Below are 144,179 nucleotides of genomic sequence, written 5' to 3' on the forward strand. Positions count from 1 at the left end.
TGTAACCGGGGTGAAAAGGGTGTTACCTTGACTTAATTATGAATGTTGTTACATCAATGCTGAACATTAGGATGAGCGCACACATTCAAAATGTCGCCCTAGGCGACCGCCTATGTCACCTATGCCAAGAACCGGCCCTGTACACCATGCTAAATGTATGTCTGCATAAAGCTGAGTTATGATCGGTCATAATAACACAGAATTTGGTGATGATTAAATAGTTTACAGTGAGATTTACTCCTTTTGGCCATACTCACGCAGCCCTACAAATGAATTGAGATTTCCACACAAATGTTCTTTAGCAAGTGTGCAGAGCAGTGTTGATTTAAAAAAGCAATTTGAAGGTTGGATATTTGTAAACCTTTTTTTGTGTATATATTTGTGTACACATTTGGTGGCATCAATGTCTGCATTTGATACAGATAATGGAGCAGTTGCTTTAGGGCCACAGTGTAGGCCTATATCCCTTAAGGTCAAATAATGAGATCCTCGACCTCCGCCCCCCCCCCCCCTCTCGCACCTCCACACAGAGCCCCCCCCCCCCACATATCAAATCCCAACTTAACCCCTGCTTCTAACTAATTAGGCTACTTTAAATAAACTCACTAATTAATGAAACCAGTTCAATACGCATTATTCTTATTCTTATCATTATGAGCGCAGCCAGTAACGGTAAGGTATCTAATTACTTATTTATTTAGTATTCCGTAACTTATTAACAGAGATGGTCAAACTAAATTGGTAGAGACATGGCAGAAATCCTACAATGAAGCGGGACATTGAAGTATTCACCCATGAGAGGGCGATCAAGAAAAGAGAGCGAGCGGCCCGTTGAGGGAGTTTACAGATGAAAAGACACACAATCACAACAACACAAGTAGGCTATATTTAGGTGTTTTTTTGTAAATAACCAACGGTATCAAGAGGAAGTAAAGTCCCCTGGTTTGTCCCTTATACCCTAACTGCCATGAGACAACTCAAAATCAAGTTTCCAAAATCCGACACTGAGGTGGTCTTAACGCACCGGCAGATGACAGCGCTGACAAAGTGTGTTTCCCGCAGCGAGACGCTTCTATATCATATATAGATAGATACTTCATTCATCCCAAATTGTGAAATGTGTGGAAACAAGTATAAACACAATAACATTAAATACAAATGAAAGCAATAGACAGGAATATATGCATATACAGTAGAAAGGACACGATGAATATTATAACATTTAATGTAGCCTTACTATGAAGGCTAACCTAAATACGGTGCTTTTCTAAAGATTACTTTATTCAGGGTTCTTACACCTTTTCCAAAGTCAAATTCAAGCACTTTTCAAGCATTTTCAAGGTGCATTTTCCAGCTTTTCCAGCAGCTTCCAGCTGTTGTAAATTACATATTTATATACACATACTCAAATGAATATTTCCCTACCTCACATTAAATCAGATGTTCTTTATGCTATAAACAACCACATGTGTGTTTCGTGATAGCATTCTACATGAGGATGAAAAATTAAAGAAAAGAAAACTAAGTTTAATATTTCAAAATGAGTGATATGTACGTAGACTGGGCCTCCCATATAACCTGGCTGAGCCTATATAAAACAATCAGCCAAATAACTTTTCAACACATTATTGATTAATTGTTGAGGTACTTTTAGGTTGGCAGTGAACACAAGTCAGAGGTACATGGTGTACTTTCACTCCACTACAGTTCAGAGGTACATGGTGTACTTTTACTCCACTACAGTTCAGAGGTACATGGTGTACTTCTACTCCACTACAGTTCAGAGGTACATGGTGTACTTCTACTCCTCTACAGTTCAGAGGTACATGGTGTACTTCTACTCCTCTACAGTTCAGAGGTACATGGTGTACTTTTACTCCACTACAGTTCAGAAGTACATGGTGTACTTTTCCTCCACTACAGTTCAGAGGTACATGGTGTACTTCTACTCCACTACAGTTCAGAGGTACATGGTGTACTTCTACTCCTCTACAGTTCAGAGCTACATGGTGTACTTTCACTCCACTACAGTTCAGAGGTACATGGTGTACTTCTACTCCACTACAGTTCAGAGCTACATGGTGTACTTTTACTCCACTACAGTTCAGAGGTACATGGTGTACTTCTACTCCACTACAGTTCAGAGGTACATGGTGTACTTCTACTCCTCTACAGTTCAGAGGTACATGGTGTACTTCTACTCCTCTACAGTTCAGAGGTACATGGTGTACTTCTACTCCACTACAGTTCAGAGGTACATGGTGTACTTCTACTACAGTTCAGAGGTACATGGTGTACTTCTACTCACTACAGTTCAGAGGTACATGGTGTACTTCTACTCCACTACAGTTCAGAGGTACATGGTGTACTTCTACTCATCTACAGTTCAGAGGTACATGGTGTACTTCTACTCCACTACAGTTCAGAGGTACATGGTGTACTTCTACTCACTACAGTTCAGAGGTACATGGTGTACTTCTACTCCACTACAGTTCAGTGGTACATGGTGTACTTCTACTGCACTACATGTATTTAACACCTTTAGTTACTTCACAGATGTGGATGAATGATGTGAAATCTAATCAAGTGTTGAATCAGACTTTAGTTCCACCTGGAGTAAATCCACCAGCTACCCTGCAGTCTACAAAGTACTTCAGACTAGCTGCACCTTCACCAGCTCTGAGAACACTTTGATGATCAATCATTATAAAACATATCATATATATTATTCTGAAATGGACCAATCTGCACAATGACTACTTTTACTGTCTTTCACTATATTTTGATGAGAATACTTTTCTACTTTCACTTGAGGAACATTTTGAATGCAGGACCTTTACTGTAACAGAGTATTCCTACTGGTACTTCTACTTTACTCAAGTACAAGATCTGAGTACTTCTACTTTTACTCAAGTACAAGATCTGAGTAATTCTACTTTTACTCAAGTACAAGATCTGAGTACTTCTACTTTCACTCAAGTACAAGATCTGAGTACTTCTACTTTCACTCAAGTACAAGATCTGAGTACTTCTACTTTTACTCAAGAACAAGATCTGAGTACTTCTACTTTTACTAAGTACAAGATCTGAGTACTTATAATTTCACTACAAGACCTGAGTACTTCTACTTTTACTCAAGTACAATATCTGAGTACTTCTCCACCTCTGGTAGTGTATTAGCCTGAATTGTAGCCACAAAATCACGCAGAGCTGCATAGAAATTGACTCACAATGGTAACAAGTGGAAAATAATATTTACAAATGTGCACAATGATTTTAGGTAATGTTGACTACTCAAGACTCCTGACTTATACATCTCCAAAGGAAGACTGTGTTCATTCTACAATTACATGGGATTGAAACAAAATGTAGTTTTACTTGTATAATACTTCAATTTTATATAAAAGACAGTTTGTTTTTATCTGTTTTCAAATAAACAAAGTCTTGGCTTTCAGAATATTAAACTTGTTTCGGCAAATTCAGATGATAAATACAACTTTGAAGCTTCGGCATAATTACAAGCGGAGAACGGACTAATGTAACGTCACAGCAAGCATAACAACAGCCGGTGTTTCTTGTGAGTGTTTCCCCGGTACACAAACACAAAAATACACAAACACACTCGCGAGCTTCCCCCAGACCAGTACAATACAATACGAAAATGTGTTTTCGGGTCAATGTGACTGATTTCTATAGAGCAAGTCACATTTGGTTTAGGCACGAAACATACCACCAGTACAAATACATTGCTTTCAAAATCGCTCTGTCGAATCAATAATTATATTTCGTGACTATAACACGAAATGCCGTGAGAGCTTCATCCTCTGAACACCACACGATGGCGACTGTAACGCTCCTCTGAAATGATTGTCCCCTGCAATTATTATTATTATCCCTCATCGAGTTCGCTATTCAGCTCGCTAACGTTAGCTTAAACAAACGTAACATGCAACGTTAGCCTAACCTAAAATGCTCTTCTACGGCGTACCTTTCATGTGGCAGTGCAGACTCTCCCATCGTTATTTGTTGCAAACTTTGCAGGAGGCTACTCGTGGGCTTGACCCTCGTCTTAGCCATGGCTTGTATTTGTCTTCTGCTAGCCAACGCTCGTTGAAACGGCAACCTCCTGGCACACAGTCATCTATCACTCATCAGAATGCCCAGGTCACATGTAACACAAACACTTGCAGGTCGCGCGCATAGCGCGGGAAGGCCGCAGCGGAGCTGTTTTATGTAGAAGCGAAGCAATTCTTTTCTTTTAATCTAAAAAGCGAACTATTCAGTCAGACAGCAATTTATTGTAAAAGTAAAGCATTTACATTTTCAAGCACTTTATCTCAATTTCAAGCACCATTCCCAACATTCAAGCACTTTCCCAACCTTGAAAACACCACGTCAAATTTCAAGCATTTTCAAGGATTTCAAGCACCCGTACGAACCCTGTTTATTACTGCACTGGTAAAGTAAAATTAGGCCGATTAATAAGATGTGAAGTGCTTTGTAACTTCGACCCGCTTGACTGAATACACAACAAACAATGAAGAAAGAGTTTTATCTGGGCTGCTCCGCTGCCAGCTGCTCCCCCGGGACCCGAAAGTGGCGTAGGCTAGAGCCTGTACTTCAACATCAACGAAAATGCTCGATATATGCTGTATTGAACCAATAAACTAACACAAACTAACTGTGTCACTATAACATGATGATGATGATAAAAAATGCATCTAACGTTCCGCTGTTCATTATAATATAAAAACAGAGCATTAAACAAACCATCATGCTCTTACTTTGAAATCATGCGGAAATGTCGTCATCAGCGGGCAATCACGTGGTTTCCGAAAATAACCGAGTGACACGAGTAGATTTTAGAAGAGACCGGCGGAAAATATGTCTCAAAATTCCGTGTGTGTAAAAATACGATCCACGAGCAGAGATTTGAGATCCGCAAGCGCATTTTTGGTCGACAAATACAAAATGGATTCACAAATGCCTGATCGAAAGTTGTAAATGTTAAAGAGATATTCACAGTTTTTTTTTTTATTTGTGAACATATTTAGCGTATTTGCAGATCCGTTTTACACTTGCACATTTTTTTGTGAGTTTGCAAATCTTTTAAATGCATTTGTGAATGGTGTTTTACATTTACAAATCACATATTTACACACAAATTATTTGTATGTTCACACAAATAATTATGAGACATATCTATGCCCATAGTACACAAACACCAGAGTCGGCTCTAGAACAAATCGAATGGGGTGGCAATCATTTACCAAGGGGGGGGGCACACACTGCCGTCAACAACCAACACACAAACACCAACGCAACTTCAATTTAAAAAAACATGCTGTAAAGTCTGTTGTCTTTCACACACATTGCAGGGGTGTTGTGCTATTTTTTAGCGCACCGATGACCTGTGCATGCATGCATGCACGGTTGTGGCACGACCACCAAAACAGAAACATATGGACATAGGCCACCATATGAAAAGTGTGCAAATGTATTTAGTATCCTATCCATGTGAACATGTTTTAGGTGGGGGTGGACCTAACCTCCTCTAGGAGGGTCTGGGGGCATGCTCCCCCGGGAAGATTATTTTTAAAATATTGAAGTTAAATGCATCAATCTGGTGGACTTTGAGAGCAAAATGAAGAGAACTATGGATAGCCTACATCTCTCAGCATCCATATGAAACAGAACTGTACACAGACTTACTTTTTCTTTATGGATATTTTACTAATCAATCCCCTTTTAAACTATATTCTTGTGTTACTGTCCTATAGTATTTCATACCCGTTTTTCATTTATTCTCTTATTTTTTTAATAACTATAATGATCATATAAATGTGTTCCTCGCAAATACTTGTTTACATAAATGGTGACCAAACCGTTTGAGACCCACTGAGATAACTTACACTAAAGTGAACTATCTAGACACTGAGAGAGTCCTTACCTCACTGAGCTGAGGTTATACGATTCTCTCAGTCTGACAGGAGAGGTCTCTCCTCCACCTTGGTGTAGAAACAGCTCTTTATATCCGTTAGCATAGCTAGCTAACCAGATGCTAACAACAACATTCCACGTTACCGCTCACACACTCACAAAATGCGATCGTGCCACACACACACGGAGCCGAGCTTGAATGAAACACAGAGACCCATAAGTAGGCTACTTATACTGTACTGTATATCATATTATTTTCGATGGCTTTACTGTATAATCAGTGTAACAGATGAACAGATTGCCACCTGCTTTCATCTAAACACACAGCCACGTAATGATAATAAAACAAAAGTCGGGGGTCATTGGTCAAGCAACACACCAATCAGAGAGCAGCAGTGAGCACACCTCAGGCTGTGTTTTATATTTGTATTCTTTATTTCTGATGTATTTCACACAAAAAACCTTTAGTGGAAACGTTTTCACTTATATGATTTTTTTAAAAAAACGGCAAAGTCGCAAGGCTTGCCCACCTGGGGGGGGCACAATGACTCATTTGGGGGGGGGGGGGGGGGGGCCATGACGCCGACCCTGACAAACACCCAATGCACCAAGTGTGATGTCCGTCTGTGCTTTTCTGACGACAGAAACTGTTTTTTGGACTACCATATTCATATTCAATAAATAACTATTCATAAAAAATATGACTGATGTGTGATTATTATGCATGCTACTGATATAGGGCTAAGCAATCAATCCTGCAAATCAACCCTTAGTTGTTCAATATATTTATTCAGAGTATGTGAGTAGAAATACAGGAATTCTGCTCCCACCTATGCCCAACGTTGCAATATCACAACATTTCCCTAAAAACTTACCAAAATGTGACATTGTCGGGGTCAAAACAAGATGCTGATCTATTAAAAAAAATGAAAGGAGAAGGAGAAAGCCAAATAAAAACAAAACACTAATCTTCGTCAAAAAACACAAGAAATCGAGACACCGTCGAACGAAATATGTTTTGGTATAACGCCACCCCATGGATGATGCGAGTATGACTCTTTGAAATAAGAAAACAAACTGATTTTCCCTCTGCGGTGAGAAGCGCGTTTCGGCAGAGATTTGAGCCTTTCCGGCCGCCGTAGCAGGAGGAGGAGGAGAGCATGACTGGTCCTTTGACGTGGAATATTTCCGTAAAGAGACGATGGAGGAGTAGCAGCGTGTAGCTCAAAAGCTATCCCGTATTAACCTTAAATCGAGACGGGATTTAGCCCTGAATCCCACTCGGACCTGGGTTAACGGCGGGAGTTAACAGACCAACAACAGTCTTTCCCAGACTGACCCTTTCTGCTCCCCACCTCCCTTAGCTCAGCGTCAACCATGATTAAAGCCATTTTAATATTCAACAACCATGGGAAACCAAGGCTTTCTAAATTCTACGAGCATTATGTGAGTAACATGTGATCTATTGATATATTGTATTGTTTGTAAAAGGTTGTGGTAGGCGGAAGTGAATTGCAAAATTCAAACTGCGGCTTTTAGGATACTTTGTTTAATGTTCTATTATAATGTAAACCAAGACAGGTGTAGCTATAGCTTTAAGATGCATTCATGCTAACTGTTTGAATGGCAAGGTGTGTGTAGCCTACTTTACAACCCCGGCCCTCGATAAGCTGTTGTTTCTTACTGACCCTATTGAAAAACATGTATGAATCATGCTGTCCTTCTTAAAATATGAATAATTAAACGTGTGCAAGCCGAAGCGAGGCTATCACGTTCCTGCCGAGCCTGTCTAAACTGGATTGTACCCACTTCTCATGTTAAACCCAGTTGTTGGGGATGAACACATTGCATTTAGTTCGCTCTGTTTGTGTCACATGACTTTAATAACGCCCTTGTGAGTGTCCCGTGCTCACTGCAGCCTGTTCAAATAGCTGTATCCATTCACTCGAGGTGTAATATAAAGTGACGTTCTGCCTGCTCTGACCGGAAACCATGCAGGTAGCAACTAACAGCTTATGTAATATGCTTTGTCGGCTAGCTGTGTTGGCTTGTTTTCATAATTGGATTTTTATCTTAAGGTTGGCTACATGCCCCTTCTCTAATATATGTACTGCAATAGCAAGGCAACTTAGATCAAGAAACTCAATGAGTAGTTGGCAACTATATTTTTTGATTCACTTTTCAAGCAAAAATGCTAAATATCTGCAGGTACCAGCTTCTACAATGAGAGGATTGGAGTCTCTTTGAGGGAAATAAACTTGCTACATTAAGTGCTGTGCTTAAGTTAAATTTAGAAGTACCTCTATCTCCTGTTACCTATTACATCTACTTAACTATTAAGAGACTACTCATTTATTACTACATTTATTTGATAATAAAACTCATTGGTTATTTTTGCAGATATAGGTAAGGTGAGTAATAAAAGAGTATCCACAAATACATTATGATAGTACATCATAGGCTACCCATCAGTATAAAGACTATTTCAGATTGCATCAAACCTGTACCAGCTGCAACATTAAAATGAGGAGTTATGCTCAGTTATAGTCCATTATTATCATATATTATTCTGAAATGAGCCACTCTGCTAAAGTATATTTTACGTTTTATATATGTGTTAATGCTAATACTTTTTAATGGAATGTCAATAAAACAGCGGAAATGCCTACCAAATCTTCCCAGAGAATGATGTGACATCTTCCAATTGCTGTTTTTTGTTGGACAATCTGTACAAAACACAACATAAGAGCAAAAAAAGCAGCAATATCAGAGGCGGGGGCCAGCAACTGTTTGGCACTGCTGCCTCTCCAATCACTCAAACCACTAATCAATAATTGAGAAATAGTTTCCGATCTAGCCTTTGGACAGCAGGTCGGGGGAAATGAAGACATTCAACTGTCACCTTTGGCTCGAAGAAACATTTCTTTAGATTTTACAGGGAACAAAAGACTCCCACAGTCTTTTGTTCTTGTTGTTGACCCTTGGGATTCAACCCTAGGCATGTCTACAGCTCTAAAAACTGTACATTTAAGTGCAATCCTACTCTCTTCACTGGAAAACTCAAAGCAAAAACAGCATTGATTCATTTAGGAAGTCCCTGTATCTATTTGTTTGGAAGCAGATGTATGTATTTGTACTTCAGTAGGATACATTGTATTTGATTAAAAGAAGGCCATGTAGACGCCATTAGTTATATTCAACGTTGACGTGTCAGATTACTGGCTAGCAGGGTATACGTCACACATGGCTGTGAAAACTGTTAGCAGTCAGTTTAAATACTATGTATGTCATTAGCTCGTAGTGTTGAATGGGCTACAATGGTTAATATAAAGTAATGTATACTGAACGTGACAATATTAGAGCTTCACATCTTTTTGTCAGCCTATGTATTCACAGGCTTTAATCCTACTATTGAGTGTTCATAAACACTACATACCATTACATAGTATAATAGAGGAGATGGTTTAAAATACACTATAATGTAGTTGTCAACATCTAAACCACAGTTTTTATAATATAAAATGCATCTTATTAGGAGTGATTATAGCTTACTTATACTGTACATTCATAAACACATACCAATACCTTACATCAGCTTACAACTACATTATAGTATGTTATACCGTTTTACAATCATTTTTTTCTGGGTGTTTAGGGGACAGTTTACAGGAAAGATTATTGGGGTATAACAAGAGGGGTGTATAACGTAGCAAAAGTGGGGGATGTTGTGCCTATATATGTATTTTATCAATAAGGCCGCCTGTATTCCCTTAAATTAAATATAAAATCTCTCCCACAATGACATGAGTGAAGTTGGATGTTACTACTATTAAAACCTTGCCATAACTTGGAAAGGAAATGTGTGGGTTCAGTAAAATGATCCAGAGGAAGTTGTGATAGTTCCTTATAACCCTTAACACCCGAAGCATCTCAATGAGAAGTTTAAAAGCTGCTGTATCCTTCAACTGTGAGCACTGTTTCCCTGCTAGTCCCATGCAACAAGTCACATGACCAATACAGCCTTCCAGCCAGCTGCACAGCAGACGGCCTCTCCTCTCCTTCTGCTCACTGAACTGTTGCACCCCGAGAGGACATTAGCACCCTTGGGTGAGGCTGACTCAGTGTTAGAGCTTCCCACAACAACATTAACCACCAACTCCCTCTGATTTATTATTTCAATGTTTTATAGTCCCATATGCTCAGTCCCATATGTTTTGCATGTTTATCGCATGGTTTTTTCTGGTCCTCAAGTGTGCATTTTAATTGTATTTGTATCAACTAAAAGAAACCATAAAACTGGATGAAAATGTCATCTGGTTTTTCTTTCATGGGACTTTGGACCCCTATTAAGTCAGTACATCTTCAACTGTTGGTCCTCTCTTTAAACCTTTTGTGGTTGTAAAAATGCCCAAGGATGTTTGCGGTTTTACAGAATCCATTAGCAAACAATAAGATGAGCCTGCATTGGTTCAGTTTGTGCAATGCCATCAGTGACTGCATAGCCCTTGGGCACTAGGGTATTTTAGATATGACAAGAGGATGGTTAGTATAACAATCATGTTTTTTCACTCAAAACTAATACATTCATTCAAGAAAAATAGAGGGAACCATTATTTTCAGGCCAACTCTGGCAGCAATTTAGTGCACAAACATCGCATTAATTACAGTCATTTCTTTATTTAACAATCTATGATTTCTCGTTCCTCCTGCAGAATGAAGACACAGAGCAACAGATCATCAGGGAAACCTTCCACTTGGTCTCGAAAAGAGACGAGAACGTCTGTAATTTCCTTGAAGGTGGAATGTAAGTATGCAGCAACAGTAGATATGCATGTGACTGTATCTGATTGGGAGTGGAAGTAAATACTCAAGTATACAATTTTCTCTAATGCAGCATCACAGGGATTCATTTCACACAATAAAGGAAAGCTCAAAGGGCTTTACGAATGATGATAAGCAAAAGAACAGTGTTTGTTTTAAAGTTCATCTATCATTCATGATGGAGGAACCAGCAAGGTGTCGTTTTACTTGGGGAAACCTCACTGCTCACGCTAAATATTGCACACTTACCCTGTCTTTTGCTTGAAATACTACCAGGAACGCATGTTTGTTAACCATTTAGAGAACTACTGAGTATTATCACAAACACTTAAAATCCCTTCACCTTTCCCCTCTGGTTTTTAAACAGGATTAGTGGGGTTACAACATTTTCTGTGGCTTAAACCCTTTTAGTGATTTCTCCCAGTCACTGAGGTCTTATCAAACCCGTGAATAGATTAGCATTAACTTTCATATCTTCTCTCGTTAATATATTATATGTCCTATCTTTATATATGTTGACTCATGACCAAAAACATCCTGTTGTTTCTCTTCCAATGTTCCTGTACCATAACATGTTTACACCACATTATGACACAAATGTTCTCTAGTTCGTGATTGATGTGTCAGTGTATTTTGTGTTTTATATGTATTTCATGTATTCATTCAGGACAGGTATTGATGTGATGCTTCTGTATCATGTGTTTCAGGTTGATTGGAGGATCAGACTACAAACTGATCTACAGACACTATGCCACTCTCTACTTTGTCTTCTGTGTGGACTCATCAGAGAGTGAACTAGGCATTTTAGACTTAATCCAGGTACAGGCCCAGAAGACAACAGAACAGTGTTGTCATTTATGTAATTTCAGTGTGTTGATTGGTATATTTCTGTGTTACAATCGATGGCTTTGTATTTCCAGGTATTCGTGGAAACGCTGGACAAATGCTTTGAGAATGTCTGTGAGCTTGACTTAATTTTCCATGTAGACAAGGTAAGAAATGCCTCTTTATGATATCAACTATATATAATGCTTACATGTTTGATTATCAAAGTAGCTGTACAATTGAGCCCGAGTTATTATTTTTTCACTGTTGTGAAACTAATCAGATTTTCAGCAACTTCCCTGTTTTTATAATTGAGCAATGTGCACATCATCGGTTTGTCAAACCACTTTATATTGGGTGATGTTACAAGCATCAAATCACTGACTCTAAGATGAATACGTACATTTTCCTTTTCTCAGGTCCACAACATTCTGGCAGAGATGGTGATGGGCGGGATGGTCCTGGAGACCAACATGAACGAAATCATCATGCAGGTGGATGCCCAGAACAAGATGGAGAAGTCTGAGGTAAGCCTAGTCATTTCTGTCTGCTGTATGTATGACGTGACCCTCCCTCCTTTACACCCCGCGCTATTGTATACAGTTTGCAGGCATGTGTGTATGCGGCACCCTGCATGCTTCTCTCCTGTGACCTTGTGGATGCTCCCTAACTATTATTGAGTGTTTCTGATTTTTCGGCCACTCCTCTCGCTGCTGCACCGCTCTCAGCACAGGTCAAGACTCAACATATCCTCTCCTGTATTCCTCAGTATTACATACAGAATCACATCCATCACTTTTCTCATTATTATGGACACTTAACTCTACGATTATCAATAACATCATTTGACATTTATCCATGGAATATGGAATGTTCTTTTATTGTTTCAGAGCATAATGTGGATTTTATTTATTGGAGTAAATGCTTTTCCAATGTTTTGTTACATCTATGTAAGTCAGTGTCCTTGCTCTGATATTTGTTCTTTGCAAGGACATTGCTTTGCTTTCCATTCAGCTTCTGCTAGCGGATAAACATTCGTTTATTTCAGTTTGAATCAGACAGACAGCCAGAGACAATTTCATGAAGTCATTTCTGATTTTGCATAATGTGGATTTAGGCTCTGATGGGCCTTAAAGTGAACTGCACTAATGATTTGGCCTTGTTTTTAAATTCCTTACAATGCACTGCAATTATGTCTAAACATCCAGGCAACATTTGTGTGCCGACACAACCTTGTCAAAGTTTGTTAACACGACAAAGTGAAGGGTGACATTGTACGTTATTTTAACTGACTGACATCAATTGCGTGCGATAACATTTGAATTTAAGTTCACGTGTTAACAAAGAACACTTTTAGATTAATCTGACCTGCATTGTGTGCTTTTAACGTCAGAATCTTCTTTTTAATCGATGTTCTGTAAGCAGAGTCTTTTACTGTTCTACAATCATCAGAGCTGCTCTGCCCCTCCCTCTTGGACCTACCCTAGACCGCAGTGTGTGTTTCACACTGAGGCTTTCATTTAAAATGACATTGTCCATTTATAGGGCAGTGTCTGGAGAACAAAGAAGGAGCTGTTCTCCTTCCAGACTGGCAAAAACTGATTACTCGGCATTAGGGTTTTTTCATTAAACTTTTCTCAATTAATATCTTTTTTTCTATCTTTCATTGTGGGAAAAGCTTCAGATCAATATTGTCTTTAAAGATGTGGTCTATGATAGGTCCTATCACTTTTTTCTGTGGAGATAAACTGTAATTACTTTAATCTGCTTTAACATTCCTCATTCCTCTTTTTTCCTGACCCTGTCTAGTTCTTTCCATTCTTCTCTCTCTTTACAGACGTTTATCTTTCAGTCTACAAGGCAGGACAGGTAGACACAGGTACTGCTAAATTTACAACCAAGTACTTTAACCTTAACTGAAGTTTACTTCCCCCTACCCCGGAGTCTCACCATACGGCCCTCCATAGGCGCATTCACACTGCGGTACTTTTCCCACAAAGGTTCATGCGAACTCTTTAGTTCGCATGAACTAAGTACAGATCGCGTTCACACCGGAAAAAGTCCCTGGGGGTGGATTAGGCAAATAGCCGCTGTCGTCTCTTCTTCTTCTTCTTCTTCTTCTTCTTCTTCTTCTTCTTCTTCTTCTTCTTCTTCTTCTTCTTCTTCTTCTTCTTCTTCTTCTTCTTCTTCTTCTTCTTCTTCTTCTTCTTCTTCTTCTTCTTCTTCTTCTTCTTCTTCTTCTTCTTCACTGGCAGGCCGCAAACCACTTCACGGCGTATACTGCCGCCCAAAGTCCCCGGAGTTGGGGACTGGCTTCAGTAGAAGCTGCTGGGAGTCCCAGCAGCTTCTACTGAAGCCTTCCGAGTAAATCGTCATCTCCACCGCTCCCATGTTTTATTTTATGTTTCCATAAGTTAGTCTCTCTGCGTTTCTGCTAATGCTAATCATGCTAATGCGAGGATAATAAAATGGCGGCTTCACAAAACTTTTTTGGAGTTTTACGGGGCGTGGTTTGCAATCCGCACAGCCAATCAGAAATATAGCTCTTTTCTCACAAAAGAGCCGCTCGAAAGTCCCTGCTCACTAGCAGGGACTTTCGAGGGGGTAAAAAGGTTCGCATGAACTAATTTTAGTACCGGCTCTTTTTGGTGTGAACGCGATAAAAGAGTTCTCATGAACTAAGTTCGCATGAACCTTTGTGGGAAAAGTACCGCAGTGTGAATGCGCCTCATGTTACAGCAAACTGACGTCACTAACATACAGTAGGAATCTTTTATGGCAGACCCAAAAATGTTGCCGCTGGTGAATGTATTAAGTGGTGGACTACCTCCTGCAAACAAGCTGACAGTATAATGCAATCATATACAACAGATTGCTTTAGAGCACTTTGTACAGTTGCACTGCTCCCGGGAAGATAACTTCTGAAGCTTTACAGCATTACATGTTGTAGGGTGTAACTATTATATTGTTCCCCCACTGTAGTTTCAAGGAATGTGAAACTGGCAGCCTAGAGAGGCTATATAACTTTGTATATTTAGAAGCTTCTTAAACAGCATTGAAAGGCCATTTTCTAAAATGATCTTCTGAGTTCTTTAACACAGCTTTTTAACAAGTTAATAACTAGCTGTAACTACATATTGACCTTACAAACACCAGAGGGTATAACGTTTCTGATTATCTTGGCTAAAAAACAAATAAGCGTATTAACAAGATTGATTTATTTTCCTTTTGCTCCAGTATTCCTCACAGACAAAAGATGGGGTACAGCTCGAGCCTTTAATACGGCTATCTGATGTACATAGAGCGGAGAATCAAGCCATTGTCCTGTGTTTCCCAGCTGGTGTTACTATTTCTGTACAAATCAGTCACACAGCGTTTGATTAACAACCCACTATCATGGACATGGAAAGTAAGTCTTTAGGCTACTGTGTGAGGAAAAAATAATCTGGAGTCTGACTCCTGAATACTGAACCTACGTGCTGGATCAGCATTCCTCTTGGTTAACGCTACGGTCATCTTTCCTTCGAACACAAGTCTCCTTGATTCTTGGCAGAAGAAGGAATGCCCTATAAGACAAACGGTCCATTGAAATCACCTTGTGAAAATAAGTGAAGTGGATAAATCTAAATTCCAGACATGCTTTCCTTTTGGGTCATATCTCTAAGTGATTTATGAGGTGTTCCTAACCGAGGCAGTGAGAGAACATACAGTTCTCTGCGGTTTGAGCCGTTTGGTCATTTTTGGGTCTGTCTGCTAAAGATTTAGATGGGGGATCTCTAACTGCAGTGATTCTCAAATGCCTGCTCACACATGAGACGAAAACATCAAATCTTTCACTCTCCACAGATGTTTTTAATTGTTCTAAAAAGCTAAATCATCTTGATGCTTTACTTAAAACTGCTTAATTGCTCAGTTTCACTTTGTGATTCATTGTGTTAGAGTGTAGTCCCTGAGAATAGATTTCCCATTGTAGTTTATTGGCTTATAACCTCCTCATGTCATCGGAATGTAACACTAACATTCTAGCAACTCTATTCACAAAACTGTATTTAGATAGTTAAAGTTATGTGTGGTCTTGCCAAAAAATATTTCAGCCCACTAGAAGTAGAGCATCACCTGCAGTATTATTATGGTTAATATAATGTTGACACATGTTCTATACATACCTATCTATCCAAACATCATTTCCGTCTTCATATCCAAATCCATTTTTCTGCTTTACCCAATTCTCTCCTTGCCTTTGTACCCTTCTCGGTCCTCAAGAGTCCGGTGGGTTCACTTTCCAAGCTATGCTGCCTTTTGTCCAATTGATGAATGTCCAGCAGTGATCAGCAAATCAAAATTCGGGAATGGTTTAGTACAGTGTGTCCTGACAGTGGATTCATAATTGGCTCTGGTTGTGGTGTAAATCATTGTAGAGCCATATAATGCATGTGCATATGAAGCTATGAAGGCATCTGAATGTACATTTGCACATAATGTCTGTCTTAGTAGCTGTCAGTGCTTTGCATTTTGTCAACAGTTGACTGTTTTTTGTCTAGTACCCTGGGTAGCGCAGTGTGTCTGTCCGTGTGTGTATGTTCAATGTGCTATCGTGTGAAGCAAGTGTTAAAATGTACTGATTTCTATCTTTTCAACCCTCCATGTGTTTTGTGTGTATAGGCCGGTATTGCAGGAGCACCTGCTCGTGCTGTATCAGCTGTAAAGAACATGAACCTCCCGGAAATGCCCAGAAACATCAACATTGGTGACATCAGCATAAAAGTGCCAAATTTACCCTCCTTCAAATAGTGGCCGCGCGTTCCTGAAGCTGCAGATGTCAGCCAAGGTTTACCGTGATGCAATCTGTTTACCAAAACCTCAAATTGCTAACTTTTATTAAAACTTTACATTTGGAAGGTACTGTGTGATTTGACACTCCTTGTTTTGTGTTCTCTTTTTGTTTTTCCTATTAAAGAAAAAAATGTTTTATGTGTGTTTTTTTCAGTTGGAAGGAAAAATGAAGTATTTATTTATTTGTGGTACATTCCTTCTGCCTCGCTGGAGGTTGGCACTTAAAGATCAGCTGCTACAGTTCAGATCTGTGTTAGTTTGTAACTGGAATTATTTCACTGACTCAAGTGTTTACTTGGAAGACAAAGTGTGGCAGGTGGTGAGGTTTTGGTACAGTGTCATTGGTTTGGTTATGGCAGACCAGAGAAATCAATCAATACAGGATAGGGCATGACACTATTTCCAATACAAAATTGGAACAGGTCTGCTACAGTGTTGACAGTCATAAATATACAGCTTGTTTGTAAAATCAGTGCAAAGAATATTATTATATTACAGTTATGCTGTGTGAAAGAAATATGGATATATATGCTGCATTTTTTTCTCTTTTCTTATCTGTATGAACAAACCTTTTTTTAAATGATTTATCATGTCTCTCGTGATCTTAATTTTAAACTGTGCATGACTTTTTTTCCCTCTTCTTTTTCAACATAATAAACTGTCGAAACCCAACCTTTGTGTTTGCCTTATTTTATCATTACTATAATCTTACATTGCCAATTGTTCTTTAATACAGTAGCACTGCCATAGGTGCATCATGCCAGTACATTTTCACTCTGTTATTATACACGCACATCTGCCCCTTCCTTCAGACTTCCTTACAGAGCCCCTCCTCCAACACACACGAACGCGCACATGACCAATGAGGACACGAGATGGAAGGCTGACAGGCAGGTAGGCCGTCGTGCTTTTTACAGCGCCACGGCTTCCACCGATTTATGTATTTATTGTCAAAGTATTTCATATTCATTGCTATCGGGATGTTAAGAGCATTCCATGGAATATAACAAAAAGTGTTTCTGAAGTGAACTACCTACCCCACCTTTAAGGCATAAGCCCTTAATGGTGTAAACAGTGTCAACAGATAATTCTGCTTTCACGTGGAATGATACATGATATCTAAAAAAAGGTGTGCTTGCTTTGCCTATTAGCAAGCAGTGGATACATATGTACATTTACTCAAGAACAGTACTTGAGAACAATTTGAACATAGCATAGGCCTACTGGTATTTCCATGTTATGCCTCTTAATATTTCTATTACCGGTGTGAAAGCGCTACATAGGGGAAGATTGTTCTTCTTATGTCATTTAAAGGTACTTTTTTTTTTTACATGCTCTTTTATGTCATTAATCTTCCCAAATTGCCAAACTACACAATTGTTTTTTCTTTGTCTTTGTTAGTGTTAGAAACAGATTAAAAACATATTCAACAACACTGAAAGAGGCCACTATGTACAATTTTGAATTCGGGACATTACCTTGTATTGGAGAATTATTGAAGATATTTTGAAGATTTAAAGGATGTTACCATAGACTGTAAATATAGGATGTTGTTCAATACTATTGAAAATCATGGCTGTAAATAATACTGCTTTCGCTTTTTTGTTGCCTTCTCTGTTTGTCCATCGCTAGTTCCGTAGTGACTCTTGGAGCAGACACTTTTATTCTGCGCAGCTTTAACGCAAACTACGCTCCGGCGAGTTCCATATATTACACGGTCACATATGCTTGAATGTACAATCTGTGTCGACACCGATGTGTCATCACTCATCAGTGACACCAAAGTAAACGTTTAAAAAAATAAATCTCTTTAGTATATTTATTGTTCAAGATCCTGTACTTCACTGCGCATTATTGCGCAGCTTTGATTGTCACGTGAGTCGTCTCGTGACAACAGGAAGAAGGAATTGTGTGAGGATGCTGCTGCTGCTGCTGCTTTGACACTTTTTTATTCTTATTTTTCATTTTCTGAACGCAACAGCCAACAATGACTTCTTTTATAAAAGAAACTCAAAGGTGGGCAGCTTCTGTTTGTTTAAATTCAGATACAATAAAAAATGTCTAGCTAACGTTATGATAGTTAAGTCTTATGACGAGAAAAGAAGGCTTCCTCAAAGTGATCCATAGTGTGACTTGGTGCATAACTTGACATTATCAAACACATTACCCTGTTTCGGTGACTACTTGTGTTACTGCTCTTTTCATTAAGCCGTGACTTTATCCTGCTGCTTTGCTCTTTTGGGGGGAGACGTTTAGACAGGCTGTCTTATGCCAATGTCTGCTATCACACCCAAACACATTTACAAAAAAAAGTATTTTTGGTAGCCACTAGCCAGCATTGAGATGTAGACAATCCCCTTTGCATGGAAAGAGGGAAATGTAAATTAATAAAAAATATCACAAAAGGCTCCAAATAAAATGTAAAAGTTACTTTGCAGAACAAGGTTTTACACTTATATTTCATATGCAACATATTGTAGCTATGATGCATTGTTTTAGGTTCAAACTAGGCAGCAGCATTGGGATATCTAATATTATAAAACAAAGACACTGTGACTCTAATATAGTAATGAAGTGCTGTGCATTTGAGTAAAAATGTCAAGAGGTTGGGGGTTAAAAGTCACAAATGTTCTAAATGGGTGCTTTTATATGCCATAGTAACACATTTGTAGTGCTACTATAGTTATAAGTCGTTTTTATTTTTTAGATGACGGAAATAAAATATACACTCACTCATGCTCACATACAAATGGCTCAAGAGTAAAGCAGTATCATTATGTAACATGCACAAACTGGGCCTACAGTCACCTATTTTCTCAGAACTGACAGTTTGAAATACATCAGTGTTTGTAGTGCTACTACATGCCTAAATACAATGTTGACTGCTCCCGTTTGAGTACATGAGCTTTGTAAAATTGCTACCTTAGTTTTGAATGCACATATGTACAGCTATTGAAATAGGTAGGTAAACATCATACCTACTCTGTACCTGCATGTGACTGTGTTTGCGTAATAGTCTTTATACTCAAACTCATGTACACCCAACCTTTAAGCTGCTATTTCATCCATATATAGAGGATGTGTTGAAATTAACTGACAACCAGCTTGAGATATGTCTTATGTACTTGGGCAGTACACTTTGATGCTGATGTATTCTGCGCCGCTGATATTAACACTTGCAACTCTTCTTCCGAAACAGCATAAAAGAAGCTGTAACTTTTATCAACGCAATTGATGTGAACAAGTTCTCCAGGCTGATCTCCCGCATATTACAGAAGCTGCATCTGAAGGTACAGCAACCACACAGCGTTATGGACTTGTTAAAGACAAGAGGCTTGTGAGGCAGAGCGCAGAGTGCATAATCACCTGCTGGAGTATTACTTACACTCAGCTTTAATGAATGCACACACACGCCACCCTGTTGATCATGCTGCTTCTACACAATACTCAGCGGTCAGTCATTTACTGCAGGAACATTGTGTCTGTTTTTTCACTTTTTGATTTGCTAAGAGAAGGTAAACATGTTTGTCTTATAACAATATATCATTAAATGATCATTTAATTTAAATGAAATGTCGGAGCATTGTAATCCCCAGGAGTAACCAAAAAGATTTGATGTTTTGAAATACTTAGCACTAACATGTCTCCCTGTTGCACTTAACAAGCAAAGAGCTATTCTTAATGTTAATTCATTTAAATAGTGCTTTTCTGCCCTGTCAAGTCAAAATGTCCGCTGTTAAAAAAGTCTATTCACATCAGTTAACCCTCTCTGATATATTTTGTCTAAATGGCTACACATATGCTGGTCTCTGATGCCCACACTTAAAATATACTAAACCTTTTTCATATGTTTTATGATCAATCATTTATCAATTCTCACTTACATTTTCTTTATTTTTTCTGTGGATATTTTCAAGCAGACACAGTAATGAATGCTTTCTGCACAGGGAGAGCGTACATTCAGTGAAGAGGAGGAAGAAAAGCTCCAGGCTGCTCTCTCATTGGATAAACAGGCTCTCCATCTGGTCCTGGAAACTGCTGCCTTTATACTTGAACAGGTAAGGGGTGGTCGTCCGACATCTGCTACACTATTGAAAGGGTTTTACCTGATTTGAGTTTATAACGTGATTGTGAAAGGTTTTCATTTTGCAATGTTGGAGTTCTTTGATAGATACATCTTGGTTATTTGAAAACATATTTTATATAACATTAGATTTTAGCTTTAATAGAGGAGGTCAAATAAAGATGGACATTGGGGGTAAAATGCAGGGCGCAGGGTTAAGTGTTGTTTGGTTTGAGTCGTTTGTAAAAACAAACTAAGTTAACAGAGAGAAACAGAAGGAATATGATGACTAACCATTTATATATGTTGTTTCATTGCACACACACATGCATGACCACTTTATATTTACCTCCTGGGATTGTTTACATTACACAAATGCATTTAACTGAGAAATGAATGTTTGTATGACCATGGAAAGTGATGGAGAGACAGATCAGTGCATCCCTTTACAAACCATGCTTATGAAAAGAGACAACCCACCATTGTTGACCACATCTCTTAGATTGCATATTCTCAGTAAATCAATATGTCCAGACTTGATAAGAGCCTCACAAGATAGAAATTAGCATATTGCTGTTGTTACTGTTAGTGTGGATCACATTGTGCTTCATTTTCTCCAGCTGGGGTCACTGTTGTATCATGGATTGGTGTACTGTATGTGTTTGGGGGAAATAGGAATATGACGATATGAAGGATCTGTTAAACCTGTGAAAATGGTTAATTGCAGTTTTATTTATAGTTAAAATACTTCTCTAATCTGTATTTCCTTTTATTGTAGGCAGTGTATCATAGTGTGAAGCCGGCCTCTCTGCAGCAACAGCTGGAGGCGGTGCATCTTGACCCAGACAAGGCTGAGGCGTTCTCTCAAGCATGGGCCACAGCTGGACCTGAGCTGGTGGAGAAACTAAAGCACAGTACCTTCGCCCCAAAGAAGGTACGGCTAATTTGCATGTTTTTCGCCTCTAACTCTGAACTTTACAAGCACCTGATCCAGCACCATTTGAACCTGACCTTGTTTCTAAACGCAATTGTAAGATTCATCCTCTCCCAGACACTTTTTGATTGAAAGTATAGCTTACTTATTCGCATGGTTTCATCCCTTTTTAGTGGGACATCAGAGTCTCTTGATACTAAATTGTGTATCAACGTCGTGACTATCCATATCAACGCTGACCTGCTTTTGTTTGAATTCATTCCCGCTGTTTGTATCATAAAGAGTTATCACACAGCTCACAGAAGTTGTCACATACACTGAAAAGAAGGTGTTCCTCTCTACTACGCGCTGACACTTCAAACGCAATCCTTACAAAGTCAAGGGAATTAAGATCTAACAGAGAGTAAATAAGAAGCATGTACACATCAGTCACTTTATGCTGGAGCTGTTGCTGCTGTCATTTCCCCTGCCTGGGTCTCTCTAGTCAGATTTCTCTCTCGTCTCCCCCATGAATTTGTTGCTGCCATCAGAAGGCGGTGGAAGCCATTTTTCCTTGAGACGACCTCTGCTACCGCTTTAATTTTATAACTGACATCTAAGGTTTTCTTATCTGCTTTTTTCTAGTGAGTAGAAAGCAGGCGTTTTCTGTTTAGCTATTTCTTTGACTTTTTGATATTTGTCTTGATTAATCAATAAGTCCACGGAAACAAAAGGTTTCTGCAAATATCACAAAAGTAAATAATAGCTTAAAATTGTCAAGCCAAAATGACAAACACTCGATTCCAGGTGTTTCAAATGTGAGATATGCTGTCTGATTGATTAGCCCAGTTCCTGCTTCAATCAATGCTGCTGTTTACACAGAATTAAGAGTGTGTCTTTGTCTGCGCTGAACAACAGTGAGGATTACTTTAATTACCTGCTCTTCCTTTTAAATGAGTTTACTTGGAACACTTACCAACACATATTAACATGATGGAGCAGGAAATGCATAATATACATTAATATGGTACTGTATATTGTTTTTTTTAATGATTAATCTTTGATTTAATCATTTATATGTAATGACAAAGATGTAATGCTCTTTGATATGTTTTATATTTGTGGGTTATTTAGCTTTATTACAAATGCATTTTCCTATTCACAATCAAATGCCAACGTGTTAGAGGAAATGCCAGTCTGTACTTCTATATTTCAAAATTGCAACAAGTTAATTTGTCTTATACGGTTGCTTTTTTAATCTAAATATCATAAAGTTATTTGTTATGTTTATTGTATTTATTTATCCCGGATTGGCTAGCATGTGGATAAAGGTTACATTTCTGTTTGGAGATTGAACATCCTTGATTCCAGCTTTGATGCTTTTGAGACTCATTTTTCTCAGTAACTCAGTGTTGAGCTGCACTGCCCTTTGTCATTTCCTAACTTGTCTAGACTGGACAAGTCTGCCAGCTGTCTGATTGATTAGCCCAGTTCCTGCTTCAATCAATACTGCTGTTTACACAGAATTAAGAGTGTGTCTTTGTCTGCGTTGAACAACAGTGAGGATTACTTTAATTACCTGCTCTTCCTTTTAAATGAGTTTACTTGGAACACCTACCAACAAATATTAACATGATGGAGCAGGAAATGCATAATATACATTAATATGGTACTGTATATTAGTTTTTTTAATGATTAATCCTTTATTTAATCATTTATATGTATGATCATGCATACTATGATGTAATGTCTTTGCTTATACTGAATGTTAAATAAGGAACACATCATAGAGTTGTGATGTTTATTCATGCTAATGTGTGGGCTGTTCCTGTTGTGAATCACGTAGCCCCGCCCTTCCCCACCTCACACCTGTCCTCCCAATAAGTCACACATGGTTTATTAATATGGCCTCGCTCCGCATCATAAAACACTTAACTGCCCTGCCTTGTGCTGCTCATCTTTCACACTGCTTCAGCACACTGACACTGACACCAATAGTCTGACAAAATGAAGCTGGGAAACAACTTAAACTTTGATTAAAAAAGTTCTACAGCACTAAATGTTAATCTCTTTTATAATTACCATATTCATAAATTCATAAACACAGTGATCACTCGTGATTATTCGGTCAGTACATGGTCAGCAATAAAGCCATTAATAATTTGTGCACACTCTATTTTCAACTAAAGAAACATGTTTTTAATATTAGTCTTGGTTTGAAGTCCCAGAAAATAAGAAAGAGAAAGTATGAGACAAAACCTTTTAATTAGTTGACAAAAACTCCTAGTACGATTCTGAGATGATATTTGTCTTGATTAATCAATAAGTCCACGGAAACAAAAGGTTTCTGCAAATATCACAAAAGTAAATAATAGCTTAAAATTGTCAAGCCAAAATGACAAACGCTCGATTCCAGGTGTTTCAAATGTGAGATATGGTGTTATATTATTATTAAATTGAACATTGTTTGGTTTTCAGACTGTGGAAAACACAACAGTTTGTCATCTACGATAAAATGACAGATATCGCTTAATTGTAAAATAATCTGCAGTTTAATCGATAATGAAAATAGCAGCCTTAGAACAAATACAACATAATGCCTTTTACCTACATAGGAGAGGTACAAAAGTGTGATTTACTTGATTATCAATGTATTCTACTTGCTTGTTTGCATTTATGATAATAATTTTTACAATAGAGTTAATTAGCAGTTGGACAAATCAACGATTACAAAGCGCGTTGAAAAACATAAAGCAATAATAATCAAAACGGGGAAAAATCTAGGTCAAATAAAATGTATATTTAAAAAATGTAAACAAATGCATATTTTGAATCAGAAACCCTTCACTGTTATTCTATAGTATAAATGTGACTGCCATGTTTTTCACTTAGTCTTGTAAAATGTGTCGGACATTTATAAATTAGATTGTGAGGCTTTATTACAACTACATCAGTATTAAAGAAAGACTGGCTCTTTTGTGCGTTGCAGCTGGAGTATGTGGGCTGGCAGTTGAACCTGCAGATGGCCCAGTCCAGCCAAGCCAGACTGAAGTCTCCCAGCGCCATCCTCCAACTGGGACTCCGCAATGAGGACTCTGAGGTACAACAACACACACACGCCCGCACACACAACGTCATTATTTTTCTTCCTCTTCTCTCTTCACTTCTTTTCCTCTGCAATCAAAGATCTGTTCTGTGTTTGTGCCAAATGGGAGGCATCTTCAAGCTGTTCCTATTTCTCTGCTAATAGATGGTAATCCCACTGGTGTCTGTCTTGACCCAGAGGTAGACGTACATCTGGCTCCAGAGTAACTGTAGTGTAAAGACCAGAGATCAGGGAGCTTGTTATCGGAAACCTCCAGGGGGTCTTTGTGCTCTGAAAGACTTCCTCTGCAGCTACAATTGGACAGTTTGTGCCTTTTTATTGGAGGGTTGTATTGCAACTAGCATTGAACTGTATCCATTTATACTCACAGTATTGAAGCTTGTTTACTATATGTTTGAGATTTGTACTTTGATGTTTGCCTTATTGAAGTCACTAGTGATGTTTTCATTTCCTCAGTTTGAATACTCAATGTTTGAATTTACATTAGAGAACATTTAATACATATATTAAGGATTTTGGTGCAGCATCCCAATTAAGCCTTGCCCTAAATATGTATAAAGGAACATAACAACACACATATGGTTTAGACTTTCCACGTTAGCATTTCCATGTTGCCATTCATTTGTATGCAGTAGAGTGTATTTGGATCCCAATTAGCTCATGCTATGTAGTGATTCTAATAGCCAAGACCTCATGAGCCTGCCTCACTCATTTCTTTGTTTTCCTCTGGGAGCAGGATTGCTCTGTTTCTGTAGAGAAAGGAGTGAGAACTCTGTTTCATTTTCACTGTGAATAATCTTCAGCCTTTAAACCACCTGATTTGAAAAAATATGTTATCTAGACTTAACAATGAGATTCTTCGACCAACATCACAAATGCCCACATACTTAGTGAGATAGGATTAATCAAGTGCTTTGACAAATATTTGGAATATATTCCGCAGATTTAAAATGCTAAATAGGACTGCTGTTTGTTGGCATGGATACTGGATATTTTAGTTATGACTGGTTTCTTTTAAAGCAGTTTTGGTCTCAAAATGGAGGGGCTGATTATCCTCCGAGCCTGGATAGTATTGTTCCAGCTGACTAGTCAAGTGTCTTTCTTTCACACTGCTTTGTATTCAGTCCCTAGAGAACGCCAGCTCAGCCTAAACGGGGAATTAGGCATGACATATTCAAATTGCTGCTGTCTTAAATGTGGGCCTATCTTTGTGAATGCGACAGCAGTTGGATTTTGTTTTGTTTTGGACTGTTTTCTGCTGTGCTTTCCCAAGGCTAGCATAAAAGGCATTCATTTATTTAAATCCATTTACACAATTCCTCTTCTGGGAGGAGATAGATGGGGGGGCTAAAACAAGGCTGGTTAAAAGTGTAGAGAGGGATCAACTTCAGTGAAAATGACTGTGGTGCACATCCTCTGGTGAACTGCAGGGGGCACTGTTGTCTCACAGGTGGGAAAAAGTTCCTCAGCGGCATTGACGGAGCTTAGAGATGGATAGGATACCTCATTTAACTTTGTATCAAGGCAATGTGAGTCTGCCCCGTTTCTTATTTTAAATTTCCTTCAGCATTTTCAGATTAGTATTTCCTGAGAGTGAGTTTGTTTTCTTTCAAAGTCTGAGGCTCGGTAACAACTTCTTGAATGTCAAAACACTGCGATGACTGAGAAGTAAATTAGATGCGAATCAAAGTGAAATTCAACTGCAAGTGTCATACTAATTACAAGGCCGATGCATAACTTCCTCACTGCTAACAGTATAAAGGAAGGGGTGGGCACAACTGCAAGCAGGAGAAATTAGGGGAGTTGAGGTGCGGGGGTAGCAAGGGAGATGTAAGGGAGAGGGAGATGAGGTGAAAACAAATATGAAGGGTACATAGGGAGTAAAATAATGAAGACGAAGAGGATGAAGGAAAAAAAAGGAGAGGAGAAGAGGATGGCGAGGGTGGCCGTCTCTATATTATTGATTGCTTGGAACCCAAGTGGAGAGTCAGAGTCTCTCCCATCTGACCAGCCTCCTGCTTCATTAACACTCTCCCTGAGGAGGAGGAGGAGGAGGAGGAGGAGGAGGAGGAGGAGGTGCCAGGGAGCTTCACATCTCCTTCCCCAAACAATAAGTGACATACAGTATATCTACTGTACAGTGGAGGATATGTTAGAAGACATAATGGGATAAATAAGACTGCTTTTTAGGATGTCTGGATTATTTTCAGTTTTCACTGAAATATTTCATCTCAAGGGGAATTTCATTCATAACATTTCCCCCCTCTGCCTCCAAAACAGCATTTATTGAAATGATAGATCACTGTGTCTGCTCCCAGGCAGAAGTCAGTGTCGCACCTCACCCAGGGGAGCTGCCATTTCCCTAAACTGAATTTGTATCGGCTTCAGTGGAAAGTTGCTGTTCTGAGGAAGCATTGGCAGTACATCTGCACACAGGAACATGACCTCACACCCAACCCTTCCACCACAGTTTCAAGCGTGATGTCTCTAGTTTATCCTCATAGGGATGAGTGGAAAAGGCCTCATTTATTATAAATATGACATGAGACCTGTTGCATAGCTTATTTGTTATCCCAAAGCAGCAAAGACAGAAACAGACTTGAGAGGGAGTGAAACAAGGGGATGGTGATAGGAAGGATTAGAGGAAAGAGGATGAGGAGACAACAAAGATGAAACATGTGGAGGACATCGGGGTTTGTGTAGATGTTCTTCACATTTAACTTGTTCATGTGAGATTTGAGTTGATGGCAGTTTAGTAATGAAAATGATAGAAGCGTTTATGGCACGTCTCCTCAAATTATGCAGTTAGATTTGTAGTAATTATTGGTTTGCAGAGCTTTCGATCAACACACTTAAAAGCATCAGGAATCTGTACTTGTACCTTTTTTCTTCTTCTAAGCATTTCATCCAGGCTCTAGATATAGTTATTTTCCAACTGCACAGGTCTTGAGATAGAAATGAACAGTTTACCCATTTTAATTCTGAGTTGTGCCTGCAGTGAGTTGTGCCTGGGATAAAGCTGGGCGAAAAGAGAATAGAGTACAAACGCCTTTCTGGCTGCTACCTCTTGGCTGCTGGAATGTGTTCAGACATGTCTAAAACAAAACTTGAAGTTGTTCCGTAGTCAATCCCTCACTTAATATCTGTTCAGAGTATACTCTCTAGCTAAGAGAGACGTAAGGAAACTGCTCAAGGACTACCCAGAAGATAAATGCTGACATACAATCATTTATTTGAAAAGAGTAAAATCACAAAGAAAAACAAACCTGAATGGTGAAAGCCTACATGAGTATGCAGCTATTCTTTTTTTGTTTTTGTTTTGTTGTATTTCTGATTAAGCACTACCACATGAATTCTGACACAACCCTTCATCAGAGGTTACATAGTTCCCTTTAACCCTTGAGCACTTTAAGCAACTAGAGTGATTAGTTGCTATAAAGTATTTAAAGAAAAACACAAAGGTCTCCAAGAAAGGGGGACATTTATCTTTTAACCTGTTGATCTCCCTTTACAGTACATGCCCTATTTAAGTCTACTATACTCCTGTATGTGGAAGACAGTGATGAGCTCGGGGCACCCTGACTGAGTGTTGCCTCACTCTTTTTGTGTCCCTCTACTACAGGGGTTCTCAAAGTTTTGATGAGTGAGGGCCAATTTAGGTACCCAATATTGGATTGAGGGCCACCCAAGAAAAAACGGAACACAAAATAATTCCAAAACAAATCCTTTCTTTATTGTACTAACCAATTACCGCAACTCGCGAGATGCCTAGTTGCCATGCAACCAGTAGTCTAGCAAACTTTCCACAAGCTGTCATTCATAATTTAGGAATGACAACCCAGGGGGCGCAGTTTTACCATTCTTAAATTCCATTCTAATTCTTACTAGATACAACCATGGAGGATTAAAATATAACGCATGCATTTCAGCGTGTCACATTAACTATCGCGGGCCGCCAGAAACATTTCCGAGGGCCGCCATTGGCCTGCGGGCCGCACTTTGAGAACCCCTGCTCTATCACCATTGTTTTAGATCTCTCTATTCCACAGTATTCACATTCTTTTTTATTAATAATATGCAAGTTGACACACTGAATGTTGCATTGATGAGTAAGAGTTGCAGTCCCTTGCCAGTCATGGTGTCTCTCTCTCTTTCTGTGTCTCAGTCCCGTGGCGTTGGAACGAGCCACTGCTCCGCCGACCGCCGTAGGGTGACCTCTATAATACAGAACATCCATTAAGTTTCAAGGCAGCCACCGCAGATTTCAATATTTATTGTGGGTACGCCAGGCAGACACAGGGTAAGAGCTAGTGAGCAAATGTAGCTTCCACATGCTGGGCCCGACTTCAAAGGATGTTTTACTGGTAGCTTCGGACAGACTTGATGTGAATTGATAAAGCAAACTTCTTTTGAGTTTCAATCCACAAAAGGGAAAAATGAACTGAACGCAGCTTCAAGACAAAATCCCCAATAGATTTTTCTTGTGTTTCTCCCATGGCCCTTAAGAATTCAATCGCAATTTGTGAGCAACAACAGGTTTCTCCAAGAGGAAGTCCTGAATGTCCTTGATAGGACAGTGAAGCTGTTGACCATTAACATGAGATTGACTTTGTAGACATGTTGATTATGCTTTTCTATGCTTTTCTAACAGAAGATGTTGTGGTTTAAGGCTGTTAACCGGACAAAAAAAACATCCTTAGATTTGTTTAATGTATTGATTAAGTTAATGTAAAAAAAAAACTCCAACCCTTAACATGAAGGTTAGCGGTTATGCTGTCTCTCTAAGCACCTCTCAGCTTGTAGAGATGCAGTGTTTTGCTCCAGGCTATTTCTGGAGACTTGTACCCTTGAGTTTTAGTGAATGTATAAGTATCTTGGAATTATAAGTATCTTGGAATTATAATTGACAAATCGATTTCTTTTAAACCACACATTGTGGAATTCTTGAAAAAATTAAGAATACAATTTAAAAAAAAAGGTTTTTTCTTTAGAAACAAGTCTTGTTTTTCCTACGAGGCCAAAAAGAGACTAGTGTCTGCAACCTTTCTGTCTGTGCTGGATTATGGAGATGTGGTTTGTATGAATGCATCTTCTCAGTGTCTTCACTCGCTGGACACCGTCTACCACGGTGCACTGAGATTCATCACAAACCTCAAATCCTTGACGCACCACTGCAATCTATACACTCATGTTGGATGGTCTTCCCTGACCACGCGTAGACTGAAACATTGGCACATCCTTATATATAAGGCTATTCTTGGTGCTCTTCCCCCTTATCTAAGGATGTACATAAATAGAAAATGCACAGGATCTTATCGGCTTCGCTCCGAGAACTTTTTCCTTTTAACTGCACCAAAGGTCCGTACTGAACTTGGGAAAGGGGCGCTCAGTTACGCTGCCCCTCAAGCTTGGAACCTGCTTCAAACTGAGCTGAAACTCAGAGAGCTGGTCTCATTAAACACACTCAAAGCAACTTTAACTGACCTTGAAGCAGGCCGCTGTCTGTAAATGCTTTGGCTAAACTTGGTGTATGACTGTGTTGTGATTGTGTGTTTTTTAATTGTCTGTAACTGTAAAACTGTCTGAAACTGTGCTGTTACCATTCTTGGGCCAGGACTCTCTTGAAAAAGAGATTTTTAATCTCAAGGAGACCTATCCTGGTTAAATAAAGGTAAAATAAAATAAAAATAATAATGTTGGGTCTCCCTATTGTGCCGTCTCTACTTTTTCAATTAAAATAAACGTATAAGTAAGCAAGACTGCATTTGAATTGCAGCCAAATAATTACACTGCACCAGTAGTTTGTCAATTTCTTGTAGCCACTGAAACAAGAAAATAATTTTACTACCCTCACTTTTCATGATGCCAAAGTATTTCAGTAATCTTTCAGTAAAATGCGGAATAATTAAGAGACAAATAATAGTCCCAGCTGTATCTTGGTTCAGATTTCTCCGAGTATGGGTGTCTGTAAGTATCGTAGAAGCCCTGCTGTTAATTGGGCTCATTCATACACAAGTGCTTCTGAATTGTCAGAAAGATCATATTTCTGCCAGATCAGAGTCTATAGGCGCGAGTCTTTGACTCTATCACAGTTGCATTATTCTTTTTCAACATTGCACTGCTTCTTTTTTTTAATCCAAAAATAAATGTTGCAATTCTTCCCTTCTTTCCTTTTTATTTGTGTCTTATTCATGAGCGAATCTTCCATTTGCTGTTTGAAATCTTTGTGTCAAGTTGTCCCCAGCTATCTCCAAATTATAAGCCAACGTACTCTAGTTTGTGAGAACCTGCTTGTTTTCGTTATCAAAGCATCAGACATGAAAGGCTTTTCTTTGTGTGATTCTAATTTATTTTCTCTGTTCTGGCTTACAGCACCAGTGCTGCTATCACCGAGGAATGGAAGCTCTTTGTTTCAAAGAACACACACTTGCATGAAAACACACAGACATGAACACACTGTCGCACACAAATTAATCCCTCCAAGTGAAGGCTGTGACTTTATTTATTAGCATGGGGTGATGAGGAATGCAATTAAACATCCCTTCTTGACTTTTGCGAGGAGGTGCTGTGATCAGAGGGTCCCTGAACATCCCTCCCTGCCTCACACGTCTCCTTCCAACCGGCATCTCGAGCAGCAGGCCAAACTTTGAACACAACTCTCAAAGCTCCCCTGACGAGTTACGTAAAGCCCTGTTCCTGCCTCCCACATGCTCTTGTCATGTAAAGCAAACAACACACCCAGAGTTGATCCAACCTTTTCATTGATCATCGGAGGGATTACATGGCCCAATCAATATATTGGAGAGCTCCAATGTAAATGCTGCCAAGTTCAAATCCTTCGCACCAAGCCACCCACCAGTCAGGGGGGGACAAAGGCAGCTTTGTCTCAATCTCTACTTGCCTTGCTCTACATGTCCCAAGATGCTTTGTTGCTTTGTGTGCACATCTTTTTAAAGTCTCTCCCTTTCTCTCTCCATCTCCATCTCCCTCTGTCTCTTTCTCCACCCCTCCCTCGCCCTCCCCCTTTCCCGCTGGTGATTTGTTTTTCTCCTGTGGGATTTGGGATCCCATTCATTGAGAGCGCATTGTTCAGCTCTTATCCATTCCAGAGGATGGGCCCCGAGAGGCAGAATGGGTGACTGTGGGTGCCCTCGTCTCTCCCTCTCTCCCCCCCCTACTCCTCGCCACCCCACTCCCTGCTTCTTGCCATACGATGATGTCATGGCTTTTATTTTCTCTGGAGGTACCCATTGATTCTCTCTCTCTATTACACATTCTATATCTCCCTTTTGCACCCCACCCCCCACATCCCCTAACCTCCACTCCTGTTTTCTTCAGCCAGTCGTGTTCCCAGATTCTTTTGCCTCTCAAAAGGCGCCTGGGGGATTTGGGGATCTTTGGATGTTGTTCAGCACATCCACGGTACATGGTTGACACACAGATAGAGAAGCCATCAACCCTGCAATTCCAACAGCAACTCTCATTTAAATCTCATTGATTTAACATCCCTCTTGTATTCGCACATCTCCCACTCCTGTTGGATATTCAGCCTGCTTTGTTTCACACTCAGTTTGTAAAATAATCATTAATCCCCTGATAATGCGGTGCCATTTTGCCTTAGCCTGGAGCGATGGTGAAAGAGTGCTTAACACTGATATTTTCAGATGTGAATGTGTGTTTTTTCTTTCAGTTTTTCCGAGTTTATTTTAGAGAGGCTGCTCTGCCTCTCGGCTGAACTATGCAGGGGTGAGAAATCTCTTTCCGTTTTAAACAAGACGCACTGATTGCAGAAGCACAGAGCCAAATCACACCCATTCATTCCAGTGAAAGTTGGCTGATAGGCATACATGAGGGAAATAGGCAGTTTTTTCTTATTCTAATGACAAATATTTGTAGTAATGCAGATGTATTAACACATCATGCCCAGGTCTTATTATTGAAGTGTTCTTTTGTTTTCTGAATTTCATGTGACAACAGTCTGCTTGCCTTCCGCTATCGGAAATAATGGCAATGAAAGGATATGAGCTTTAGACTTCTTCCATTCCTTGATATAATGATTATAATAAGTGGGTTGGAGCCTGGCACTGTTTTTATCCGACATGCATTGATAGGGCACAGAGCGCTTCCTCCGCCTGTATCAACAACTTGTCACCAGAGAATTACTGAACAACAAACCTCTTTGATGCTACACTGGTGTTTGACTGTTTTGTTGAAAGGTAAAGTATTGCTTCAGAAAATGATCTAAGGATCGGTCTACGTGCCGCATCGGTTTAAGGCCGGGTTTTGTTAGGTTTTGTTTATAATTATGATTTAAATAGATATTTAAACCAACATTATATAGTAAATGGTAAATGGCCCCTTCCCTTTCAGAGTACAATTCACTTATGCTGTTGTGTTAATAAGTTGGAATATGACCACCATATAAGATATAGCAAGCCAGCTAATATTATTAATCTGGTTCCTTTGCCTGAACTTCCTGCTCCAGTCCTACAGTCCTGGCAGCACGGCTTAATTAGCTGACAGCTAACTAGCTTACATCAGCGGCTAGCGTTAATTTAGCAATGAGTAAAGCTTTTTTGTATGTGTGTCAAGGCAGAGCAGCTGTAGGACATCGTAAAGAAAAATAACATTTTCATATTGCCATACCTTATTCTCTTATCCCGGGAGATTGTACAACCTTTTTTGTTTAGGTAAAATAATTACATAATGTTGTTTTCAAGTAAATGAGACAACTCCATCTTAGTTTTCAACCGAGAATTGACTTTGTGTTCTGGCATGAACTGAAAAGACCTGCAAAGAAATGAAAACATCATTGTTTTCTATCATGACCACACTGTGTTTGTTGATGACACCGTATTTATGTCTGGCTTTGTGTTCTCGGTTTGTGATGAAATGTTTTTTCCTTATTGGAGCTGCTGCTGAGGTTGTCTCCTGTAAACTCTCCCAACTATCCCTGGCCTTTTCCTTTTACATTCTCTCACACACTCACTTCTGTCCCCCCCCCTTCCTCTCCTTGTGCATGAGAGCGACAGTGTCTACATACCATGGGAGCACAGGCCGGCTGCCTTGGCAATCGTCAAGCCTTACAGTTGTGAATAGCAGCCGTTACTCGTCTCTCTCTCTCTCTCTCTCTCTCTCTCTCTCTCTCTCATTTACACACACACACACACACACACACACACACACACACACACACACACACACACACACACACACACACACACACACACACACACACACACACACACACACACACACACACACACACACACACACACTTCATTTCATCAAAAACAAACATCATAGTCAAGTATGTCAAAAATAGACATTGTAAAGTATTTTTAAAGAATCTGAAAATGGTATAATCAATCGAAAATATTATAAATGATCAGAGAAAAGGGCATAGTATGTCAACAGTTCAGAAAAAAACATAATATTGTTTGTTGAAATTAGTATAGGTAGGCTATAGTATTTAAAAAAATCGTATATAGTGTGATGATAGCATCAGAAACTGAAACCTAATACGGTATGTGAACACATCTGAAAACACAACATAGTAAAGTTTGTCGCAAATGATCTGAAATAAGTTTAACGTGTGGAAATATCAGAATTAACAAAGTATTGTTTGTCGAATTTATCTGAACAAAAACGACATACTATATAGAATGTCAAAAATAGTCATAGTAACTTTATTATTTTATTGTGATTTTATAAGTTCACAATAAAAGAAAAAGGACATAGTATATAGTACGTTGAAAAATAGTGATAGTGCAGTATCTAGAAAATAAAACACCATAGATGACACAGTGTAATATGTCATAAATAAATACAAATAAATATTAGTTGACAATATCAGGAAAAACAAGGGTAAATTATTTCATGTAAAAAAAACTGAAAAAGAAATAGTATAGTTTGATGGAAATAAATAGTGATAGTATTTTATGTTAAAAAAGTAGTCGTAGTATAGCATGTCAGAAATATCAGAACAAAGAATCATTGTTTGTAGAAACCATCAGTAGAAGGGCATTATACTGTACGGTACTGTATGTCCCAATTATAAGTACAAAATAATACTATAGTACAGTATGAAGAAGACAAAGTATAGTGTGTTGAAAATATGAATAGAAAAACATAGTTTAGAATATCAAATTAACAAAAAACGACAGAGTATACTACTGTATGTCAAAACATGCAGAAACACGCCAGTTTGTCAAAAATGTCCCCAAAAATGTCCCCATAGTAGTAGTAGAGTAGAGTTTGTCGAAAAGAGACAACTTACTGTAGTACTGTAAATCTAAATCATCAGAAACATTTCGTTTTTTGCAAACTATACCATGTCTCTTTGCAAAACTCAACATACTAAAAGTAATCAATAAGTCAAATATCAAAGCACAGTATTTTGTAAAAAAGTCAGAGTTTAGTATGTTGAGAAATCAACAAAACGACATTGTACAGCATGTCGAAAGTATCATGGGCAAAGTTATAGTGATGGCAAACAAACAACATGAACAAAGTTCTCAATAGTGTATTTAAAGAGGGGCCTTTTCCTCTTGACCTCATTGATACTGAGTATATCCGACACACCGTGGCAGTGGTTCAGCTGGTTGAACCCAGACACCACAAGACCCTTCACACGGGACCTCCAGGACCCATGTCCACACACATCTCAATTACCATCAGACTGGACTGACTAAGAAACAGGACACACACACACACACACACACACACACACACACACACACACACACACACACACACACACACACACACACACACACACACACACACACACACACACACACACACACACACACACACACACACACACACACACACACACACACACACACACACACACACACACACACACACACACACACACACACACACACACACACACACACACACACACACACACACACACACACACACACACACACACACACACACACACACACACACACACACACACACACTACTACTACAACCCTGTGCCAACCTAATACATTAAAATGCATACTGTTTCAAAATTGAGCCCTTGGCTGAAGGGGTTGAGTGCCACTTATCCTAGATCCTGGCACGGCGATGGTTAGTTAAGGCTCACACTCCTCGATGTTGGCTAGCTTCAGTTCTTAGTAAAGCCACCCCACACACATTTAGAAGATTAAGGTTTGACACAGCTTTTTCAGATGCTTTCTCAGAATCACATTGCAGTAAGCAGATTCAGAGGTGAACGTGAAGTTTGGAAGTAGCTTTGATTTGTAAAACTTGATAACTAAGATTGGAATGCAAAACAGATATCAGCTCCTCAGCTAGCCCATCATTTCCCATTGCTCTGATGGATAATAGACAGTTTATGGGCTTGGTACCTGACATGGCCCCTTCCTCTTTGTGTTTATCATGCGACGGTAACTGGCTGCCATGGATATAATCATCTTGTTATGGCTCACAGCCTGCCCGTGCTCCTTGGGTTGTTTATATTGGCGCTGGAGACGTTAGGTGTCCCCATTCTCCCTGGCTTTGCTGCATCAAGCGTTATGATTTAGACGCTCTTAAACACAACGATTTATTTTGGGTTTGAATGAAACCCAGGCAGGAATTTAAGGAAATGTTTGATCAGGGCTTTGGTGTAAGTTTACATTTTTGACTCCCTTTTTCTTATTGGTTGACACAAGTTGATGAAGTGACGGTACCAAACACCCACCAGCATCTTACATTTTCTTCGTCTCCCCAGGTTGGATCAATTGAATAAGAGATGCCCCATTTTGCAGTTGGGAATGGGAAAACACACATATTTGAATAGGTTTGCCAACCCCTTTCTGTGATCATTAAGTCAATAAGTAGCCGAAAGTACCCGCGTTTAAGGCAGGCGGACGTTTTGAAGATATTTCTTCGTATTGTTCTGATTTCTCAATGAGGATAGCAAGCTGTTGGAAAATGACTCTGTTGGCCAGTATGCCAGGAACCTGATTTACGTGTTTAGTGGATTTTCAGATGTATTCTCATTGGTGTGGGCATGGCCTAAATTCACGAGTTGAAAAGCTGGAGGGTTGAGCTGAAAGTCTTGTAAACAGTAAGCTTTGGATAAATAGTCCGCAGAGGCAGAGCTCCGTCTGCCCACGGAAAAACTGCCAGCTTTAGTCGTTCCAATTCAGGGTTCGGCAATTTTTAGGTGCTTAATGTCATTTGTCTCCTTTCAATGTTTGCACCCTCCATCTAGGAAGTGTGGGAGGTGTTAACAAACAATGTGAAAGCACCGGGCTATTTGCAGATATTTATTTTACCTTAGTCATGGTCCATTTAGCAAGAATACACTGTGCACCATGATTTTAAACCTAATCAGAATCAGAATTCCTTTATTCGTCCCACAAAGGGACATTCACGTTGCTCCAGCAAAGTAAACACTATTATAAAAAGGCATGCACATTGTATTCAAAATAAACATTTTTACAATTTACAGAAGAACACATTCAAATAGATTTTACTCTGCTTATCCCAGTATATAGTTTGATATTTATCTTGTTCTTCCTGTGTTTCTATATTATTTTCTGGGCAGATAATTTTCTCGATTGGACAGCGCCTCTCTGTATACCTTCCCTCCTGATTTCCTTGTAACAGCTTGATTATTGTTGAACATCAGTACATCCCTGTAGTTTGGCATCCTTGCGGAACAATTGTTTTCTTGATATATAAGCGCAACAACAACAACAACAACAACAACAACAACAACAACAACAACAACAACACCAACAACAACAACACTGGTATGACTCTTGCAAGGGACCTTTGTTACAGCATCTGTATGACAAACAACCTTCTTACAGGTCGAGCCAAGTGGATGATACATTGTTAACCGTCTTACATTACAGATACAGTACAATGCAGTTATAGCTCATGTAAGCTCTCAGGCCTCTTATGCTAACATGAAGCCATCGGGATGTTTTTCGATTCCAAACCATGTATTAAAGTTAATCCTGTTTCTTTGGAACACATTTACATGTTATTTATTGTGCACTATGAAACTCCCAACTTCCAACACTCTCCTACCTTATGCTGCACATCCTCTGATTGTTGCACAGTGTTTGAGTTTAAACGATTGAACGAGAACATACTGTGTGTGCAGTTGGTGAGAAAGCTATTTTTGGCTGCTCTAAAGGATGAGTCATAGGGTCCATATGAATGGATAAGAAATTACCCATCCATTAGTCATAAAAGGCCACTTTTCCCCCTCCATCATTGCCATGTCTATACAATTTCTTAGTGTCATTATCTTTTTTCAATATTCAACACACCTCTCTTCACTGTATGTCTCCACTCTTTTTTTCCTTTACATCTTTATGAAATCAACCCCCCACCTCATATGCCTGGCTCATCTTTCTCTGTGATAATTAGAGAAAGCATCAAATTGATAGCTAAAGCCCACGACAATTTGTGTTCAGAGCACCAGTCACCTGCTTCTAACAATATGTAACGTTTTAATTACAGCACATGTCCCGCCAATAATGGAGGTATTGAAACTGAAAGGCCCTGTGGAGCCGTCAAAACATCTCAATACACTGAATAAATAGAAGCAACAGTATGTCCTATTGAGTTATCAAGTGTATAATACGTGATGGCCTGTGAAATGCTACTGAAACTGAAATATGGTGTCAACATTAAGAACAGCAGCTTCATTATTTATTCATTATTATAGCTGCATTATTTTAAAAGTGTTTCAAAGGACTTATTTTCTGGTTAACACATACCCAAAACATTCAGTATCTTTATAAAGATTTTGGCAAAGCAACTGAAATTATTGTTATAATTATCTGTATTTAAAATGAATTAATAACTTCATATTTAGTCAGTAAATAATCAATAAATAGTACAAATGCCTTCACACTTTCCCAGAACTAAAGTTGAGTTAACTAAAAACTAATCTCTGCTTTTTAAAGATACAGTCCAAAAGCACCCATAGATACTACACCATAGAATCAGGTTTTTGATTGACAAATGACTCGCACTTATCTTCAGAGTTCCAGTTGAAAGCTGAAATCTAAAAAGTAATAAATACACCCTTTGCTCTTATTCAAGCAGTACACTCAGGGCCTCGCTGATGCAGCTTTATTTTGTCTGGTGTAACCATGAACCAATAATGGCTTATGCTAGCCAACCTTAGGAAGATACTGTATTACTGTATTGTGTTACTGATGTTGATAAGGCAGTTTGCTGACTCCATGACATTTATCATCATCTCAGCACAGATACAGAATAATCGATAAAAATACATGTTTGTTGGCTTAATACCAGATTTTTTAATCACCAAATGTTTGTGTCTCTAAATCAACTGACTCAACAATTATGATGGGAAATAAAGAAAATAGTATCTAAATAATGACTTGAATAATGAGACTGTTTATATATAAAGAATGATAATAATAGGTATTTCTTTTTAATGTTGATCCACATTTTTTATTACACAGTCATCTCTGTCAATTCCACTAAAGTGAAAGTATTTTTGACAATCACCCCACTTTATTTATGAAAGAAAAATGCTATCTTTAGTTGAGATGAGCATATGACTAATTTGTCAAGCTTACGCACAAGTAGAAGACTAGACGCTTTAAATCTTACATCTTTCTCTCGGAAATGATTGGAGTTTGTACATCTTGCATTATTGTCCTCGTGGTGAGTGTGGGATGATTACAGGTGTCTATCACTACAAAAGAACGTGTGAGAGTGTTGAAAAAGCTTTTGTTAAAGTGTAGACAGCACAGTGAGTCATATTCCGACCTGTTTACATGTCTGCCTGTCTGTTTCCTGATAATGTAGGTCAGAGAAAATCCATCAGGGTGGAGAGAGAAAAAAGACGGAGATGAAAATAATATTCCTTATTTCACATGTATCCGTCAGACTGTGTGCTTTTACCAACTATCACAGTCTGTAATACCTCCCATTAGCTCCAGGTCCTAGCTTCTCTGCTGCATTTTGTTTGCAGCTTTAGCAACAGTGCCGTTCCCCTGCAGCTCGTCTGATGGGAGCCGAACACTCTGGTCTTTGTTTAGAGCCTGCGCTATGAATTATAGATACAGGAAGCCACTCTGATATGTCACTTTCTTAGGCTTGGCAGAACACACACGCTAGAGATTGCTAGACACAATGCACACACACGCACGCACACACTCACACACACAGTTCTTTTTGGTTCCAAAGGCTTTTCAGAGTGGCCCGTAGTGCTTCATATACATACACCCCTGGTAATTTACTTTGTCTTTCTTCTGCAGTTGTCAGATTCAATTCAGTAAAAGAACACAGAGATGCATGTGGAGGCAGTGATTGACTCTCATCCAAGAACAAGAATAGGCACACTTTCAGTAAAATAATCCTAATACAGCATCAGCCTATACGGATAAGCATGTTATCTTTGGTCTTATCCTGTTTCTGGGGTGTTTTTCTATGTTCACAAGAGAGAAATCTCGCACCCATTCTCAGCGGTAGCTTTTCACACATATTCTGGGATTGGACCCAGGGTATCCGCTGAGATGTTAATTGGTTACTGCTCATTCTGTTTCTCCTCTGCTGTACTACTTTTCTTCTTTTGTGTGTGGGTTTCCAGCTTCATGTGTGTGTGTTTTGCAGTACATTGCATTTTGGTCCTTAAAAAGCAATTCCAGGTTTATATAACTTGGGTGTTGTTTTGTAGTTTTCTCTTATTGATAAGGTCTGGGAAGGCGGCCACATGGCTACAAATAAGTCATTACATGATCTTACCTTAAGGGGTAGCCAACTGTATTTGAATGAGAAAAGAAAAGCATACTGTATAACTTATTCTTCAATGGTTATTTATTTATATTGATTAATTGATTGGTCCATGAATTATAGTTTCTCTGAGGCCAAAATGACGTCTTGCTTTTTCACATTTTCTGTGTGATCTCCAAAACCTTTAAAGAAAAGTAATTATTCATAATTGATGATCTGGCACCAGAGATAGTTTGGCATTGTTGGTTGAAAGGGTTAAGAGGTTCTAAGGCTAGGGATGCATATGATTTAGACACCAACTTTATAAAGACACATATCGACGGTCTAATAAAACCAATTACTATGCTAGTGAGTCAATCTATCAGCACAAAGGAAGTTCCATCATCCTGGAAGGTGGCCACAGTGACACCGATCTTTAAATCTGGGAATAAGGCAATGATGTCCAATTATAGACCTATCAGCATCCTCCCCTGTGTCTCTAAGATAGTTGAGAGATGGGTGTCAAAACTAATCGCCAAACATTTAGACAAAGGTTTCGCTCCACTCCACCCAATGCAGTTTGGTTTTCGTGCTCACCACTCCACTGAGACAGCTAACTGTGTCTTTGTGGAAAAGGTTAAATGTATGTTGGACACGAGCCCATACTGTATGTAGGTGCTATCTTCCTTGATCTCAGGAAGGCATTTGACACAGTTGACCACCAAGTGCTCCTTACAAAGCTGACTCATTTAACATTTTTGGCAGTTTCGATACATTGGTTTAAGTCTTACTTATCGAACAGAAAACAGTGTGTTTTGGTCAACTGTGCCAAATCCCCCTACCTTGAGACACATTTTTCAGAGGTTTTGATAAAACATCGATCTACCCGTAATCCTCAGCTATCGTTGAAGCTCGGTGATTGGATGTTTTAGCTGCAATGCACGTTGGGATATGGTGTTTATGCAATGTGAAACATTAAAAAAAATAATACTTTATTCCCAGTGTGCTTGCTTTTCTCCTTGAAAGTCACCACATAACGGCATTGTAATACACGGTTCGGCTGCATTAAATATTACACATCTGCCGTAGTTCTCTATTTATAGAGCCCTGATTAGAAGACCTTTGGAAAACTGAAAGAACTGCCGCCTAAACTGAATACGTGACGTGGATCATAAATATATCAGCAATTAAACTGTATTTTTCTTTACCGTTCTGTTTTAATTTCACAATAAAGTTAATATTAATATTATATTTGATATGATTATGTTTTATTAACTAGACCATTGGGTCATGTTTGGTGTTACAAATATCAAAACAATACATGTGTGGATAACAAAATAAATCCATCATAAACTAAACTGGAAATTATACTGGAAAGTATAATTTATTGTGTTAATACTGTAAACTTGACAGTTTTTTTAACCCGAACCACCTAGTGGTTAAAGCAAGTTATTGCATTTTTGTATTGAATATGTTATATTTGATGAAATCATTTAAATATTAAGAGTAGCCTACATACAAAATAGGGGGGAAGTAGAAGGTCAATGATAGAAATATAGAATAGAAAATATCAAGAAGATACTGTAGTGATCTCTACAATAAAACAGTTTAGTGCAGGACGTCCATAGATATTAATAGGAGGATGTGCAAAACAGACAAACTAATAAGGCTTTATTCAAACATTAAAGAATACTTTAAGTTAAGGTCTTCATTTGAATAAGAAAAAACGTTGGGGGTATCAACAGATAAATATTAAGTATGACAAAGTAATTAAACATCTAATATATTGGATAGTTTATTTTGGCACTTGACAATCACCTTCGGCCAGGCTGTGAGTTTGTGTGTGTGCTCAGGCTGAGTTCAGGTGAGTTTCGCGATGTCTTGCTGTCTCGCAGACCCCACTCAGCAACCAGGAAACGACCCCAGTAATCCAGCTCACACTGTCCGCAGCAGCGAGCCCCGCAACGTCCCGCCAACACGGGACCCAGACCCCACGCAGCATTCTCATCTGTTTGTCATTATTGGTGTCATTTTCTGGTTGCTAACGCCATTGTAACACATAATCACTGATGTTCCGCTGTAACGGTGGTGGACGCATCAGAATAGAGTGGGCGAGCTGACCAATCAGAGCACAGGGAGGGGGGGGCAGGAGCTCCAACAAGCCGTTAAGGACAGAGTGAATACACATACTATACAGAGATGCTGTATGAGAAACCAATGTGAGTTTGGAACATTGAACAATGTAAATCTATTCTAGTAGACCTCAACAATGGAATTATGATCAGTAGAAATGGCCATGTCATGGGACCTTTAAACAAATTAGACTCTTCTTAACTGTCAATGCTGCAAAGTCATACCTCCACTGTATGATTCTATCCCACATTGAATACTGTTTTACAAACTGTTTTTTTTTGCTTGTGCCACAAACCTGAAACCCATAGAACAGCTGTACAAGAGAGCTATCAAGGTGTTTGACAGAAAGCCATATTCATACCACCACTGTACCATCCTTGAAAAACACAATTTCTTGAGTTTTGACAATTTTAAGTCTTTTAAAAGTATGTGCTTTATTTATAAATGTTTACATGAACTGGCCCCCCCTCCCTTAGGGGAATTCATCCACAAAAAACACACTGGACGCTGCACTAGGTCAGAAACCAGAGGAGACTGTGAAGTCCACCGCAAACGGACCACTTTTGGACAAAATGTCCTTTCCATTAAAGTCAGCTCGTTGTGGAATAGCCTCCCAACTGAGATACGGGATTGTCCCACTCTCAATAGCTTCAAAGGTCAACTCAAAGAATGGTTGACACCTCACAGGTGTGGCATATCTAGATGCTGATTAGACAGCATGATTATTGCACAGGTGTGCCTTAGGCTGGCCACAATAAAAGGCCACTCTAAAATGTTCAGTTTTATCACACAGCACAATGTCACAGATGTCGCAAGTTTTGAGGGAGCGTGCAATTGGTATGCTGACAGCAGGAATGTCCACCAGAGCTGTTTCCCGTGAATTGAATGTTCATTTCTCTACCATAAGCCGTCTCCAAAGGCGTTTCAGAGAATTTGGCAGTACATCCAACCGGCCTCACAACCGCAGACTACGTGTAACCACACCAGCCCAGGACCTCCACATCCGGCATGTTCACCTCCAAGATCGTCTGAGACCAGCCACTCGGACAGCTGCTGCAACAATCGGTTTGCATAACCAAAGAATTTCTGCACAAATTGTCAGAAACCGTCTCAGGGAAGCTCATCTGCATGCTCGTCGTCCTCACTTGAGTGGGCAACTGCTCACATTCGATGGCGTCTGGCACGTTGGAGAGGTGTTCTCTTCACGGATGAATCCCGGTTTTCACTGTTCAGGGCAGATGGCAGACAGCCTGTGTGGCGTTTTGTGGGTGAGCGGTTTTCTGATGTCAATGTTGTGAATCGAGTGGCCCATGGTGGTGGTGGGGTTATGGTATGGGCAGGCGTATGTTATGGACGACGAACACAGGTGCATTTTATTGATGGCATTGTGAATGCACAGAGATACCGTGACGAGATCCTGAGGCCCATTGTTGTGCCATTCATCCACGACCATCACCTCATGTTGCAGCATGATAATGCAGGCCCCATGTTGCAAGGATCTGTACACAATTCCTGGAGGCTGAAAACATCCCAGTTCTTGCATGGCCAGCATACTCACCGGACATGTCACCCATTGAGCATGTTTGGGATGCTCTGGATCGGCGTATACGACAGCGTGTTCCAGTTCCTGCCAATATCCAGCAACTTCGCACAGCCATTGAAGAGGAGTGGACCAACATTCCACAGGCCACAATCAACAACCTGATCAACTCTATGCGAAGGAGATGTATCTGGTGTATACGACTGCGTGAGGCAAATGGTGGTCACACCAGATACTGATGTATAAAAGTGTAATTTTCCTTTTAAGTGGACCTATTATGCTATATTGGAAACATATATTGTAGGGCCATACCTATACAAAACATGTCTGTGAAGTTTTTTGCTTAAAATACCAAACAGTTCACCCATTGTAGCCATGCCTCATACTGCTCATACCCCTCTTTTGCAGCCCTGTTAGAGAAACGCGGATTTTGGGTTCTTAGCTTTAAAAAAGAAAGAAGAGGAGGCGGAGCTAATGCCTGATCAGAATTCTACCGGAGATAAAGTTCAATTCTGCTGTGAGAAAACGCCATCCTGTTCTAAACCACATCAAAGATTATTTCTGAAACAGTATGGAGCTCAAATGCTTTTTCTCTTGCAGGTTTATCACAAGGTGAGTTCCTTTTTTTATTTCCTGCTTTTTAAACACACGTGCTCTCCAGTACAGGTTAGCTCTGAGTGTTAGCGAGGCTTGCTAATGTAAACAAAGACGAGATTACGTCCAAAATACGTCAGGCATTGTTTCTGATGGCAATCTTCTGTGGGTCCGCTGCCGATTTTACGTCAGATCGGCAGCAAATCTGTATCCACTCGTTGTACCCCTGTTTTTAAAAGATTTGGGTACGGAGGAAAAGAGAGAGGGTTTTATTTTCTGACGCTGCGTGAGTTCCCCGACGCACCGGGGACACATATTTATGTATAAAAGACATCACAAAAGGCATTTTGCATGATAGGTCCCCTTTAAGAAGGATCTCCTCTCAGTTGAATCCTACATGTTAGACCTCTGTTCAAACAGAATCCAGTCTATGTTTGGACAAAAAGAAAAAACTCCCTGAAATTCTGATCTGGCTGAACTTATACTGCACTTTATGATGTCACCTGGTGACACCATCTAGCTTTTCTAAAGATAATAATTCAGGGTGTATGATTAATGTGTCTGGTATAGCACCCTGGGGCATTTTCTGGGAGTACAGATACATGTTTTGGATGAATCTGCCAAAACCACTATGAAATCTCAAACAAAGCAGCTCCATAATAGGAAGAGCCATCCTGAGGGCAAATCTGACTATTTCTTAATTTCTCTTATTAATTTGGCATATGGCTGTTGTGCACGATCAGAAATATTTATTGGAGCCTGTTACGGCCGTGGGATAACATATACATTCTAAAATGTCATAATGTTCACTTTAATGTCTGTACACATTGAGTAATGCTAAGTGTTGCTTACTGTGGCAGGAGTAATATTCTCAGGCCATTAGCCAGTCATGATCTGTTGCTGCACTGCGACTGTGTTCTAAATGATATAGGAGGAGCGCGGGGAGAACGGAGGAGTAAGCACTTTTGTTATCATCTCCTTGTCAGATCCTCACAGCCACAGCCCTCTATTACACTGCTAATAATAGCAGCAGGCTTTATCGCTTGAAGCACTATCTCAGTAGTAAAGAAATGGGGAAAATGAAAGAGAAGTTGACGTGCGATATTGACAAAACTCATTGTGATTCTTTCCAGCAAACAGACAGGCAGTTAGAGAAAGATGTTGCTTTTGAAAGTCCAAAAGCAAGTTGTTATGAATGTTTGATTGGCACCATAAAGAGAAAAACATAGCCTGGGATAAAAGAGTGTGAGTGTGTGTGCGTACAATCTTTGTAGTGTGTAGCTGAACATGTGTGGGTGGAGCCAGGTTTTCTCCTGATTTGAGATGGAGGCCTATAAAGCAAGAAGAAAAAAGAGCCAGACTCAATATTTGGTGTTGTCTCAATGGCAACGCAGGGCAGGTAGGCAGAGATTATCTGGGTGGTGATGAAGAAATGTGTTTGGTCAAAACACTGTTTAGGGGATTAGAGATGGCTGCAGATTCACGCGTGGAAGGAAGGAAAAGCTCCTTGTTTGTTGTGGTTTCAGTTCGTTCTTCAGACGTTAACTGACATATTGATGTGAAAGAGGCTGTTTGTTTAGCTTTGTGAGGAGTTCTTGAAGGTTGGCCTATTTGTGGAGCTGGAAACGTGATTGTTAGGCGTTGTGTTTAACACTTGCCTGATTTATATTTAACATTTGAGCCTCCAAGTCCATTATGTGTTTGACATATATTTCTGTGCACAACAAAGTTTAACAATAATTAATGAGCCTATTTTTAATGGCTAGGATAAGGCAGTGATGTTCCCTTGGTTATTCTACAACTTTGATCACTAGCATGAGCCTTTTTCTGCATTGTTTGGAGCAAAAACTCCCACAGAACTTGTATCAGTGTTTGTACTTCTGCACTGTCAGAACAGTTCTGCAGAGTCTGTGCAGAGGCAAGATACGAAGGCTTTGAACATCCACACACACACACACACACACACACACACACACACACACACACACACACACACACACACACACACACACACACACACACACACACACACACACACACACACACACACACACACACACACACACACACACACACACACACACACACACACACACACACACACACACACACACACACACACACACACACACACACACACACACACACACACACACACACACACACACACACACACACACATTCACACACGGGATCTGTCTGTCTCTTTTTGAAACTCATACACATGCAAACACACACTGTCCATCTCTTTTACTTTCTCAAAGTGTGTGTGTGTGTGTGTGTGTGTGTGTGTGTGTGTGTGTGTGTGTGTGTGTGTGTGTGTGTGTGTGTGTGTGTGTGTGTGTGTGTGTGTGTGTGTGTGTGTGTGTGTGTGTGTGTGTGTGTGTGTGTGTGTGTGTGTGTGTGTGTGTGTGTGTGTGTGTGTGTGTACAGAATAAACACAAGTGTGCATATGTGATCACCTAAAAGTGCTCCTCTATAGAAAACATCTGTGTGCATACAGGTCTGGATTCGTGTCTGTATATTCAAGAGTGTATTTCAGAAAGTTTTCTTGTCAGTTATAAATAATAGACACTGAATCCGAAAGTGAAATCAGACTAACTGTCAGTCGCGTCTTTGATGGTTTCTCTTTTAAACACTGGAAACCAATTAGGTGGGTCAGGGGCCTGGGGAATACAACAAAAAAACCCAGTGCCACTGTTCTGTCATCAGTGGCTTCACTCAACAGTCAGGGACAGCTAACACACTCTTTATTTCTCCAACACACGCCCTCCCACATGAAAGAGGTTTATTCATGAACTTCAACAGCATTAAACAGTGTAGTTATCTGGGTGTCTCCTTGGTTGTATTTCCATTTAGCTGTCAATTAAATACTATGAAAGTTTTGTAACAAAAAGGAAAATGTAAATTAGATTTTAATCAGCTCCATTTAATCATTTTAGTAAATGTCCCAATGGCACTAGGTGTGGTTGAAAATATCCATACAATTAATCAAGAAACACATGCAAGAATGGTTTGAATATCGTGCATAGTTGATGTCTGTTACTGAAACAAAGAAATACAACTATTCGATACACTAATGCACAATTGATTGCCTGTGCTTTCACAACGGCACAGATGACATTTCTTTAAAGTAGTACTTTGGTTTTATTGGCCACCGTTTCAGTATATCAAGAGCCAAAATCATATTGTGTGAAGTGACACCGAACTGTTTATAAAGACATCATATCATTTCATGTCGCATCATTGAGTTCTCTTTTCCAGCACAATTGATCAGTCATAATGGATTAAGCTAATTGTTTATCTTAATGCAATAATGCTGCTTCTTTCTGAGTACCACATTAAGTGAATGAGTACCACATTAATACAACCATGCTAATTTTGTGAGGATTCATTTGCAATTTAAAAGGTAAGTGCTTTTCATATTTTTATTCTGCAGTTTAATGTCACTCATATTTTACCCATTGAATAACCACAGACTAGATAATGTTGTAGTGAGGTTTCAATAGAAGATGACTGTGGAAAATGTTCAATTATTTCCGCCCTATTAAAGTTGTGTGTGTGATCATGGTCAAACACAACTACAAAACCATATTTTTTATCCTTTTCTCTTTCCTATTGAACATTTTTAAATGTGCTACTTTATTTAAAGAGGCCTGAAGTTTGCTGACGTCCCCAGAAGATTTTCATCTGCTTTAAGCTTCTCTCTCACTGACCCTGGGCTCACATTTTGCATTCAGTACACCAAAATCTTTCATTTCTGTATTTGATAAATGACTACCCAGGGCACAGTTGTTGGACATGCTGTTAGAACTTGCACTATGTTAACTTCTGTCACATCAGTTGTGTTCGTGGGGAGCTGGATGAAAGCCCAGAAGGTTGCGTGATAAGACCCAGCTTCCACACAAAGCTAGCTCTGCTCTGAGCTGCTGAGATAGCAGTGGCCTTTCTCCTCTTTCCTCAAGCTGTGTCAGTTTGACCATTCAGCTATCCAAATGTGCCAACCTCATCAAGGTGCTCAGCTTTGCCCTTTTCAATAATTCATCCCCAAATTTGCAGGGAGGAGCAGAGGTTTGTCTTAACAGCTTGCCATACCGGGGAGTGTTGCTTCTAATTGGAATGACATGCCGTCCCTATTGGTCAGCGCTAAATGTCATTAGAGTAGCAGCCAAATACCATGAGCTGTTTGAGGCTCAGATTGGAAGTGCTCGGGTAAACTGTGACCAAGCTGAGGAATGAATATGATAAAAAGAGCAACACTCACGCACACTCACAATGCCAGACACTTTATAAACATGAGCCATTCATTCGTGCTCATTCATACAAATAAAGTGTAAAGCCTGTGAGCTTGCATATTTCTAAATGAAATGTTGTTTTTCTTTTATTGTCCAGATTTATCTCTTCTTTCCTCATTTTAATTTTTTGAATTTGTTCACACACACACACACACACACACACACACACACACACACACACACACACACACACACACACACACACACACACACACACACACACACACACACACACACACACACACACACACACACACACACACACACACACACACACACACACACACACACACACACACACACACACACACACACACACACACACACACACACACACACACACACACACACACACACACACACACATTCTAACCAATGGAAGCATTCCGAGCCCTGCGCTACATTCTTCGTCCCCAGTTATGACTAATGCAACACGTAAATCGCCACTGGTTTTCTCTTGGAGCTAATTAGAGATTATACAAACGCCTACACACATAGACACGCATGTAATGCACACACGTACACAAATGCAAACTGCACCCATAGCGCCGTGGTAAAGTATAATTACAAAGTCTAATTCCTGTATTGTTTTACATTATTTATGAAGTAACTTTGCTGGTGTCACACTGACCTTCGTCTAATGATGCCACGCACACACACACACACACACACACACACACACACACACACACACACACACACACACACACACACACACACACACACACACACACACACACACACACACACACACACACACACACACACACACACACACACACACACACACACACACACACACACACACACACACACACACACACACACACACACACACACACACACACACACACACACACACACACACACACACACACACACACACACACACACGCATTCATGTTGTTCACTAATCACATGCAAACAAATGAATACACACCCTAGCAGCTGTAGTCCCATCAGTGATATATTTTTTCCCCCATATTTTCAACAAACCTTGAAAAACCTTAAACTTGTTCCCATCTGAGACTTGATGGCTGTTCAACAACTTAAAGGTTTCAACAATTATCAGTTTTCACAATGAAAAACAACCAACATATCTTTAAACATTAGCAACACAATTTTACATTTGTTTTGAATGGTGGTGAAGCACTACCATTGAAGATATCGAATAATGCCGATGAGGCATCGAGCTCTAAATTCAATATTTTAAACCAGTGTAGGTGTGTAGATTCACTACAAATGCATCTCCAAATATATTGAGTACACATTCAGCACATTGGTTGTTCATATGTTGCCAAAGGCAGACATTATGTACTGCAATGTGACATATTTTTCTTAAATCTGTGCTCTTCTCCGACACAAACATTTGGTGCGTATTTGTTACTATGCAGAAGCAGAGAGAGAACAATGCTGGAGATGACAGCTTGTCAGATAGGCCAGAACATGCCAGTTGTGGTGGGTGTAGAGAGATAATCCGCATTGTTCTTGGTCTAGCACAAGTGTCAGAACCCACTTGTTTATGTAGGCGTCTTCTGCCTCAATGTTTCAGAGGCTTTGGCCCCATCATACACATAATGTAAGTGTAAACGCACAACAAAGCAGGAAAACACACATATCCCGTATACAGATGATATTACTGTTCCGCACCTTTATACAAAAACATCCCAACATATTGTATTCCTGTAAATAAATGCATTCTGCAGGTGATGTCAATCCCATCCTGTTGCCTGTGTCAGGACAGCTGGACACTGAGTAATGTAAAACAGCTGGGATTTAACTTTGCCCACAGCTGTGAAACAAATCCACTGAAAACAAAGGTTCACCGAGGCTATATTTTTCTCATCTCGGGTACAGTGGATTTTCATTTACGTCGGAGAAGTAATCGCAAAGAAATAAAGTTTGCTTTTTGATATTTCTATTTTGAACACGATCTATAATATTCAGTATAAAAGGAGCATGAAGAAAAGACTCATGAGCTTTTGGATCATGCCGTATGAATGAAGCAAAAGCAAGACAAATAGAGGAAGACAAGTGTGAAAGACTCCATGACCTTTTGAACTCCATTTTTTGGAACCAATCTTGTTCCCCCTGCAACTGCATGTTATTTCTTTGGCCACGCTTTTCCCCCTCCGACCCAAAATGTTATATATTGGGAAGACTCCTGCTGTTGCCCTTGATCAAGGAAATGAAGTTGGTCACTTGGTATTGCTGAAAGTGCCTGCTGCTTCTTATTAGTTAGGATGGGTCAAATGAAGAGGACACATTTCCCCAAGGGGAAGAGTAACGCTTATAACATTACTTAAAGTCTTACATAGTCTCTAATGATTTAACGCATCTTGCTAACTTTAATTAAAGTTAGTGACTAACTCTCAGCCAGGAAACTTTCCTGCCAGTAAGATATAGATTGATGACCCTGGCTGATCTTTCTGGCATGCCTGCACACTTTTGGTTGCCTTCTGCTAACTGAAGCTCATTTGGGTGTAGTCATTTTAATATGTGGAAATGTGTTTCCCCGTCAAGCTTTGGCACACACTGCTTTTCCTCGTTCCAACTCACACTGCCTCCACAGACACACAAATGCAAACAAACACACGTCTATGTGGTTTTGCGACGGTATTTGATTTCAAAGCCTGTAAGTTATTTCAGATTGTATCTGCTTGTTTTTCCTTGGTCATCAAATAAAACAATGGGGCTTATTCAAGTTGCTTGCTAACCACACCTGCAGGCTGGGAACCTGAGAGAACAATAGACAAAGAGCTAAACCTTCTGCATGTTGTTTCATGTCGCCTATCGCTTGATTAGTCTCTCCCTCATTCTGACATTACATTTGCCGGAATGTTTTTTTTTGTCTCAAGATGTGACTCATTGCACATTTTTGACCTTGCTTTAACAATAAACAATATCTCAATTTGTCTAAGATTGATATATTACAGTCGGCTGATGTGTGACAGCAGGGAAACCAGTTGATGATGGATGGATTTTAAACAGTTGGTGATCGACATACATATTATGATTTTGCTGTTACTGTGAAAAACAAAAGCACACTCAAGATAGCAAAAAGCAAACCACAACACTATCATTATTTCTGCCTTAAAATCACATCAATATCACCTTAGCACTGCACTTAATTTGCATTGCCTTTCTGACTGGATAAGATTTAGATGTGTTCAGCATCTTATTAAAATAAGCTGTCAGCTAGTTGAAGGCTTCACCCAGTCTCTAAATACTTTTCAGTTTTCATAAAGCATTTTTACAATTATGTCCATTAAGCAACATTTTGCTTCCTGCTGAAACTCTGTATGAAACGGGTCTTCTAAACCAGACTTTTTTTGGGGGTTGATAAAACTGTGTGCATGTGGGTGAAAGTGCATCTGTATGCGTGTCAGCCTCATTGTGACTGTCACGGGGCTGATAGCTGTGAGTGGGGTTGACAGTAGCTTCTCCTCAGCCTTGCCTGTAGACCTGGGAAACCTCGATAAGACACGCAGGCTCTGAAGCCTCTAAAAAAAACACATCGGTGTCAAGAGCCGAATGAAGAGATAGGCTAGTGAGGAGGAGGGAGAAAAAGGGGAGGAAAGTGTCGTATGGATGGTGAGGCCGTGAGAAAAACCTCCTCTGCCTTTTGGCATTGACTCCTAACGAAGTTTACTCTCTGCCATTACGTAAAAAATACCCACAATCCTTTTAGTCACAGCAGGGAGTGGAGAAGCCCTCAAAGGGAGACCGTTGCCCACACACGCACACGCATGCACACACACGCATGCACACACACGCAAACGTACATGCCACGTTTTAAAAGGTTTGTTTCTCAGTTTATTTGATCCAAAGGCATATTTTAGTCCTGCCACCGGCCGTGTTGCTCATACAGTTTTAAAACTCTCAAAGTTATCTTGAATATCCCAAATTAGGTTTTAGTCTGAGGCATACCTGTAACATGGGCGAGAGTTTATTATTAACGCAGGCACCACTTAGATGGCACCCCCCTGTAAATGTCAGAGTTCAGCTTGTAATTCCATTCTCACGAAGGCACTTAAAAGAGAAGTCATCCATTTTTGAGAGAGACAGCATGCAACCTCAATTTAAAACATCGGAAAAACCTTTCAAAGGCCTTTCCAAAGTGTGCGAGATGATGAACTTCCGTTGCCAGAAAGCATTTGACCTGAGATAGTGAAAGTGTGGCTTAAAAACAACTCTAATGTTTCAGGAGGCTCGGCAGAGGCTACGTCTGTACTGCCTCTCACATCTTGGAGGCTATCACGACTTGAGTGTGGAGACAGGAAGGGTTAAAGGCGGTGAGGATGGTTCTTTGTGTTACCATGTGTGGGTGGGTGTGTGTGTGAGCATGCAGGTGTGTGTGTGTGTGTGTGTTAAATGGAAAGGCCTGGTGTGTTTTGTATATTTCTGTATGAGCCTGTATGCTTTCAGGTTAGAAAAACACGGCTGATGGATGGATGGAGCAGCCGGGGCAGGGGGGGGCAGTAAAGGGGCTGACAATGGAGACGAGACACACTGGGTATGTTTTGATTTGGTCATGAAAGACTGAAGGATAGCTGTGGAATCTGGATGACACCTGATGCTTTCTTCCTCTTCTTTCCCCCCCTCTTTGCTTGGGCTTCGTTTACTTTTCACACTTCAAGGATAAAGTACAATCAATGCTCTCATATCAGTTTTTCCCCTCTGTGAGATGTTGAAAGAGAGAAAGGAAACTAGGCTACTGCATTGGGATGAGTTCAGTGATGTTTGCAGGGTCTGATTTTATTTCAGGAATGCAATGCTTTATATTAGCATTCAGGTATTATGGCTACTGTTATTATTAAAATGTTATTATGTTTGTAATGTGGGTTGGTCTGAATTAAGGACATATTTGTTTATTTAAAGCTTGGTATGATTGTTGGATTGTTATTACAGTTTTTATCAGAAGAATATTGTGTTTCCAATATAAGTTTATATAGCAATATCTTGATCTGGTACAAGTTGTATAAGAAACAATTTCTTCATTTTGTATCTGTTCTTAAAACCTAGATGCTCAGCACTTAAACCCTTCTCTTCCTTCTTGGTTGAAGAGATGAAAGTCAATGATCGATAACCCAAATATATTACCGAAAAAGTCCAACTGCTCCTTTCATCTAACACATTAGGGTCAAAAGTCAGCGTGATTTCCTGCCTCCACCTCAATTTACAGCTCAGTGGCTGATTCTGACACCTGAGGTATAGCAGAGGGGATTGTTTCACATGTGACTGAACCTCAGCCCAGGTTGAGCTCATTAAGCTGTAATTGAGTGTTCCCTCCGCCAGTAATGGTCCTGTCTGTATGCTTAATTTAATATCTAATCCTATCTACAGCCTACAGGTGTTTAAGGAGAGGAGGGTAGTACGAGAGCAGTATTTAATTATTGACTCACAGTTTGTGTAGAATGTGTCACAATTTATAATAACAGGCTTATTTTACATTTTTATTTATAGCAAATCATTCCACTCTTCTAATGTATTTGCTAAGTTTTGCAAGAAGTACCACCTCCCGCCAAGAGTTTAACCCCCATACAGTTTGTGTGTGTCAATTAAACATTGTTGGTGTCTGAGTAGGAATTACATTTATTTGAACTCCCACGGGTTACAGTATTGCTTCCTTTTAGAAATCTGCTTAACATTTTAACAAATTATCCAAAATACCAAAGGAACTAACTTTGAGTTAATTTCGTTTTTGAATTCCAAAACCAAACTTTTAAAATAAGGGGGCATATTTGATTAAAATAAATAAATGATGAAATATTCTCAGGGGAAATCAGACTATTATTCAGGAGAAAGTTGTTTGTAACTTCCCAGGTCATTGCATTTGAAATCACTCTGATGAACATAAGGGTTTGTCTGCAGCAGTATAGCATTCTCCAAATCTTTCTATACTTGTTTCACTTTTATTTACTTCTTACATTAATACATTGGAATTAACATGTTATGTTAGTGGATAAATTAGTTTATAATAATTGCAATTGTTCCTTGAGCTAGTTATAACATCCATTCAGAGAGTGAACTTGCTATTAGAGAGGGTTTATCACAGTTCTTTCACGTAAAGCTATACACTCACCTCTTTGCTTTTATCTCATGTCTGACCTTTCCTCTTAGTTTAGGCTTAAGCTAAATCTGTTTCAAGGGAAACATTTCCGTCAGGGGGAAAAAGATAAAATTGGGACTTGAGAGATTGTCAGTTTACGATGAGTCGGCTGCAGGGTTAATGTGACTTCCGTAAGCGTGAGTTCACAGAGGCTGGACACATATTCTCTTCTTTACACGATGAAGCACAGCTCATTAGCCTGGAGCACATTGTTCAGTCTGAGTGCCTCCTGGCCAAAGTCAGCTCAGAGAATGTGGGTAATAATAATCCCCCCAACCTTTAGATAATCAGCTTCACCACAAGAGCCCATGAAAGAGAAAGACAAGGTGTCGATAGCATAAAGAGGGAAAAAAAGGAAAATGTCTTGCTGACCAGGTGGGAAATTACATTATTTAATAACAGCAGGCGGCCACAGAAGAGGAAGAAAGGTAATGTATAGGTTTTTCCAGTTTTTTTTTAGTATGTCCGATTCCCAGAGCAGGCTGTTTTACTAATTGGATCCGGGCAAAGGGCAACATAGGTATACTTCTTTGTTACCGTTCGCATAAGGATTATGCAGGATACAGCTATAAGCATAAAAAGTTAAAACCTCCTAAATAAAAAAAAAATGCTAAATGTTAATGGGGCCGAGTGAAATGGCAGGTCTGTCCCCAATTAAACATCTCAGAAAGGTTAGAATATTTAGAGAAGTTGGGGTCAGAAACATTTAGACAGAAGTGTGTAAAAGTCACAAGATAAAGTTAGCCGTTAGAAAAGTTCATTTCACGCCTTTGTGGAAGTGTCCCTCTGCAGGTAGTTTCCTTCCATCAGGTCGGATATTTTGTACCTTCCTTTGACAGGTAATTTCACTAATTAGGGCCACTAAATCTAAACTTCAGAGGGATTTCTGACCTAAAGAATAGGACATGGAGAGGTAAAGGGCAGACTAACAGTACAGGCATTTGTTTCCGCACAATATCCACATGCATTTGGAGCATTAGCCTGAGAATCCTTAATCTCAGTTTATTTCAGAGGTATTTGTTTGATTTTGTTTGTTTTTGGTCCTGAAAAAAATAAAATAACCCATTTGCTTCAGCGAAACGGCTAATTAATCTGCCCTGCAGAACTTGCTTCTTGATCTTTCACTTTTGAATCTGAATGGACAGAGAGGAGCTACAGCTGCCACAAAATAGCCAGCATGTTTCATAGTTTAGATGAAAATCTTCTGAAGTTCTTTCTTGATGTAGTTTAGGGAGCTGATTATAAATACACTTTTGGATTTATAGCTTTAGTATGACCTGCCGGTAGGTTGTCTTCTTTAGAAGCCAGTTCATTGTTCAGCACCGTCCCGCTGGCTCTCCTCAGCCTCTCCTCAGCCTCTAGCACCAGGCTCATTAGGAGGAGGAAGTCTGGCTTTGTTGATGCGCATAGTGCAAATTATGGTATTAGACAAAAGGCCAGGACAACCACTCTCATTCTGTTTTTACTTATATAATGAAGTTCAGTCAGACCTCTTTCTGAAAAGCAAGGGGCAGTGTGAATGTAGTAGAGTGATTGAAATATTGAGCAGCAGAGAGAATGACAGAGAGATTAATAAAAACCGAAGGAAACACAGATGGACAGAGAGGTAACTCTGTCTCACACATCCTCAGTCGGACAATTTTGGGATGCCTTAATAGCAATTTTAATACCATACATCGATTTTTATTTTCTTCCAAATTGAGTCCATCTTTTCCCCACCACTTATCTCTAACTATGGTCTTTGCCTGGCTTTTAGACTGTGAAATGGAGAGTGGTAATTTCCCCGGCTTCTCTCTGTATGTTAATGAAGCGCTAATCTGCTCCTGAGCGAGTGCCTTAATGAGGGCGACGTGCCCCTCGCTCTGCCGGCTAACTCCCGTTAAGCTACTATTATGGAAATAGCTCGGTTCCGTGCGTCGTCCTGGGACCAGACTGAAATATGCCTTATTTTCACTTTTAAAGCTTTCTTCTCCCTCCTTAACAAGGCTGCGTGTTCCTTTGAGGGAGCGAGCAGTAGATAAACAAACATGGTAATGACGAGCGTGGGGAGAGGCTGCACACACTTTGAGGTCTGGTCGTTTTCAGATGCTGAATATTTGTTGAGCTAAATAGGCCACATAGGACAGATTGTTGAGAGCCAACTATCAAACCCGCCACTCTTCCAGAAATACACCCAACTCATCTGATTTGTTATTTATCATAGTTGTGTTCGTATTGTATTTAATTCGCAGGTGCTGCTTTATACGTCTCAAAGTGTCTGAGTTAAATATCTACTCGGAGAAATTGAATTAAAAGGGATTATTGACATTATGTTCTGCCAAATTAGTGCATTCCATTGATCATTTCACATCCTCCTATCCGTAACGCCTGCTGATGTTGATAATACTCGGCTGGAATTAGAGAAACACCCTAACCAGATTAAAAGTAGGAACAGATGCTGCTCGGAGCTAAACATGTTTTCAAAGACTTGTATCAAAGGATATTATGGCTTTATTCATTTTGCATGTATCTAGGCCAGCCCAGCCCCTGCCACTCCCACGGACCACATATGAAGGGTGGTGTGGTGGGTGACTATGAAATGGATTAACTTCTCTCGCTTTCTTCACTCTCAAAATTGCTCATCTTTAGGCTCCTCTCTTTGTCCCTCGTCCTCACTTCCTTATCCCATCTCTTCTTTCTCTTCCCATCCTCCTACTCGCTCCGTCTTTGACTTTTCCCCACAGAATTCAATGTTGTGTACTTTATTCATATGCTCTAGTTTGTCATTTGTTAGATCATTTGTTGAATAAATGTTGACAAAGGAGGTCAGTTGCAGACAGGCTCTTCTGCAGTTATCTCCGTTACTTTCCACAGACACTCCCTGATGCTGAAAGTTGAGATTACACTCATGTTAAACTGGCATCGAGCTGATTTTCTTATCTAGAGCAACTTCCCATCAGTGCGCAGCTTTTTTAGTAGCACAGGTTTTAAGCAGCATGACTGAGTGAAATACACCGGTAGGAGCTTAAAATGTGAATGTTCTTTTGGAAGACACGAGTGAAAGTAAAGTGAAATCGTGTGAAATACGAGTGGGAGGTTTGAGGGGATGTGGGAGAGAGTTGAAAATAGTACAATCTATTCGTTCCTCTGCTCATATTACATGAACCTTAGGTTTCCTCTTAAGATGAAGAAAAGATGTCTGAGCCTTGTCTCAGATGAGTCTGTAAGGATGTTCTGGATACAAAGATTCTCTGGTGGCTTTTGTCACAAGTTTTCAAGTTCAGATATAAATGAAAAAGTCTTGAACCGTGCCAGTTTGTCAGACTAAGATTGTCAAACATAGGTGGTTTGGGGAATAGTTTGATGTAGTCAAAGCTTAATCACTTGCACAGCTTCCTTCCTCCGCCTCATATGGAGAGGTTTAATCACACATCCAAAATGCTGCATGAATTTCCTTTATTATGAGTAGTTGTCATGCATCATGCCCCTTCAAAAGAGGAATTTAGCTTCAGTATATTGTATTTCTCTTGAGCAGAAAATGTGAACATGCAGAATAAGATAAGTTTTATATAAAGTGTTTTGGTTAGTTTGGATTGTCATTGATGCCAAACATCACTAAGTGTCACTGAGTCCTTTTAAGAGATAAGGAAATTGCCCTAGATATTGCTTATTAAAAATTGACAAACTGTTCTGTTAGGCATGCTGTGTAGTGGTCTCTTCCTGCTGCCTTTTGCTCTGCTTATGGCAATGTTGGCTGGATCTGTAATGTAATGTAACCTGGCTGATACTTGAGGAGGGATATATGAACCATTATTAGTTTGGTTTTTGTAAGTTTAAATACTTCTGCCAGAAAGATGGAATGATTGATTTCTGTCATAATATTCAGCACCACAAATACCTATTGACTTAAGCCAATGGCAATGCATCAAATCAATGGGAGAAAAACATATCCATCTTATATTGCTCTGGGCGTATAGACAGTGAGCCCATGGAGAAACCAGCAACCACAGCATATGGTGGATGACGCATTGCAGACGTGCCGACTAAAGTTGATCAGGACCAGACTCTGTTTCTCTACGACACTGACCACAGTGAGAGGGAGGAGAGGGCTTGAGGAGCTGTCATATTTCCCTCTGGAAGAGAGGGAGAGATTCCCGTGTGGTTGAATAATAATGTGGCTCTGTCTCACTCGAGGGAAGTTTGAGGGAGCATCACACAGAAAGAGGGGAAGAATTGTTCATAGAGCATTTGTCATAGAAGTTCAGAAGAGTCACTGACACACAAGAAAAATAAAATATGGTTGTGTGTGTACATGCATTGTTTTTGTATTTCATGCTAGCATTTCATTAAAGTTAGGGCTGCTAAGCAGCAAGCGGCTAGCTTGAAGGATGTGGCGGTAGTGCGGTAGTCCCAGTATCGTCAGCTAACTCAGAGAGGCCCCTGACTCGCACAGATGTTACCATGCTGCCTCAAATGCACGCACCCTGCAAGATGTAGACCAGATTTATGGGGATTTGCCACATTCTAGCCTGACATTCATTCTGAATAACAATATTTTCAGCAGTGTGAAAGCACTGAGAAAATATTATCTGCTGATTTTGGTGGTGTGTTTTGTATGCCTTCTATATCCAGTGGAAACCCATAGCCTCATCAGTAGCTAACAAATGTCTCTTTCAGTTTGTAATTATCTTAGTGTTACATACACATACTAACTGCGACTAATTTAAGCAAATGCTTAAAGTCAATTTAGGGTTGGCTCTGCTTTCCAAGGAAGTCATTATGCAATAATCTGGACGACCCAATGATGATCTTCTGATAAGACTTCTCACAAGACCCAATGAAGGTAGCTTTGTTTTTTAATTTAATGATTCATTTACTTGTTAATCCAAAACTGTTTTATCACCTCAATTTGAACTCTTTAAAACAAACCTGCTGGTTTGTGCCTCCATTTTGCATCTTACACTTAAATCTTGCATCGTGTTGAGAGTAATCAGTGTTGACATTGGGCTATTTACGGTGAATAATCCAAGACAGGTTGCTTTTACTGATGTTGACTCTTTTTGTATATTTAGTAGATTAGAACTTCATCATAGTTCGACTTTGCTTCCGGTAAAAAATTCAAAGGCCAACTGCTGTTTTGTATTACAGCTTTGCAAAAATAAAATAAGCAGAAAATAATATGTTATAAAGAAGACAAAAAGTACCATTCAAATGTTTATTTCTGTAAAGTCCCTTTTGGAGATGGAAATTATTTATGAATTAACTGCTTAAAAATGCCAAATTAAAATCATTTTATGTCACCACAGGAGGGCCAGGAAAGTGGAACATCTGAACTTGCATCAAAGGGCATTTAGCTCGGCACAGCTTGTTTGTGGCTTGATAAACAGAATATTTACATGCTTCTTGTTGCACTTTTATTGAGTCCAACCCAGATCACTCTCATGTGCTCATCTTACCAAAAAGTGAGGTTGGGAGTTTTGTTTGGTTCAGTCCATCAGTTGATTGAGTTATCAAGTTGATCAGATAGTGACTTGGTGCATATTTGTGGGCCTTAAAAAAGAGTTTGCTCTGTAGGCCTCAGCCTCTCAGTGAAAAGGCTCTATATGCAATGTGTTTGTGTGTTCACGCAATGCTGTTGTGAGTCTGTGCTCGTATCTGCATCCATGCTTCAGTGTGTTTCTGTCATTCTAGTTCAGTGAGTGCTTGGCCCACTGGGTGCAGACAATCCCAGCTTTGTGTGTGTGTCCTGCTGCTATGCTGCCTACTGTACTGAATGGGCTCTGGGGAGCGAGGCGTGTGAAAATCCCACCCTTGCCCACCTAGAGTCTAACAGCTCTGTGTGTGTGAGTGTGTGTGTGAGTGTATGTGTACAATAGAAAGACAGAAGTGGAGAAAAAAGGAGTACTTGTATGTTTGTGAATTGGTGTGTGTGTGTGTGTGTGTGTGTGTGTGTGTGTGTGTGTGTGTGTGTGTGTGTGTGTGTGTGTGTGTGTGTGTGTGTGTGTGTGTGTGTGTGTGTGTGTGTGTGTGTGTGTGTGTGTGTGTGTGTGTGTGTGTGTGTGTGTGTGTGTGTGTGTGTGTGTGGGGGGGGGGGGGGGGGGGGGTGTATGTGTGGGCTGGTAAGTGGTGGGTGAAAGCAGACACTCCACACAGGAACACTTAGTGCCTGTGTTGGCCAGTACAGAGAGATTCTTTTTTATTCTATTATTTCATTAACTGGGCAACCTAATGATCTGACAAATGACCCCCAGCAGAGGCCAGGTTGTTCCCTCAGACTCAGCACCGCTGGCCTGTCTGTGTGTCTCTCTTTTACCCTTTGTCCCCCTTTTTCTCCTTTCATCATGCTTTCTAAACTCTATGCCTTTAGACCATTTTCCCAGCAGACATTTGGCATAAACTGAAGTGTACAGGTGTAACCAGGAGCATTAATCATTGCTGCATTACATTTAGTCAGGGTCTCTATGTTGTGCTCTAATGAACTGGAGCTGTAATTATTGTCATTAGTGCTTTCCTCCTATGACGAAATGTCTATTTTACATACATAAAAGTCACATAAAAGTTATTTATTTATTGTCATTGCTATTGATCGTGAATAAAACCAGTTGTACACATGTGGTGTGTAAAGCAGAAAGTCTACTTAACGATCGTTGCAAACTGAGTTCCCAACTGTTAAAAACTATACAAATATTGAGCACTGCACTTAATGAGTTTAGCCCATTTGAAATTAATTCACTAGCACTTCAATAGTTTAGCTTATTTTTAAGCGAATATACCTATATTTTTCTAGTTGTTCTGTTTGTATCTGTATAGTTTATTGTACTTATTGTAAGTCGCTTTGGATAAAAGTGTCAGCAAAATGGTACTTGTTTTCACTGTTTTCCTTAGGCAGTACCACATAACCAGTCCTTTCTTTGTAAACGATTCTGTATGAACTTACAGTAAGTTATTTTATTTAACAATTTCTACAGAACTCACGTTTGTAAAAAATGCAGACAACTTGCAGTTAAGATGAGCACAAGATTACAACATTAGTATATCACAGAACACGCAAACCAGTCCCTAGGGACGAGGAAGTATGTACTCCTTTCAGAGTCATATCTTAAGATATTAAAATGTTTCTACTGTGTGTAGATCACGGAAACATTTTAATATCTTAAGATATGACTCTGAAAGGAGACTTTGCAAGGGAGATGAACCTAGGACTTCTTTTAAAATGACTTGAAATCACTTGGGTGCCGATAACAAAGACTTTCTTTCTTGTCGAGGGCAATATAACATGACAGCTGAGTGGCATGTTTTGTTAAACAGGTCTCCTTGTACACGGAGTAAACTTCCTGTGCTGCCTACTGCCAGATGCTCGTTAGCATGCAAACGTTGTAGCTCTGTTAATAAAAGTTCTGTCTAAGTCAACATTGAACTTCTCCAGATTGGAGACTTGTGTACGAAAGGCAAAATTAATTCTTCCTGTCTTCCTGTCTCCTCCCAGCTATTAATGTATTAATGGATCCCTCACATGTAGATCATGAGCATAAATATGTGTCACTCATATTACTGTTGCACTTTGTCTTGCTGCATAGCATGTGAAGATTGAGGAGGTGGATGTGGGAGTAGTATGGTACAATGGGAGCGTATAGGTATGCTCCCATTGTCCCCAACCACAACACAGGATGTGGTGGATTCTAATTGAGGAGGTGGATGGACAATACACGCACACAAACAAATAATGAACAAGTAAATACACGAAAACTGCACAGACAGGACACAGGTGACTTCACCCATGTGAGACAAAACCAATAGGCAAAATAGCCATTGTCCTACTAGCCCACGACCAAATATGTTATTTGTTTAGCCCCAGTATCTACCTCCTGCTGTTTTAAAAGGTCAAGCCTCATCTTTGTTGAATGACAGTTTCTGTGTCCCAGGGTTTAGGCTGGAGCCACACGGGAACGGTAACGCAAACGAACCGAATTCGATATCAAAAAAGTCTTCCGTCCACACGCAATAGGCATACCGGGACCTGGCTCGAAACACTCGGAAAACTGTTGTTGTTGTTGCCGAAACACATCAGCAATGACGCGGGTGACACGGGGTGAGCAGGAGAGGTGGGGAGAGGCGGGGCTATTGCGTCATCAGGAAATGATCGTATAGGGCGTAGACACGGAGCCGTTTGGCCCCCCAGAGCGTTGCGTCCGCAGATCTACCCACCTTGGGACCCGTTATCGTTATCTGAGTTTCCCTGTCGGCCTCGTGTGGCCGAACCGTATATATTATGGAGAACTGTAGCGGATACGACTGTTACTGTTCTCGTGTGGCTCCAGCCTTAATCTCTTGAATCAAGGTGTTCATTATTTATTACACGTTTTTTGTGTTCTGCATTTTGCTACAGCACTCATTTAGTGTTCCCATTTCAAAGAAGTTCACTGGTTGTGTTCCTTAAAGGACCTTCTTTTCAGAAGCTCAACTATTAAGGAGATATATTCAAACTCTATCCTCTACCCTCTTCCTCCTTCCATCGCTCCATCTGTCTGCCATATCTGTTAGGGTGTTTGTTTGTGTTTGTGGCCTATCCTCTCAGAGCATGTAGACATATGCCCTGTTCCTCCTCTAATTGGTTCTCTGTATTCATGTCGAGAGGCTGAGGGAGGCAGGGAGACTGCAGGCAAAGCTGACTCTTAATAAATGTCAGTCCACAGCCTGGCTATGGATGGACAGCTCACTGATGGGCTGTTTATAACAAAGCGTCACTTAATGCACGGAAAGACAGGGACCGAGGCGAAGTTACAGAGATAAAGAAAAGGAATAAATCAGGAGAGGGTGACGCATCTAGCCAACAAGAGATGGAGACAAGATGAGAGAGGGACAGGACCGAATCACCTCAACAGGAAGAGACACAGACGCAGTGATTGTGATGGAGCATGTTAGGCATTTAAATATAGAATTTACTTAAAGTAATGGACAGCTAGTTGAAATAAAAAGCAAACATTAAAAAAAACTTGACAAGGACAACCAAAAATCTCGCAATTTAATTGAAATGCGAATGAATTGTTTATTGCTAAATAACTTCCAGTTAATAATACACATAACAGATGTAAATAAGTGTCTGTGTGTGTGTGTGTGTGTGTGTGTGTGTGTGTGTGTGTGTGTGTGTGTGCCTGCATAACCGCACATTTCTGTCTGATTATTGTTTGTGTCGGTCGGCTTTGTTTCCCATGCATACTTGTCTACACACATGCCGATGAGTGTACAGTATATGTGCACGAGCAGAACTGCGAGTGTGTGTGTTTGCGGGAGCAATATAGATGTGTGTGTGTGTGTGTCCCGGTGTGTTCGTCCTGTCAGGCCTGGAACCTGCTGCCTCCTCTCAGCCCTGTCTCCCCACAACACCAAGCAAAAGCCGGTTTGTTTATTGTTTTGCCTGCATTGTTTTTCTTTTGATTGTTGTCAAAGTTCCCACTCTCTCTTCTCTTGGGTAGCAGCATACACTCCACTCCTCTTTGCTATTATTTACTCCCTGTGGTTTTCACTGTTTATATGAGTGTTATCAAAAGGCCTGTTGAAAAAGGAAGCATAGTTAAGAGGGCTAAATATAATTTAGACTGATTGGATGAATCACTTCTGTTCATTTGCAGGTGTTTTCTCCAAGTCACGGTAATGACACAAACTGAATGACATGTGTTTGGGAAGCCCCTTTCTGCACAGGAAGGGTTTCCATCATGTCATCTTGAATTTCACGAGTATAATAGAGGTTTGGAAAATAACTTCTCTTTTCCTAATATATTTGGGAGAATGGGAATGTGTCCATGTGTCTGGTTGTGTGGGCCTGCATGTGTGCACATTCTGAATTCTGTTATAAATAGCAGAAGTGACTGACAGTTTCCAGTGTTTGTGTTTGACAGCTTCTGTTTGTTGTAGTCGACAGGCTGTTTAGTGAATGGCTGAAGGTTTGAAGTTCTGTCTCTCAGTGTGCGATGACTGCAGGGCACTGCCGTGGAAGTGGAGACTCGCTCATGGTGCCCCCCTTTCAGCACCAATGCACAATGCATATGTGGCTCCTATAGGTTTTTTTCCTTCTGAACAGTTCCAGGCTCAAGGGGTCATGGGAAGTTTAAACATGTCTTTTTTTGTGAACTAATCATTTATTTTTGTTGTTGTTGACTGACACATTACTGTTTTGTCTGAAGCTACTGGCTGCTGAATAATTTGAAGAAAATGCCGTATAGGATCAATGTTGTTGATGCGTTAAAATATGAAGGGAAATAAGAAATGTTGAATTTCGGTTTCTAAAGCACAGAAGTATGGCCATGCGACCTGTAGCGCATATAGTATTGCGTCTAACTCGCTCTCTCTTTCTCTCTCTTTGGCTCAACCAAACACTTGATCCGCAGCAATATGAAAAAGATGTAAGAAAGGGAATTAAGAACTCGTAAACTCCCTACAAAAACACTACTCAAAGGTAAGAAAGGTCTGTATTTGAAGCACAGGGGGTTATTGTTTTGTTAGTTTTTTATACCGTGGTATTGAATTGGTATGAGGAATCATGGAATAGTATTGGAGTCAACCACTTCATCTCTGGTATTGTGACATAGTTAAATTGCACAATGTTTAGGGTTCAAAATGATGCAGGTCTCATTACACCAACTAGTTCATCACAGTTTACACTTGATCCAGTCCAAATGCTGTTCTGTACACACACACACACACACACGCACGCACGCACGCACGCACGCACGCACACACACACACACACACACACACACACACACACACACACACACACACACACACACACACACACACACACACACACACACACACACACACACACACACACACACACACATACACTCAGCAGTGTGCCAGTTTGAGAAATACTGACTCTAATAGATCATGTCATCTTGAACGTTCTGTGGGTCAATAGTCACAGTACTGTAATTGCCTTGTTATGCCATCCTCTTTTTGTTTGCAAGACGTAGTTGGGAAACACATTACATTCAGTTTGATTGGTGTGCCATAATGAGAAGAAAGCTATTAATTAAGGTCAGCATAATGCTAAGGCCAATTAGATATCCATTGTTCTTCTCAGATGAACCTTTGAACTGTCCCTGATGGAGGCCATACACTAGACAACGTCTTGACAGGGTACAGACAGATGGACAGAGACAATTCAACATAAAAGACGAGGCAGCACACCTGTAGCACTGACGCGAACGAAAACAATCTGTATTGAGACATTAAAAGGCTTTTTGTGTTTTGACAGCACAGCTACATCTCTCAGAGTAACTAATTGTAGTGACAGACAGCTATGCAGCAGAACAAATGCAAGCATCATCAAGCACACCATCCATCCATCTTCTCCCGCTTATCCGTGGTCAGGTCGCGGGGGTAGCAGTTCCAGCAGAGAGCCCCAAACTTTCTTTTCCCTGGCGACATCAACCAGCTCTGACTGGGGGATCCCAAGGCGCTCCCAGGCCAGCGAAGAGATATAATCCCTCCACCTGGTCCTAGGTCTACCCCTTGGTCTCTTCCCAGCTGGACGTGCCTGGAACACCTCCCTAGGGAGGCGCCCAGGTGGCATCCTAACTAGGTGCCCGAACCACCTCAACTGGCTTCATCAAGCACACACAAGCTTTTATTTAAAAAAGAATTTGCCAAAGTTTGCTTGATGTCTCAATAAGTATGTAAAATACAGATGTGTGGTTACTCATGGTTGTTAGCTTAATTTGCATATAGAATAAACTAAGCAGTTGAGTTGTGAAAAATATTTTCATCTAAATTCCTTTCTGAGTGAACAAGATTGTTTATTGGTGATCTAATGTCACTATATTGCACTTAATTACCTTTTTTGTTGAATATATTACCCCATGTTTCCACGCAACAGTTTTGTGCTGTCACCTGCATGCATGACCAGTGACAGACATCCCCCCCCCCCACCCTAATTTTTCCTCCTCATAAAACTACCCCTGCTGATCATCCCTCAGCAAAATGGCAGAATGCCGCTCAGACAGCCAAGGGAAGCTTGTGATGTAGGCAGGCACAGAGACACAGGGAGGACAGGCAGACAGGTTGGCAGAGAAGTGTGTGTTGTAAGCTAACCGACTGAACATAATGACACTTATATTATTGTTGCTGTAAGCTTACAGACAGACAGACACAGAGAATCAGTTGAGCATGCAGAGAAGTTGATAGACCAGATAAAAGGATAGGCCAGCAGTCACTCTGTCATCAGGCTTTTGAAATGATGTGTGTACCCATGGCAACATAACAGTGTAACAGCAAGGATTTTAGATGTTGTTTATTTATTATTAATTGTCAGGATGTGTGGTGATGAAACCCAATTAAAGAAAGATGAGTGTCTGTATATTTACAGTAAAGCAGCCAGGTAAGGTAATATGGTATTTGTTATGATTGTGTTAAGGGATAAAGGTTTGCCAAAATCCGACAGCTCAGCCTCCTGTGCATGCAGCTCTTTTTCTTTGTCTTTCACTGTCAGGATTTTTTTCTGTCTGGCAAAAGTCAACAGGCAGCGAAGGCAGAGAGCTCCAATCGGACGAACTGTCAACGAGCTCGGAGTCACAGAAGATGTAGCGAAGTCACAGAGGAGCTTCTGTGCAACGTAACACCTCCTCTTTCTGCAGAGCCCCTGTGCTGCCAACATTACACCAACCCTTTCTTTTCATGCCCATTCAATGGTGTGAGCAGAAAAGCAGAACGATAATGTTTTTAATCTGAACAGTTAGACATTTTAGTTCTAACGATTTGTGCTATTTATTAAAGAAGTGATCATTGTGTTAGCATTAATATCACTTGCATTTGAAATGCTGCCAATATCTGAGGATTCATCGCGTTTATTAAAACATTTATGGTATTTGTGTCGGATAATCTTAAACCCTAAAAAAAATTGTGTTAATATAAATACAACTTGGAAGTCTTCTGGGTTGTTTTTTTCACAGCAATCATGTTTTTATCTCCTGCTAATTGAGGTATGAATGTGACATCATTTCTGGATAAGATAACACAATCTGGGTTTCCCACTGAGCGACGAGGTAGTGCTCAGAGGAAAACACGTGTCCACCCCTGACAGGACCTGGCTTTAATTCCCACGTTCAGGTTTGGTGTTCCGGTCGCTGCACCAGTCAGCTAACCAACAGGGGAGCCGACACAAAAAAGAGAGTGTCTTAGCAAGGCAGGAAAAGGAAGTTAAACTTGTCTCAAAATGTACTGCGACACAACACAACGTCTACCTATAATGCACTCTGTTGGCCATCAAGAAAGCAAGGGCCCATACCAGGAAGATCACTTCCCATGAACAGCATATGCCTGAGTTTAGCTCATCATCATTACTCTACAGAGTTATAAACTTTGTCTAATACAGCTCAAACGTGACAAAAAAAACAGGACAAGGAAAACTAAATATTATTTTAAAAAGGCTTACAAGGATGTTTCTGACAAATGAATACTAGTTAGCAGCAACAAGTAAAACATATAATCTGATACATGCATGCAAGCAGGTACGCACATTATATCTGTAATGGACTTTTTAAACATTGCACTTTACAGAAAAAAAACAAACGAGGGAAAATGAATGAAAGACTAAAGATGATGTCCATACAAACAAGCAGAATTAACTATAAAATAAAAGTTGTTGAATGACACTAAAGAAAACCATAAGGATGTTCTCTAATAAGAAGCAGAGTCATCGGATGTAATGAGATACAAGACTTCTACACAAGCCCTCAAATGCTGATCTTCAAGATGGTGTCAATACACATACAAAGTATAAATCAGAAACCTCTCACCTTTCTCCGAGACACACACCATATTTCACACATGACATTTGACTAGATTGCAAAAGAGTGACCGACACTTGTTGTCGACACTTGAGATTGATTTGCATCACTTCTTGTCCTGTCTGGACTTTGCAATGCATATTTTATGGTTGCTTCTACCAACAGTTCCACCCACACACACGTGCATATGATATGGTGCATGGCACAAACTTGCTCATACAAAGAGTATGTACGTTTAGAAGTGTTTATTGATAACCAGAATGTTTGCAATCTAGCTTGCATTGAATTATCTAACTTTTGGGCTAAATTAAGTGTTTAGAATAAAGCTGAAAAGTGTGTACCAAGGTAAGTTTTGTACTATAAACACCTTAAGTAAGTAGACCTACTTTAGATATAAGCAGGAAGGGGACTGACTGTATATTTGAGCTTGAACATTTGTTTTCAAATAACACTGTCACATTTTTCAAAAGTCACTTTTTTATTTTGAAAAAAGGGTAAAAAAACGAACCTACTTAGTAGACTTAAAGCAGTGTGTTGTTACTAAATCTGCTCAGGACGACAACACCTGGGACCTGGGGTGGGAACGTCTAAAGTTTGGATTGAAAGAGTGGAAAGAGGAACTATTCACTCTCTCACACACACATAGACAAGGACAGATGCATTAACAAGGACATATACATGCACCCATCTTAACACACACACACACACACACACACACACACACACACACACACACACACACACACACACACACACACACACACACACACGCACACGCACACGCACACGCACGCACACACACACACACAGTGTTATTTTTCTCTCTTTATGAGTTAAAAAAATGCGTAATTGTTAAATTAAGTTTGGAAGTTACATTTTTGTATTATATTATATACAAAAATGTAACTTTAATATACAAAATATTTCAGTAAGTGAATTTGTTACAGTTTAATGTTTGAGATGCTTTTGGTCGTCTGTTTCTATGAAAGCTCCCTCGGGTCCTCACAACTTTTCATTCTTGTCTTTAGCTCTCATTCTCTGTCGTTCATTTTCTACTCATCTCTGTCTTGCTTTACTCTCTCATACCTATTTCACCCCTCTGTGATTTGATCAATCTCCATTCCTTGTCAACTTTTCTTAGATTTCTTACTCGATAGAAGCAGTTACTGAGAAGCATTCAGCAAAACAAATTCACTGCTTTCCCAAGTAATTCAAATTCAAGCTATTCTTTATTGCACTGTGGCAAATAATTGATGAAATGGCTTTTTCCGTCCACCCAGGCCGATTCACACAGACTCCCATTGGTATGAAAGTACTACTGCTCGATGTAGTACACATGGGGTCTTATATAAACTGACACTACTATCCACTTGATGGGCTTAAATCATTTCTTTTTGAATATTTAGTTTTTCTTATCAATTAAAATATATTGATCTGAAACCTCTTAAAGCTTTATTCCATAGAAAATGTCTCCTTATCATAAATGCAGCAGTTTCAGGTTATTCATCTATAGATAACACCAAATTAATTGTTTTCTGTGCTTTAGGTAGAGTCATCTTTTTCAGCTTTGTACCCATTTGTTTAAAGGGACATTTGGTTTACTTTATTGCAGCTTTTAAACATATTTTTACTCTTGGATATCATTTCTATATCTTGTATTCAGTTTTCTTCACGATAACCTTTGGAATCTGGAAACCAAATGTTTTCAAAAATTCAAAGAGAGAAGGCTTTATCTTCTGGAGACCAAGAATGTCTGTCAAAAAAATCATGACTGGCCACTGTTTTTAATTTCTAGGTCTAACTCAAATGGAGTACTCCTGAAACTACAGTGAGTGTAGTCTGCGACAGGTAATGCAGAAAGTCACTCTCAAATCTGTAACGAAACTGCAGTCCGTTTAAGTAATTATTTTACAGGGGTCTTTGTTTACTTCCGCAAATACGTTTGTATCAATTACTCCTCCCTGACTTTAGAGGGTCTTCTGGGGAATTGTACAGGTCACCTTTTCGAGGGCTAGAAGACAGAGAGCTGCAACATAATTTGTACTCCCATATCATGGCAGGATGCTTTTATGGAAATGTCCTTGATTTCTATGTTAGTTTATTCCCCCTCATGTTTTGGATCTCCCTTAGTGTGTATCCTATATTATGATAACATACTCTCCTACATGTGGTGCATATGGAACACCAGATGCAAGTGAACTCATGATTATCGTTACGGGTTAATCCTGTTTTCTGTATCTGACACACAGGATTTTGACAGATAAGATGTGTGTGTGTGTGTGTGTGTGTGTGTGTGTGTGTGTGTGTGTGTGTGTGTGTGTGTGTGTGTGTGTGTCCATGTGTATGTGTGTGTAAGTATAGGGCTGTGATGATGAGGATGATGCACCCTATCCCCATTAGTGTTAGCCTAGATCTGTCAGCGCCTTGTTGGGTTACTGCCTGGCAAAATGTCAACCCTGAGGAACAATGGGATGGGCCAAACACACACACACACACACACACACACACACACACACACGCGCACACACACACATACCGGCAGTACCTAGAAGTTCTCGAACAGTCAGAAAACTCTGTCAATCTCACATCCTCATAAGCACGAACACACTTTGATCCTCAGCCCCTGTGATTCAGACAGGAAGCGTTACAGTTTGTTTTTGTCTTTATTGTACTTTACTTTTTGATCGACATCATATCTCACACAACCTCAAACTGCATTTCCTGTTGCCCCCTGTCTCAACTCTGTCAGACAGTAATGGAGACAGCCCAGTTTGCCGACGACTGTTTATTCCTGTTTCCAACTCGACGGGTGTTGTTTCTGTGACCCGCGCTCACTAAAGACCATAAACCCAGAGAAGTGCTTATGCAGCGCTGGTTTCTGCTCATTATACTAGTGTTTGCTGCAGTGAAGATCAGGAGAGTCGCCTAGATCAGTGCCGTGCTGAAGCACATGGTGTGTTCATCATTCAACTAATTTAACTGCATGCCCAATTTGCATTTCAAATTAAATCACTTCCTAACATCTTCCTTGTTTACTCGGAGGATGATTTGTCACCCTGTAGAACTACTTTACATTGCGTCTCACTTGATAACAACACTTTAATAAGTTGTTTTATTACCTGTCGTGTCCTCGCAGCGCTCCCTCTACCGTATCTAAACTCAACACTGTCCTACATTCTCCTTGTGATGTGACACTGCTGCAGTTTGGTGGCGTTGACGAGAGACAGCATTCCCCCTCTGCGCTCTCCTTTATTGACTTTTAACGTTGCTTCCAATTAATATCTCTGTCATTAATTTGAAGTGACACATGGCCTCCATCCACCCACACAACCAGCCAGCCAGTTAGCTTCAAGCCTCAAAGCGCAGTTTGGTCTCTGAGCACCAAACTGCTGGGAGGAGAGCTTTAAATGAGAGTGTACGCACATGTTGTTCTAATATCTTTCTGCACAGATCTCTTTCTTTGTGGTTTTTCCTCGTTCTTTCTTAGTTCCCTGTTGCCCTCCTAGCTGGTGTGCACAGTTCTCTGTTATTATCAACATTTAACGAGACAGCACTGAGTGCACTAGTCGGCTACATGATTTCTCATTCTGTACCCGAGAAAACATCTCACATGTTATGGCTATTTTCTCATTGATGGGTGTGATAAAGTGTCTCTCCATTACTCCCACTCATGGATGTGAATTTTTCTTCAGCTTTCATTTGTGATGGGGTGATGATAATGATGATAGCAGACAGCGCAGTGATGGTTGCCCTTAGTTTCTTAATTCTTTCTGCAGAACTTACTTCAATCCATAGTTAGTCAACTCTGCGGTCTTCAGAGTGGAGAGATACATCACAAAAGGCTCCCAGGTGAACCTTAATGGAATCCACATAAAGATGAATAGCTATATTGCACAGCATGAAAACAGATGAAAGACACTTAAAGTTATTGAAGCAGTGTTCACAATTATTTTTTTCAGGTCCAAGCTTCACAAGACACGAGGTTCTTTATTCCTATATTTCCCTATTTTTTCCCTAAGTCAGTCAATATCAGTTTTTTCTTCACACAATTATCATGGCATTCACAATAATATGATCAAGATAACTATGAAACATTTGAAAAGAATAAAATAATGCTATTTGTCTAAATAATTGAAATGTTGCTAATTGGGGAGGGGGACGAAGCGATAATGAAAACAAATAGAAAGGATTTCATGGTGGATTATATTCTCATAGTTGTATTACTAATGTGATTTCAATGTTTAAAGTTGTAAATGTTACAATTATCAATGTCGGTCTATCATAACGCTATTTTTCTGTTCACTCTTTTGAAATACATCTTGCTATATTTGAATGATAAAGATACATTATTTAATCATATCTGGGTGTTTTTCAATTTGTTTAGGCCTTCATTTAAAGGATTGGGAAACAAAGAAATACAGAATTGGTGAAAGTACCTGTTTTACACTTTTTTAAACCTGACATACTTACAGTACATATTATATAATGGACTTTTCTTTGATGATTGAAGTCAGATGCCCAACATCCACATAAGTGGGTTACATACATGCTTTGCAAAGTTACTGCATGTGTTTATTTTGATATCAGTGTTGAAACATGTTGTCCATCTTTCTACATGTGATGCATCAGTCCGCTTCTTTTTAAATAAAGCCAAACCGAATGGAGAAAGAGAGATGGGTTTCCTACCATGAGATGTGGACAGTGGCTTTGCCTTCAGTGTATTTTTAAACACTCTTAAGGAATAAGACTTAGAGGATAGTAAGTACTGGCCAGAGAGCAGTAATAATTAATGAAGGTTTATATAGAAAGCACAAGAAAGCCAACTGAAGATGCCTTGGTCATTACTCTTATGCATGTGCTCTGATTGCTGCTTTTCATCCTCTTCTCCGTCGTCCTTGTACTTCTCTGATCTTTCTTTTTCTTATTTGTTCAGTTATTGGCACAGTCTTATTCCTGTCTAACCCTACCTCTCTTTCTCTTCATATCTTTCAGGTTCAAGAAAATGTCTTTGTGGATTTTAACCACCAGGAGCTGGTTGACTTCTACAATAAGGTCTGCTATTTGTGTGTGTGATCGAATGTGTGTAAGAATGTGTTGTGTCAGCGCCTATCTTCCATGTTGCATTTCATCCTGATTGACAGACATTGCCTGACAAAATCCATCTGCCTTCCTGTCGAACTCATTCTTTTATTGTCCTATTTCTATTTTTTCTTGATTCTCCATGAATGTGTCTACGTGTGTCTCTTTTGTGTACTTCTTTTTAAGCATACACTCAACATTTTCTCCTCTCTTTCAGCTTGAAATCGTGCAAGGCCAGTTGGATTCCCTGACTTGATGCCTGATGCTCTTGTAGACAAACACACACACACACACACACACACACACACACACACACACACACACACACACACACACACACACACACACACACACACACACACACACACACACACACACACACACACACACACACACACACACACACACACACACACACACACACACACACACACACACACACACACACACACACACACACACACACACACACACACACACACACACACACACACACACACACACACACACACACTCTCAGTGTTTTTGCTGCCAGCTATGCCAGCTGTTAGAGGCCTAGCAATTCCATTCGGGGTCTGATTTATTAGTGAACAATGTCAAATGTTGAAGGAAGGGGTTTGTTTCCCCTTTGAGCTTCTTTCATTCCAGGTTTGTGCTCTTGATTTAAAGAGGCCATTGTGATCAATCTGCCTGTACTTTGAATTTGTATGTCTTCATCAAGGAGATGATGGAAAGATTACCTTTGTCAATATAAAGTGAACGGCAACACATTTCTTGGTAACTTAGTTTATATCCAGCCAGAACTCACTTAATGTTTGATTTCCCTTAAATACAGTAACAATGAGATTAAAAACAAAATGCCAAATGTCAATGATTTTACCGTATGAAAAAAGGCAGTTATAAAGAAATTGTATGGATTTTGTATCTAGGAAAAGGAAGTAATGCTGATGCTATTCTAATAAAATGTGGGGAGGTGAAATTCTTCCAAGCTGTTGTTATTTAGTAAAGGCTCATTATTTCTCATTAAGTCCAACCTGGACTGCTGGTTCAACAGATGGGAGTTCTGGGATGCACATCGGACCTGCAGTCTGTGTGTGTGTGTGTGTGTGTGTGTGTGTGTGTGTGTGTGTGTGTGTGTGTGTGTGTGTGTGTGTGTGTGTGTGTGTGTGTGTGTGTGTGTGTGTGTGTGTGTGTGTGTGTGTGTGTGTGTGTGTGTGTGTGTGTGTGTGTGTGTGTGTGTGTGTGTGTGTGTGTGTGTGTGTGTGTTAAGATGGGTGCATGTATATGTCCTTGTTAATGCATCTGTCCTTGTCTATGTGTGTGTGAGAGAGTGAATAGTTCCTCTTTCAACTCTTTCAATCCAAACTTTAGACGTTCCCACCCCAGGTCCCAGGTGTTGTCGTCCTGAGCAGATTTAATAACAAAACACTGCTTTAAGTCTACTAAGTAGGTTCGTTTTTTTACCCTTTTTTCAAAATAAAAAGCTCAAATATACAGTCAGTCCCCTTCCTGCTTATATCTAAAGTAGGTCTACTTACTTAAGGTGTTTATAGTACAAAACTTACCTTGGTACACACTTTTCAGCTTTATTCTAAACACTTAATTTAGCCCAAAAGTTAGATAATTCAATGCAAGCTAGATTGCAAACATTCTGGTTATCAATAAACACTTCTAAACGTACATACTCTTTGTTCATCTATTAGTGAGTTATTAATAGAGCAAGTTTGTGCCATGCACCATATCATTCCATACATTTTGGATGTTTATAGCCAGAATATTTCTCTCTATGAAACCATGGTTCTCTGCAGGGATTGGCGGATAACCTTCTTAGGTTTTGGAAAGAGTTGCTTCCCCAATTGATGAAGCATCTCCAAATGTTGTTCATTAGCGAGGGTAACATCAGCAGGTGGTCAGTTTGGTGCAGTGTTGGAGGATGCAGGTGTCTCACAGGCTTTTTGTGATGAAGTGGAAGCTGATCCTCAATGTACCCGTCAGTTCATTGTCTTTCTGATCCGCACCTGTGCAGAATACAGTCAGGGTTAGTGATTCATAGAATGAGATCATGGGTAAAGCTGGTAATATTTGAAATGAGCCAGTCGAGGTGGTTTGGGGATATAGACTTTTTATTTGGTGGTATTCTTGACACATATACATGTAGGAACAGAGCACAATAAATGATTATGTCCCCCAGGAGAAACCTGAGGTCATAGAGAAGGACAGTAAGGCTTATTTTCTTAGACTATTCTCATTGGTTTACAGATGAGTCTTTATTTTCTTGTTTAATATCAGTACTTTATCTCTTTATTGCGATTGTTCACACATTTTTATTTAAAAAAAACCTCCCTGAGTCATCAGAATCATTGCAGAAAACGTTCCCATAAGGTTCTGTTGCTTTAAATGTCAAACCTTGGTGGTTTACAAGCTGTGATAATTAGCATTTGGAGAGGACATAAAACGATAGTTACGGCTGTAACTACGGTTCTATGAGTCCCGGATGACCGCCAGAGGCGGTGCTTTAGCACTGGATATGTCCATCGCGCGCATGCGCAGCTCGAGTACCAATAACAACAAAGTCACCTGTGACCCACGTGACACCGGCTATATCAGCCGGTATTGTCAGAGGATCTGTTCCCCGAATCTTCTCGCGAACACACAAGAATTCTGAGTGACAGGGAACTCTGGCGGTCATCCGGGACTCATAGAACCGTAGTTACAGCCGTAACTATCGTTCTATTTCGTCCCTACTGACCGCCAGAGGCGGTGCTTTAGCACTGGATGACCTATACCAACAATGTCATGAAGAATCCAAGCCCTTGCTCACCACTGGAAGCAGCGGAGCTCGGCAAAAGGACCACGCCCAAAGAATGGGGAGTGGCGACATTGACCTGATGACAACTGGAGAATGTGCCAGAAGACGCCCACGACGCCGCGGCGCAGATGGTCTCCAGGGGCACCCCTCTCAGGGCAGCCCAATATGTTGAGATGCTCCTTGTAGAGTGGCATCTCAGCCTGATGGCAGGGGGGCGGCCACTGGCCCCGTAAGCCTGTGAGATGGTATCGACAACCCAGTGGGGAAGCCACTGGTTAGAGGGCCTAACCTCCTTTAGTGCCGCCAGGGCAAACTCAAGAGTTGCTCCTCCTGCCGTATACAGGCAGTAGCCTTGATATACGCCCTTTGGGCACCCCCCGGGCATAGCAACTTCGATGTGCCGTACTCCTGAATGTCAAAGCGTGCCAGCTGGGCAGGCTGATTGAAGTGAGTTTGTGGAAGGACCCCGGGCGGGAATGCCACATTTGCCCAAAGGGCAACGCCTGAGAGTCTCACCTCGGGCATGTATTGTTTATGGAGAGGACATGCAACTCCCCGACTCACTTCCCTGAGGCTATGGCAAGCAGAAATGCTGCCTTTGTGGGCAGCCACCTAAGCCCCACCTGGGCCAGGGGCTCGAAGGGAGGAGATGATAGGGCATCCGGCAGCAAGGGCAGGTCCCAAGCCGGATCCCTCGGGGTGCAAGGGGGACGCTGCCGTAAAGCCCCTCTCATAAAGAGGGACACCGACCTGTGGCACCCCGCCGTGGCGCCGTCGACCCGAACATGTTGGGCAGAATCGCAGCCACATAAATTCAGAGTGGAGTGAGAACGTCCACTATCTAGAAGGGACTGTTGTCTAAGCAACAATGTACATGCTGTCCCCAAGGAACACGCACATTCTTGCCCCCCAGTTGGGGTAGAAAGTGCGTGAGTGCAAGCTGCACGGCCCGAAGCTCTAGCACGTTGACCCGGCGCGCACTCTGCTGGGCAGACCGCTGACCCTGAACGGTCCTGCCCTGCCGCACTGCACCCCACCCTGAGAGACATGCACCTATGGTGATGGTCTCCTGGCGGGATGGGATGGCGCCCATGGGCACGCCTACCAGAGATAGGCCCTGCCCCTCCAGCGTGACGGAGTGTGGAGCACTGCTGCGACACCCTGACTTCACTGTGCCTGTGCCACGTCCAAGTGAAGGCTGTTCAGCCACATCTGCATGGGGCACAACGACAGCGGGCCTAAGGGCCCAGCGGCCGAGGCAGCTGCCAGTCTGCCCAAGGGCCGGAGGAACTGAATATAAGGCACCCTCTTGCCCGGCCCACGTGGAAGTAGGCATCCCTCGGTTGGGAACCACTCCACCTGTGCGTATGCAGTAGTCAGCATATAGAATGGCAGCACCTTCAGGAATCTGTTGATTCCTCTGAGGTCCAAGATCGGGCGAAATCCGCCGACTTTCTTGCTCACGAGAAAGTATGCCGAGTAGAACCCCCTGGCTAAGCAGAGGGTCTTACTGGGTTGATTGCGTCCTTGGACAAAAGGACGGACAACTCTTGGCCCAGAGGTAGGGCCCCTGCCGGATCGCTGACGACTGTCAATTAGACCCAGCCGAAGGCTAGGGGCCGGAGCTGCGGTCCGTACCCCTGGGTTAAGGTGAAAACCACCCAAGGGACGGAAGTACAGACTGCCCAGAAACTGAGCTGCTGCTGGGAAAGCAGCCGCCGACCACCCCCGGGATTTCAGAGCCCAGCCCCCCGGACCCTGGAGCCTCTTGGGGGGTTCCGGTAAGGCTCTGGGGCACGAGGCCGCCTGGAAGGCGGGCGACATGGGGCACGAAAGTCATTGGGAGGCGGTTGAGTGGGCCGCTAAGACCTCTGCAGACCACCCCTGTAATCCAGCGGCTGAGTGCGGCTGCTAGAGCGGCCCCTGGGCCTGCTGGGAGTGGGCACAGGTCTGCGAGGACCCGAGTGCTGCTGCCTGGTCTGCCTAGCTTGGGCGGCACACTCCAGTGCCTCCAGGGCAGCTGATCTAAACAGCTCCCCTCGCTCGACTGGTACGCGACGGAGGACTCCGTCAACCGGAGGAGGTGCGTCAGCCGAAGGAGGGGCGCCAACCGAAGGAGGGGCGCCAACCGAAGGAGGGGGGGGCGGCCCAGATGCCTGGGCCCCTACACCGGGCCCAGGCTGAAGGGCCAAGAGGCGACTTCATCACTTCATCATGCCGATCCACTTTAGAGGACAGCCTATTTCTAGTCCTTCTATTGGGGGGGGAGCACACAAAGCCATCGCTCCCTCAAGTCGCCGGGAACGGCCGAATTGATCTGGAGGAGTACGTGACAAGGAGAGGTGTCTGTTGGCTGCTGCCAGACGTTCCACCTCAGTGATTCGAGCCACTCTGAGCACCCGAGGCATGCACCTACAGCTCATGCAGGCGTTTACCGTGAGAACCTCCCTCAGATGCTCGAATTTCGTCCCCACTGACCGCCAGAAGCGGCCGAGGCAGGAGGGGCAGCGGTCGTGGCCGTCCTCGGGCTCAAGAGAAACCCTACAGGCGCTACATGAATGAGCCATTCTGTAGGTAGCCAGATGCAGCGTAGCCGGGAGCGGGTGCGGGAACACAGCCTTCACCAGCTACCTGCTTAATGGAAAGAGTAGAGCGTTGCTGCTACTCGCCGAACAGAAGGAGGGATGTAATTACACCCACGTTACGGCAGAGGGAGCGGGAGCGAGATCACTGCCTTCACCTAGCTGGATTAGTAAATAAGGCAGTTTACCAAGAGCGGGGGCGAAAACACTGCCTTCACTGGCTGAGCTAGAGGCGAGTGCCAGATGCAGCGTAACCGGGAGCGGGTGCGGGAACACAGCCTTCACCAGCTACCTGCTTAACGGAACCAGGCAGTTTAGTGTCTACCAGGAGCGGGGGCGAGAACACTGCCTTCACTGGTTAAATTAAGACGAATGCCAGATTCAGCGTAACCGGGAGCGGGTGCGGGAACACAGCCTTCACCAGCTACCTGCTTAACAGAATAAACAAGGCAGTTTAGCGTCTACCAGGAGCGGGGGCGAGAACACTGCCTTCACTGGTTGAGTTAGAGACGAATGCCAGATGCAGCGTAACCGGGAGCGGGTGCGGGAACACAGCCTTCACCAGCTACCTGCTTAACAGAACAACAAGGCAGTTTGGCGTCTACCAGGAGCGGGGGCGAGAACTGCCTTCACTGGTTGAGTTAGAGACGAATGCCAGATGCAGTGTAACCAGGAGCGGGTGCGGGAACACAGCCTTCACCAGCTACCTGCTTAACAGAAAAACAAGGCAGTTTGGCGTCTACCAGGAGCGGGGGCGAGAACTGCCTTCACTGGTTGAGTTAGAGACGAGTGCCAGATGCAGTGTAACTGGGAGCGGGTGCGGGAACACAGCCTTCACCGGCTACCTGCTTAACGGAGAAACAAGGCAGTTCCGCATCTACCAGGAGCGGGGGCGAGAACACTGCCTTCACTGGTCGAGTTAGAGACGAATGCCAGATGCAGCGTAACCGGGAGCGGGTGCGGGAACACAGCCTTCACCAGCTACCTGCTTAACAGAAAAAACAAGGCGGTTTGGCGTCTACCAGGAGCGGGGGCGAGAACTGCCTTCACTGGTTGAGTTAGAGACGAACGCCAGATGCAGTGTAACCGGGAGCGGGTGCGGGAACACAGCCTTCACCGGCTACCTGCTGAACGGGAAGAGTAGAGCGGTGCTACTACTCGCCGAACAGAAAAAGGGATGTAGCTACATCCGCATTACCGGTAGAGGGAGCGGGAGCGAGAGCACTGCCTTCACCTAGCTGGGTAAAATAAAGAAGCTAACAGTATACACAAGACGTTAGCCGAGCGGCTGCTGCTAACGATCAAGCGAGATCAAGTCAAATAACACACATGTTTAAGACCAGATAACTAGCTTCTAAAGAATAGAATAGCACAGAGCCGTAACTCTGGCCAGTACTTGCACGGCTTGGATACTTACACAGCATAGAGCCGTAGTTACAGTAGTAACTCTGGCCAGTACTTGCACGGCTTGGAACCGTAGTTACAGTAGTAACTATGGCCAGTACTTACATGGTTTAGAACCGTAGTTACAGTAGTAACTATGGCCAGTACTTACACGGCATAGAGCCGTAGTTACGGTATTGCCTATGGCCAGTACGTGCACGGCTTGGAACCGTAGTTACAGTAGTAACTATGGCCAGTACTTACGGCTTAACCCCGTAGTTACAGTATTAACTATGGCCAGTACTTACACAGCTTGGAACCGTAGTTAAAGTAGTAATTATGGCCAGTACTTACGGCTTAGAACCTTAGTTACAATAGTAACTGTGGCCGGTGCCTAAAAGTGTCAGCCAACGGCTGCCCACTAGACAATATAATATTGGGAGGATGAAATCCTCCTTAATGGCCATACATGCAGAGCACACGGCACACACAGTGAAGATTGTTCTCTGCATATCGTCCTAGTGCTAGGAGTCTAGTATTAGGAGCAGTAAATACAACGATATAGCGCTACTGCAACCATACCATGCGTTTACCGGGAGCAGCAGCGAGAGCACTGCCCTCACCGGCTGAGTTAAATAATGAAGCTTAACCGTACATGCAAGGTGTTAGCCAAGCGGCTGCTGCTAACAATCAAGCAACCAAGTCAGAACACAATGTTAAGACCAGATAATTAGCTTCTAAGAAAGAGAACAGCCCGCATAGAACCGTGTCTGGTTACAGTAGTAACCGCACATGCCGAGCACACAGCACCCGCCGTGAAGATGTTCTCTGCATATCATCCTAGTGCTAGGAGTCTAGTACTAGGAGCAGTAATACAACGATCTAGCGCTACTGCAATCAAACCCTATGCTACAGGGAGCGGGAGCACTGCCCTGAGTTAATAGTTAAGCTCAACAGCAAGGTGTTAGCCAAGCGGCTGCTGCTAACAATCAAGCGACCAAGTCAGAACACAAATGTTAAGACCAGATAATAGCTTCTAGAAAATAGAAAGTACTTACCTTACTTTCTGCATCTAAACGAAAAACGGGTTTAAAGTATGACACTCTTGGCTTTCCATACTAAATCGAATGAGGGACGCAGCCAAAGCTGGGACTCAAATGCTAATGATAGCTCGGGCACAACGCCACAAGCAGAACTTTCAAAAGAGCATAAGGGCAACTTTATGGGAGAGGAAGCGGGAACACTGTCGTCACCAGAAAGTCTAAGCCACAAACAATAAGACGGTAATCAGGACAACTTGGCTGGGAGCGGGTGTGGAAACACAGCCATCACCAGCAACAAGCTGACACAAACCTGTCTGTCGAGGCTCTGCACAGCCGGCGCAGCTCCTGGAGGACGCGTCTAACGACCCGTAGCCCCGACTGTCAGTCGCGAAGCTTCACGCGGCCAGCTGTTTGCAGAGAAATCCCTCAGATCAAACGTTCAAACCTGAACGCTGTAGGCTACGAAAACGTAGCCACGGTACCCTCGCGCAGCGAGAAGATGAAAAGGAACAGATCCTCTGACAATACCGGCTGATATAGTCGGTGTCACGTGGGTCACAGGTGACTTTGTTGTTATTGGTACTCGAGCTGCGCATGCGCGCGATGGACATATCCAGTGCTAAAGCACCGCCTCTGGCGGTCAGTAGGGATGAAATAGAACCTAAATACAGACTAAACCAAACAACAGATTCACTCCCACTTCCACCTTGCAAAAATAAATGGATTCACTTACTTTACTATGGGAACCTCGCTTACATCTGCCACCCTCGATGATACTAATAATATCTAAAAGTAGTATTTCACACCAAGAAAAAGACAATCAGCATTTTCTGCTACAATATGAGTAAACCTTGAGATATTAGTACCACACAAGATCTCCAAAACAAAAATGACTCAGTGTGTGTGACATAACCGTCTAAAAAAAAATCGAGGCCTCATCCTGAACCACTTATGTCCTGAGTGCTGTTCTTTTTACTCTTACCGACAATGTTTGCCACTATGCGAAAACACCTGCAGTAAGAGGGAGCGCCGTGTTCCACAGCATGGAGAACAGATGGCAAGGCCAAGCAGGGATGGCGGCTTAGAAAAAAAAAAAAAGAAGAGAAAAAAGAGACTAGCTCACTGAGATCCGGCAGAACACGGCACACAGAGCCCCAACCGGAGCGATAAGAGAGTGTGTGTCTGAGTGTGTGTATGTATGTCTGGTGAGTTGTATCTCTGCGTGCACTTGTCAATGCTCTGATGTGTGTGATGAGGCAAGTTAAGTTTGGCTGGACTCCTCACAAACATACTGGCAGAGTGGCTAGTCAAAGGTCGCTGGGCTTTTCTAGCTTTATTAAGTGTCTAATTGGACTTGCCTCAGTGTGGCTGTGTCTCCGGCTCCGGGACGCCGGCTGGAGCTAGCCCCCTGCGGCTCCGTTAGCTCCGGCGGCCACCACTGGGATAATTGGGTCCCCTATTAACATTTGCTCCCGTTTAGAATTATGGGCGTCATAGCCATAGACTATAAAAGTCTTACCCAAGGCTGAATCATAAACTAAAATGTATATGTATGCATAAAGGGTTATGTCCTTAGCTGGCTAATAAGTAACAAGCTAAGCTACCAAGCACACAAACACCTGCGAACGGGGTTAACATGTATAATATTATCATTTTAGACTTCTTGGAAGTTCTGTTAGTACATTCAAGCGCACAGCACGACATTTTAATTGTCTGGTATTTGTAACAATATTCCCTAAAAGGCACAATCACCACGAACACGGCTAAAGGATCAAGTACAGTACTACGACTAACTAACGTTGTAGCCTCTATGGTTGTAGCCTAGCAGAGTGGACAAGTTGCTGTTAGCTGACAGTGAGGCATGTACGTGTCCATCAACGTGACCACGCCCTAATTTATGCAAAAATTAGACCTAATATAAATAAAAGGGTCGTGTTAGAAAACAATTCACTGACAGATTCATAATCATGAAGGTGGAATCTAACTATATCGATAATAATATGTATTGCATCCATGAGTAGAAACATGTTTTTTTCTGCTGTAAAGTTGGGCATTTTAACATGGGGGTCTATGGAAATTGCTCCTTTCTGCAGCCAGTCCCTAGCGGCCCATGTATGAACTGCAGTGTGTGGCACTTCCGTATTGGCTTCCCGGCTGTTCCCCAGAGTTTGCCGCTTGGTGTTAATATAACTCTGTCACCACAAATGTCATTTGTTCTTATTGTAATTTATAGGCCTCCATCTTCAAATAATCTGTTTTATGAACATTTTAAGAAGTTATTAAGAGAATGTAATTTCAACAAAGAAGTTATTATAATGGGTGATTTTAACATTAACTGGGAGGATAAATCGGCCAGAAAGAATCTAAAACAGATAACTGATCATTTTGACCTTGTGCAACTGATCAGTGGACCGACAAGAATAACAAATTCAACCAGCACTCAAATTGACTTAATATTTAGTAACAGACCAGAGAGAATTTTTAAATCCTTTAACATGTTAACTGGTCTTTCTGACCACAATATGACTTTAGTCGCCAGGAAACTAACCAAAAAGCGTTTTAGCCCTTCCGTCAGGAAATATGAATCTTGTGGAATCCCCAAAAACAAATATGAGACCTTTACAAATGCTGTTGAACAGATTAAATGGGAAGATATTTTGCCTGGAATAGACCATGAAGAAGACAGTCAAATGTTCTCAAAAACGTTAGATAGGACTATTAAAGGTGGGGTAGGTAAATTTGAGAAACCGGCTCGAGATCGCTAGAATTTGAAAATACACAACCGGAGCAAATCTCGACTTAAAGAAGGCCTTTGACACTGTTAATCACAATAAACTCATATCTAAGCTATCCAGCATTAACTTCTCCACACTAACACTTAAATGGATAGAATCATATTTGTTCAACCGTTCTCAGTATGTCAGAGTACAGAATAATCAATCATCTAACCTCGAGCTGTCCACAGGTGTCCCACAAGGGTCAATTCTGGGTCCATTGTTATTTTCATTGTATATAAACGACTTACCATTGATATGTCCTGACACAAACATCCAAATGTTTGCTGATGATACTGTAATTTATGTTCACGGAGGCAGTCTGACACAAGTGGCTAATGAACTGACAAACAAGATGGTTCATGTAACAGCTTGGTTGGAGCAATGCTGTCTACAACTAAATGTCAGTAAAACTGTATGTATGTTCTTCACCAAAACCAAGTCCTCCTGCGTTGAGCCAGATGTGTTTGTGTCCGGGGTGAGGCTACAGGTGGTCTCACAGTACAAATACCTGGGGGTCTTAATTGATTCAAGACTCAATTTTAAGGCTCAGGTGAAAAAGGTTTGCAACAGGGTCAAATTCAGTATGTTCAATTTGAGGTTTACCAGGAACTGCATGTCAACAGAGGCGGCTCTGATGTACATGCACTCTATGGTTCTATCTCATATCACCTACTGCTTAAGAACCTGGTCACATGCCTGTAATACCACTCTTAAACCGCTGGAATCATTATACAAACAAACACTTAAAATAGTAGATAAGAAATCAGTTTATTCTCATCATTGCCCAATACTCACAAAATATAACTTGTTGAGCTGGGAAAATGTAATGAGATATGCAAATGCTTGCCTCGTGTACAAAATAATACACAGCCTTACCTCACCTCCGCTCAGACATTTTATCACCATACGCACACCTGTAACTAGGTCAACAAGAGCTGCAACAAGAGGAGATTGCGTTGTTCCATTAAGGAAGAGTTCATTCAGCCAATCTTCTTTTTCTTTTAAAGCTGCACAACAGTGGAACTCAATCCCAGTAAAGATTAGAGAACAAAACACCTGCAGTTTATTTAAATCTAACTTAAAAACATGGTTAGTGGAAAATCAGCTCTGTCAACACTGACACAATCTGCACTTTACAACGCTCTGTTTGGACATGTGCCTTGACCTGTTGCTATCTGTCTACTTTGTGAATATGTATTTTAGTTTTGTTTTTATGTTTTTATATATGCTTTTATCATAATATAAGCATCTCTGTTGAATGTTGTTTTACTGATTGTATTTACCTGTTATTTTAAGTGAATTTTTGTTTTTAGGATGACTTTCAACATCTGTCAAGGGACTACAGATGAAAAATAGCCTGTTGGCTAACTCTGGCGCATTTACAGAAATGTCAATCAATGTGCACTGTCCCTGTCAAATAAATATATAAATAAAATAAAATAAATTGTCGATTGCACCTCTCAGCCACCGTATATCTGTAACTGTTCTGGCATTTCAGATTGAATTATGAACTCATAGAAAAAGCTTTTTTATAATCTGGTTTCATAACTGTGGACGCAGCCTCCTGCCATTGAGCAAAATGTTGGCAAAAGTCTGCATTTGTGAGTGCACCCATCAGTGATTGGAAAGACAATGTGTGTGTGGAGAATAGACAACATACCAAAAATGTGAGTGTCTCTTTTAAAAGAAAATGACCAGCTCAGATTCACAAAAGTAGTATTAAGCTGCACAGATAGCACCAGTCTGCTTTTATAAAGGATAACCCTTCACAATGGACAAGCAAGCAAAGAGCAGCTAATAAAAAGTGAACAATAGCGGAGCTGGAGTCCCGATAAATCTGTGTTGTGTCAAGAACAATCTGCTTTGCATGCCATTGTCTCTTACGTGTGCCTGGTATTAAAATATGTATTGCTGTGCTCTGTAGCAGAAAATGGTGTTATACTAGGATACTATCTGAGTGAAAATGTGACCAACCGAGTCAACCTCTGTCAGAATTTCCCACGTTTATAAAACTCTCAGTCGGTTAACAGGCAGGTTTGACTGTGAATAACCAGATAAAGGTAATTGTTCATTTAAAACATGATTGTGGTTTAGAGGTTCCCAGGAAACCAATTTCTCCAGTATCCCCAGTTAATATGAATGTTTGACAGTTGAGTTTAAAAGGATGCGTGGTAGCCTAGAGTGAACTGTATAGAAACAGTGCTTTGCATCTTTCCACGTATATGTAGAATATCAGGAGTATTCTGTATTCCTTCCTTCCAATGTAATTCAAAAGAAAGACATTTGAAGCTTGTTGTTAAACAGATTGAATCTAATACAAACTTATATTAAACTAAAATAAACTGGTAATTTGTGTTGTAACTCCTAGTATGCTAAACTTTTTAAATCGGATAACCACAGTATATTACTTTTGGCAACCAGCTCTGTCCAAAGACGAAATACAATGGTAGTGATGTAATTGGAGTACTACTCAACTTTATGATACAATTTAACCGTTATAAAGTTCATGAAGGCTCATTGTTTTTATTTTAAATGTGAAAATCAACATCCAATAACAATATGTCTGAATACATTTGCACTTCAACTAGCTTCTGTTGTTGTACCAATGAATTGATAGTGTTGTCATTGGGACAGTGTTGGCTTGCTTTTCCAATACTTGATTAGAAATATACACTCCACTCACTCGTTAGTTTTTTGAGGTTGAGAGTTTTTCATGAAATATTTTCACTTTCTTTTTTTACTTTACTCTTCATTCACTCTTGAATTCTCTGTTGTTAACTCAGGCTTCTTTCCCTCTGATCTACACCCTGTCTTTAGAGCGCAAGCCATACAGTACAATTTGCACTAAGGTGTGTTCATGCACTTACAGTAAAAACATTCCCCCTGTTTTTGTAGTGGCTAACATGGTCACATCAATCCTCGGACTTACATCTCTATTTCCAGCAGAATAGTCGCATCAAATATTCAGTGCAGCTCTCGACTTGTTTTCCTGCCAAATTGACCATTCTGCTTTCAGCCCAAATAACCCACCTGTGGCCAGTCCCCACAAAAACAAACGTTTCCCAAATTATCAGTTTCCCTTTCTAATACAATTGTATTTCAGCTGTGCGTTTTTGTCTTTTTTTCACCCTGTTATTATCCTTTGCTACAGGGCACAGAAGAAGTTATACCCTCTGTTTTACCCTTCTTTGGTCCCATAATTGAAACAAACAAAATACTGAATGGATTAATTATATTTATTATAATCAGCAACGTTTTGTAAACTACACACGTGATGCTATGGCGGCCCTATAGGTAAACAATTGCAGGTTACTTCTCAGATGGCTTGGCAAAATCGTATGGCCTTAGACATATTGTTAGCTGAAAAAAGGCGGTGTTTGTGTAATGTTTAGTGATTCTTGCTGTACATGCATTCCAAATAACACTGCACCAGGTTGGTTCATTTACCAAGGCTCTTTCTAAAACTAGAAACGCTAGCTTATGAACTCAAAGAAAATGCTGGCAGAGATATGACTATGGTGGGACAAAATGTTTGGAAACTGGAAATCTGAAATTATGGCAGCCTCAGCCATCATCTTTGTAGCCTTGCTTTGTTTTATGATTATTGGTTGTTGCATCATTCCTTGTATTAGGACTCTCCAACCACTAAATACATGAAATGTCTATTTGCATTTTACTTACCCTTTTTATCAGTGTATGATGTGTTTAAGTAAAACTCTTGAAATGTATTAATTGATGTCATGATAAATTGTGTAATATGTATTGTGGCCAGTGGTCCGGCCAAAGGGGAAATTGTTGTAGCAATTTATCATTAAGTCTAATTTAATCACAAGTATTACTGTAACTTCATTATCTGTTTATTTCCCACTGATTGAATTCACATCTAGCCTCTACATTTTATCTTCCTTAGAACAAACCAAAGTCTGTCTCTACAACCATTGGTTTGTAATTAACATGTATGTAAAGTTTCAACATTCTGGTCAGCACTTCTTGTAATGTAAATTGCATAGCTGTATGTAGGTTTCAAACCATCTGGTCAACACTTCTTGTCATGTAAATTTGCTTGCTGAAGACCTTTCCCTTCCCTCCTTCTGTAGTGTGTAAAGTATTGGTGTTTTCTTTGAATGGGGAGATCTTGTGCTGACTTCTTGGTGTGAGATTCTGTCCTTTCGGCTACGTTTTTGACTTTTGTTGACATTATTAAATAACACAACTTTGCTTTAAACTTCTATTATTTGTTCATGTCTTGCCAACCAGGTTGTTTCTGTTTTTAAAGTGGAATTTCCTCCACATCCTGCATGTGTATATAAAGGTTGCTGACTTGAATGGAATTTCCTTTCATTTTCTTGATGAACAGGGACACCTTGCTAGTCCATGAAACTTGTCTTATTTTCCCACAGCCTTATGATCCTTACCAGTCCCATAACGTTCCAACTTCACTATCTGCTTCACCCAGCCACAAGCCCCACTTGACCCAGCAACCTCCACTTCCTGTTCAGATAAAGACTCTTTTCCCCATCTCCTTAAAGCTTCTTTTCTCCATGATATCTCCAGGTCCAAAGTGTTCCTCTGGACAGGGGATATTAAACATTGTTCTGCCTCTGTCCTCCTCAGCCACTCTGTCCACTCTATTACTGACCCTCAACTTTGGAAACCATAGTCCTTAAAAATCATTTGGGTCTCTAAACAGTTTTGAAATACTAAGTTAAGTTTTGTCTTTCATGTATGTTTGCTTATTGAACACAAAATATGACTTCATGAGACCTCTGCCAGTATTTCAGATCTATTTAACTGAATTACAAAACACCAGCATCAGTCGTCATCTCATAAAGCAGAAGCCTGCTTCTAATTTTCTGTGACGTTTTTCTTTGTGCAGCAGCATGTCTAAAATTAGCCCACGTCTTTATTCTCTCCGCCCCAGGAGCTGCTTGTCCATCTCCACATCTGCTGCACTAATAGTGTTTGAGTGCAAGCATACTCAGGAGCCTGATGAATACAGTTAACGTCAGTTAAACTAAAACTAATAAATTATTGTCACTCTGACTTTAATCTATGCAGCATGAGATCATAATGCTAAAGGGATTGTTTTTCTCCACTGGGATGCATGGATTGACTATTTGGAGCCCATTAACTACAACTCATGTGAATCATCTTTATTTCACTGCCAACCATTTACCACAACATGAGTTTGAGGACCTGTTTTCAAACTTGTAGGTATCGCTTTATTTCATTCATGATACTGCAATTTGAAAGTGAACATATATAAGCTTTAGATCATCATTAGATCCATCACAGTCGGCAATGAGTCACATTTTCTTTCTTGGCAAAGATAACTTCAAACCATGTGCTGCTTTCAGGGGAGATCTGACTTTGTGCATTTTAGAGATAGCTGCCAAATGAGTCCTGAATTCATTAGGAACCGTTTCAATAAATCAAACTTTGGAGACAAAAATGAGTGATAATGAATCAAGTATGATGTGGATCTAGGAAGTTCTTGTAATGAAACACTCAAAACTCAAAGCGCCCATGTCAGCAATTGATACTCCAAACTGACTATTAGCCTTAGATCAAGTAGGAGCCATTGATGAGTGATCGGCACTGCCTACAGCCTAAACACCAATATCAAATGTAAAATAGGCGAGTAAGAGTCTTATGAAAATGGTCGGCAACTGCTCTGATTTCTTGTATACCATAATAACGGCTTGTATATCAACAGTTTTAGTTATTCCCTCTCAGGCGAGGAATGACCATGATAGTTGGCTGTAGGCTGCAGTCTTTGAGGTGTCTCAGAGTAGCAATTTTTTGCCAAGATGCAGTCAATGTGAGTTAACCCAACAGTTTGCTTTGTTGCCCCTAGTGTGTGTCAGGGCCTTAAGGCTAACCTGTTAACTCTTGTCGACTTTACTTGCTAAGATTATAGTTGTATCATGGCATGAGGAATGTGTTTCCTAATGTATTTGTAAACTAGTCTTTTTCCTGTTTGTTTTAACTCTTGTTAATTGTTTATTTTAGCTGTTTCTTCTGATTAATAATCCTATTATGGGATTTGTTGCCCATTACAGTTTCCACAGTTTCACAGTTTCTTCCTGAAATAGCTTCAAAGCCTGACTCCTGTCTTTAATCTGCATTGGCAGTAGGTTTGGCTAGCTGCATAGCACCGTACACACAAACAGAAGGCAGAGTATCAGAATAAATGCTTCAAAAAGCAGGATGTTCTTTTGACTACTGACATGAACTGACAACAATGGCTAGCTTTGAATGTGTTCTACACATTTGTAATTGGATGTAGCCTGCACCTTTATTGTACTCTAATATGTATTCCTGTTTTCTATACATTAAATAGCATAGCACGGGCTCGGCCATTCGGAGGTAACATGCAGCTGCTGTCCCTATTTTTTGAAGTAGATACATCATTATCTCTCTCAGATCAACTTCCCGTTTTCCTCTCTATTCCAGCTTTCATGTTTAAAGGTCTGTGCTCTTCCAACCCCTTCCAGCCATTACCATGATGTCTTCCTAAAATCTCATCTTCCTCTGGCTCTCTCTCTCTCTCTCTCTCTCTCTCTCTCTCTCTCTCTCTCTCTCTCTCTCTCTCTCTCTCTCTCTCTGTTTCAGCTTCCATGTCCTGCCTAGCAGGCTGTACACTTGGCGCTGGGCTCCCAGCCTATTCTGGTCTGCTTTCCAAAACACATCTTTAGCTTTCCCCTCGTTCCCCTTTTCATCCTGCTGCCAGCCGAGAGGCTCTGCCAGAGTGGCAGACTATTCAATAAACAAGTTGCTGTTTTGATCATGTGTTATGATATAGAGTCGACCTAAGCACAAGTTCACCTAGCCCAAATGAACAACGTTTGCTCCTGTGCCATGCTTTTTTACATTTTTGATGTATTATATAAACTGTTAGAGCACGTTAGTCTGAGGTACCTGCATCAGGCAATGATAGTGTTTTAGGAGCTAATTTGTACAGGTTGGGTAGGAGGAAACAAACCAACCAGTGTTTTTGGTTCAATAGTTTGACAGGCGGTCAAAAAGACAACCTTTCAAACTTTTTTCAGCATAGTTCTTTATACAGCCTTATGAAGTACATTTTGTCTGTGAAGCTATGATTTAAAAAATCACTGCTTGAGGGTTTAGGGAAAGGTAAATTGATGACAATTGATGAGAACTCATGCCTTTATCTTCCCCGCCACCTCTCTTTGGACATGTTGTTTATTCTTGCTCCCCACAAAGAGGTCAGGTTCTGAGCTGCAGTGTCTGCTGAAGACGTCTCTGCAGTCCCGCTGGCACTACCAAGACACGACAGCGCTGTCATCACGCACTACACACTCCCTGTCTCCCTGGTCATTTTTTCATGGCCTTTCTTTTACCCCACTTGCTCTGCCTCTTTCTTTCACTGTTGTTATCCTTTCTCCGCACAAGCCTCATCATGCTCTGTCAATATGTGTGACATCACTTCTGTTGTGTCTGTCTTGTTCTTTCTCTTTGTTCCCAGTGTGTAGCTGTGGCAAGCACTGTGGTGGCTGTGTCTTGGTACATTGTTTTCAGTTCTGATACATTTAAATTTGTTATGATCAGTGTTTGTGTGTGATTCTGGGCCGCGTGATAGGGAACAGTCAATGGCTGTCATTGCCATTGAGGCTGCCATGTTTCATCTTATTTGTATTTCTCTATTCTGTCTCTGTTTCGTTGGCTTAGCTGCCACTGCTTTTATATGTACCTTTCTTGTGAGTAAAGTGTATACATTACTCCATAATGTAAATCTAACTGTTGTGTTTGGTGTCCTAAGTGTGACCTGGCTCCTCTCTGACTTGTTTTCTTCAGTTTTTGCTGTTTTGTTGTTTTTGTTGCTGTTTTTATTTCTGCACCAAATGAAGCATGCCTCCACCCTGCCCTCTGATGTCCTATAGGCAAGGTGGTTCTGGGTGTGTGTCTGCAGGGTGTGTCTGTCTGTAGCAGTGGTGTGTTGCGTAAACAGTCTCCACACAGATGGTGCAGCATGCCTGTGCACATGGCAGGTTCACAGCCCGGGGAGCTCTCCATCCTCCTCCGCTCCTCCCTCTCTCTCTAACTCTCTTTTCCTGTATTCCAATGTGTTCCAATGTCTGATTCTCTCTCTCTTCTCCACCTGCTGCTCCCGTCTCTTTTGGTGTCCACAGCTGTCTGTCTCTGTGTCTGTCTGTCTGTCTGCCTTTGTCTATGTCTATGTGTGTCTCTTTCTATGATTGTGCTAGTAAGATGTAGATGCTGTTCCATTCCAAAGCCAAAGGACCATAGTAGTTCATGCAAACTCTGATCATACATTTGGCAACCATACTAATCACTAGTAATGATAACACAAGTAATGATAACACTGTATGCAGTTCTCTTTGACATCAGGACACAGATCAACATTGTGACCACTGTAGTATATCGTAAAAGCAATCACGCTCCAAAAACTGTACTGTAATAACCCCTCAGTGCATTGTGAGATTCAGAAAGTCAATTTTGTGTTTTACAAATACGTTATTGTCATTTCTCTACTATCTATAATAAAGGCAAACAATACATCCAACTGCACATTTTTATTTTCCAGCCAACATATTTTTTGGTTATGTTGCTGTTTCTGACACATCACATGTTTCTATTTCCTCCTTACAAATAACAAAAACACCTAAAGCCTCTCAAGTCATGTGAAGAAACTGATTGAAATGAAATGCAGGCATGAACAAGTGGAAATCTAAAATGTGTGTAGTCAACACTTTTACACCCTGTTTGCTTTCCTTCACTCCACTTTGCTTGTCGTCAGTGATAGAGAAACTCATTAAAAAATATATAGATTGTTTGCTTTCACAGCATGTTCAACTTGATATCTATACATTTTTGGAGACTGTTGTAGTTTGTTTACCATTTAAATATGTTTATATTTCATGTTGCATTATACTGCACGCATGAAACAGAAACTCCGAAATCTTATGGATAACTCAATACAAGTTTCTCGTATCAAGGGTAAACTATAATCTATCTCATATCAAATGATCCAAGCCCACCAGAATATTTTTCAATCTTCTGCTGAATTTTCCTATAACCATCTAGAAAGTGATGTTTTCGATAACATTTGAAGGCGATGGAGGAGAGAAATAGTGGGATTCAGGAGTCAGAGGGTGGGAAGATATGAGGGTATAGTGGAGGAGGGTGAAAAAGTGAAAGTAGGACAGGATGGACTGACTGTAAAGCCCTCTGGGGAGGTTTTGGCTGGAGCTGCTCTCGTGTCGGACCTGCATGATGTGGAAGTTCTGCTCCACAGTTCAGTGAACACGGTACATTACAAACCAATTCAGCCAATTCAGCACAGATGTCCTTCAGTTATGGATAGGGAATACATTTTTCTGTCGAGTGATGAAATTCTCTCCCAGCACCACCCTACCAAGCATGATTAGATGCTGTCAAGAAGGATCCGTTGTTTTCTTGTTGACTCTTAAATTACGACAACTGGAAAGATGGAATAAAAGAAATCCTCTGCGTATGTTTTATGTAACTCCAGGTTTTCACTGCCTGTGCAGCACAGAAGCACACTACACACCATGCACACACTTGACCTTGTTCTGTGCTGGGAATAAGATTACTTGGTGGTTATTTATAAGCAGGAAATATATCAGTTCAACAACCAAAGCACTGAATCATCTTGGGAATTGTTCTGTATCGAATAAGAGCCTTATTTTAAGCAATATATATATCTGGTCCAAACATTAGTATCAATTCATCTCTTTATTGTTTGTGAGAACTGCATCTGTCACTTCAAACTTTTTTTTAATCCTGCCTCTCTAATGTTTATGCTGCATGCATTTAAGTTTTTTACTGCATTTAAATTATAGCTGGGTTGGGACCGTTGGTCAGACAAAAGACCAGTTTGTGGGGATTGCACTTCTGGTCACTATCATCTGACATTTAATATGACAGATTCATTAATAATACAAATAATTATCAGTTTCTTTAATTACACACAGTTGAACCCATTTTAGTTTCAGCATAATTATATACAGTTTCAAGAAAAAGTATGTGAACCCTTTGGATTCTCCACACATAGCGTTGTGTGTTCCTTCCAAACAACTGAACTTTGGTTTCATCTGTCCACATAATATGTTGCCAGTAGTGCTGTGGAACATCCAGGTGCTCTTTTGCAAACTTCAAACGTGCAGCAATGTTTTTTCTGGACAGCAGTGGCTTCCTCCGTGGTGTCCTCCCATGAACTCCATTCTTGTTCAGTGTTTTACGTATCGTAGATTCGTCAACAGAGATGTTGGCATGTGCCAGAGATTTCTTTAAGTCTCTAGCTGACACTCGAGGACTCTTCTTCACCTCATTGAGCATTCTGCGCTGTGCTCTTGCAGTCATCTTTACAGGACGGCCACTCCTAGGGAGAGTAGCAACAGCTGAACTTTCTCCATTTATAGACAACTTGTCTTACCGTGGACTGATGAACATCAAGGCTTTCAGAGATACTTTTGTAACCCTTTCCAGCTTTATGCAAGTCAACCATTCTTAATCGTAGGTCTTCTGAGAGCTCTTCTGTGCGAGGCATGGTTCACATCTGGCAATGCTTCTTAAGAATAGCAAATTCAAAACTGGTGTGTATTTTTTATAGGGCAGGGCAGCTTTAACCAACACCTCCAATCTCGTCTCATTGATTGGACTCCAGGTTGGCTGACTCCTGACTCCACTTAGCTCTTGAAGAAGTCTTTAGCCTAGGGGTTCACTTTTTCCACCCTGCACTGTGAATGTTTACATGGTGTGTTCAATAAAAACATGAAAACATATAATTATTTGTGTGGTATTAGTTTAAGCAGACTGTGTTTGTCTATTGTTGTGACTTAGATGAAGATCAGAACACATTTTATGACCAACTTATGCAGAAATCCAGGTCATTCCAAAGGGTTCACATACTTTTTCTTGCAACTGTAGTTATGGGTTTAAATCTTTATATATACAGTCTATGGTTTAAATGTGGTGATTTTGATGTTAACGTTATAATATAGTAAATAAACAACTTGGCCTTTTTGTTCAAAAATAACTACTAGGAGATTAAGTCATTTTGAAGGTTAATATCAATGAAATGTATTTAAAACATTTATTTGAAACTTAAGTAAAGTCAAATATATTTGTTAAGTAATATTCATACAAGACCATTCTAAGATCACTGCTATCACACACAACATACATAAAACATAAAAAGGGAGAGGGTGGCGATGGCTAGCCATAGGCCTGAAAGAACAGGAAGTTCTTAAGCTGGATTTTAAAAGATGACACATTTAAAATATGAAAGGAGGGAGTTGAACAGGATGTAACAGGAACAGGCTTTTCTGGGTGACATACTGCAGATATGAGATGACAGTTCAGAGGTCAGTTCAGGGCGGAAAGCTGAAAGAGGAACTATTCACCTTCTAACCTGTCACATCAGATCTGTGAGCAGCCGGGTGCAGCCCTGCAATGGTTCACCTCCCAAATTCTGCAGTCTGAGAAAGTGCTCTGTGTTTCTTCAGTAGGGATGAAGTGCAAAGGAAGACATGAAATGGAAATGGTAAAATGGATCCAGGGACAGCCATGTTATTATTGGGAAGAACACAATAATGCAAACTGACAGGCCTTTATTTATTCCTCCCCATTCATCTAGTTGTATTTTCTATGTGCCTGCATTGTTTATCTGCAGGTGTCTTAAGGTACACATGTAGCAATGAATTCCATCTTCACTACTTTGCTTTGTTTTAATATATTTTGTCCAAGGAAGAGCAATAATAAACAATCATGTTGAGGGGGATGAAGAAAGTAAATAGATTTAGTCTGATTAACATTCTTCACTTTCATTAGCTAGTTTTCAGTGGGGAAATATTGAACAATGTTAAGTAAAGGTAACATGCAAAGGGCAAGAGCTAATCATGTTATATCGTCCAGTCCGGCCTTGAATTAGTACTCGGTTATTTGCTTTAACCTCAATTGCAAATAAACACAACTAAATAATTTGGTTGTGTGTAATATGGAAGCTATATCTGGACAGGTCTTTACAAGAACACTTTTCGTTATTACTACAGTTACAGTATCACAATCTCAAATTTTGCCAACAGAGAACCCTATAATTGTTTTATTTGTTTAAATCAAAATGTAAAAAGACACTTGCCATTTATCTTTGATTCACTAGCAACTATAAAGAATGTGCTTTGTCCGGTAATTGATGTATTCAAAGTGTCCACTTTGATTCTTGGAGTGTCTCTGTTTGAAAAGTGCTGCTTATGAGTGAAGAATCCAATCTCCCTTAATGTCTATAATTAGCTATAAGTGCACTTAAAGTAAAAAAAGAATCAGGTTGTCGTGTGTGTATTGCATCCATAATTGAATATCTTTCAGTTGAATCTTAGGGTTGGTGAGCTGCCACTGAGATCATGATAATGGTGTCTTAAAAGAGTACACAACGATCTACCATACACTCCTGTGACACTGTTCAGTGTTTCCCCTAGGATGGAGTCATAGCAGCGGTGCTAAGGCACGTGGGCCCAGCATAATGTGAGCGCAGAGCGCGTGGAATTTTTTAGTGTGTGCACGTGCGCAGTGCGCCCAGCCAATTTGTTTCTATGTGTCTGCCAGCACAAGAAAGGCTCTTGAGGCCTAGTACCAGGGCTGCCCTAGACAAGATTTTATATATAAAGAATAAATGAAAAATCTCTACAAAAGACAAATACTCTACAAAAACGTATTGACATAGGTCATATACGTCAAAATGGCTTAAAATGTATTCAGTATGAACATGTTTTAATTGGGGGGTGGACGTCACATCCTCTAGGGGGGTCCGGGGCATGGCCCCCCGGGGAGATCTTTTTGAACATTTTAAAGTAAAATGCTTCAATCTGGTGCACTTTGACCACACAATTACTAGAGACCTGATCTAGGGGGTAAAACTCTAAAAACACCCATATGAAAAAGATCGGTTTACATTTTAATAATCAAATAAGTATGTGAACATAACCAATAACCTACCATATAGCCAATAACAAATACATGTAACTTATTATATTTTTGTTGTTCATTCTTACATAGTTAACATTTATTCATGCATTTTTTTGTATCTCTCCAACTTTAAACGATATTTTTGGTTTATTGTCACTATAGTATACATTGGAATGATTTCAAACCTGTTTTTATTTATCCTAATAATTATAAAGGAGTGCCTTGGAAATATGTGTTTACACAATTTGTGGTCAAAATGTTTGAGACCCACTGAGATAACTTAGACTAAAATTAACTATCTAAACACTCAGAGTCCTTTACCTCACTGAGCCTCTCAGTCTGACAGGACAGCTCTCCTCCACCCTGGTTGTAGAAACATCTACTTCTTATATCCGTTAGCGCAGTTGGCACCAGATTCTAATAACAACAGCGCCGGTACCGGTGTGCCCTCTCTCTCTCTCCCTCGCTCGCTCTCTCGCTCCCATGCTCGCACTTTGGCTGTGAGCTGCGGGCGCCTGATAAGCCAACATCCCCCATGTTCATCACTTACAGCGCCCATCGTACAGGGCAAATGAAAAGTGTAACCGGGGTGAAAAGGGTGTTACATTTACTTAATTATGAATGTTGTTACATCAAGGCCAAAAATTAGGATGAGCGCCAACGGTCAAAAATGTTTTTTCCCCTCCCAGAGCTACCAGTGCAGCGCCCCCCCCCCCCCCCCCCCAGATCTGGCGCCCTAGGCGACCGCCTATGCCAAAAATCAGCCCTGCCTAGTACATACAGTGGCAATGTCTCAAGATTTAGCAAAAATACACCTTTATTGAACATACAGTAACACAAATACTACAACTTTTTTTGGGTACCTGGCTGGCGCCCCCTAGTAGCGGCGCGCATATTTCAGCAGCGGCGCTGCGCCGCCACTATTTGTATATGGGAAACACTGGTGTTGGACTTGGACAATGGACAGTATTAAAAAAAAAAGCAATCAAAACAAGTGTGTAACGGCCCGTCCACACAGCGGAGTGCGCTGACGCTTGCCGGCGTGCGTGTCTGAAACTCGACCAACAACCAATCACATGAATCTCCCGCCCCTGACACACAAGCAGCGGTTTGGCTAGAGCTTGTACTGGCATATGATTCGATTGGCTGACGCTTCTGCCGAGGCGTCAAAAGTTGAACATTGCTCAACTTTTGCAGCGAGCCACGCCAGCTACGCTCCACGTCGCTTCCCACGATGCATTTCGGCTAAAAGTGACGTCACCCCATTCAAAGTGAATGGTGAAGCGTCAACGCACGCCGCTGTGTGGACGGGCCGTTATGCTTGTAGGAGCTAATGTAGCAACTAGGTGCTAGCTCCGAGAAGAGAGGAGGTGCAGGCTACAGAGTCTGGTAAACTCACGTTTTTGTAAATTCATAATCTCAGATATGGTTTTCTATTTTTTATGGTAACAATCGGGTATGCCAGCCCTAGCTCAACCTAAGTCTTCATTTTAATTTCAGGATTTGTCCATGGCCTCTCTTTAAACCCGACTGAGGAAGATTTTAAACCTTAGGTAGCAATATTTAGATTTTTTTTAAGAATCTTTTAACCATAAAGTGCCATGTTGTTACTGGTTCCCCAAATCTTAGGTTGAAATAAATATATTTTGTCCGCAAAAACAGTCACAGTCATGGTCAAAGTTATGCTAGCATACTAATTCACCAAGGGGAATTACTGACAAATAAGAATTTGTATTACATTTTAAGACATTTCTGCTGTTTTGTTTTTTGAAAGTGATTCGGAGAATAAACCGGAAAAGTTATACTTTTATATTTCATATCATTATAATTTTAACAATAGTGATACAAGTCAAAGGAGGCTTAGTCATCTTGTCCTTAGTTCTATGCCTGTTTGTGACATTGCGTGTATTTGTTTGTGTATTGTTGTGTGTACAGAGCGTAGTCCCACGCCAGCCTTGTTTAAATGTTTCATTCTCGGGACGTTGCTAATCCCTTTGACTGCTCACACACACACACACACACACACACACACACACACACACACACACACACACACACACACACACACACACACACACACACACACACACACACACACACACACACACACACACACACACACACACACACACACACACACACACACACACACACACACACACACACACACACACACACACACACACACACACACACACACACACACACACACACACACCACATGGGCTGACTGTTGTGAGCATGCTGCCCCCCATCACATCCACGTTATTACACAGCAGCTAATCCTGTTCCCCAAATCCCAGTACCTTGGACTCAACTGAGACAATCCCATTGGTGCTGCACATTTCTCCATGCTTTAGCATACAGGAATCCACCGTCCTCCAGACTCCCTTTGTCTTCTTCGAGCCTGCCTTCCCGATGTTTTCTCCTGCAAATCACCCCCTAAATCCCTGCACCCCATCCATAATCAACAATGTCTCAAGATTATTATAGCACGCATTGTTGTAGAGAATATCTCAAGCAGACACAAAAACCCACAGACAAAGAGGACACTTGCTGTCTTTTTCAGCCCGCCTGCCTGACAGTCTGTTGTTTGTTGTAACTAACTTAATGGTTTATTTATTGCTCCTTTTGTTTATTGATGGAGTTATAGTTAACAATTCATGAGGCGGTATTCTTTGCAGTGAAACTGGAGTGTTTGTTACTCATAGAGAGGACAAGATGGGCTGTCCGATCACCTCCATTCAATCTGTATGGCTCACTCATTATTAATTGTATGACGTGTGTGCTCCTAAGAGTTTGCGTGTGTGTCCCTGTGTGTGTGTGTGTGTGTGTGTGTGTGTGTGTGTTTCAAATGCAATAGCACAATTACCACAGACGTACAATCACAAGTACGTCTGTCCAAAAGTGTGATAACTGACAGGCTTTTCTCAGCAGCCAGATGATGCCTATACTTCATCTTGTGTATCAGGGCAGCTGCTATAAGACTCCTGTGCCAACAGCATGGATTAAGTTGTCTGTGTGTGTAAGTGTGTGTAACTGAGAGTGTGTGATGGATATTCCGTGCTCTATGCTCAAATGATTACTTGTAAGTACTTTAGTGGCATCTTGAGATTTCAGGTTGCATGTTGAGTTGTGTGCTGCAATTAACCATCTGCCTCGAAGTGTATGTCGGCCTGTAGTTGTGGAGGTATTCATATATGAGTGTGTGTGGTGTGGTGTGTGAGTGCGTGCGTGTGTGTGTGTGTGTGTGTGTGTGTGTATGTGTGTGGGGGGGGTGTGTGTGAGAGAAAGGGGCTCTTTTGGGCAAGGGGGGGGGGGTATTAGGGAGGCGTATGTTTGCCTTATGGTGAGAAAGCAAATGTGCTCTAATGTATGAAAGGCCGTGTAGGCCGAAATTCAAACTCACCTCGCACACCAACCCAGTCTCATGGCTGTTCGTGTTCACCAACACGATTTTTAATCTATTGATTCGTGTTCACCAACACGATTTTTAATCTATTGATTCGTGTTCACCAACACGATTTCCCCCTTTTTTTCGTGTTGCACAGCACGATTTTAAAAGCAATGTATTTCTACTGGTAATGTGTTTCGTGCCTGCAGCACGTCTTTTTCTCCGGTCGGGTCGTGGAAGACCGGAAGCTGTGTGGTTCATAAAAACATGTTCTTACTCAATATCAAGCCACAATTATTGCTTTTATTTTAAATCGTATAATTTCGGACTTTTGTCTGTGAGGAAAATAAATGGGGCTCAGAGCCTCAGGATACTGAAATCTGTATTTTTTAAATCTTTTTTTCCTTCTAATTTGTTATTCTTTTCAAAATAACACACTGTTATTTACTCACCAATAACACACAATTATCCTTTCTTTTATTTATTGGTTTTATTCCATAATCTCTGGCTTTTTTGGCGTCCGTCAGGAACTGAATTTCAAAATAAAAATAACCGGAAACAGACGTAGGCCTCTAGGAGTTTAGGATGGCCGAAGACACTACACTACCCATAATCCCTATCGTTTAGGACTATAGTCCCCGTGATTAATCTTCAAGCTCTGGGATTGGCTGTTTGAAATGGAACGAAACCACGCCAGACTTTTCCAAAACTGGAATCGAACGCCCCCCCAGAACTACACATGCTGGCTATTGTGTTTCGCAAAATGTTCTATGGGACGTCTCTACTGAATGTTTTCGTTTTTCCCACAATTAGAAGTTGCCAGTATTAAACACATTGGTGTTATCAAATGTAAAACATATAATTAATAAATGGGTGAACATCGCTTGTGTCCATAATGCGCAGCATTAATATACACCCACATGACAGCTCATTGTTACTTTGTAATTCTACTCCACTACAATTCAGAGGTTAACCTGGTATTTTACTTTTTTTAAGATTTAACGTGATGTTTAAATCTTCCATTTAGGCCCCGCCCACTCGATCGGATCGGCGATTGGTATCGGCCGATACTGATTCCAGCGATCGGCGATCAGTGATCGGCCCCGAAATTGGCGATCGGAGCATCCCTACTAGTTAGGAAACTGTATGCATTGTTATTGTTAATTTAAAATAGCTATGCTCGACGATGCAGACAGCTAGCGTCACAGTAGTGTTGAAGACCAGCGTACTGTATATGAGATTAACCCATAGATTAACCAAGATCTGTGTATCTGAAAAATATGAATCTCACATTTCTAGTTGGTTCCAGAAATAACTTTAACGTAGATATTGCAATATGGTTTGTTGAGCTGAAGTTGATTATTGAAGCTTACTGGTTAACATTCATCATATTAAATGAACAATCCCAAACCTTGTTGTTTTTATTAATATTATTACTAATACTTACTTAGCATTTTATTATCATTACACTGGAGAAACCGACTTATTGTGGCAGCAGAACGTGAACATGTAACTTAATGCCTGCATTTAAGGACGAAAAATAGCGTAGTCAATGCTTTAGGGACAAGGAAATTATTTGTTTAAATATTAGATATGACGTTATGTGTGCTTCTGTGACAATTAAGCTTATTCATTGCATTACATTTGTTAAAGATGTTTGTCTTTTACCCTTACGTGTGTGTTACAAATGAATGTGAATATGGCATAGGACAAATATTTAAATTGACTGTCTCATGAAAGACAATTCTAAAATAACAGTAAAATAAAAAGGACCCCAACTAGACAGTAATACACAATCCAACTGATAAAATACAGTAAGGGCTGTGATATCCAGCACTTTTTTCTAAGGATAACAAAAAGATTATCACATGACGTTTGCATGTTAAAAAGTGAAATGTACAAAGACTCCTTTCATACTGTACAAAGAATCGAGAAACGTTCTGGTTTAAATAGATAAAGTAACAATTATAATACACTGATATACATGCCATTAAACATGACTTACTGACATCAGGGAAGTTGACTGTTCCTTCCATGCAAAAAGTTACATTTCGATTTTACCAAGCAACATGATTTTTTTGCCAGCTTTCACATTTCAATTATTATTTTACATTGTGAGAATTGCTACCATATTGTCTGTAAAAGACGTGGTAAAAGTGGTTCTTGCTGTGAGACAATCGAACAGCATGATTCTACATTTACACTAAGTTCTGATAACAGTTGAATATTATTTAATAATAACATATATTTTAATGTTGATTAACTGCAGACTGTTCATTCATAATCTGATTATCTTTGTAGTACAAAGTGATGACTTTAAAAAACACATTAAAATAAAAATAAATATTATTTCTACAGCCGCTTAATAAACAAACACCTCTTTCATAAATAACACACGTGCACTTAGTGTGTGTCTGAGGTGTTTAGTAGTGAATGTGAGAGGATTTCAATAGTGTGTGTGAGGTTAATTTTAAGTTGCGTGTGTGTGAGGTTAATTTTCAGTAGTATGTGTGAGGCTTAATTTTCAGTTGTGTGTGTGTGTGTGTTTGAGGTGTTCAGTAGTGAATGTGAGAGATTTTCAGTTGTGCGTGTGCAAGGCCAGATGTTTTCAGTAGTGTGTGTGCAAGGTTAGTTTGAATTTTGGCCTACACGGCCCCTCATACTAACGGATATGCTTCTGCACGCTGAGCTTGATGACATGGCACACAAACACACAAAGACGTAGTTCTCAATGATAATCTTGGTATAATAGAAATCAATTGCTGTTGTAGGTTACATTCTAGAAAAAAATCATCTGCCATTTCCAATTTCAAGAATGATACTTCATTAAAATAATAATGTTTGATTTCAGTCTTTGCCACAAAACAAATCAACCATCTACATTATTTTGGATAAATGTTCACATCCAGTGTCCTTTGAGGAGAATAAGCTGTGAATAAAAATTATCTAATTTATTATCAGTGTTTTTGAGGAAAATACTTTTTTCAGCTTATAGTCTGTAAAAGGGCAGCTTGTGTCCAGATGAACATTTTAAATAAATTATATCACACGGACTTTGCCTCTCCATCATTGGACCAAGGCAACACTCGCTGGTGTCAGCTATAATCAAGTCATCACTTCTTTCGCATTTGTTTGTTACAGATGTCTCACACTTAAGAGAACCATTCAGTTGTTAGAGAAGCTGTGTGTGTTTGTCTTAATCAACACGAGGAAGAAGTATTCTCAGAGCTGCACATCAGGGCTACCGTGATGTGGACTTCTTCACACACTTGTCACAATATTTAGATAATCAAGAATTATGTGGGAGATGGTAAAAGCTGCACTGCACTTGTTGTAAATGAGCCTGTCTCTGAGGAGTAAACACAACTGAGTGTCACTTTATGCGTGTCTGATCGAACGTTTCAGACGGAGCTATTTGTTCTCTCAGTCTTAGCAGATACATGGCGTGCAAGTATTAGAGGGTTCATGATGATGAAAAACACTTTGCAACATGCCTGATTACCACTCACCCAACCGTTGTGAACTACTGTAATCGTATGATCTATCGGCTAATGTGCAGCATGTGCAGGAGCCGTGTGAGACCCAGAGGGAACACATGCTGTGCCGCTGTACTCTGCAACATGTTTAAGACTCTGCCGTCAGCTGTTTATGTTGGTGAGGGGCGTCTGTGTGTCAACCTGCAAGGTGAATGTGTTCACATGTGACATGGTTAAACATGTGTTTATTATTCATTATAACATCAACAACAATTCAAGATACATTTTCATCTCTTGGATGACATCATACTTTAGAAGGAAACCATGGGTACTAATGTTATTACCTGAAAGTAATTTTTTACATAAATTATCTATAACAATTTATTTTACCATTGCATGAAAGTAAAACTGTGTAGTTATTTCATTGTGTAGGACATGTTTAAATTTGTTTATTTGTTATTACTTTTTTGATATTACTTTCTACAGTCTCTTGCCATATAGGATAAACTTATACTCTGTATCTGTATATGAGTTTTTCTGCACCAAAGCATCCCTGAAATTCTCTACACATAAGGCCTAACGTGCTTAATTTGAGAACGTAAATGTCCAACTAATTTGGCCATTCGCCCTGCAAGCTCCCTAGCACTTAGTTATGTCTGATTAAGCCGATGTGTGATTAGAGTTGCTCATAGTCCGGGGCATTCACGTCAAACAAGAGGGTGTAATACTGACGTTTCTATCAAGTCTGTCAGGAAGGAAAAGGGACAGCAAAATCTGAGCGTGAAAACAAGCGTCAAGCAGTAATCGGGGACAACAAAAATGTCTGAAAAAGGAAAGCAAAGTATAGTGAAGCTGCAGAAGTCAGGGGATCCTCAAAGGCTTCATGATAGTTCCTATGTGGATATCAAATGTCTGTTTGAAAAGTAGTTATTTTCTTGTCATGGCCGTGAATACTGGTTGTAAAATTAATTCATTTGTATGTCTTGTAGTTCTGTTTCAGCATTCATCCTAATTCTTGAAAACACACATACAACCATATTGTTTGTGTCAATGATGGTATGATGGTGGCGAAATGGGGACAGCTGAACACCATTTGCAGGTCTAAATTACCCATAAACACAGCCAGAAAAGCTGTTGAATAGGCCTAATCAAAAAGAGAAAATGGAAAATCATTTTGTTTTTCTGAAATCACCCCTGCTCATATAGTCATTTTAAAGCCATCCCACTATAACAACCCTATCCCTGCTATCATATTAGTATATGATGTGCTTTATCTTGCTTATCAAGCAATAAACCATGATCAGAAGTTATGTATTCAGATGGTTTTATAGTCCATACCATACTGAGCATCGGTGTTGCTCACTTTCTAATGGCAAAAAGTATATATTTCCTATTCACCTCATCATTTTGTTCCTGTTTTGACAGAACAGACCTTGTGTTTTCTGTTTACAATGTAAAGACATATACTCTTGGTCTTGGGTACTGCAGGTTTGATTCCAACCCACAGATTTAGTTTCATGTCTCCCTCTGCCCATCTCTCCTGTCACTCCCCCATGCCGTCTAGTATTAAAGCATAATATTTTGTGTCAAAATAATCTATGTCTCTTGCCACATAACATCTCTTCAGTATATCCTCCGTTAGTAGGTCCATCCAGTCTCTATTCTGTATTTGCAGGCCGTGATTCATGTGTCAAAGAGCATGTGATTTTTCTTAAGTAGAAACAAATGTAAACACGGAGGAGTCAAATAAGAGTCGCCGCTCTATGTTTTATTCATTGCTGCTCTTCCAAACGACCATGATTTCACTTGTATCGGCGCTCTTTCCAGTGAACATTTTAGAGAGCTGTCCATGACAATCAGTCCTTCGCCATCTGCCGGTGTGGCGATCGGAGCATGGTCAGATGTTCCCCGGGGAGCAGGGGCCCTCTCCGGGCTCGAGGCCTGCCTTCGAGGCACCCTAACCAGACAGAGCCACAGACAGCGTCCTCAGGCTACAGCGTGACCCATAACACACTCCATGGGCCAATCAGGTGCCATCATCTACCAGAGTAACCTTCTGCTGAGGTCTTAGACTCATGAAGGGCATTTTAGTATTTGCTCATTACGATGACCTTGACCAATCATACTTAAAGTAATTTCATAAAGTTCATGTGAGTTTGATTTGAATAGCTCTTATCCACTGAACACTGATCATATTAATTTGGATATTGATCCTATTTTTTATTTCTAATTCAGGTCTGTGTTTCACATATTAGAATAATTTGTTTAATTTCGGTGAAAGGGTTGTAAAATAATATATATTCGACATCTAAATAGCAGTTAATGTAAAAAATGTACTCCCTCATAAGGCAGTTGGAGGGATTTTTTGTGTTTCTTTTTTTACTTAAGCAAACAAATGTACTCTTTCAGTAAACTCGATAATAAATCAAACACAAATGAATTCAATGAAACATAAAGCCCCATTGTGGCACAATTAGCTAGAAAGAGAGTATGCGTATCATGTTTGATAAATTGAGACACACTGAAATTGATTATGTAAGGTGAGATATAAATCCTGTTCTGTATATTAGAATAAACAATTACCAATGTCCGACCACCGCGGTCTGAGCTCGTGTGTGTGCGTCTTTTAAATTACTTTGAGGTTCTGATGTTCCACAGTAATTCAGCTGCTCCCCCACTATACATCTCTATCTAGTATGAGTGTGTATGTCTGTGTGTGTGTACGTGTGCGTCTGCACCTGCCTTTCTGTCTGCCTTCTCCTTACTATCTCCAGCAGCCAGGGAGTCACTTAACATCTGGAGAGGGACCCAGCTACGTTGTGATAAAAGCCTCTGAGGGGAGTGAGAGCAAGAGCGAGACAAAACCGTGTGTGTGTGTACAAATTGCAAGGTTTTTGTGTCTATTCAGGTGTGTGGGGGAGGGTGAATTTGAACTGAGATATACATGTACAGATATACATGCAGGTTTTTTGCTATAAGTGCTTTGCTGGAACCGAACTGGTAACCTCCAGCGCCATGAGCACATTAAATGGATGAGGGCCAGCAGGCATGTAAATGGGTGGACAAGATGAAAGGCAGGGGATGGAGAAGTGAAATGAAAGACGAAAAAGAGGAGCAGGTGAGCAAGTCAAGAACAGCTGGGGAAACTGCGAAGGATGAAGAGAGAGGAGATGACCCCTGGGGAGCCTCATCTCCCACATCAATTATGGAAGGTGTGTGTGTGTGTGAAGAACATACTTTTCCAACTTCTACTGTTCGAAAACACAAATGGTCATCTCCGTGCCAAACACAGTGAACAAAATGCTTCAGATTACAGCATAGAGACACATAAAATGGATAACAAAGATAGAATAAAACCGTTCTGTTTTATGCAATGTATGACGAATTACGCCATACAGATCATAAAATAGCCATACCAAAATGAGAATTTGAAATGCTTTATACGAATTAATTCATTATTTATACAAAAGTAAAAGCATGCAAATGTAATTCAAACTACCCTATATACTATAGTCTGTCAATTAGTCGAGAATCGGTGTAATTGTAAAATAAGATAATAAAAATGAAATTGACTCTTAACAAAAATACGGTTTACCCCACTGACTTTTTTGAATAAAGAAAACGTCCTTAAATCCACAATTTCTGAACTGCTTGTTAGAATTCTGAGAAATAGACTTAGTCATACAAATGTAAAACCCATGCAGGTCAAACGTAGTGGTTTGAAATCCATTACATGGCATGATGCCAGATTATTGCTTTCATTTGTGGCAGCTTTTTGCATAAATATCAGCCTATTGATGTCATCACTCATGTGGCTCCACTTACGCAGAGCTGACCTGTCATTGGGAACTGGGCTGTTAGCACTGCAATGAAAGAGCCTTAATGGTAGTCCCTATTCACCAGTAACGTTTAAAGCCATTTCTGCCTGAAATAAAAAGCTTTTTAAACGTGTGTGTGGGACGGGGGGAAGTCTGGGGTGAAATTGGAATGGGTGTGTGCATGTCATGATAACACGCTCCCTGCTCGTGTCTCTGTGCATTTCCATTGGTTGCACCTTTACTGATGAACTGTCAGTGGGCTCACAGCTTCCACTCTCTGCAGAGGTCAATACCAAATGTCAAGTGTGACTGATGCTCCCTTCACAAGATGTACGACCCTTGACCCCCCGTGTAACAAGGCCAGACCCAAATAACATTAAAAGTCCATCCAGTGTGGGCGTAAATGCTTCTCATTATGGAACAATTGGTTTCTTGGTCTAATAATCGCAAATGGGGATCGGTACACGGATTTGGGCAATTCATCAAGTCTTCTCCTCTCATGCATATTAAGAGAGAATCAGATGGGGGCTATCACTCCATTCATATTCATGTGGTAAGATTGAGAAATACCGGAGAGATGGTCATTTGAATTTCAATAACATGTCAGCCTTTTTAAATTTGAAAATTAAAATTCCACATGAAACCTTTCTTATAACCTCATTTGACAGTTGATCCAGATCCCAGAGAATACATTTCCCGGCCGTCCTCCCAAACCATCAGCGACCTGTCAAAAACACAGCCTGATCCCTCACCTTCTTTTCCCATAACTTTGGAATCAGTTTGAGTGTGTGTGTGTATATTGAGAGATAGAGAAATAGATAGATATAGAGAAAAGAGGGGGTGTTGGTCCAACCTGGTGTACAGTATGAATTTCCATCTGGAGTGACAGGAAATCAATGTGGAAGTGCAGCAGATTGTGCTCCGAAACTGGATGCAGCTGAAGTATAATCACCTCACCACTGACCTTCAGGGCTTTAGATAACACATACATACCACACACACACACACACACACACACACACACACACACACACACACACACACACACACACACACACACACACACACACACACACACACACACACACACACACACACACACACACACACACACACACACACACACACGCTTTTCTCCGGGTTCGGTTCTGGGTAAAAAAAAGATGATGCAGGTCGGGTCGCGGGTGTTGCATAATAAATATATTAAAATAATAATAATTTAGTTTAATGTTTAAATCCTCAGACCTCTCCTCCGCGGGACCGCGCATAATCATAACCTTTGCAGCGCATCAATCTGCTGCTGAGCGTGCCACATTCGAAATGGCTGAGGTGAAGCTCTCTAGCAGAGAATACAGCATTTTCAATAACACTTCCTCAAGAGCGAAATCCTACGTCTGGGAGGCTTTTGGTGTCATCCTAGATGGAGAAAATAACCAACATCCCACGCTTTTTGAGACAAATATGCAACTGCGTGTGTTAATAATTGCACGTTTTCACTGCTCATGGCCTATATATGCGGGGTCGGGTTGCGGATCTTGTGCCGACGGGTCGGGTCGGGTTGCCGAACTAATTGGCAATATGTGCGGGTAGCGGGGCGGGTTCGGTATTGCACGTCGCGGGGTGGGAGCGGGTCTTGAAAATCAGACCCGTGCAGGACTCTGGTCTGCGAGACAGCGAGACACTGAGAAACTTAGCCTGAGCACACACACGTGAGTGTGTGGCGAAATGTGAGTGGAGATCCACGGAGCCGAGGCTGAGAAAAGATAAGGTGTGTGCCGGCGAAACTCCGCGGAGTAGTGCGGCTGAGAAAAGATAAGGCTGAGTGAGTGTGTTTGTGTGAGGAGCTCCACGGATTGGTCCATTTGGACCTGGGCATGGTCACGTCACTATACTCAGCAAGAAAAAAATGGAAAAAGAAAAATCTCCAACGAGGCGTTCTGGGGCAGCATCAGAGGTGGCGCTAGACTTTTTCGCTGCCCGTCATTTTGACGGACAGGATCGTAAAATGTCTGTCAAAATCCATTATTACCCGTCGGTCTACTCTGTACTAGGGATGTTAAGATTCACCGATTCGCATCGGTGCACCGTTCAAGATGCGTGTGCACCGGTTGAGAGAGTGCACATCGGCTACAATTTGGGTTGAACTCGCGATGCATGGATTGTAGCGTCTTTGCATCAGTAAAAAAACGATTCATTCATATAAAGGCCGCTACACACCAACCTGAGACCAAAGAACGTGCACCGAAGGCGTCCCGACTTTTACGTCTGCTACGTCGCCTGCCTACGAACACACCGCAAAGACTTCAGTTGACGAGTGGCAATAACTGTCCTTACCAGCAGGCAGCGGTAGTGTGTATTCGTCATTCAAAAGAGGCCACAACCGGAGACTATACACCGAGAGAAGAAGAACAGGCTGCGTGATATAAACAAACAACAAATAGCGTCTGGGTTCCATTTTCACTCTCTCTCGTCGATCGAAAACATGTAAACATAAAAAAGAAACTCTTGCGTCCAGGTGAGATGAAAATGAAAAAGATTAACTGTCTGTGTGTGCCTTCTTAGTCGTTTGTTTTGGTCCCTCACTTCCACTTCGCTTCTCATGCACTGACTCGCTAAGCTGAACAGCCAATCAGAGTGATTTATTTGTCCCGACTTTCTTTGGCCTCCCGCGGCCGATTCAAACATGTTGTTTGAGGTGTGAAAATGTGCCGTAAAGAGATGAAGGTGCGGGACACACCTCTGACGGCCTCTGACGGCCTCTGACTCCCAAAATCGGGTAGGTGTGTCAGGGCCTTTATATCCCCTCATCCTGTCAGCACTCAGCAGAGACAAGCTCTGATCTTTGAACTTTGCTTCGCACTACGGCGGCCGAGAGTCTCAGTTATCAACACACATGGAAGTCGAAGAGAAAGAGAAACACAGCGCACCGAAAAATACCTACAAATCAAACGCTTGGCAACACTTCGGATTTTTAAAGAAAGACGGTCAACTTGAAAAATTGCTCGCAAATTGTAAACGATGCCGTGCCGCTTTAAAGTACACAAGTAGTACGAGGAATTAGCGACGCACATACAGAGGCGACATGGGGCCTGTGGCTGAAAAGAGAAACCTAAAAGTTAGACATGAGTTAAATCACTCAGTGAGGTGAGGGGATGTCAGAGAGAGTGGTGTTTAGTTTACAGCAGCCTGTGACTGCCAATAATAGTTTAAATGTCTTCCTTACAATTGTAAGCAGTTATGAAATACCTGTTTGTGAAAGGTTATTTGTATTTTTATATTGTTCATATAGAAACCACTGCTTTCTGCTCACTGGTGAGCCTATGAATGAGTGTTAAGCACATCAGGCTGGCAGCTGTATGGGCATTGCACTGTGGTAGTTGTTATTTGCACATTGTTAATCATGGACAATGCATCCTTAAATTGTTTAACTGTGAGGTGTTATACAATTGTACTGTAGCCTACTCTGGAGAGTTTTTTAAGGTAAAAAAGGTAAAAAATAAACAGCATGATGGGATGCGCAGCACTAGTAGAGAGAACCAAATATGTAAAGCACTTTTTTGTTAATGTATGATTTGCTTAATGTAAGGAATAAAACAAAAATCCTCTGTCGTACCATATTGAAGTATCATTATTTTGCATCATGTTGAATCGTATCGTATCGTATCGAACTGTATCGCAACAGGGGTGAATCGTATCGTATCGCAACGCCTGGTGTTTCAAATGTATCGTTAATGTATCGTATCGTGGCAACGTATCGAGATGCGCATCGCATCGGCCTCAGTGATGGAGATGCACATCCCTACTCTGTACACAACTCTGACGGGGGGGGAGAGAGAGAGAGAGAGAGCACGCTCGTGAACTATTGAGGGGGACGACGACGCATGCTCGTGAACTGTTAGCGCTGGTGTTATGGCGTGTCATGCATGCCCACTGCACCTCGCGGGAGTGCGCACAGCGTAAAGCAAAAAACTCCCAGACATTTCAATGATTTGTATGGCAAAGTTAGGTTTGGAAACGGTATCATTTTCTTTTTGGCGGCCATGCATAACACGGCATAACACCGGAGCCTCACTGGGGAAGCTTTGTTGCTGTTCCGAGTTTGTTCTAATCCGTCAAAATGACAGACTGCTTTCAGATCATTCCGTAATTGTAAAAAAAAAACATGACCTCTGGGCAGCATAGACAGGTCTTTTCTGTGTTAGAGTTGTTCTCGCTACAGGGTGTACTTTGAGGGTTTGTGACTTTGCAGACCGTTTACATGCAGAAAAAGCTACATAACACACAAGGGGACGGGTAATAACCGGAAAAGCTTGACATGGGACCTTTAAATGAGCAAGGTATGGCTAATAGCGATGAAACAGAAGAATATCAACCAATTCGTATCTATGACGCAGTTCAGCTTCTTTCAGCTCACTGTACTGTACAAAGAGCAAAGTGCAAGGTCATGAGATGTGTTTATTACCTTCCACACACCCTATATTGAATCAGCCAGAGAGGCTGAGGTGGGATCAAACCTCACTGATGTGATGTCCCACAGGTCCACCGACAGCAGCGACACTGATTTAGCTTGCACTGAATGTAGCTGCAGCGACAACAAATTGAGGACACCAGTTTTGTCCCTAATTAGACAAGCTGTCCCCAATCAACTGGTTTAGGTTAAAAAAGAATGCCTTTAATGCTGCAAAATTCACAAACATACACACGTAGCAGAAACCCATTGCTCTGGAGGATTGACTGATCCCCGCAGACCTCAGAGAAAATATGGCCAGACATGCAGCTGAGACCCCCCTGATTATAGTCCAGAAAGGCAGCAGGGGACCATCACATGTGTGTGTGTTTTTGTGTGTGTTTCTGTGTGTGAATGCATAGAGGTTACAGATATCCGGCAGCTGTGTCACATAGCTCGAAGGTTTAAGTGACAGGTTGGTGGCTGGCAGGAGAAGGAGAGAGATGCAGGGATTTGATAGCAGGGTGCATGGGCGTGGAGGGGAACAAAGATGCAAGATGATGCAACATCGGTGGGGGAAGGTGATGAGGGAGGAAGAAAGAATGTATCTAGACACTGTTGGAGGGTGAAGGGCGAGAAGAAAGAGCATTGAAGGACAGATAGAGGCTGTCTGCTATCTCAGTCACTGAATATTTACATATGCATATTGTAAAGGATATTCTAGAGTTCAAACATTTTGGTTTGGTTATTAACAACATTTATAATGTTAGGCTTGAATCTTATTGTGAGGTTGTTTTTCAAGATCTTTCAAATTGACCAATGCTGAAAATAATGTATGCATGGTTTTTCTTTAAGAAATGTTATTCAACTTCTTCTAAAAGGATTATATTTGATAAAATAAAGAATACTAGTATTATATGACGGTGCTTCTGAGAGTGTAGTTCATATAGCTGAAAGCATGACATTGATGCAAAAAGTAACTGGCAACATCAGCTTAAGTTATTTGCATGCTGTTTATGTCCCATGACATGCTTTTCCGGTTATTACCCGTCCCCTTGTGTGTTTTTATGCATGTAAATGGTGTGCAGAGTCAAAACCCCTCAAAGTACACCCTGTAGCGAGTAAAACTCTAACACAGAAAAGACCTCCCCAAAACGCCTCGTTGGAGATTTCTCATTTTCCAATGTTTACTTCCTGGGTACTCTGACGTGGGGATACCCAGAGGCCACGCCCTCTGCCAGCCTTTCACGAAACAAAGCTTCCCAAACCTTTCAGCGTTTCATGCCGGATATGTACAGCGTAGGGCACTGAAGAACGATGCTGTTCCTACTTTGTTTGGACCAGCGGGAGATTCGGGTACACAACCTGAGTATTCATTATTGTTTGTGTATTTATGATGTTTAAAACAAACAAGGTATCTACCACGACTGTTTAAATGAGTAAAGGTTTTTCGGGCTACTACGTTGGGATCGTGGAGAAATGCTCTCCGCAGACCCATTCTCACAGCGTTATAAACATTTTTCTTACTCAATATTAAGCTACACTTGTTGTTTTTACTTCGGCTGTGAGTGTTTGTGTGTGCTCAGGATGAGTTTTGCTTGTTCTCGCTGTATCTGTATCGCTATCACGGAAGCCCTGTCTGCTCCTCACAGCAACGAGCAGCTGCACGTCACTTGACCAATCAGAGCACACTGGGCTCACAGGGAGGGGGGGGGGGGCAGGTAGTGATGGCAAAATGAAGCTTTGAATGAAGCTTCGAACCACTTGGACAATTGTGTCGGAAATAGGTTCATTTCTCGAAGCTTCAGTTACAGCGACCTCTCCTGGCGAAGTGCAAGGCTGCAGTGGGTTTAACGTATCTTTGCCTTGAAATAATTAACTGAATATTCGATGCACACACACACTAAGACTGAATATCATGTTCTATTTGCAATTAAAGATTGATAATTGTGTGTATTGGGTTATTGAGAAGAGACTAGAGAGTGCTGGACATTTTTTTGGGCGGAGACGGCCTTTTATCAGTTATTAAAGTATTAAAGTTGAAAAGCAATGATCAAAAGTTTGACTATTCTCGGCTTTGAACCAGGTGGGAGGAGGGCATCGCCGCATCCTGGCCGCCGGCTCTATCCACTGGGCTATCTATTCCTTAAACTATTGAAGTGTTTTTATAGTAATTATTGTCTTTTTGTTCACAACTTCTCCACATTTCGAAGTGTTTCACGAGCTAGAACGACCTATCTTTCTTCCTGGCTTGCTCTATAATGATCCAATTAAAATACAATACCAACAACTCAACACAACAACGCAAACTACGACAACAACCCACACATTGTGCATTGTTTAGAGCGGTTATAAAGTGTTGAAGCACTCAAATTCGAAACTGTTTCAACCTGTCACCTGTCAGAATCGAGACGAGGCGGTGCATTGAATCACCTGATTGGACGGCGAACCAGTGAGTTGATTCATTCAGGAAATGAAGCAGTTGCTGCTTCGGACGTCATATGTCACGTGATTTGAAGCAAGCTTCGAAGCACTGCTTCTATGGAATAGTCCAGGGTTGAAGCTCTGTTCGAAGCTTCAGTGTCAAACTGCCATCACTAAGGGCAGGAGCTCCAACAAGCCGTTTAGGGCAGAGAGTGAATACCGGTGAATACACAGACTTTACAGAGATGCTGTATGAGAAACCAATGTGAGTTTGGAAAATTGCACAGTATAAATCTATTTTGGTATACCTCAACAATGGAATTATGATCAGTATGGCCATGACATGGGATCTTTAAATGAGATACAGATTAAATCAGGATAATGCTGCTTGTTGTCTGGGTGTGCTTTGAGTTTTGACAGTGTGTGTGTGTGTGTGTGTGTGTGTGTGTGTGTGTGTGTGTGTGTGTGTGTGTGTGTGTGTGTGTGTGTGTGTGTGTGTGTGTGTGTGTGTGTGTGTGTGTGTGTGTGTGTGTGTGTGTTGGCTCAGCCGCACCCAGGCATAGCAGATGGCCTGTTCTTTACCTTCACCTCGTCACACATCATGTGATTATGGCTTCAGGTTATCCGTGCAATTATTATCAACACAGAGTTGTTTGGTCTGAATTAAATATAGAGTAGCAGCATCATGGCAACAACAGCAGGGTGTGTGTGTCCCACCGAGGACCACACAACGTCAGCACAGGCAGGGATGAAGGTGAACCTGCGTGTGAGATGGAAATAGCCATTTTAATTATTTTTAGAACATACTTCATTATGTTTTAAAATGTCCAAATTGAGTACATTATAAGTGCACTCACAATCCAGGCAGTTCGATAAATAAATATATAATTAAGAAAATATTTTAGTGCTTGAATCAAACTTGACGTGTTTTCCTTTGAAATGGACAATTATAACAGCTTGAAGGTATTGAACCTATTTAAAGAGTTAATGTGAACTTGATATAGTGTTGTTTCATCCTTGTTCCTTCCTTTTAGAGGAAATGCTCATTGTTGATGCTGGAAAGTTAAAATGTTCATTCATAAATCTTTAAAAAGTGCTGCAAACTATGCTGGACTCTTTAGGTGAGGCCTAAAACTGCACTATCCCGCAGCATGAAACATTTTGGGTTAATCTTATATCAGTGTTTGTGAATACAGCCCGACTATTTGACCAGCCTCACAAAAAACTCTGCAGATGGCCAGTCCTGCTCTGGCTCAGTGTTCGACCACCCTCTCTGCCGAGGCCCGGATAGCAGAAATTAGCCAACCTCCTCACAAAGCCTCAGCTGCAAAAGGTACATTAACTGGACAGACATGATGACAAACAATTCATTTTTCAGACTGAGGGCAAACTATGTTCAACCATGTCTTAGTTTCTATACAATTTGAAAATCGATCTTGATTAAATAATCAATTATTCAACTGAGATTTATTGATGTTTAGTGTCCACTAGAAAGTGGTTGCCCTTGGAAATACTCAAGAATAAGGACTACATAGTGAACGTGCTCATAACCCCATAAAAAGTGTGCAGCTATGAGTATTTCTATGTGTCAAAGTATGACCCATTCATCTACTTTTCCACAGCTGTTTTTATGCTTTGTTACCCAACATATGGTGGGGAAAGAGAGCACACATGGGAAACAGGGAAAGACATACATCGTTAACCACATTTAAACCCATGACCTTTGATGTTCCTGGGGCATACATACATTTGCCAACGGGACATCCCATTGGTGTTTTCCTTCAACTTAAATTTGCATGATTTAGATTCTCTGTAACTTAATAAGTGAATTAGTTTTGACACATGTTCTGTTTCGCCAAGTCAGGATTCAGTGATGTTCAGAAGTGCTGTGTGTGTCATGAGGATGGACATGCAAGGACAGAGTGTGTGTGTGTGTGTGTGTGTGTGTGTGTGTGTGTGTGTGTGTGTGTGTGTGTGTGTGTGTGTGTGTGTGTGTGTGTGTGTGTGTGTGTGTGTGTGTGTCACCTTGACCAACCGCCAGGCTGTAAGTCACAGCTGTGAGCTGATGGATGGTACACAGCTCTTCATCCCAGATATGAGAGCAGAAGACACAGAGCCAGCTCAGACAGGGTGACACACACACACACACACACACACACACACACACACACACACACACACACACACACACACACACACACACACACACACACACACACACACACACACACACACACACACACACACACACACACACACACACACACACACACACACACACACACACACACACACACACACACACACCACACACACACACACACACACACACACATGTAAGATGCCAACTTTGGGCAATGTAGTGATGGTGCTCTTTGAAAGCCTAGTTGATATCTGAATCAGAATCCCGTGGTGAACTGTGGTATCTAATTAATTACCAATGCAAAAAAAAACACTAAAAAGGACCTGACCGTGCTGAGTATAAACAACATGAATTACAACCATAGACTGTAACCTATATATAAATGGACGTAGTGTCCGTGATGTCACCCATAGGATTCTGCAGAGTTGCATGTTCAGCTTAATAAGCCTTGTTCAACATAATTTATTTAATTAATACTACAGCGTGCTGCAGGCGAACCAAGTCCGCGTTTCGCTGCATTCCTTGATCTCCAGTTATAACGCTGGACTCCGCCGCCGGGACGCTAACGTAGCCCCCTGCGGCTCCGTTAGCTCCGGCGGCCACCACTGGGATAATTGGGTCCCCTTTTAACATTCGCTCCCGTTTAGCATTATGGGCGTCAAAGCCATAGACTATAAAAGTCTTACTCAAGGCTGAATCATAAACTAAACTGCATATGTATATATATATATATATATATATACATGTATAAAGGGTTACGTCCTTAGCTGGCTAATAAGCCATATAACAAGCTAAGCTAACAAGCACACAAACACCTGCTAACGGGGTTAACATGTATGATATTATCATTTTAGACTTCTTGGAAGTTCTGTTTGTACATTCAACCACACAGCACGACATTTTAATTGTCTGGTATTTGTAACAATATTCCCTGAAAGGCACAATCACCACGAACATGGCTAAAGGGTCAAGTACAGTAACTACAACTAGTTAAAGTTGTAGCCTAGCAGAGTGGACAAGTTACTGTTAGCTGACAGTGAGGCACGTACCTGTCCATCAAAGTGACCACGCCCTAATTTATGCAAAAACGTTAAGACCTAATATAAATAAAACGGTTGCGTTATAAAACAATTCACTCAACAATTAATAATCATTAAAGTGGAATCTAACTATATCCCGAATCATTTGTATTGCATCCAGGGGTAGAAACATGTTTACTTCTGCCAATCGGCCAATAGATGAACTGCAGATTGTGGCACTTCCTTATTGGCCTCCCGGCTCTGCCCCAGAGTTTACCGCTTGATTACAACGTGTTAACACATTCAAACATCTAATTCATTATGGAAAATTACCCTTTGAATTAAATTGACATATGGAACAAAGTTAGAAGCAAACTAAATGTAAGACAATATGCGAAAAACACCAAAATGATACACTTTAAATAATGCAGAAGCACTTTGAATGACACACAGTGCTGTTGAATATACATGATCTTATTTGTATATGAGCGGGCTATGGCAGATGCCTTTCGACGTATTTCAAGGTCCTATAGTATTGTTTAATGTACTAAATATGACAATAAACTTGATTTTGAACTTGAAACCCAGTATAATGAACACATCCAGTAAGGGATAATGTTTATAAATCAATATTTTGTGTCTAATTATAGCTTCCTTTAGTAAATAGCCATGCAGGATAATGTACAGCAAGTAATTCATTAAGGCGAAATGAGTGTTGAGCTATCTCACAGGCAGTTTACGCCTGCGGCACATCCAGTCTGTTTATTAACTCAATGTCTATTTTTATAGGGACATGTATACCATGAACCAATGTACCATATCCTGTATAGCCTAAAGAAATGTGTGTTGCCTGTTCCCATGGGCCCTTTAAAGTACACACTGAAGAGTTTAAGACACAAACAATTGTGCAATAAAATGACTGCAAACCTGCAGTGTGATACTGGCTTGGCTTTTATACCTTTTATACCTGTCTCTGATGATGGCAAGCATGATAAATAACAAAACGTAACATTTGAAAACAGCAATAAATGGTTCCTTTTGTTCAGTAACTAGTACTACACTCTTAAACTTGTATACAATAATTGCTTTAGCTCATTGTAAATGTGTAATAATTGTGGTTCTGGTGTTCCTTTAGTCACCTTCTAATCCTTTAATCCAGACCACTTTAGGGCTGCATCTTTTTGAAGGGAAAAAAAAGTCATTATTAATGTTTTACTCATAATGGGCAGCTCAGTAATGTGTTGTTAAATGGGTCTCTCTATAACCTGCCTTTACCCTCTCTACACCTGCTACCAGCTGCTTAGCCAGCTTCTTCTCCCATTTCTTAGTGCGGCAGTATACTCTGCAGGATTTTCTAAAACTATTTCTCTGGGGAGTAGAGAGACTGCTTTCAGTGGCCACATCTGTGGCTCAGTAATATACCCCTTTTTATATCAGAAGTGCAGTTTAGGACGACAGCCACCACTATACACAGCCACGCCTGCATACACACACTGAATGCTTTGCTGATACCACAGAGAGGCTGTGAGTGTGAAGATATGGGAGGGGGCTCATCTGGCAGAGGGGAAGTGCTTACACAGGCCTCTGCTTCAAGAAAACAGCTGAGTGACACACACTAAAACTGTCTCATATGCACATATACTTAAAAAGAATATACAATGATGAGTCTGTCATACTTAAGGCATCAATAACTTGGAATGTGGAGACAATCATTTCGTATTCTAACACATCATTATGCTTTTATGCGCACAAACATTCAGACCAAAGAAATTCTCTGTTTATGCACACACAGTATTTTCTGATAATAGCAGAGAACTGAGCCTGGGTAATCTGCAGCATTTACCCCATAATGCAGCCTTTTATAGCCATCTTCTTAGTACCTACAGTATATTGTTTTACCTGCCAATATATAACATCGAACTTATTTTGTTCTCATACATTTAGCAGATTTACACCTTAAGATTATTTTGAGGAAAATAACATTTGGTGACCTCTCCACAACTCTCCGTCACGTGGGCGTGTTTCAACCTTGGTCGTCAGTCCGAGGCTGACTCTGTCAGAGACAAAGATGTTACACAAGCATCCGTTCTTCCCACATACTGTGATCTTTTTCTTGCTCCTGTTGCTGTTTTCATACACAAAGCCAGTGGACTGCTTGTCTCTTCCATTAGCTCTAATTGAGATGAAAAATGTGTGCTGCTTAGGACACTTTTGCTCTAATGTAAACTGAAAATAATTAAACCTTCTTGGTCCATTCTTGCAGAAAAGTGTACGGATGTTTTTCTTTGCACCAAGAAATCTGGTTACATTACAAGCAAACAAAATAATATGCAAAGTATTTAAAATCTATTCCACCTGCGTATGCTGTCGATGTATGCATGTACTCCCTACACCACTTCCCGTCTCAGTGTCAAGGATGTCCTTTTTTATGTGTTTAATTGGAAAGTGAATATGGAGACAAAGGAATTATGGAGATAGAGAAACTATTGTCAAACTTCAGGAAAATCTCCTTAGAAAACAGTTGTTAGATTTCTTGAGATCAGACAGTTTTTCTCTTCAAGCTTGTAAGCTATCCTAATTGACCACAGGACTCATGATTGTCACTAAACCAATTAGATAGAAAAGTTGATGCCAGGTGAACTGACCCACTTCACTATTGTCAGGGTAACATTATAAAACATGCTTACACATCTCTCTGTGATCTCACTTAGATGTCCTTGTTCTCAGGGTAGGGCTGCTGAAAGAGAAGCACAATCTCACTCGCTTTTGTGTCTGACAAGCCCAAACAATCCCCCATGACAACAGTTATCAGCAGCCATCAGGCGCCATGTCTTCACAGTTAAGGTCTGTGTTGAATGACCAGCATGTCAGATGGATGGTTGATGGTTATCTGTAGGACGTTGACATGTTTTCATTTTTCAAATGTGGGTCAATTTTTCATTATAACAACGTGAATTCAATCAGATACTTATATCTCTTTGACTTTTAATTGTAATATCTTTTTTATGTAGTCTTCATTCAACAGCAGAAAAAAAAGAAAAGGTAGTTTTAGACAGGCCCGCAGCATGTAGGATGGCTTTTCCCTTTGCCAAAAATGCCTTTTACTATCTCTCGTAGCACAAACTGTAGGTATTCATGGTCCCATTCTTTAACCACTATGGTTAAATATTATGAAAATGTTATGTTTGTGAGGTTAACATTTGTATTTATCCATTAATTAGTTGTTTGATCAATCATCTACAAGACTAACATTCCCATCAGCCTCAGATACATTTTGGGTTTAGTGCTAATTAGCATTATATTGCATGCATGTTGGCTATAATAAAAGGTTGAATGTTACACCTGCCAAACCTCAGCATGTGAGCATCATCAATAATTTATGTTAGCATGCTGACATTTTGTATTTAGCTCAAAGCATCACTGTGCCAAAAGTACAGCCTCACAGAGATGTGTCCGGTAAGGTGCCTGTTTACAATTTCAAATTGTATGACTACTTTTACCTTTGTTGGGTGAATTGATTCATCTATTTAAAATGTCTGTCCTTAAATGGCCTTAAACATAATGGAGGTTTTGCGGAAACCACTTTGTAAGCCAAATATTATGTTATTTTTAAAAAAAACAACTATATTTTGACCTCATCCATTCGGTTCCGTCTCCTCTCCGGAACCACCGTCACTTAAGGAGAGGAGTAAAAAGTAAATATTCATGAATCTCCATGAATCTCTGTGGCTGATGGCATGCTCATTAATTTTCCATGCTTGTGTTCATCTAATGGCTTTTGGAGGGCAACAGCATGGAAGGTCTGGACACAATAAATATACAATGACCAATTTTATGAAATAAACAAAATGACAGAACGAAAATAAGCCATGCAGCCGAAGCATAAAATAGCATCTCTGTTAAGTGAAGTAAGATGTTACATTACAGAGTGGAGAAGCAAAACAAGATGACAAAGTCTATTCCCTTGTTCAGAGAAAAGAGATAAAACCCTTTCAGCAAATTAACAACTGTGTGGGAGCTTTGACTCGGGCATGTTTTCACTCCTGTCCCCTGTCACCATGGCCTGAGAGGCATGGGGGGTGAGACTCACCACACTACACTTCTGACCTCCTCCTCCTCTCACGTCTTATGACTTCAGGAACTCTAAGTTCTGGGTCAAGGACCGTAGTGGAAGTTTAACTATCAAAGATGACTTAATGTGAGTGGCCATATTAAAACATTAATAAAAATATTCCTTATATAAAAGTTGTACACATTGAAGAGCTGCTGAATTAAAATCAGAGGGACCTGGAGTAAACTCTTTTGACATGAAATAGGTTTAAAATTAAGCAAAGTTTTCAATACTCAATATTCTGATGACTCTGGCCACTAAGCAAAAGCTCTGTTTCTTAAGGTGAAAGTGTCTGTACCTGTTTCGATAAACCGTATATTAAAAAAAAGTTCAACCCACTTCATGAAGTAGGTTTAAAAGTCTGGCTGTCGTCTAAGGAACTGAAATTGTTCATGTGAGAGTTGTTTGCAGGGAAATTAGATGCTGTTAAACCACTAGACAAACCCTTCATTCAAATCAAACTGGCACCTTTAGACTACTTTGCAATATTCAAGGTCAAACATACAGTGTATACTGTATCAACAGAAAATAGACATTTTCTCAAAAGAAGCTGAAAACTTGCATCTTATGTGAATCATTTAATTCATAGTGTTAAAGTCACTCTCATTTGGTCAAAATCAGCTCTGTATTCACTGCTAGTGTTTATGGATTCTGGAGGGAGTTATTTATACTCAAACTCACTTTTTGGTTTGTCCTTTGCAAAATTAACAATATATGCAAAATTATAAATCACATGACATTTACGATTTATAACATTGTCACCCCAGTTGTGACTCTGGGCTCCTCACAGGATGACACCATTAATGGGAGCGGCACTTCGATAAACTCTGACTTTTTGATTATTTTTAAATGATCACCACATTTTCCTTCTACTTGCTGCACCTACGCTGTTGGAGGGAGGATGCATAACACTTAAGCCCTTTGCAAATTCAACTCACATACGGTATAAACCCATATGTTCTTCCGATGAGGCCAATTCTAGCTTTGAACTGTGACTATGAAAATAGCCGTCGTGTTTACAGAAAATGTTGGAATGCCCTGAAACCAAGGTAATTGGATTTGTCTGTGTTGTGATTTTCTCCTCTCAAAGAGGCGGTGAGAAACCAGGTCACAGATGTCTGTTGTGTAAAGTTGATTGGCATCTTCTCTCAACTTTCTAAGGGTGTTTTCTCCTGGCCACTGAAAGTAAGTTTCTCCACACAGACACAGTTTCACAGGATTCTCCATGCACTCATATTAGCCAGTTAGAGCCTTATGCTGTGAGTGTGTGAGTGTGCATGAATGTATGTGAGTTTGACTTTTCTCTCTTGGTGGTGTGTGTCTTTTTTGGGTTATCTTTCCTTCTCTTATGGTCATTATGCTCTTAGACTTTTTAAATTTGTGTGTGAGTGTGTGCACGCCTGAAAGTGCATGTGACAGCAGATGAGGAGCTAACTTCCATCCCCTTCCCTGAGCTCCCCTCCAACATCACCCAGGGCTTTGTTTTGATCCCCTCGCCAATCATTCTCCTCAGCCTCCTCTTAAGCCTGTGCATACTGTACTGTATGTGTGTGCAGGGCCACAGGGATGCATGCAGTGCCCCCTTAAGCCGTTTGTGCTCCAAATGTACACCGTCTTGCCCTTATTCCTTCTCCCAATTTCTCCCCTGCTCATTCGTCTATGTGTGCAGCGCAGGGCTTAAAAAGGTAGAACAAGGCTTGGCTCTTTTTCTTGCTCACTCTGCCATCAGACGTCTCAAAGGTATACTCCCCTCGCTGCTTCTTCACAGCCCAAGGCTTTTTTTCAAAGCGTGAAAGACAGTTACTCTCGCCCTCGTTCCTGTGAATCTTTGCTGAGAATCTTCCGCTGGATTCTTCTCGAATTCTGAGAAGCTCGGGCTGAATGATGCATGCTTTCGTCAGCTGAAAATCACACAAGAATCTGTTGTTATCACCCCAACAGTGTTCAATGAACTCTCACATAACCAGGACAACTTAATGGATTCCTGGTTAAAGTTCAAGGAAACAAATGCATATTTTTTGCTAATGGATTATAAGAAGTGACATACATTTGGAATTTTGGTGAGGGTCTTTATACTACTACTATAACTATACGTACACAATAATTGGCTACATTGTACTGTGTGTAATGTGCTTAGTTGTGGTCAGTTTATCTAGAAAATGACCTTATTTAAGTCCCTTTCTCCAATTTAGCCCTTTAGAATGTTACATTAGTATTTGCACTGTGACTGCCAGGCTTCATGACCCAATAGCAGCAGCAGCAGCAGCATAGAGGCCTATTTAATTGTTTATACCTTTTAAGGTCTCCCCACTTCCCAACAAGGTCACCTAAATGCCTTTAAGGTACATTTATTGCAGCTATTTGGTATGTGTTAATGTGCTTCCTACAAGGATCAAATGTCTCTAGTGTGCTTTTATGTTTGAGCAAGGCAATAATGTCTGTTCTGCAATGAAGTTTGGCCAACGTCCAGATTACTGCAAGATCTAATTACCTTAATATGAAGTGGAGCAGATATTGTCGAGTGCACAAGACATAATGTTCAGTTGAATGATTGTTGCCGGCTGTTTAACCACAAAGATCCTCAGCAGGGTAGGGATGTTGTGCTTTATGACTGAAAATGTAAATATATATTAAAAAAAATGATATTCAGTATGTTGATGTAGCAAATATTTGGTATTGTAAACCATTATAATACTCAACAAAAGTAATAATGCTGGGCAGATTTAATCCAGTTTTTATTCTATTATTTTCTAGTTCAATGTGGAGAACAGTCTATCGGGGCGGGTTTAGAGCTACAATAAGCTATGCATCTCCCCTGGAAGATGTTATATCCTTAGAGTAAGGGATTAGAGACATTCATGTAAAGGACATACACACACACACACACACACACACACACGCACACGCACACACACACACGTGCACACGCACACGCACACGCACACACACACACACACGCACGCACACACACACACACACACACACACACACACACACACACACACACACACACACACACACACACACACACACACACACACACACACACACACACACACACACACACACACACACACACACATACACACACACACCACAATGAGAGGGAGAATCTCACAGACACACTGTCAGAGTCTGGATTTAGAAATATAGAATTACTTACGTCATGAGTCCAGAGTCCCCTGTTGAACTTACCAAGGCCAGTCCCACTTAGTTACTGTTGCTATGCCTGTCAGCACCAAGCCCCAATGAAGATCACCAAGCAATATATCAAATGTTTGTAGTGGCCAAACGGTGGAATTACAACTTCTAATAGTTCGTATTTACATGTTTAGGGTCGCCTCCAACAGTGTATCCAGTCAAGCCACGCTCAGCACGTTGCCATATAAACAATGACAGCATTACCACTACTTAATTTCTTGGTATTCTTTTTAAACAATCAGTCCCTGATTTCAGACAGAGAAATCAGGGGAAATGTAAAACTGTCAAAAACAGATTTGACATTTTTAAGTCAGCTGCAGGTAGCTAGCTAAATAAACTAACGTCAGCTGCATGAATTGGTTTATTGGGCTGATCTATCAGTGGTTCCAGCTGACTTGTTTGTGAAAAAGCAATACTGTACTAGTTTAACAGGTTTTGATGAATATATATTTTTTTAGATTATCTGTTACATTATAAATGTATTTGTGTTTAACTTTTAATTTTTTTATATATACAAAAGTCTCAACATTTGTGTATGTTTTTCTTTTAAACATAATTTCTTCTTATAGTTAAATGAAGTACTTGAATTAGCTTTTTTCGACATACTTTACTACGAATGAGTACTGGTGCACAGGTTTGTATGTATGTACTGTATACATTTTGCAGCATTTTGAGCTGTATATGTACAGTATGTATCACACACACAAAGATTGACAATAAAGTTGACCTTTTTTGGACCTTTTTCCTCATACTACACAGTACTATTACTTTTTTTAACAGTATGACGCTGCACACTGCTGCACAGACTCCACTACAGACAGAGCAACATAAACACACACTCACACAAACACAAACACACAGTCTTGTAAAACAGACACACAGACTCCACTATGAGGCTCATGTACTTATCCCATGACACATTAACGACAAACTAACCAACATGGAGAACGACCATTAAGGGGCCTATTGACCTCCATTAACGACTCATTGAGTGCCATATTAATTCACAGGGGACCCATTACTCTGTGTTCTACAGTGTGTGAGCTCACATGTGTGTCCTGTATTTTCACATTAAATCTATGCACATTTTCTTTTGACAAGGCGTATAATTATCTCTTTTTTGTTTGTTTATCTGTTGTGCTTTTGTGTCTGAGTCGTGGCGGCAGTGCATTTTTTGGGGCAAAAAAGGACACAAAAAAACCTAGGATATGTGCCATTAAGAGCAACCATGGTATCACTATCAGTGCAGGGATAATGATTGCTGGATGGGAGGATTAGCGCAGGGCTAAACTTGTTATGACCACAGATTGCAGGGCACTCGAAATGAGCACTGCCGGCCCACAGCCAGGGCGGATTAGAGTTGTGACGGACTGGTGGGGGCAGGGAATGCATGGTATACTTAAAGGCTGGCTGCAGGGTTTAGCTCACTGGTTAGCTGGTGAGCTGGTCTGCGGGCGATGTTGAAAGTCTGGCAGGGTGCCCTCTGTAGCTGTCGCTGGCAGGGAAAGAGACAACAAGCCCTCGGATAGACGGGTCAAAATCTCGGGTCATGAGCCAGAGTGACGGCTACTGATCCTCACTGGAAATACAATAGCACCCATCATTACAGATGTGTCCTTTTGAATTTACATCTGGAATTTGTACTAATTTAGAGTATCCCGGCACAGTTAACGTCAAGTGATCCTTCATCCTTCGCCAGGCTTCTCACTCTCTGGCGCTCCTACATGTAGTTGAGTCCAACAGCCCTGAAATAAATACATGAATTAGACAAAATGTAAACCTTTTTTTAAAGACATCTGACAAACTGGCTAATGGGTTGACTTTTTAATGATAACTGTCTCAGGTAAGGCTCAGCAATATAATGAAGAGGAAGATAACACAAGGTAAACACACACATAGTCAACCTAGAACAGATGTACGATTGTAATTGGTTAATTACTTTAACAGGATTTCAGATCTATGATTGATCCAAGGTTGGGGGTTGCCATAGCCGATGTGCAAGTGCCACACCCAGGTTTTATAATCTCACTAGAAACAGAATAGCACAGATACAGTCTGTCCTAAAGTTAAAAAGATAAACATGCAAAAAGTTCCAAAATGTAATTGATGGATCAGTACTAGATAAAACTCACCTTTACTATTGTCCCACTCAACTTCAACAGAGCAAGCTAAAGTAAACACACATTGTGAACAAAATGTATATTTATATTTAATTATAGATAGAAATTGCATTTCCCATCATATCATACATTCAATATTTAACTAGTAAAAACAAGCACATTGACGGTAACAAAACAGGAATACTATTTATTAACCTGCCATAGACATCGTTGAACTAATGACGTTTTTTCCAACCAAACATTTTAGTTTCTAAATATCTTCACCACTCTATACACTAACCCAATAACATTAAATTGACACAAATGTAAGGACCAGTGCGGAAGAAAAAATGTCAATTTTCTTACTAAAAATGTAAACCACTCAATTACATTAGGTAGTGGTTTATAATACATGAGTATTGACCATGGGTATTGACACAGATTATAGTGCATGCATTGCATTACTTGCATTAGTTTCAAAGCTATATCTGTCCTGACTTCGACACGTTGTTCTTATCAACTCCTCCCCGACACCACACACAAATAGATAGGATTTACCTGTTTGAACCCTTTCTTGCCAAAGCTGCACTCTGATTGACTGTGTGATAATACCCGCTCACACTAGTCACCACCTGATATGATTGTGCTCTTGTTATGTTGGCAACGATTTGGTGGTGAATATCTGAATCTTGATCTCTGAGATGCACAACAACACACGGGTGCCTGAAAGGAGAATGCACAATGCTGCATTGACAAAGCACCGACAGGCCTCATTAGCTGCACCACATCCTGGTTATCTGATCCCCATGCATGTCTGACTTGAACCAACGCTTGTAACGTATGACTCACCTCTTGGATGAAAGGCACCAGTGTCAAACTACCCGCCAAAGCTATATGTCATAACAAAATGATACCAAGGATGTGCTAACAGTCAGTGTTAGTCAGCACTTACACTCTTTAGGTGATAACATTCATTTTTAAGATCTGTAGCCAGAAATGTCCAGTCAAAACTTGAAAATGTAAGATAGACAAAGATGCCCTGACATTGCGTTATAACTCTTTATTTAACCGAGTAGTTTCCAACAGATTACAAACTCTACATTTATTGTTATTTCCTCTGTTGTTTTGTGTTAGAACCTGGAGCTCAATGGAGACAAGACCAAGTTTATTTGAACAGTATTTTCCGAGCTTGTATTTGAGATGTCTTAGCATTATGGCGACATAAAAAAATCCATCTGTTAGAAACTTGATGAGCCACATTCGGCTATTATTAGCTGAAGATAAACTGGGGGCGGTGGAAAGTTGTAAACACAACTTTGACATATCACCTCATAAAGTGGCAATCTTGTTTGCAAACTGTTGGTTATTAACTTGAAAATGGAACTAAAATAAAATAAGCTATCATCCACTCCTTTGTCTTGCAATTCACTTTAGAATAGTATATTGATTTCCTATATTGGATTTAATGGATCACCCCCAATCCTCTCTACAATTCCCCTAATGCCATATGGACAATTACGTATAGTAGTTTAAAAGGGGATTTCTGTATCAGTGTGCCAACAGAGTGCTGCATCCAATCTCTATCAAATGGCTTGCTTCATTTAGCTGACAGGATCAATAATACCATCGAAGCCTCTTCCCTCCTTTCATTACCTAGTCTTTTATTTTTTCCCTTATTAGACATGAACTTAAGAAATTCATATTCACTTATGTAAATAAGTACTTTTATCTACTTAGTGCTTTGTAACTGAAGTGGAATCTTGTTCTGAAGAAAAGTTGTTTGGATCTCAAGGGGTTGGTATATATTATACAAGCAAAGAAGAATAGTTTACTTGAGTTCACAATTCTACAATTTTTTTTGACAATTGATTCAAAAGTGAAACAATCTTTAAATTGTGTGCAAAACTCTGGCTTGGTTTTCCCTAAATGGTGTTTTACAAAGTTCAACAATAAAGATGTTCTTAGTATAAAGATAACCACCATAGGCAGAGAAACACGTGGAAGAAGTCAAGGACATGTCACAGTCTTCATGACAAGAATTTTATTTTTATTTTTTTATTACATTTTGCATTAAATTAAAGAGTTTTTTCTTTACAACATACATTAAGCGGTGAATCAGATGTTAAGGAAGTGGAGAGAGTAGGGCAAAAAACTTTGTGACGTCACAATATCTTACAAGCTTACAAAGTTCAAAAGATTGAGAAGTTCAGAAGAGAGTTGATTTGCATCTAATAGCAGTGTATTATAACAAGGGTGAAAGACAAAAAAGGCACACACCAAAGAACCTCACTGTCCACAGCAGCCTTCACAGTCAAACCCAGTCCAGTCTTTAAAGTCTTCAAACCCCACTGACATCAAACGCTTGATGTTACAGAAATGCACCCACAGCTAAATGTACTCGTCTAAACAGGATGTGGACATTTAACCTCGTGACCTAGACAGACCTTGATTCTCATGTTCACATACTGTGTGGACACGGCAATTCTCCGAGGCGAAAGCTGCTACAACTGAACATTTCAAGACAAGAAATATTTACTTGTAGATCAGCAATATACCAGGCTTGGGAAAGTTGCTGTGTCATGCACTTTACAGCACACTGGAGGGTGTACATAGGGCCTTGTAGAGCCCAGTAACCAGCTACAATGAAGTGGTTTTCTGGAGCAGTTTAAACCCCTTCATACTAATCTTGGGTCCTTTGCACTTTAAAGATCACAGATTTAGGTATTGGGATGAATGTCTCAATTTCCCCCAGACTATGTTCCTGAAGGGGCACCCTCCTCTGGGCTCGTTTGACCCTGTCATTTGCAATAAACCCTGCAAGCGTTTATGTACACGTTAGTCAGGTCACAGATCCAACACGTTCCTTCCCACCTTAGCTGTGGATTGAGACATAGTTGGCTTTCCTCCATTGAGAAACAGAAAATTGCTTTATCGAGTAAACTTTTACCTATCTACACATACAACACTAAGGGAGTGCTCCATTGATTTAAGTGTTGGGGGTGATCAATGAAAACCCTTCAGTAAAAAGGTCAGATTAGTCAAACTTTCAGCCGTTCATAAGGCTTTCATAGGGAAAGTTAAAGAAGCAAAATAAAAACTAAACTTCCTCCATTATTTTTCTTACAAAAAGGGGTTAAACAAGGTCAATTTTTTTTTTTTTAATATTGTTTTTTTAAATATCAACTTTTCTCACAGGAACCAGCCTGTTTTTGCAACTGCCTAACAACTGAGTGTTACGATGCACACAAGAAGCCTAGAACTGTGTTAGTACATTGGGTGCTTATGTGTATCTCACACTGTGCGTTTGCTAGTGTTGCTTTATTATTGCAGTGCACCAGCAAGATACCCATACACTGGCCTTCTCAAGTAACACATGTTAATTGTTCGGTTAATCAGTCAATTGACCATTACTCCAAACCAACAGACAGCAACAAAAAGTAAACACAAATACCAGGACTTTTAAATTGTATAAAATATAAAATCAAAAACACTCACAACGTCTTCATGGACACTGCCAGCACAACATAAAGGGTTGCTTTAAGCGCATTAATGGCACAATCAGAAATGAACCACAAAGATGTGTGTGTGTGTGTGTGTGTGTGTGTGTGAATGTTTGGGTGTGTTTGTGTGTGTGTGTGTGTTTGTGTGTGTGTGTGTGTGTGTGTGTGTGTGTGTGTGTGTGTGTGTGTGTGTGTGTGTGTGTGTGTGTATGTATGTATAAGAAAGAGTGAAAGAAGAAAGGGAAATCCTTCCTGTCTTCCCTCTCGACTGTAAGTGTGTAATGTCTAGGGACCAGAATTACAACAATAACACCTACATTCTTTAATTGCATTTTTATCAAACCAGGGAAATATCATGACGTAAGAAAAATAAAAAAATACTACAAGGAGACAAAGTTAACAGCTATTAAAGAAAACATTGTCACTACTTTAGGGTGTAAGGCACAAATGTACATGTGGAAAAAGAAGCAGGCAATACAGATGTTTATGTCGATTTATTTCTACCTGCTAACCTGCGTGGCGCTGCTAGTAAAGACGATATGTTCCTCATTTGCTAACAGCGTCACTTACAGCTTCCATTTTGTATGTGTGTATACATATTCTCGTACTGTTGCTGCAGCTGCTTCTCTTATATTTGCAACATGCAACAGTGAACTTTGATAACACCGGTAAGCCAGCAACCAATGAGGACAAATGTTACTGACTTACACAAAACCACAGTGCTGATAAAGAGGGGATGCTCATTGGAGGAGTGAAAGGGTGAGATTCAGGAAGTCTTTTTTATGATTGGTCTAAAACAATGGATATTCTGATCCATGAAGGTAAAAGTCCCTGTCTGGCACAGTTTTAAATAAATATCTCCTCCTCCTCTTCACAGAGGTCACATATATCTCAAGCTGCAGGCCCCACTGAGTGCACAGTAAGACCTTGTGGATTTTCAGTCATCAAGAAAGTTCTACGGGCTCCAGTTTAATGACTTTAAATACGTTTTTTTCTCACACTTGATTAGTTAATATTAAAAGATCTGTCCCCTCTCTCTCTGAGGCCTAGAAGTCTTTTTTTTCAAAAGCACTTGATAAAAATAAATACAACAAGCTATTAGTATTAACAGTCATGTGTGATTTAGTAACCAGTACAGTAGAGGATTCCTCTTGCCCAGGCTTTCAGGCAAACCCAGGCAGGACTTGATTGCTGTAACACTGAGAGGCTTTTTCACAGCTTCTGACAGAACTCAGAAAAGCCGCCTGTCCTTACAGTCCGAGCTCAGTCTCTCTGAGTGCTTGCTCGCACAGATTTCCCAGTCCTCAGGGTACTGTACAACGATTAATCTCCAAACCCCCCATCCTGTCTTCTTGTGTGCTTTCTTACCACTGTGATATCAAGTTAAGTCCCGGTGGCAAAAGACACAACAAACAAGAGAGCCAACGTCTTGAATGCTACAGGGATGAAATATTCAGGACAAGCATCATCTTCTGTTTCAGTAGCACATGTTCCCATGTGTGTTAACAGAGTAACAGGGAGACAGACAGAGCATGAGCTTCATGACGGCAACAAATGACGACAACCATTTGTATAATATTTACATATTTATAAAAAAGAAAGTGTTTCTTAAAAAAACTGTGTTGCATTTTTCACTGTACTGTACACCAAAAACAAAAAAACACTAAAAGAAGATGCAAGTTGTACAGTTTCCCTGTTTTTTCTCTCTTTCAGAAAGAAAACGTTCACTACTGTCCGATCAGATTGGACTGGTTCGCTAACTAGCTGACTATGTGCAGTCACTGGACTTGACTTTTGTCGAGAGTGAGACTACGGAGGGTTTGGGAGGGACATCAGGCTTGAGATATTTGAAGCCCGTTCGTGGCAGTGAACCATAGGAGCTCATTCCAGGGTGCCGTGACAGAGATATGCCGTTTGCTGTCATTTGTATGGAGTCCACCCTCTGAGGGGCAGGGGGCGGAGTCTCCACGCGGTTGAAGCTGTGATGTCTCGCCAAATGGGAGGAGTTAGATGAGTTGGTGTTATGCTTCTTGAGGACAGACGACCCAGAAGCCCCGGATGCTGATCCTTTCCGGAGCCCATATACTGATGAGTGGACCTCCAGACGTTTTCCCATCTGTGGGACAGCCGGGGGGACAGAGAGAGAGGCCTCTCGTTGGGGCACACGTGGCGGTAGCATCCCATCTGGATCCACCATGTTGAGATTGTGAGAGGGGCCTTTGACTGTCTTGTACTCCAGTGTTGCCCCCTGGTCATCCATGACACTGTGGCCCATGCTGAGGTCACTGTGGTGGGGCTGCTCCACGTACTCGTGCTGGTAGGAATGCTGGTGCTGCTGCAGGTGGGGCTGGAGCTGGTGCTGATGCTGTGGCAGAGGCAGGACCACAACGCTGGGGATGTGACCCGGAGATGCCCTCAGCGGCAGGTCTGTGGAGATAACCGGGGAGCCCATCGCTTGCATATCCTTGGTACAAGCGTTGATGAGGTTCTGGTTCCTCTCCCACTCCCGGCTCCCCCGGCTGGGCTTCCGACGCGGCTGCATGGGGGTGGATTCGGGTGTCGGCAGAGCGGAAAGGTCCAAGTGGTGCTGGTCAGCTTTTATCAGCATCTTCCCATTTGGAGTCAGTCTCCCGTTGTGCATCAAAGGGGTGAGGATTGCCTCGGGGCGACCGTCTTTGGCCTGTGTCTCGAACAGGCCCGTCAGCTTGGTCACGCTGTTCATGGAGCCGCGGCGGGAGTGGAGGTGGTGGCTGTCCTTTTCCTTGCGGCCTGTCAGGTCTACGTCTCGCCGCCGGTGGTCACAGACACAGTAAACAATGATGCCAGAGAAGATGGCACCCATGGCAAAGGCTAGGATGACGGCGATGGCCAACAATGTCACGGGAACGAGCTGGTCACGACCCTTCTGGTAGCTTTCACGGATCACACCTGCAGAGAGACGTGGAGATGACATTCAGACTGACAGACTAAAATAATGAGAGATTAATCTGATGCTAGGTGCTGTGGGAACTTCTAAGAAAGATGCTGTAGGGAAAAAATGCTTATTATTAAACCAAAAATAGAAAACGATATTGAATTACAATAATCAGAAGACATTTTCTGGATAAAAAGATTAGCGGTTTAAATCATTTAGAGAAAAACATGCAAATGAAGATGGATTTATCCCATCATAAGGAACACCTTTTCAAAACGAGCACAAATGGTAGCTTGAAGTAACAACATTGAATATTTTTTCTGGAAATTCAATCTTCAGCTGAAAACATGTTATGGAGGGATGCTTATAATTCACATTTTAAATCTGAGATAAAACCCTCTGCTGAAATGAAAAAAGATATGAGCGCAGATAAAGGCGCCTGAAATACCCAAACCCTTTCTTTTCATTGATGCAAATGGGAGACTTTTCATAAATCTTGGATCCAATCTCATGAAACGCAGAGAATACATTAAAAGCATCTGATTAGCCGTTCAATCCAATGAGCTGTGTCATCAGTGTCCTATGAAAGTGCTACTTTCAAAGGCAGAGAAAGAAGCGATGCGATACGGCCAAATTAAAAAAAGAATTCAATAAAAGAAGCTATCAAGTATTCTAGCGTCGGGAGAGTGGGAGCAGCAGGTTGCACATGATGAAATGGGGTCAACAACAATCAGCACACACGTACACACAAGTGTGGACGTATGCACCTCCCACACACACACTCACAGATGATAACTTCCAGCCTGTTGATGAATGTGGACATCTAATGCAGCACTCTGTTTCCTGGGTTAAACACACCAGTCCCAAGCAGAGATTTATAATGCATTCACACGTGACTTGTGGCCAACACAGATCAGTTACCACAGACAGAGGATTAGGCAGGTGGGCTCTATCATGTCAAAAGCTCCCACAGTGCACTGCTGCTCTTGATTGCGTGACTGTTATATATCTTATCACAGTATATGTTATTCACTATGCAGCGAAAATGTGTGGATTATTTTTTTAAATCTCTTTGCATGCTGTTTTTGTCTCGAGGTCAATGTGTAAAGCTGTAAAAGGCTAAACAGATTTCATTCAATCCGAAAAAAATAGGTCTATAACCTGATATTCATATGAGTGAAAGGAATCTAACTTCACAAAAATGCTTCTATTATGTGTGCGTCTCCTCTACAGAGAGATCTGTTTGCAGTAAATATATAATATATTCTAAAATAAGCGCTTGGTGAAAAATATGATTAGTATGACAGGAATGCTTTTCGCATAATGGTAGGAAAAAAAACATTAAAATAATGTTTGTATAACCTTACCTATTTAATGTCATATTTTCTCAACAGCAAAATCACTTTTAAAAGTCAAAGGAAAATGGTAATTTAATGTGTGTTCTGTATGCCCACATTAAATTGGCAAAAGAAGACTAAAGAGTACTATACCACTTAGTTTCAGCTTCACAATCACTTTTCATGCAGATTCTATTACACGTCTTTCAATTTGCTTAGAAAATGTCATAAAGAAGATGCCACAAAATGAATTGTTAGTTGCAATAATTCTGTAAAATCCTGAAGGGGCTGGGTAATCATGTTTAGGCTTTTCAACTCGTCTGTGTAACCAAGGACGCACTTGGAGAATATCTTCTTTCAAGACATAACACAGACACAGAGACAACATGATAATCTGTTCTCATGGAACTGAAATCCAGACTCTCCTAAACTAACATCCATAATCCTCGCTCGCTGCAGTCATACTTCATTAGTCCAAAGACATGCCTTGAATCACGTTTTTTCCTAGCTAAACTAAATCACTGAGCAATGTCTGAGACTCTGCTTTGACTTTAAAGCTCAACCTGGATAAAAAGAGGAGTTACTTTTGCTCAGATCATTCCTCATTCATTGTACAAACAAAGCTTCACTTTTCTCTTTAATAGAGTGCTGACAACATGCAGCTGAGCCGTAATTTAGTGTTAAACAACCGGTTTAAAAATGTCTCTCGTGTCCAAAATCGTTTCTTATCAAGAACGTGCCCAGCTGTGCAGCTAGTGTGAGAAGTGATGAGTGCTATCTGCAGTGAAGCATTAAGGGTTGACATGTGTTATGCTGTGGACTCAAGTGACCAAATGGCGGCTCTGTCTGATGATGCATCTGCTTCCCATTGCATACAGTAACTTCTGAGAATGAGAGAGACACTTTTTCTCGCTGCTATCTTTCATTTTGTCCTCACTTGGATTTTTCCCCCCACATTCTGCTTCTTCTTGCTTTTACAGAAACAATTAATCACTTTTTTGACTTGACTTCTTTCACACTGTTCAGCTTCCATATAGTAAGTGTTGTATTCAGTGGAAACTGGGAGGCCTGTAAATATAACCTTGTGGTCTTTCTGAGTTATCATCCTTTGGCAGAATCGACAATGGTGAGCATTTGAGAGCTGCTGGGTTAAGCGTTTTGTTGAACAAAGAAGGACAATGAATGAAGAATACAGCTTCACTTGACTTGAGGTGAGGAGCCTTGAACATCTTCAAAAACCATTTGCTTAGGAAAATGAGAGTGCAAGCATAAACAAATACTTTGGCAAATCTTTCTTTTTTCCATAATCCTTGTTAAATATAAATACATTCATCCATCTCTGTCTATGGTGCTTACATGATGAAAGAGCAAGTCAAAACTGTTATGAATTTTCATGACAGTGAATTTATTGCTGCTACCGGGAATTTGAATTTCGTTTTGAATAACAAAGACGGTGGGGAGCAAAGCCAAACGGGTGTCCATTCTGGTGGAGAAGGTGAGCTGTGGAGCTAGATCTTTGTCTTCTATTTGAGGTTCTGGAGCTGAGGTCAAAGCCCTATTTGACCAGCTCTGCATGGTTCATTCTCTCTGTGTCCTAAAAGAAAACTGAAAACGTTTTTTTTTTTTCTCATTTATTCTTCCCTTCCATCCATCACTCATGCCTGTCACACACTTCCGGAGGATACTTAGCTCAGGGCCTTGGGCAAAACATAAAATAATGAAAAGGGGAAACTTTGAAGACTTCCATCTTTTATGTGACGAATTGTTTCTCATCCTTACATCAAAGAGAATAAGAGTAGCCAAAGAGGACAAGTAAACCATCTCTGTCAAATCAAAGGACTTCAAGGTATTGAATAAAGGTAGCCGCCCCGCTTATTTTTTTTCAACTTTCACAATGTGACCTTGAAAACTATCAAAGTGTTTCTAAAACAACCATGTTTGTTTGCTTCAGACTCATCCTGTTAAAGTTTGGCTAAACAGTGATTTATAATCTTATGGTTTCCATGCATGCCTCGCCTCAGAATGTCTTGCAAGCCTTCCTGTAGTTCGAGACCTCTCTCAACGTTTGAATTGATTCGATTTTTTGCTTCAGGCCTCAACATTCAGATATTAAACACATATCTCAGATACTTATATATCTCTCGCTGTCAAAACTGCCTGGGTCTGCAACACTTACTTTTAAATCAGAAACATTGTAATCTGCTGTGACTAGAGCCTGTGAAGGCCCACTCTCAGTCCGCCACACTTTGACTCCCCTACACAGAGTTTAATCTCTTCAGAAGCACCAACTAAATTGAGCCCACAGGCAAGTCTTTGTGTTGATGTTGGGGAAACTTCAAAGGTAGTTAAACATCACAGAGAGGTTGCTGAGAGGGCCCTAACCTCTGACAACAGGGCGCTACACAAAAACGCTGTCTAAAGAATGATAAAGATCGTAATCAGACTTAAATGCTCATACTGACATGTCACTTGTTGAAAGGCAGAACAGTGGACCTTGACAACCAATGGAGTAGAAAGGAATATGAAGGGAGGAGAAGAATAAGGCCACGTTTACACAGAGACGAAACGGGTTGTATCCGCTACAGTTCTCTATCGTATGGACGGTTCGTCCACACGAGGACGTAACGGAACCGCAGAAACGGAGCCCTCAAACGATAACGGCTCCAAAGGTGGGTAGATCTGTGGACGAAACGTGCCGTGTGTATGTCCTATACGATCATTTCCTGATAACGATGACGCCATAGCCCCGCTTCTCCCCACCTCTGCTGCTCACCCCCGCGTCACCCGCGTCATTGCTGATGTGTTTCGCCAACAACAATGGCGGATCACAGGGTTGCTTTCGTGCTCCAGACGCTACTGACCATGCTACAGATGGTAGTGCAAAACATACAGCTCCTCTACCACAACCATCAGCAACAAGTGGACATGGAGAACTACATGAACTACATGTTGCTGAATCCACCGGGGAGAATAAACAGAAGGGCAACCATGGCAACCATGCTCGGGGGGTCTTCTTCGCTGCTTTTGGTGTATTTTGTGGCGGAAGTACAGCGCCACTTACAGGCCTGGCATATGTACTACAGCGTCTCCAGCGGGTCGAGCGGTCTCGTGTGGACGGACACGTTTCTTGAGCTGATTCCGTGTGGACGGAAGACTTTTTTGATATCGACTAAGGTTCGTTTTTGTTTTCGTCTCCGTGTAAACCTGGCCTAAGTTTGCTGCCTTCTTTACTTTTACTCTACAGCAGTGAGAGCTTAGGAAACTTCCTATATGTGTTCAGGGACTTGGTTGTTGTCATCTTTTAAAAAGGACATTGCTGTTTAGATGATGACAGCAATTCATTAAATTATATTTAATCCCCGGTTAGGACATTATCCCATTAAGTCTTGTATTTGTTTACGCTCAAGAGGCACTTCCATTAATGGTGTTATTCAATCTTAAAGCATTCATCAAACAATCGAGAGTCAGTGAACAGCATACTGATGAGCCAGTAAAGATATAATTAAAGCCGTAATTATATAATTCTGCACCTCAGGTATTAACACAGATGTACTAACCTATCCACCTCCGCGCATACAAACTGTAGTATTTAATACTCGATGGAAATCAACCTGAATTACACGTCCCTGGGAACATTCATCATCAGCTGTTAGGCCCCAGCCACACGAGGACGAAAACGGCTAAACGCATAGGATTAACGCAAACGCAATCGCAAACAAGCTTCCGTCCACACGCAATAGTTATCTGGATAGTGTCTGCCCACACGAGACCGCTCCGTTTAGCTCCAACCGCTGGAGAAGCTGCAGTACATATGCAGGAGCCTGTACGTGGCGCTGTAACTTCCTCCACAAAAGCAGCGAAGAAGCATGGTTGTCATGGTTGCCCTTCTGTTTATTCTCCGCGGTGGGGGCCGAGGGAACCGGGCAGAGTTTTTCGCCAGTCAACGTGTATTAAAGTTTAAATCTTCCGGACACAATTATAAAAGTGCCGGTCAAAGGTCTTCTTTGTTATTTATTGAGCTTTAAAACAAATGAATAACGACTCTATATAATATAATAATAAAATACACGGAGCCTCTCTTTTTCCTCCCTCTCTTCAGACAGCGTCAGTGTCTGTCTCATGCAGCAGCTGATCCAGTAATGAGTGACCCGGCCGACAGTAAAAATAAACATATTTATAACTAGTTTAGGTAGTTTGAGAGGTAATTAAAATAGCTAAGGGTGATGATCTGACTTGAAGTGTGTGTTTTGCTGATGGAGGATCCGCTGTAGATGTTGCACAAACAACTGTAGCATGGTCAATAGCGTCCGGAGCACGATAGCAACTCTGCGATCCGCCATTGTTGTTGTTGTTGGTGGCGAAACACTTCAGCAATGGCGCGGGGTAAGCGGAGGTGAGCAGAAGAGGTGGGGAGAGGCGGGGCTATTGCGCAATCACTATCAGTGATCTGAAAATGTTCGCATAGGGCGCACACACGGAGCCGTTTGACCCCCCAGAGAGTTGCGTATGCCGTTCTATCCACCTTGGGACCCGTTATCATTTCCTCAGTCGTTTAGTGCCGTATTCGGTCGTCCTCGTGTGGCCGAATGGTCTATATGACACTAAACAGTAACGCAAACGGCCGTTTTCGTCCTCGTGTGGCTGGGGCCTTAGATGACTCAAATCGACATCAGCACTGTTTGTATTAATGGGTGATAGACTTGATAAAAAGCGCTGCCCAGCATGATTAACACAGCTAAAACAATTAATCCAATTATCCCTGTATTTCACTGCTATCACATGTAGACATATTGAAGACAGCGGCTCCCTGGCAGCATTAGTTGGTAGTGTGAAAAAATGATACATTATAATTAAAACAATGGTGGTAGTAGAGGGAAAACTGTGTTTTTTTCTTTCTTTTTCTATAGTGTTACCTCTAGTTAGTTTTGTCATGCTACGGCGGCTGAAAATGTGTTGCAAGTTTCTGACTTCTATGGGTGACTTTGTTTTGTAATTTATCCAGTTATAAATGCCGGCATAGATAATCATTCATAAATGTTTTAGTAACAAACGTAGTCCCTCCAGAGAACAAAGACTCAGCTTGTATCTACTTGATGAGCGGCTCACTCATGGACATTATGAACGTGACCATTTCAATTCAGTTCAAAGCTGAATAATGACAGCTGAATGTGGGTTGGACAAGCTTCAAAAGCACAAAAGGAAGAGCTGCTGTGATATAAGATTCAGTCTAATACGGCCAAAAAGAGAAAGAAAAGCTTTTTGTTTAAACCAGCAATGGCAAGAAGTCTTACTAAAAAGAATAACAGAACATTAAAATGGAAAAGTAAGCAGAATATGTGTGGAGAAAACAATAGCAGCCTGAGAGAACAATAAGCTAATCAGTGCAGGAAATTATGGCATAAAGCTTGACGTCATTCAGGGAAGTGCGTAACACCGGGAAAACATCCAGTCCACTGTTTCTATTATGATTCACAAAGAGCTGCGAATAATTCATTTGCCTCACAAAGGCCTATCACAATCTTTGGCCAGTAAGAAACAAATCCGGCTGTTAAGACACTAATGAAGGTGTTATAATGACAGGAATATGATTTCTAGGATTATTTGACTAAGACATTACTTAGCTTTTTTTCCATTTTATAAAATGTATTACTCCTGTCTTATAAGAAAGACCACCTCAACAACTTTAACCTAAATCCTGTCATCCTTTTTTCTAGGATTACTCTAAATCCTATTTTTTTTGTGCGAGGACATATGAAACTACTATCATTAAATTACCCAACAACCTTGCTCTTATAGGCTCTTGAAAAAGCCATGTGCAGCGTCTGACAGTGAGCAGAGTTCATGTTAAAATACAGCATCTAATCTTGTCAGCTCTCTTCCAAGGATGAAGATTTCAAAGGAGAGAAGTCTCCATAATCATACCACTAAGAAATCCTTCTTCTGGCTTTTTCTTTTTAAATAATGGTGGATTAAATAAAGATGTAAGGTAATATGTGATGGTTTTACACTGACCACAAGAGAATAGGCTACTAAACACATTGATTCTGATCCTGCTGGCACTAGTTGCTTGTTTTGGTTTAGTTTGCAGAGCCAAAATGGGGTAAATCAGTGGTTAGACAAACCCTTACAAAATACACAAGTTTACTATTTCGGGTTTTTCCACAGTACAGGCTTAACTTTATTTGCAAATTCATTGTGTGTATTACATTCATGCTGTTCATCGCTGTCCAGAATTTTACTGTTAGAAAAAAGTAATTTCTCTGCTAGTATTGGACGTATTTGACAGTTTCCCCCTATAACTACAAGTAACATTCGAGACTGACATGGCATCCCTTATAATAATGGTGAAATTTCCCTTCAATTGTCTTCCATAAAGTGAGCTGAAATGAATGATGAGATTATCATGGCTTTTTGGCATTAAAAAAACAGCACTGCATCCCTGTGAGCAGGGTCATTCCCCCCCCTCTATCATACCAGCCTCACTTTAGCACACAGGTGTCAGAGAGCTGAAAATAACCCTTGCAAAGCAGCTATCAGACAGTCGGTATAATCATGAATTCTAGAAGGGAAATAATCTCTCTCAATAAAGTGCCAATATTTCTGTCAAATGGCAGAGAGATACCATCAAAATGCCCTGTTTTGGAAACATGAGGTTGGAAAATATTATTTCTTCTAAGATTTCAATTAATAAATTATGTTTCTGTCTATCGAGATGTAATCACTGAATTGTCTTCACTCAATTGACACTTGTGACTGCACCTCCTGTAAATCATAAAAAGTATTAGAAAACAAAACCATCTCAGCATACAATCAGTAATACTGAATTGGCTTCCCAATTAGACTGTGGTGAAACACTTAATGGTTACCTGCACTCTGCTGACACGCAATGTTTTTCCTAGTTCAGGAAGTGTAACGTAAAAGTAACACAAGTAGCTCGGGGTTGTTCGGGGTGTATGATAGGTGACAAAATGCAGTGCCTTGACACCACAGACTGGTGTTCAAGGTCCTGAGTCCTGAACAACAAAAGGACTTTGGTTTAAATCAGGCAAAGATTGTGGTTTTGGTTTCATTTTAATAAAGTGAACACATCCTGTCTCATGCATCAAGTCACCACCAACTTTTCAATATTTAACCACAACACATCTTTCCCTAACCTTAACCAAATACTTTGATAGCCTCAACAAAACCCTAAAATAAAGATTAACCATGATTTTATTGTTATGAGCACAAATAAAATACCATGGCAGGTACCATTTTGCGAAAGTATCAACATTTGTTTACATTATCTTTATGAGACAGGTTTGCACCAGACATTGTTCCAGCTGAGATTAGTCAAGGTAGCTGGAGAAACATAAAATCAAGAACATAGACTGTTCAGGGATAGAAATGTGGCCGAGTCTATGACAACACATGATTGAGAGGGATTGAGAGAAACACTGTTGTTCACTGGGTTCAGCTTCAATATCTCACTACATCTTATTTCCTCTCTTATTCCCCGTTCTTCCATCTCGCTTCTTGGATTCTGCCTTTCAGTTTTCCTCTCTCCTATCTCTGTGCTCCATCCCTTATAACCTTCACTGCTACATTATTGTCCTGTTATGTTTAATAAATCTTTATCATGTGTGTCCCTTTACTCTCTCGCCCTCACCCCTCCCTCATTTCCCAATGTCTCTCTCCCCCTGTTGTCTCTCTCCATCCCTCTTTTCTTCCACCTCGCCCCTCTCCTCCTACCCTGGATAGCTGCTGTAATGAACCCATAAATTGGAGCAACACAGCGGTGGCTACAGGTCGGCTTGGGGGAGGTTGGATATAAGGGGGGGGGGGGTGTTGAGCCTGACAGTGAGAGAGAGGTAGAAAGAGGAGGGAGAGCTAGAGGGGGGAGCAGGGCAAGGATTCCTTCCTGCAGACAGGAGAAGAGATATGACTCCAGTTGGAGAAGAGACAGACAACATGGGGAGAGATGGTGGAGGAGGAGGAGGTGCAGAGATGGAGGAAGAAAATAGACAGATAGAGGCAGGGGGAGGGGTGTTGGGGGAGGAGGCTCCATACATTGGTTTCAGGAATTAATTTGCACTAGGTAAGGTATAGCCTTGGAACATGCCACCCCAGTCAGATGAGAGGTCCTGTGGAAGGGAGACTGATCACAATGGCAGCAGATGGACAGTAGCAGGGCTGGGGATTCAGGGTAGCAGGATATGAGCAAAGGGGGAGGTTTATGGTAGGGTGACAGGGGTGCAGGAAAATGTAACAGGGACAGATGAGGGCCAGACAGAGAAGCAGACAGACAGACAGCCAGACACCAAGCTCAAATGTACTGTGAAACACAAGCGGCCACCTGGCAACTGCGATGGTCCCACTGGAATTTGGGATAATGATGGTGCTGGGTGCTAAATATCATCAGTGTGTGAATGTTCATCACTTTGCAGCATTTATAATTACTCTGGTGGTGCCGAGCTAATACATATTGGCAGCACTGTCATATTCATTAGCAGATAAGATTCCACAATGTCTCATCTGCAAATGAAAAAGTAATTGTAATTTCTTTTTAAATCACAAACAAGCTTGCAAACGATTCTGCCTATGAGCTAATACATTTTCAGTCAAGCATAAACGTTTTTTAAAAAAAAAACTAATTCTCAGAGATTGATGGTATGGTTAAATGTCTATCCCATATTCCTTCTGTAAAATATGCTGCATGACTTTATCTCTGTTACATTGAAATGCGGGGAAAATTAGATGTTTACTTAGTTTCCGACTCCAAGATAATTTCTCATATATTGATTCCAGTTTAACTTTCACATACGCAGTTTGCTAAGTTTTTACAGTACAGTTGACACCTGAAGCCAATATAACTGAGGGCGACAGGAAGGAAGAGAAGGCAGGATGGGTGGAGCGGGATATGAATACTGTTGACTGTGGTGCTCAAATTGCCACGCTGAAAAAGCATTAAGCTGCATGAAGGCAAAACTGTGCTTAATACCATCAAAGCAATCACA

General features: G+C 40.8%; 3 protein-coding genes across 6 annotated transcripts in view; 2 read left to right on the forward strand and 1 right to left on the reverse strand.

Annotated features, from left to right (window-relative positions):
- Positions 1 to 7,062: 7,062 nt before the first annotated feature.
- Positions 7,063 to 17,091, forward strand: ap3s1 (adaptor related protein complex 3 subunit sigma 1). Of its 2 annotated transcripts, XM_034091732.2 has the most exons (7): positions 7,063 to 7,386; positions 10,653 to 10,744; positions 11,469 to 11,580; positions 11,682 to 11,753; positions 12,006 to 12,113; positions 13,424 to 13,465; positions 16,249 to 16,336. In XM_034091732.2, the coding sequence occupies exons 1-6, from the start codon at positions 7,318 to 7,320 to the stop codon at positions 13,457 to 13,459; spliced, it is 489 nt and encodes a 162-aa protein (XP_033947623.1). In that variant the 5' UTR covers positions 7,063 to 7,317; the 3' UTR covers positions 13,460 to 13,465; positions 16,249 to 16,336. The 2 variants fall into 2 exon arrangements, with proteins under 2 accessions (XP_033947623.1, XP_033947622.1); XM_034091731.2 differs by lacking the exon at positions 13,424 to 13,465 and having other exon boundaries at positions 7,065 to 7,386; positions 16,249 to 17,091.
- A 1,225-nt stretch (positions 17,092 to 18,316) lies between these two features.
- On the forward strand, positions 18,317 to 74,067 carry commd10 (COMM domain containing 10). Its single transcript, XM_034091651.2, has 7 exons — positions 18,317 to 18,435; positions 19,619 to 19,709; positions 20,367 to 20,477; positions 21,261 to 21,416; positions 24,385 to 24,495; positions 73,651 to 73,710; positions 73,955 to 74,067. The coding sequence occupies exons 1-7, from the start codon at positions 18,407 to 18,409 to the stop codon at positions 73,991 to 73,993; spliced, it is 597 nt and encodes a 198-aa protein (XP_033947542.1). The 5' UTR covers positions 18,317 to 18,406; the 3' UTR covers positions 73,994 to 74,067.
- Positions 74,068 to 129,442: 55,375 nt separating this feature from the next.
- Positions 129,443 to 144,179, reverse strand: part of sema6a (sema domain, transmembrane domain (TM), and cytoplasmic domain, (semaphorin) 6A) — a 110,307-nt gene continuing 95,570 nt past the window's right edge. For all 3 annotated transcript variants that reach the window (XM_034090903.2, XM_034090901.2, XM_071204362.1), the window contains one exon: positions 129,443 to 133,860. In XM_034090903.2, the coding sequence (XP_033946794.1) occupies positions 132,701 to 133,860 (1,160 nt within the window). In that variant the 3' untranslated portion in view covers positions 129,443 to 132,700. The remainder of the gene's footprint in view (positions 133,861 to 144,179) is intronic.

Source organism: Pseudochaenichthys georgianus, chromosome 9 (genome assembly GCF_902827115.2).
Source record: "Pseudochaenichthys georgianus chromosome 9, fPseGeo1.2, whole genome shotgun sequence".
Lineage (NCBI taxonomy): Eukaryota > Metazoa > Chordata > Actinopteri > Perciformes > Channichthyidae > Pseudochaenichthys > Pseudochaenichthys georgianus.

What these genes read in the sequence shown, in the direction of transcription:
- commd10 (XM_034091651.2), top strand. Translation starts at nt 18,407, where the DNA reads ATGACTTCTTTTATAAAAGAAACTCAAAG. An exon ending in TACAGAAGCTGCATCTGAAG is followed by an intron (nt 19,710 to 20,366) that starts GTACAGCAACCA and finishes CTTTCTGCACAG; the next exon opens with GGAGAGCGTACATTCAGTGA. An exon ending in TGGTTGACTTCTACAATAAG is followed by an intron (nt 73,711 to 73,954) that starts GTCTGCTATTTG and finishes CCTCTCTTTCAG; the next exon opens with CTTGAAATCGTGCAAGGCCA.
- ap3s1 (XM_034091731.2), top strand. Translation starts at nt 7,318, where the DNA reads ATGATTAAAGCCATTTTAATATTCAACAACCATGGGAAACCAAGGCTT. An exon ending in TAATTTTCCATGTAGACAAG is followed by an intron (nt 11,754 to 12,005) that starts GTAAGAAATGCC and finishes TCCTTTTCTCAG; the next exon opens with GTCCACAACATTCTGGCAGA. An exon ending in ACAAGATGGAGAAGTCTGAG is followed by an intron (nt 12,114 to 16,248) that starts GTAAGCCTAGTC and finishes TTGTGTGTATAG; the next exon opens with GCCGGTATTGCAGGAGCACC.